Genomic DNA, 112,492 nt, shown 5'->3' on the forward strand with positions numbered 1-112,492 from the left:
TGTATATTTATAAACTCTATGCGTGCACATGACATGTATGTCATCCTGAAAGCAGTTGTATTGTTGTTTTCTTGTGTGTTTATTCCATTGTGGATCACTGTTTTCGCAAACAAACTTGCACCGTTCTAATAGTTTTGCATAAAGAATAAAGAATATAACTTGTTTTGTACCCTTTACACCGAATTGTTGTGGTACTCGCTTTTAACAGACAGGATTCAAAGTGTCTGTAGCCACTGGGATAGCTCGTTGGTCTAGTGGTAAGACATCTGCTCTAGCAATGCAAAGGTTGTGGGTTCGAATCCCAGTGAATTGCCTGTGGATTTTTTTCACAGAACTCAGGAAATACCCTATTAATGTTAGTAATAATTTCAAGTAAATTCAATTCAACAATATTTATTTCCATTTCCCATATTCTCATGGGCCGCTATCATACAAAATGATGCTTTACAGAAAAACAGGATACACTAGTATAATAGTAGGAAAAGAGCAGAGTTACGGAGGCAGGCCATGGTGTCATGACAAAAAGTGGCTGCTGACAAATATTGTCCGCTCATTGGCATAATGCGATCTGATTGGCCAGGCGTCTATGGCGCCATTGTCAAACAAAGTCCGCCAATTGCTGTCCTTTCCCGATCAAGCCCAAACTCCTGTCGACTTATAGCTCCCAAAATACTGGCCGTAATTTCTGCCAAATACCATGCAAATACAGATTAGATTAGATTTTAGATTAGATTTTTTATTTATTGTCCACGTAAAAAAACATAGGAACTTGACATTCACTGGCCAAATGCAAGTATACACAACCAATAACAAAATAAGTTAAGTTAGAAATACAAAGCAACAAAATACAAAAGACCTGCACACTAAAAACAAATGCACCAGCCAAAACAACGCCAACCAGTCACAAATAGCACATCAAGACAACAACAGGCTTTGAAAAAAAACCCAGTCCTCCTACCCCCTTGTAGCCACCCATGACCAGCTAAATACTGACCATAAATCTGCATGCATTTTTTAGATTGCAGCACAGCACTCGGACACTTTTTAGCAGCAGAGGACACTAATTGTACGTGCAAAAAAACGTCCGCCATCCACAGTTGTGCCATATCACGCGATACGCGCGACGCGCACAGCATTCCCTTATAAGGAGTTGTTTACCCGAGGGCGGCGGAGGGCTTTACCATTTCACAGCTGGAGGGGTGTTGTGTTGAAAGAAATCATTGAACAACTATAATTTGTGCATTTATTTAATTTTTTGACCAAAAAGTGTTGATGTTTTTGACCGAAAAGGTATTTATGAATGGGAATCAAAGTGTGTTTGAATGGGTTTTCAACTAGTGGTTTAAACCCGCCGAGGCCTGGTTCTTTATAATTTACCTCGACTTTGTCTCGGTAAAATTATCAAGAACCAGGCCTCGTTGGGATTAAACCACTAGTTGAAAACCTCTTCACCACACATTGATTCCCTTATTTATCTGTTGTTCATTTGGTGTCTTTCTAAACAAGAAGTGTACTCAATCATGATTGTGGCTGTGACATGTACCTTCCCAACTTCATACAAAGTAATTATGGTGAAGTGGCACAAGCATCATGAGTGGGAATCGAACCCACCCTCTACTGCTGACAGCACCAGAGCTTGGTTCCGATTAACTAGACTGCGCAGCCACGCCATGGGATGAGATGAGTCAGAGGACTAGTGGCAAGTCTAGTAACAGCTTCCCCAGCTGAGACAACACTGACACTCCTAAGCTATTTTCATGGAAGCTGGCTATTGTCATACCGTGTAAAAATAGAATGCACTTGTCATACGTGGTTACAATCCATTGGACAATAACATACAGCTTGCCTCAAACCATTTGTTCTAGATCCTCCATAAACTAACAGATGGCAAGCCCATGACTTTTACATCCTCTTCTTTCCGAGCCTGGCTCACAGAGCGACCTTACCCCATGCACATTAAACCTTGCCCTTCTCAATAGCTTGAACACCCTAACCACGACCAAAACCACATATCAACTGAAACTTAACATGATTTCAGTAAGTATCAGGTCTAACACTGTCCAATAGTACAGCATCCCATGACTTGCTTCATTCCTTCCGCCTTTCTCAAAGACCGACCTTGCCCCATGCATATTCAACCTTGCCCTTCTCATAGCGAAAACACTTCCAATCCATGCCCTTCCAAAATTCTTATGATTCTTTGAATCAAACCAGGAAGGAAGGAACACCCTTCCACAACCAAAATCACATATCAACTGAAACTAAACACCCTATCATTATGTATTAGGCCTATCACTGACACATACGGCATCCAACGACTTTCATCATCCTTCCCTAGCCTTGCTCGTAGATCGACCTTGCCCCATGCACATACAACCTTGCCCTTCTCATAGCAAAACCACTGCCAATCCATGCTCTTCCAAAGTTCTTACGATTCTTTGAATCTAATCATGGAGGAAGGAACACCCTAATCACGACCTAAACCACATATCAACTAAAACTTAATAATAAATAATAATAATATCGAAGTCTTATATAGCACACGTATCTACCAAACAAGGTACTTAAGGCGCCGAGTATATACAAACTTTCAGAAAGATAGGTTATTGAAGTTGTGAATTCTGAGACCCAATTATTTAGCACCTTATAAGGGTTTACAAGGTGCTACGGCGCATTGAGCAGCCACAACCAGGAACACCGGGGCGAACCCCTTCTCTTTTCGATAAGTGCACTGGGTTCTTTTACATGCGTTACACAACACATGGGACCAACAGCTTTACGTCCCATCCGAAGGACGAAGCAATGGTTAAGTGTCTTGCTTAAGGACACAGTGTCACGGCCGGGGATTCGAACCCACACTCTGCTGATCAGAAACACCAGAGTTTGAATTCGGTGCTCTTAACCGCTCGGCCACGACACTTCCACAAAAACGCTTTCAATAGGTATCAGGCAGGGCCCAATTCCATAAAGCTGTTTAGCAGGAAATACTGCTTGACAATTCTCTTTGCTTAGCAAAAGTGGAGTGGGGCACCAGTCACAATAGAGTTAACTTAATGTAATTTTGGCTGGTAACCTGTTTTTCTGTGCTTAGCAAGTTTTTGTGCTTACAGGCTTGATGAAATTGGGCCCAGAACTTAGCGCTGTAATACCATGCTGATACTACAGCATCCCATGACTTTCATCCTCCTTCCCAGGCCTTGCTCACAGAAGACCTTGCCCCATGCACATTCAACCTTGGCCTTCTCGACTCATAGCGAAACCACTTCCAATCCATGCCCTTCCAAAATTCTTACGATTTTTTTAATCTAACCATCGAGGGAGGAAAACACCTCATGATCTAACCATGACCAAAAACCACATATCAACTGAAACTTGGTACTACTAGTCCCAGCACTGACACTACAGCATCCCACGACTTCATCACACTTTGAGTGACCTTGCCCAATGCACATTCAACCTTGCCCTTCCCATAGTGAAACAAGTTTCAATCCTACCCTTCTGCAATCTGTTAGATCTGGTCATTCCTCTATGATCAAACCATGACCAAGAACTGGTTATCAAAACCAAATATCAACTGAAACTGAACCCAATATCAAGAAGTATTATGTGACCACAAATACCACGCTTATACGACAGCATCCCACCGACTTATATCATCCTTCTGAGTCTGGCTCACAGGCCGACCTTGTCCTTGCATGCAACCTTGCCCTCGTAATACAGCCGTTCCAAAGTTCTCGTGATTCCTCGAATTCTAGCACAGTCAATTGCATATCGGCTTCAATTTAACCCCTATCGGGCAAATTGTGTAGGGTGGATATTGATGATTATTTAATCTTTCAGTCCAACCCGTTATCATCGGGAAAATTCACCCCTAAAAGGGAATTTCATGAAAAGTTATTAAATTTTCTTGGGTTGACATTCTGATATGGTTTTGTGAATCCTTAATGGAGAGCAGGGCTGATCTATTCCGTTTGTAGGGGTGTGCTTTGCATGAATTTTATGCTTGTTTTACATTTGCTTGGTGAATCCCCGTTGGCGTCAGTCGGTAGTCTGCTATCTGAAGTCTTATTCCATTAATACAAAAGGTTTTCATGTGCCTACAACCTTGTTATGTTTGTTGTGTGTATGTGGTGGGGGGGGGGGGAATTCTTAGTAGTGTGTGTGTGCAGCAGATTTACGTGCAACCAATGTGCGTGCGTATGGAGTAATGAATGCAAGCTTATTAATCAAGGAACGGGACTAAAGTTGTCTAGTTGGATGGCAGGGCTTGAAGTTGGGGTTAAAAACCCACAAGGCTTGTACCTAAAAAAATATTTACAGGACAAGAATTTTAATCACTAGACCTGAATTGATATGAAGATATTCATTCTATTATGGGCAACCGTAGCGTTTTTATTTCATACACAAAATCAACCTCTACCCATGGAGGAATTGCTCCATGCTCTACCCTAGCATTGGTACCCATTTTTAACCATGGGTGAAGAGAAGCAATTATAAAAAGGTCTCTTACTCAAGAACACAAGTGCCGCGACCTTGATTTGAGTGCACAACTTGAGTTCGATCACATGGTGGGTTATGAGAAGCAATAATTGTCAAGTGTCTTGCTCAAGGACATAAGTGTCACGACCATGATTCGAACCCAAACCCCGATCACTCAGCAGTAAAAACTTCAGTCAAACTGCTCGGCCACAACATTGATCAATCCAATGGCATGTTCCTCTGTGCATTTCAGGTGTATCCGACAATGTACTTTGAACAGCAGCTACAAACGCTTATCGCAAGTCCATTTTATCTGATTCAAAGCACTCTGATCACTGTGAACAGAGGGCAAATAAACAAAGTGATAATAATAATGTATTACTACTGTATGATTTACTGATACCATGGTGATAGACTAACAGGCGCCTGGGTGTTTCTTTTTTAATGCACTGTTTTCAATTGAATATGCAGTGGTTTGATTATTGTGGCGTGTTTGGCCAATCCGTTTAGAGCACTAGACTGGTGTGTCTGATCAGCAGAGTGTGGGTTCCAGTCCCGGCCATGGCACTTACTTTGTTATAATTGCGTTGTCCTTTGACGTACTGTTTTCAATTTGAATGGGATCATTGTGGATCAATATGGTGTGTCTTGGCCAATCGGTTTAGAGCACTAGACTGGTGTGTCTGATCAGCAGAGTGTGGGTTCCAGTCCCGGCCATGGCACTTACTTTGTTATAATTGCATTGTCCTTTGATGGACTGTTTTCAATTTGAATGGGATCATTGTGGAACAATATGGTGTGTCTTGGCTGAGTGGTTAAGAGTACTGGACTGGTGTGTCTGATCAGCTGAGTGTGGGTTCCAGTCCAGACAGGCGCCTAGGTGGCATATAATGAACATGAGTTTCTTTTTGACACACTGTTTACATTGATACACCCATTGTAAATTTATGGGATCATTGTCTTGGCGAGCGGCTAAGAGCACTGGACTGGTGTGTCTGATCAGCAGAGTGTGGGTTCGACTCCCGGTCGTGGCACTTGTGTCCCTGAGCAAGATAGTTTGTTCTAATTGTGTTGTTCTTCGGATGGGACATTGAGCTGTAGGTCCCGTGTACTTAAATTGGCGTGTCATGGCTGAGCGGTTAAGAGCACCGGATTCAAGCTCTGGTGCTTGATCAGCAGAGTGTGGGTTCGAATCTCGGTCGTGACACATGCTGTGTAAAGTTGGGGAGGTAGTGTTTTCTCGGATTGATGATACCCAAGCCTACGTCCGTATGGACTGTAAAAGGGGTAACCCTGTTTCAGCCCTAGGAGTAGGTGGCAATGGCCTCTGAACAAAAATATTAATAATAATAATTGTAGCCCGCACCTTGAAGTGGCCTTCAGGCCTTGTGTGTTTGGCGACTTGCATAAAAAAAATTATTTAAAAAAATTGTAGTGCACGCAAAAGAACCCAGAACACTTATTGTGAAAGAGTAGGGGTTAACCCCAGTGTTTCTGGTTCACATACCAAGCACCCTTGTTTACAGGTTTCCACAGGCTTGTGAGCTACAGTGATTAAGTTCACTTATGAAACATCCTCGGTTTCATTACCAGAAATACATAAAAACAATATCTCTGTCATGGGTGGCTAAGGCGTATAGCACTGTGGCCCTGGTTCGATTCTAGGCTAGGGCCATTTGTGCAATCTATCTACCGTTACGGCTGGAACCTGTTCGTTTTTGGTAGAGGGTGTTCCTTCTCTAACAAACTAATGATTGTGCTGTGGTCCAGTGGGTAGACTGCATGACTTACTGTCTGTGGTACATGTAACTGTGCATTTCTGAAGTCCTTTTCCCACTGTGTCACTATTCCTGTGGAATCGTGTGGAGAGCTGTGGAGGTACTGGTATGCCCGAAGGGCGGGGGGAGGGGGGGGGGGGGGTTAATGCTATGTGGTTGTAGACTTCGATTGGTTATCAAATGTGTAAATTTACCATAATATATTTCATAATCAAAAGCTCTCTTGAAGTGCAATGCTCTGTTTTAGTCCACCCATCAAAAGGGCATCATGTAATAAGATCCAAGTTGACTCGGCATACTGTGAGCTTCACACAGTGTGTCTTGTACCATAGAGTCTGGTCCTTGCTCTATGCGTGTTCTACGTAGTGTGGTGGTAAATGTCCTTTTTCTCGGTACTCAGTGCAGATAATTAAATTAATGGTTCCAATCAATAGCTAAATGACAGCCATAAAGAAATGCTGTTATTGTTGGACCATTGTCGTCAACCATTAACAGTGGCGCCACTTTCAGATTAGGCTGATGTTTATACCCAGCGTTACTGCTGCCTGCTGTGTGTACAAATTTGATTGCATTATATGAATGCGTGGATGTCTCCTCCCTCCCTGCTATGTGGTGTATCGGGGTGTGTGGCATGGGGGGGGGTTGGTCTGTCTGTGTGTGGTGGCAACAATCCAAGCGTAGGTGTTAAGGGCTGAATGCAATTTGTGATAATTATCCCTTGTAAACAGATGAGATCTTTGCTCATCAATTAGTGCCAGATGACCTGTGTTAGAGTGCATACCCCCCCCCATACCCTACACTCTCTCAAGGAAGCTCACTCACACTGCGCACTTGAAACAATAGACAACTGTGCACTTTCCACCACTTGTGAAGTGCATTTGCCCCCCATGAAAGTACAGGCGCCAGAGACAACACAAGTGCTTAGCACCATGTCAAAGTACTGCCTCTATGTCAAAGTACTCTGTGGTAGTTATGTTACACGGACAAAATGTCTGAACCTTGTATCATCCCCACGGTAGAGGGGTGAAAGAACTCTTGCTATACAAAGCCCCCCCCCCTTGAGTACCAATAACAAATGAGATAATACTAGATCTCCTCTTCCTAAATCCTAAAATAGCCAAGATGAGTTGAATGGCAACGCCTCCTACCCCATTCATCACCGATTATGGCTCTCTCTTATATCCAGAGCTACTTTGTCTAGCCTGATGTGTGACTGCTAAAAGCTACTTCCATCGATATGGATTTTTATTAAAAGGTGTCACCGTCTGTGTGTCTTGGGTTTCGTCAGAGGGTGTGGAGTCATTGTCAGCATTCAATGAACCGCAGAATTGTAAGGGGGACGAGAGCCACTAAAGACGCAGTCAGTATTGATTTAATTAAAGGAGTAACTTCCTTTGCGCCGGGGTGGTGGATATATTCAGATAATGATTTGATAAACCCTGTCTTGACGACTACCGGTTATCAATTTTCCTCCCTTTTAGAAGAAGTCCTTAAAAGGATTAAATGGAAATTTTCCATAGAGAAACTAATATGGTAAACTGTACTTATGTGGCGCTCAAAAGAAAAGTGCATTTACAGATCTCTTAGATCTTAGAAAATCTCTTAGATTAAATTTCCTCCAGTTCTTGGCTTAGCTGGTTTAAAGATTAATTTTCCTCCCTTTGTGACATTTAATTAAAAAAAAGCAATTCTTTTGAAAAAGTGTGAAGGATTAAGTTGAAATTTGCGAAAGAGAAATGTATCCAGCATTGTCAATTCTACATAGGTGTCGCTCAAAAATAGTGCATTTCCAGATCTGAAAATCTCTTAGATTTGATTTCTTGGCTTTATAGATTGGTTTTTGTCAATGGCGACTTCGGCTAGAGCTATGGTTAAATCATTGCTTCTGCCAGTATTGAAGAATAGGCAGACGCGCAGGGTCTAGCCAAAGCTCTAGCTGAAATCGCTGTTTCGGATACGGCCTTATGCAGACTTATGGGCCAAATTGTCTATAAAGAAGCCTGTTGAAAGTTTCAACTTCAAGAGCGTCCAACCCATCCATGTTTAGCTAGGTGACGCCAAACGGCAACCACAGAATTTGTCTATCGGAAACTTTTGAATGGGCACCACAGCCAAGACCTGGGGTGGATTTCACAAAGAGTTATGACTAGTCTTATCTCGAGTTAGGACCAGTTACTCGTCCTAACTTAGGACTATCCATGCAATTTGTATAATTGTGAAATCGACCCCAGGGGCAATGGAGGCCATGACCCTGGTTGCTTCTGTGTATTTCCAGTCCTGTTTAGTATTAGAAAAAGTTACGTGATTCTAATGTGAGATAATCCAAAATGATTAGTGCACTAGTACATGCGTTGGGAGGATAAGATATTCGTCAGTGAGTTTCTGGACTGTACCATTTCACCCTACTACGCCTTGCGAAATGGAACAGTCCAGACTTCACGCCACAGGATATTGATGTTCCAACCTTTTCCACGGACTCACAGACCCTCCATGTTTGTGTAATGTATTGAATTGCCTGTTTGTTCAAGTTTGTACATGTTAGGTTTTAGAAGTGAAAGAGATGAGGTTGTCTACTCTATGGGGAAAGATCCATATTGGTTTTAGGCTGCTAAACGCTGGGAGTTATTCATTGGTTTTTGGTCCTCGCTGGAAATAGACCAGACATAATGGAACTGCCTATGGGTATAGAAAGTAGAGTGGCGATCGTTTATTTATCTTGGTATGAGTTGACACAGATATCAGCCCATGAAAACTGTTCAAAAGCTGTTTTTGAAATGTTAAAGGTGTAACTATGGTTTGATAATGAGTATCAGATTCAACTGTACTTGATAAGTTCTGAAGGAAAAAAACACTAAGTTTTTACATGAAATATTTTAATTCATTTTGAATTTTCCTTTCACACTTGGATTGCTTTACCCCTGATCTACCCCGGCAAATGGGCATACTTAAAGGCAGTGGACACTATTGGTAAATACTCAAAATCATTATTAGCATAAAACCTTTCTTGATTCGAGTAATGCGAAGAGGTTGATAGTATAAAACATTGTGAGAAACAGCTCCCTTTCTAAAGTGACGTAGTTTTCGAGAAAGAAGTATTTGTCCACGAATTTGATTTTGAGACCTCAGATTAAGAATTTGAGCATCTCGAAATCAAGCATCTGAAAGCACACAACTTCGTGTGACCATGGTGCGACAAGGGTGTTTTTTTCCCCATTATATATCTCGCAACTGAGCTCAAATTTTCACAGGTTTGTTATGTTATGCATATGTTGAGATACACCAAGTGTGAAGACTAGTCTTTGACAATTACCAATAGTGTCCAGTGTCTTTAAGGGAATAGCCACCCCTGCTCTGGAGTAGGAGTAAACCCTGGGGTATTCATGAAACATGCAATCGAAACCCTGTGTAATAGGGACCTAGGCGGGGACAGTGTGAAAGTGCGCCGGGGTTACCGTAGGGTAAAACAAAGCTGGGCCTCCCCAGGGCTGTATTTGAGGAAGACATGAGATACAGTATGAAAAGAGCCATAACAGTTCACTTTTATTGTTGTATGTTGTGTTCAGTAAAAACCAGAGGTTTTAGCAATAAATGTGCTTTTCCCAAACATCAATAACTCATTCTACTTTAAAAAATACATATTCACCATTTTACAACAACTTTTCTGTTTGAACATCCCTGTAGTTTATCCCGAGTTCATTTGAACTCATACCCACCTCAGCTTTTAGCAATCAGTAGTTAAGTATTACTTATTAAAATGCTGTAATAACAACACTAAAACAGAAAGTAAGATCGGAAATAGAATGAGGTTGACTGATTCGTTAAAGGTTACCTCACTTCTAATGATGAGGCGCACCTCCCCCACCCCCCCCCCCTCGAACCCAGCACGCCAAAAGAATCTGACTACATACTCAATCAAGCTATACAGCTGAGTTATACAGATAATTACCCAATCTGTTTGAGTTGACCAGTACTTTTTATACGAGCTGAGCCCCCCTTTTTTTTCCTCTCTTTTTTCAACACACAAATATGGACTAATCTAAGGCCAACAAAAATCAAAACATGGTTAGCGTCCTGCCTTTTAAAAAAAAGGAAATAGGAGGGGTTTTTGGGATTTTTTTTTTTTACAAAATGGCTGCCCGACACAATTTTAAAGACAGTGGACACTATTGGTAAATGTCAAAGACCAGGCTTCTCACTTGGTGTATCTCAACATATACATAAAATAACAAACCTGTGAAAATTTGAGCTCAGTCGGTCATGGAAGTTGCGAGATAATAATGAAAGAAAAAACACCCTTGTCACACTAAGTTGTGTGCTTTCTGATGCTTGATTTTGAGACCTCAAGTTCTAAACTTGAGGTCTCGAAATCAAATTCGTTGAAAATTACTTCTCTCTCGAAAACTACGTCACTTCAGAGGGAGCTGTTTCTCACAATGTTTTATACTATCAACCTCTCCCCATTACTCGTAACCAAGAAAGGTTTTATGATGATAATTATTTTGAGTAATTACCAATAGTGTCCACTGCCTTTAAAGACAACCGGCTGGGTTTTTTTTCTTCAAAATAATTACTTTTTTTTCGTGAGATCATTACAATGTATCCCTTTATTTATTTATTTTTTAACGATAAAAAGAAAAAAAGAAAAAAGGCGGCCTAGTAAAAGGAAGTTGGCGGTGTAGATAAACATTATTTTGTTTTAGGCCTAACTGGGGTGAGTGGTTTTATGCTGTTATCGCATCTTTAACCCAGGGTGTACTTTTCTATGGTGCTGTGCTCAATGAACCATTGTGACTGGGTTTTTTCCCCTTGTTTTTTTTTTTCGGAGAGTGGAGAATGAGAAATGAATGAGCGTACTCTCGTTAAGGAGAAATGAGTGGGAATTGTTTGAGAAACTGTCAGTCTAATTAATCTCTTGGGATTTATCTTTGAGCTAGAAATAGCTTTGGTGTGGAAATTGTGTAAAAGCAGGAGTGATTAGCCAACAAAATAAATTGGCAAATTAGATTCTTTTGATGCTGGATTTTGTGGTCTTGTTCTTTTACATGGAAAGATGACATAAGTAAAAGATGAATAATTCTGAAGTCTGTAGTTGTTGTTTTTTGATCTCTGGTTTGGAGATTGAAACACTCTGTGGATTTTTGTTGTTGAGTTTTTCAAAGATTCTTTTGCCTCGTGCACCTGTAATGATTTTTGCCTTTGTATGTCATGATTTTTTGAAGTTTCCTTGTACATGACCTTTTTTACTTTAAGGCTTTGACCTTAAGTTTGTTTGTTTGTATGTTCGTTTGTTCGTTTGTTTGTTTGTTCGTTTGTTCGTTTGTTCGTTTGTTCGTTTGTTCGTTTGTTCGTTTGTTCGTTTGTTCGTTTGTTCGTTTGTTCGTTTGTTCGTTTGTTCGTTTGTTCGTTTGTTTGAGTTGTAAGGTATTTTATCAGACTCGCAGTCAACACTTGAACACAATTGTTTTTTTGTGTTCATTATCATCCAATTGAAGGCAGTGGACACTATTGGTAATTACTCAAAATAATTATTCTCATAAAACCTTTCTTGGTGACAAGTAATGGGGAGAGGTTGGTGGTATAAAACATTGTGAGAAACAGCTCCCTCTGAAGTGCCATAGTTTTGGAGAAAGAAGTAATTTTCCACGAATTTGATTTCAAGACCTCAAGTTTAGAACTTGAGGTCTCAAAATCAACCATCTAATCGCACACAACTTCGTGTGACAAGGGTGTTTTCTTCTTTCATTATTATCTCGCAACTTTGATGATTGATCGAGCTCAAGTTTTCACAGGTTTGTTATTTTATGCATATGTTGAGATACACCAACTGTGAAGGCTAGTCTTTGACAATTACTAATAGTGTCCACTGCCTTTAAAGAACACAAGACTGCCGAACTTGTTCAGTCTGGAGTTTACTGGTCGGCGAGTAAAATTGCTGGCCTCAGGCTATGGTCCTCTGTATATTTTGAGCCTTCTACAATAATAGTGATGAAATGCACAACAAACATAAATATTATTCTAGAATTTTTATTATTATTAAGTTCCAATGACCACATTTGGGAAATATACATAAACCAGAGGACAACTAATCTCGGTAGGAGTTGGACGGTTCAGCGTACTTTAGGACTGGAGACTTCTTGGTCATACCCCCTTCCCCGTCCACCCCCTTCGTGCCCGCTCATTGTATTTCCACCTTGATGTACCATAGGCCTTTCAGACATGCAGATGTGTCTGAAAGAACCAACTAATGTGGAGAAATAGGTAGCGTAGGTATAGACTAGCCATACCTCCAATCTTATTAGCTCTGGATTGGGTTTTTTTAAGGGAGGGAGTGCTGGGAGCGTTTGCTCAGAATGGCTTGCAATAGCCGGCCACGCTACCGTTTTCTTCTTCTGAGTACATATTATCCCAGGGGAGGGTAAATTGCCGCGAGCACTGCCAATTCACAGGCTCTCCATAGCAGGTGATAGGCGCTAATAATTTGTCGGGAGTTGCTCTAAGTTGCACATTTAGAGGCAATCTTGTTAGACTGACTGGCGACACACTCAATTGGCTCAGACGGTGCTGCCTCACGAAGTGTCTGGGGAGGACGGCATCGCGTGACTGGACGCTGCGCCACAGTGAGATCGGGCTTTTGTTTTCGCGGGGCAGTGCCCACTGCCGTCGTTGAACGCACCCGCTTCCTTTGATGAGGTCAGAATAATAAGTGTAAAATAACACGCTCGGTTGATTTAATACTAAGCCATACCGGAAAAAAGAGCAATCAAATTGGGAATATAGGTAGACAGTTTAAAAAATGGAAACATTTCTTTTTAAAACCCTGAAGTTTTATAAATGATTGTTATTATTATTTTCCTGGAAAGGAAACCAAGGATGCCTTTAAAGGCAGTGGACACTATTGGTTATTACTCAAAATAATTATCATCATAAAACCTTTCTTGGTTACGAGTAATGGGGAGAGGTTGATAGTATAAAACATTGTGAGAAACAGCTCCCTCTGAATTTTTAGCACAAAAGCTTCTCCAAATATGTAAACCCCTATTTGGCATTGGTCATTGTAGTTTCAAACTGAAGCCTATACTGATTTTTTTTCTTCAAATAATTAGGTTCCTCTTCCAAGTACAATGTGTACAACTTTTATTTCACAGTTTGGCTGTACTACTTTTCATAACCAGCAGTCGATTTCACAAAATTCTTCCTAACTTAAGACTAATCTTAGGACTTAGGACGAGTCCCAACCCTGCACTGTAGCATGCAGACCTTAAGATCAATCCCAAGTTAGGACGAGTTACTCGTCCTAACTCGAGATAAGACGAGTCCTAACTCTTTGTGAAATCGACTTCATCACCATTAATATTAGCTGCTTCCCCACATAACAAGTAAACCCCATACAGAGATAAGTCATTATGGCTTCAAACTCACGCCCAATACTGCCATTTTTCTTTGACAAATAAGGTTCCTCTGCCCGCTCGTATGACTTATGTACCTCACAGTTTGGCTGTACTTCTTTTCATTTCTACACTGTAACCAGCACCATAATATTAGCGTTGAAGGCGGGAGTGATGTTGCAATTCTGTGGGGGAAAAAAGTAGTTTCAGGTTTACTGTACTATCCCCCCCCCCCCCCCATACTAATTTTTCCTGAGCTTGCTGTACTGTAGTTATCAGGAAACAGAATCTTCAGTGCTATCGTTTTCAGACAAGATGTATTTCATTGTATAGAGGGAGCATTTGAGAGAAGAAAGTTGATATGAACAAATATTATTCAAGTCGTTCTATATTGTCTCAACTCCATTCTTGCCCTATGAGAAATATCTAAATTTAGTTTGACGTGAAAGCCCAACTGCCCTACATTTTAGTTTCGAGTGTGGTTGTGCACTTTTTGCTTTTGTTGTTGATCCCGTATCGAGATATTTGATCTTTTTATTTAATCCTGTATCTTTCTTTCGTCTTTTTTTTCTTTTCTTGGTCACAGTGTCGCGCCTTGCAGAAACGTCTCGCTCTTGCTGAAAAGGCGAAGGAAAAACACATGGAGGAACTCCAGGCCGCACATAAAAACGTCACACAACTCCAGGTAGGTGTTTTCGCTTTAAAAGGATTTGCATTTCGATTTTGATGTATTCTCAACTAAGTTGGGGTTAAGTGCTTTCTGCTCTACCAGCCAGGATTCTGGTGGCTGATACCCAAGCCTACATCAGTATTGACTGTAAAGGGGGTAACCCTGTTTCAGCCCCAGGAGTAGGCGGCAACGGCACCTGAAAAAATAGTTGGTTTGTACAACTTGCATACCCAAAAATGTTTTAAAAAACACTCTTATTTTTTTATTATTTTTTTTTATGCAAGTTGTCAGACACACAAGGCTGGAAGGCCACTTCAAGGTGTGGGCAACATTATTTTATTCCAGAGGCCTCTGCCACCTACTCCTAGGGCTGAAACAGGGTTACCCCTTTCACAGTCCATACGGATGTAGGCTTGGATAGCATCAGTCGGAAGCCTGGCCGGTAGAGCAGAAAGCACTACCTCCCTAATTTTACGTAGTAAGTGTCACGACCGGGATTCAAACCCACACCCACACTCTGCTGATCAAACACCAGAGCTTGAATCCGGTGCTCTTTACTGCACGGCCGTGACACGTCCAATGTGCAAATTACAAAAAGATTCAATAAAAATTTACAGCATAATAGAGCCAAATGAGAAGAAAGAAGACAATGAACATATTTCAGTTCTAGATGTGGGAAGACAACCCTAGAGGATCATTCCAGGGAAAACCTGCACAGTTAGGTAGGGACTGAAAACAGAATCCACATAGTGCCCCCCGTGGGATTCGAACCAGGGTCCTAGAGGTAGAAGGACTTAGAAAGAAATACACCAACATATAATAATAATAATTTATTGCATTTCCTGTGCACCATCTCCATCCGAGGATGTTCCAATGTGCAAATTACGAAAAGATTCCATACAAATTACAGCATATTACAAACAATAAAAATTACATAAAAAGCATAAAGTTTATACAAAAGCAGCTGACATTTGTTTTTATCATGGCGCCAATTATACTGGTTGATGAATACACTTCACTTTATTGCAGTCATAGAGTCTGAAAGAAAAGCGGGTACCATTTATCATTAAAATGTGTTTACCAATTGTGATGTTTCTACAGTAGAATTACGTGTAGAGAAAGGGGCTCCAAGGTTCAATTCAGTTTTGTGATGCACTCGTTTTTTAATAGAATGAGTTTTGTCTGACAAAAAAGCAGGTACATTTTAACATTACAATGTGTATATTATATATAAATTGTGATCATTCTACAGTAGAATTGGAAAGGGCCTCGAAGGTCGAATTCAGTTTTGTGAGGCACTCATTTTTCAATAGAAAGAGTCTAAAAGATAAACAACAATTTTTGTAGAAGGACAACAAAATGTATATTGTGCAAGAGTGAGGGGTGTTTATATACCTTGAGTACCCCTCTTAAAAACGTTTCTTAAAGCAAAGATTCTTAAAGACACAGGACACTATTGGTAATTGTCAAAGACTAGCCTTCTCACTTGGTGCATCTCAACATATGCAAAAATAACAAACCTGTGAAAATTTGAGCTCAATCAGTCATCAAAGTTGCGAGATAATAATGAAAGAAAAAAACACCCTTGTCACATGAAGTTGTGTGCTTTCAGATGCTTGATTTCGAGACCTCAAATTCTATATCTGAAGTTTCGAAATCAAATTCGTGGAAAATTACTTCTTTCTCGAAAACTATGGCACTTCAGAGGGAGCCGTTTCTCACAATGTTTTATACTACCAATCTCTCCCATTACTCGTTACCAAGAAAGGTTTTATGTCAATAATTATTTTGAGTAATTACCAATAGTGTCCACTGCCTTTAAAGATAAAAAATTACTTTATCGAAAAAAAAAAAAGACTAGTAGCTGTGAAAGTGGAAGGGTGTTTATACCTAAAACTAGTACAGTTATGCCCTCCAGTCCCCTCTTGCAAAGGGTTTTAAGGCAAAGAGTCTGAAAAGATAAAAAATTACTTTATAGAAGAAGAAAAACTAGAAGTTGTGGAAGGTGGAGTGATGTTTATACCTAAAACAAGTACACTTATCCCTCCAGTCCCCTCTTAAAGGGGGTTTTACGGCAAAAGTCTCCACTGGAAGCAAAAAAATAGGGTTGGGAATTTTATACCTAAAATTAGTACAGTTATCCCCTTTAGTCCCCTCTTGTAAAAAGGGGTTTTTAAGGCAAAAGTCCCCCATCCCATCCCTCATCTTCCTCCTAATGCATTGGTAGATAAAAAAATAGAATTTTAATTTTGATATGGTGATGGTCCAAACCAAACTGTTGTCTGCCAAGAGAGTCTTAAAAAAATGTTTTAAGGCAAAAGTCCCCCATCCAAGCCCCCATCCCCCTCCAACCCACTGAAAGAACGAAATAGAATATTGATTTTGATATCACGATGGTTCAAACAAAACTGTAGATTGCCGAGAAAGTCTCTGGATATAAAGCGCACGCTCCCTAGGCGAAACCTCCTCTTACTGCGACTTTCTCATCCGTTGCTCCATTATGGCTAGTCTCAAGAGTGGAACACAACGCCGGTCCAGCCCCGAACCCTTTTCACTTTTCAGCCCCGAACCCCGAACCCTTTTCAGCGCCGCTCCACAACCGGATAAGAAAAACAACCAAACAACAACTCCCCGCTTATAGATAAGATCGTGTAGTTGCGGAGAGTGTTGTTGTTCACTCGCTTGTTGGCTTGATAGAAGTGAGAGCCTGAAGGGATCCTTAACCACTTGGTTAGAAACTCCTCCAAGCTTCCTGCGAAGTTTAAGGTACATATTCATTCCACCACCCTAAGGGTTAAATAATATAATACACATTATGTAGAGGCTTAAACCTCTTAAGAATGTAAAGTACATTGGGCTCTTCCATTTTCTTTTCAGGAGGGGTTCCCTTGCATGGCTAATTGAGTTTACACCAATTTTTATCTGGTTTTTAATTGGAAAGTTAGAGTCTTGACTGTTGTTGTTGAGTCGCGTTTGGTAGGAGTTGGGAGAGTTGATTAAGCCAGGAGGGGTGAGGATACGTAGGGTGAGGGTGAGGGTTAGAGTCCGTCATACTCCTCGGCCATAAAAAAAATTGATGATCTGCACTATTTAGGGGACTATTTTATTGGCCATTTCTCTTGTCAACTCTTGAGTAACAAAGTGCAAGTCGACCCCGTTTATATCAAGAGCCCTAGTGGGACTCGGGAGTGTGTGCCAGCGATGTCACTCAAACTATCTTGTTACTAATGTCAGCCCCCTCCGTTTCAAATAATCTGGAACAATGTATTCAATGGCGTTCCCTTGAGTCCGGAGAGCTACATAAGAGCAGCCCCCTGACAAGTTTTTTTACCGACGAGAAAAGGGCGAAAGACAAAAAGGTGTCCCCCCTTCTTGTGTATCTGCTTTGATAGTGCAGTGAACTTTGGCGTGTTATTGTCGGACATCGGGAGTCATCTGGCCTGGGGAATTCTTTATTTCACCGCAGCGTGATCTCCAGTGTAGGAGTCTGATACTTGATATCTTTATAGAATGTTATGTACTTTTACAGTGATGAGTTGAAATGAAGATGTGGAGGAATTTTTCACTGATGAGACTGCGCAACCCCCCCCCCCCCCCCCCCCCCACACACACACACAACCAACCCACGTACCAAGTACACAAAACAACCATGTTGTTCTTCATAGTGAAAGGGACCTTTTGGGTAGATCTTCCTCCCTTTGTGGTTACATTTTTATTAATCGAATTAAGGTTTTGCATTTGGTGGTTGTTCAATGGGAGCAGTTTGCAGTAACATCTTGTGAATATCTCTTCTTGAGTAGTGCTGGTTTTGAAAAGAACCGTTAGGTTTAGTGAATCAACGTTTCGATCAGTATGCTCTGATCGTCTTCAGGCGATAGTCTCCTTTACTGTGATGTTACATACGCCTCTAGTTCCCTATAATGGGGAGGTGGGTGTAGTCCCCCATTATGTGGTTTGGGTGTTCTATTCCCCATAGTGTGAAGAGTGATGGTATTGGTTGGTGGGGCGCCTCCCCGCTGGGTTGTAACACATCATACATGTACTTGTAAGAGTGTGCTATTCCCTATTGGGGGGGGGGGGGGGCACCTTCTCTGACTGTGCTGTTACACATCATTAGTGTACTATTCCCCATAGTGTGAAGAGGTGATGAGGGGAGGGGGGGGGGGGCTTCAGATAGTGGGAAGAGGTAGGGGACTGTTGGGGGGGGGGGCACCTTCTCTGACTGTGCTGTTACACATCATTAGTGTACTATTCCCCATAGTGTAAAGAGGTGATGAGGGGAGGGGGGGGGCTTCAGATAGTGGGAAGAGGTAGGGGACTGTTGGGGGGGGGGGCGCACCTTCTCTGACTGTGCTGTTACACATCATTAGTGTACTATTCCCCATAGTGTGAAGACGTGATCAGGGGAGGGGGGGGGCTTCAGATAGTGGGAAGAGGTAGGGGACTGTTGGGGGGGGGGGGGGGCACCTTCTCTGACTGTGCTGTTACACATCATTAGTGTACTATTCCCCATAGTGTAAAGAGGTGATGAGGGGAGGGGGGGGGGGCTTCAGATAGTGGGAAGAGGTAGGGGACTGTTGGGGGGGGGGGGGGCGCACCTTCTCTGACTGTGCTGTTACACATCATTAGTGTACTATTCCCCATAGTGTAAAGAGGTGATGAGGGGAGGGGGGGGGGGCTTCAGATAGTGGGAAGAGGTAGGGGACTGTTGGGGGGGGGGCACCTTCTCTGACTGTGCTGTTACACATCATTAGTGTACTATTCCCCATAGTGTAAAGAGGTGATGAGGGGAGGGGGGGGGGCTTCAGATAGTGGGAAGAGGTAGGGGACTGTTGGGGGGGGGGCACCTTCTCTGACTGTGCTGTTACACATCATTAGTGTACTATTCCCCATAGTGTAAAGAGGTGATGAGGGGGCCTTTGGACAATACTGTTTACGTGCAATTGCTTTAAAGATTATTTTTCCATAGTGTCACACTACACAATTTGTGGTAGTAATCGTTTAAGAATGCTACAGCACCATGATTGTGAACTTCACCTTTTAACAACATGGTATGGCCCCAATCAAAACAGTGGAACATCCAGGCAGGAACAAACCATTCTCCCTCCGAGGGTAAATCACCTGTGTTCAAAAACCCAAAAATAAAATCAAGGGGCGTGAAATGACAAAGGGGTACAATCCCACATGCTATAAAGGCTGCATCAGAGATCATTGACCTAGTGTTCAGTTCAAGGTTTGATCAAAGAGTGGAAGGATTTAGGGCAGATTTTGCGGTAAAAAATTTTTAAAGTAGTGAACTTCCTGCCTTAGGTGTGTGGTAACCTCCTCTAACAGCTGTACTTCATATTAAACTTTTAGGACCTTCAATACAGGTCAGCAAGGCCTAATTTCATAAAGCTGCTTAAGCCCTAAAGGTAGCTAAGCACAACAAAATTATGCTTACCAGAATAAGGTTACTTGCCAAACTACCATCCCACATGTACAATTTGTGACTGGCATCTTGCTCAATTCTGCTTAGCAGACAATTGTTAAGCACTATTTTTTGCTTAGTTTGAGCAGCTATATGAAATTGGCCCCCTGGTCAGCAAGGCCTAATTTCATAGAACTTCTCAAACAGCAAATATTGCTTAACATTTCACTGATAATAGGGATGAGAAATGTCAGACTTTTATCTGAATCCAGACTTTTTAAGTCATCCTGGTGAGGAAAATCAGCCCTTTTTTTCTAAAGACGAAAATATCTTGGCCCTTGATCTACTTCTCCAAAAGATGGAAATGCCAGCATATCTCCTGAAAGTTTCATTTTAGTTTCAGGCTTGTTTGTCAGCAATGACCTCTCACCCCTGTGATGAGCAAATATAAGCAGGATACCAGTCAAAGACTTTGATGTTTGATGTGATTTTGGCTGGTTACCTTATTCTGGTATGCAAAGCTTTGTTGTGCTGAGCTCTTTTTTTAGTGCTTAGCTCTTTTTGTGCTTAAGAGCAGTTCTGAGAAATTGGGCCCAGGTCTTTGGAATTGATAGGGCAGAGTTTGCTCCATCCCTCCAGTCACTAAAATCGTTTTTGGGAACTGGGGTGGATTTCACAAAGAGTTAGGACTATTCTCGTCCTAACTTAGGACTAGCCATACGTTTTTAATATCTCTTAGGACTTGTCCTAAGTTACGACTAGTTCTAACTCTTTGTGAATTTGAACCCTGGTTCAGTTTTCATTTATGTTTTTGTGGGTTTTTTTTATATATGTTTTCACAGACAATATTCCTTGATGAGGTCTTATCAAACTTATTAAAATCACTGATTATTGGAGTCATTTTGTACAAGCACAGTTTAAGGGTACAAATTGATTTCTGTTCTTGTAGTCTTGATTATTTTGTTGGCATTTATAAGAGGGGGGGGGCCATTATTTTTCATCGTCCATGCATTTACACAAAGACCAGTAGTTTCCGCTTTGAGTAAACTAGCTGAAAGGTTTGTTGGTTCATTGACATAGGACTAGTGTGTGTATATTTACACATTTTAAGGGTCGTGGCAGAGTTGACCCTGTAGAAGTTCAAGTTCAACCTGCGGCAGCTCCCAAGTTCATCAACACTTTACGGTTGCCAAGGGCAAGGCCACGGAGGTCATTGTGACTTTAGTGCAAGTAGACAGAGTAAAGAAGTGCGAGTAGCTCGGGCTATTCTCAGTCGGGAATTTTATGTCGAATTAAGACGATGGAGGTTGAAGGTTTTTATGGTCAGTTTCTTAAAATGTGACCTGGTGTGACTTGATTGGGTCTGGCTGGGGCACAACACCTGTGCGTGTGAAGCTACACGAGTCTCCATGGGCACAACACTAAAGGACTGCATTGCGTGGGCCCTGGTAGGCACATTAGCCAAGCCCCAGGGGTCCCTCTGCACAAGCACTAACTTACGTGTCTCACACAATGGAGTCATGTGTGGGGTGAATTGTCAAGTCTGTGCCCTCCTCCTGCGCAAGCATTCTCCAGTCCTCATCGCAGTGCTTGGCAACCAGGTTAGTTAAAGCCGGCCCAGCCAGCCCAGTAGACAATCATAGCTCATTTTTTTTTGCTGTTGTCTCAAAGTCTTTCTGCACTGCACCAACTGTGGCAGCCATTTCCAGCCTGGCAGGACTACATGCATCATGGCCAAAGTCAAGAGGAAAAGCCGGCATGGATCATGTAGAGACAACATGGGTGACTAGCGGGTTGTTTGCACTTTTTGTATGGGCCGGGCCTGGGGCAGCCGTACTTTTTCCTGCAGGCACCGTACTTTGCCTGCCGTCACACCGGGACTAGCTGTACTTTCAGACAGTGATGAACTTTATCCCGCACTTTCTTTGTTGCGTGCCAACCTGTCCATATAGGGATTCGTCAGAATGGGAGTTGAAAAGTGGGCCGAGCATTCGGGCTTCTCTTTTGTCCTGGTATGACCTGGTCGTCCCCTTTGTTGGTGACTTCCTGTGTAGCCTTGCTGACAATACCCACACAAGGATCATATCTCCTCCCGATCTGTGTACAACCAGGCATGACTTAATGCTCTTGTGTATTGCCACTACAGTTGTGCAGTTCTTGTTTTCGTTTTTTTTTAAAGTTTTTTTTATTTTTACGTGGGCCAACTTGAGCAAGCGCAGGTCTTTTATTGGAGTATCTGACATGCATGGCTGGCTGTGTTTAACTTGTTTTCCCAACCCAAGTGGGTTGCTGGTCATGCCGCATTAAACTTGGATTCAATAACGGCACTAGCGGAAGGAAAAAAAACGTTCTTTCAGATATTTTTATTTGGCAAGCTCGGCTTAGAATTTTTTTTCGCACAAATGTTGAAGCAATTGTTAAGTTCCACCTGGGAACCATGTTCGACGTCGTTAACCCAAACCAACCAAGAAGTGGTTGGGTGTCGATAAAATATCAAGAAAATAATTGAGGCGCATGATACAGAAGTGAAAGTTCACGATAAACGGTTCTGATCGATGGTAATGTAACCTCAGTTATCTGCTCGATGGCGAGACATCAAGAATGTTTGTTTCCATCACATTGCGCAGCGCGGGAATAAACGCAGAATCAATAGAAATGTGAACAAACCACCTGGGTTTGTCTATATTTGTATTTATCGCAGCGAGCGTCGACTTTAGAGGCGAGGGGGTATTGCACTTGCTGTGATGATATAAATAGCGACTTGGTGTCGGTGAATGAACCCTCTCTTCACTCCCTCTATGGAATATTAACTGTTTCTAGAGATTTGGAATTCATCCAAAAAGAAGCTGATGTTTTAAATGGATGAAAAATAGTAGTTGTTGCAAACTGCTTACTAACCAAAAGGACCTATGGTATAAATGAAGAAAACAAAAGTTGATGACCTGACGTTTCAATCCTAGCAGAGTCTTTCTTGAAGGCTAAATGTACCTTTAATTACTTTTACTTGTTTATTTTTTTGTTTAAATCTATATAAATGTAGATGTATACAATAAAACTAACAAGTGAAGATATTGCAGAGAATCCGGAGTGAAATGTCCAAGCAGGAAGAAAAATCCCTAAGAATACACAATCTGAGAAGCAATACTGCAGTAACGCTCAAGAGATTCAAATGTTGTGGCTTAAAACTTTTTTAAATGATGTTTGGGGTTGAACAAAGAATTGACTAGAGTGGGATTCGAACCAGCGACCTCCGGATTAACGTGCCGGCGCTCTACCAACTGAGCTATCTAGCCCTATGTTGGCGGTGTCCCTATTTTGTCAATATCTTTTGTTTGGGAGTGCCAGTCAGAAGCCATTCAACCGTTAACTGCCGTGTAGCCAGGGATCACACCCAAATTGCGATACAACCTGGGAAGCGGCACATTACTTTGAAGTGAAATTTGTCTCAAAATGCTTTATACTATCGAATGCTGCTGTCAACTTGGAACCAAAGGTTTTTTATTGCCATTAATTTTAGGAGTTGTTATCAAACGTGTACCTTCCATTTAAAGCCAGTGGACACTTTCGGTAAACAGTGTTGTCCAAGGCCCACACTTCGTGTATCACAACTGATATATAAAATAACAAACCTGTGAAAATTTAGGCTCAATCGGTCATCAGAGTCTGGAGAAAATAAAGGGAAAACCCACCCTTGTTTCCGCACATTTCGCCGTGTCATGACATGTGTTTACTATTAATCCGTAATTCTTGTTGTCGAGAATTGATAATTGTTTTAATGTTTTCTCAAAAAGTAAAGCATTTCATGGAATACTATTTCAAGAGAAGTCTTTAACCATTACCTTCTGTAAACCCTGTAAGTTATTTGTAAATCTGTGAACTTTTATTTTGTTTTCTGTTCCGAAAGTGTATAATGGCTTTACGTTTGTTAGCCTTAGTAAATGACAGCATGCTGTATAGCTGAGGGACACTGTGCACACTACTTAAAATAGTGAATATCCTTGGAAAAGTTCTTTCTGTTTCAAAGCATTTTCCCATGTATTGTGATTACACATGTATTGTGATTACACATTCAACCTTGTGAGAGTGCAACATAAGTGACAATCTCAATGGGCCATCATTAAAAGATAAACACATTAACAAAATGCATTAAAAAGTACAGCAAAGTACAGGCATAAACGATTACATAAACGATGTACTGAGACAGTACTGTGACATTCGGACAGGTAAAGTGTGGCAGACAAGAACGGACAGAACCATTAAATCAAAAGCGTGTTTACAAAAATACTTTGGGTTGGAAGTCAATTTGCAGTTAGAATGTCATTATCATCATTGTGCTGCCCAGTTCAATGTAAATATTACCATAAAGGGGTTTGGGTACTTTTTGTACGACACACAACACAAACTTCCACACGGTTTAGAGAAGATCATGATGTAGAAACCTTCTCTTCAAATACTACTTGCTGAGGTGCTGTAGTTTTTGAGGTGCTGTGGTTTTTGAGGTGCATTCAAAAATAATCTCAGTAAGCTGAAAATTATTTTAGCATGCACAAGGGATTTACATTAATCTGTGATTTTTAAAACCTTGATAACTAATGAAGCTGACACTCCTACATGTAAATTTTTGACTCCCATAAATGGCCGACCCTGTTTGTCGACGAGGTAAAACGAAAACCACGCAATTTTGAGGCATATTTGTGTAGATCATTGTATTATACTTTTACAACATCTTTCTAACCATATCGATTTTATAACAAACGGTTACAGAAAGCTTTTCAAAGACCAACTCGACCGATCCAAGGCAGCGTGTTCCTTTAACTACCAGAACTTGAATTTGATTCCCTGAAGCACTCGGCCATGACACCTGACACTATTATATAGACAAAAGATTATCAGCTGAAGGTGTCAAATGTAATTGCGCTACAATCATACATAAATACTGAAGAAAGAGATCTAACTGACCTAATAAGTCTTTGTTAAAGTGTTTCAGTTTTGATAAAATAGGACATTTCAGGGAAGTATGCACTTTTTAGGGTTGACGTTTTCAGTTTCGAAACATATTGAAGACTCAGAACTGTGCATTAGAAGAAGAAAAAACCAAAACTGAAAGTTTGCAGGAATTAGCGAACCACCTGCCAATCACATTGAGTAGCGTTTAGTTTTGAAATGCTGTCAGTTTGAGAAAAAAACATAATTTTAAAGGTTATGCGTAACATTGGTAAGGTTGAAACTAGATGACTTGTTTGAATGCATACACTCTTTCTTCCTGTAGCAAATCACATGCTTTCCCCTAAAACTGTTTGTACTGCTCGTCCAAACACCAATGTTGCACCATCTTTAATAGCAGGAGTCATGTATATTTGAATTCCTCAAAATATGTACAACCCTTTTAGATATGTGTTTTTCTCTATTTCTAAAAACCCCAAATTGGATGGGGAAGCTGTTGCAAAGGGTACATATGTGCCCCAAAATAAGTTCTTTGCCCTAGCCCTTAAGTTTGTTGCCCCATCCCTTTAGTTATTTGCACCATCCCCAAGTTTGGTGCTCCTAAACAAGTTCTTTGCCTTAGCCCTTGAGTTTGTTGCCCCACCCCTTTAGTTCTTTGCACCATCCCTTAAGTTTTTTGCCCCATCCCTTTAGTTTGTTGCCCCATCCCTTTAGTTCGTTGCCCCATCCCTTAAAGTTTGTTGCCCTACTCCTTAAGTTCTTTGTCCCATTCCTTAAGTTTGTTGCCCAGTCCCTTTATATCTTTGCCCCCATGCCTAAGTTTGTTGCCCCATCCCTTTAGTTCTTTGCCCCATCCCTTAAGTTTGTTGCCTTGTCCCTTTAGATCTTTGCCCATTCCCTTTAGTTTGTTGCCCCACCCCTGAAGTTTGTTGCCCCAACCCTTAAGTTTGATGCCCCATCCCTTAAGTTTGTTACCCCATCCCTTTAGTTCTTTGCCCCATCCCTTAAGTTTGTTGCCCCATCCCTTTAGTTTGTTGCCCCATCCCTTTAGTTCGTTGCCCCATCCCTTAAAGTTTGTTGCCCTACTCCTTAAGTTCTTTGTCCCATTCCTTAAGTTTGTTGCCCAGTCCCTTTATATCTTTGCCCCCATGCCTAAGTTCTTTGCACCATCCCTTAAGTTTGTTGTCCCACCCCTTTAGTTCTTTGCCCCATCCCTTAAGTTTGTTGCCCCATCCCTTTAGTTTGTTGCCCCATCCCTTTAGTTCGTTGCCCCATCCCCTGAAGTTTGTTGCCCCAACCCTTAAGTTTGATGCCCCATCCCTTAAGTTTGTTGCCCCATCCCTTTAGTTCTTTGCCCCATCCCTTAAGTTTGTTGCCCCACCCCTTTTCGTTATTTGCCCCATCCCTTAAGTTTGTTGCCCCGTCCCTTTAGTTCTTTGCCCCATCCCTTAAGTTTGTTACCCCGTCCCTTTTAGATATTTGCCCATTCCCTGTAGTTTGTTGCCCCTCCCCTCAAGTTTGTTGCCCCAATCCCATAAGTTCTTTGTCCCACCCCTTAAGTTTGATGCCCCATCCCTTTAGTTCTTTGCCCCATCCCTTAAGTTTGTTGCCCCACCTCTTAAGTTTGTTGCCTCCTCTTAAGTTCTTTTCCCAACCCCAGTTTGTTGCCCCATCCCTTAAATTCTTTGTCCCACACCTTAAATTAGTTGCCCCATCCCAAGTTATTTGCCCCACCCTTAATTTTGTTACCCATTCCTTTAGTTCTTTGTCCCACCCCTTAAGTTTGTTGCCCCATTCCTTTAGTTCTTTGTCCCACCCCTTGTTTTGAGCCCTGGCAGTAGTTAATATAGCTGAGCAAAAACTCTCAGCTAAGCATCTCCATGAAACAAAATGTCAATGGACTTTCCCTTCCTTAGAGAGGAGGGTGAAGCGCTCTTGAGCATGTGATTAGAATAATCCAGAAGACTGTCTGTGAATCTTACTACTTGACCACTGCCCAGACCACTTGAGGGTTATGAGGGGATAGCTCATAAGATGCAAGAAGATTTCGCTGGATGGTCGTTTCCTCGATCATATGAATCTTCAATGAGATGATGCCAAGCTGTTTTTCTCTACATTCAAGTTTTTTGTTTGTTTTGTTTTTTACTTTTAAAAGAATCTTTTATTTAAGAGCTATCCACCTGGTTACCATATCAGTCATCTTCCAAATGCAGACCTTAAAAGCTACATGAGGGCATTTAGGTTCTCTTGGTGCCCCTCAGTGCCCCTTATCGCCTTTGATGCCTCTTGGTACCCTTGGCACCCCTCAGTGCTCATTGGTGCTCCTTTATGCCCAGTGATGCCTATAGATCCCCTTTGGTGCCCCTTATTGTCCTTGATGCCCCTTGTTGCTCCTAGGTGCCCTACATCACCCCTCACCCCTCACCCTCCCTTTTTGCTCCTTGGTACCTCTTGTTGATCATTGTCCCACCCTGCTGCTCGTTGGTGCTTCCTGGTGCCTATTAATATTCCCTTATTGTCCTTGATGCCCCTTGTTGCTCCTAGGTGCCCCACATCACCCCTCACCCCCCCCCACCCTTCCCTTTTTGCTCCTTGGTACCTCACCCTGCTGCTCATTGGTGCTTCCTGGTGCCTATTAATGCCCCTCGTTGCCCTTAGTACTGATTGATACCTCATTGTGCCTCATCGTCATAGGTGCCCCTTGGTATACCTTGGTGAAATTCTGGCACCCCTCTGAGCCCCTTGCAGTTATACTATCCTGGCTGCCCCAGGTTTATTCGCTCTCTGCTATCCATTTCCAACTCCCCATCTCCTTTCTGACACTTAGTCCCATGTAGAAACTATACGAATTGTTCACCATGATATCTAGCCAAGAGTGAGATACTTATATATTTCAGGCATAAGGCTGCCTAGGTGTCTTTAGGACTTACTCAAAAAGATTGCCCGCCCTAGATATACCTCACTTATCGTTCGCATGTTTAAAGCCATTGGACCCTTTCGGTACAGGAACAAAAAAAAAGTTCACAGATTTACAAATAACTTACAGGGTTTACAGAAGGTAGTGGTGAAAGACTTCTGTTGAAATATTATTCCAAGAAATGCTTTACAATATCAATTCTCTATATCGAGAACTACGGTTTTATTTTAAAAACATGTCATGACACGGCGAACAAGCGGATACAAGGGTGGGTTTTCCAATGATTTTCTCCCGACTCCGATGACCGATTGAGCCTAAATTTCCACAGGTCTGTTATTTTATATAGAAGTTGTGATACACGAAGTGTGGACCTTGGACAGTACTGTTTACCGAAAGGGTCCAATGGCTTTAAGCAAGAGAAGAGAACAACATGTTCAGACCTTGATCTTCGATCTTGAAGGGCGCAGCAATTTTCTCTGGTAATGGCACTTCTTTGAGGAAAATGTAAATTTGCATTGGGCACCACAGCAAAAGCATGGGGCACCATTGCAATCGCTTTGGATGCAGTGGGTTATTTCTAGGCATGTGTGTGTTATGCTTCAAGCTTGAGGGGGGGGGGGGTGGGGGCACCCTTCCTCCTTGCTAAGTGCCCTCATATGTCAATATAGATTTGACATAATGAAAATGGTTAAAAAGCTTTTATGCCTAAGCTCACGTTTTTTTAAATGCAGTCTGTTTTGGTCATTACATCAAGATGGCAAAGTAACTAAATTGCTCAATTACACGTTTCGGCTCTTCAAAGTAAAATTTTTTTTTTACAATAGTACAAAAACCTTCAATTATTTCACTTTCTATTCAGTGAAAAAAAAAAAAAAAAAAAAAACTGGGCGGACCTTGTGCTTTGTTTAGTGATGAGACTGCCTGAGTGATCCCTGTGCATCCGTGAAGTGAAGTATGCGTTCATTATTAGCGCGGTTCATTACATGCCGACCTTGACTCTTCAGAGTCCATGGTACTTCGTGATGATCATGATTCTGCATCGATGGTCAAGAAAGAAGGAAAAGTACAAATTGAAAAAGCAGCTCTCCTCTTGGTGACTTTGCACTTTTCCCCTAAATGGATTTACGGAAAACGACTATAAAACGACTTGATGATGTCGCTCGGTGAAGAAACACAAACTGACAACTACTGCTATAAGCGTAAAATCAAGGAACGGAATTGGGTCACCTTTTCACTCACTCGCTTCGAAACCTGAGTAATCTTCTTACAACGCCCGGTGAATAATTTTCAAAAAGGCCTAAACTCGATCTGGATTCCTGTTTTCACTTTCCTGCCAAAAAAATACAACACCTGCTATAGAATGGGATATCCCAACAGCTGCATGACACAATAGCTAAAAGCCAACTCAACTATTAAGAGTTTAGGGATGGCTGATTCATTAGTGCGCTCATGGGGACTGTAATCCCCGTTAGAGAATGGTTGCTCCCATGGTTGTCTTGAAATAGCGGAGAGTCCATTTTAATTTTAAGGGGGGTTTCAAGACTAGCGGGAAAGACGTTTTGACGGCATGACACATTATTAATATTGTATCACAGAGTTTGCGCCAACTGTCAAATTATAAAAAATCTAGCCGCTGAGGAGGTTAGAAGTTGAGTTATAATCTCATATAAGCAGATTACCGGTGATACGTGACTGCTGAATAGAGGTGTATAATTACAGGGAGCCAGCTTAATGCAGTGTTGGTTATAATGGGGCACGTTTTGCGCACATATGGTAAAAACTTTGGACATGTGCCCAGACTTATATAATCCAGTGTGTGTAAGTTCGTCAGACTCTCTTTATGTTTGCCAAGAAGGCTCTTAAACTGGTCCATGGATCTTGGCACGTTTCCAGTGTGGCCAAGATCCATGGCCGACTTTTTGATTTTCCTTTCTATCAGTCGGTGATTATTGTACATTGCTACAAGTGTTTTAAGTAGTCGTCAAAAGATGTCAACAGTGGCCTAAGGAGGTAGCTTTGACATGCTTTCCGCCCCATTCCAGTGAATAGGACCGTTCAAGATTAATTCCTTGTACCTCATCCCCCCCCCCCCTCCCCACATCCTTCACTTCTTGTACAAATCAAAAAGTAAATGTTTCTCCAATCTTGTCTCCGGGGGTTAATATATGGATTAATAAATCATCATGGTACAATATTTTTAGGATAGCAACTTTGAGCCTCATTTTGGCTTGTAAGGACCCAATTTCATAGTGCTTAAGCACAAAAAGTAGCTAAGCACAAAAATTGTAGGCTAACCAGAATAAGGTTACCAGCCAAAGTACCTTGTCACATACAATCTGTGACTAGTATCCTGTTTAATCTTGCTAAGCATAAAATTGTTAAGAATCACTTTCTGCTTAAGCAGCTCTATGAATTTGGACCCTGGTGTTAATTCCTTTCAAGTCACTATTTGACAAAACAAATTTCACAACAAATATAAATTGAACATTAAAAAAAAAAAAAAAAATGATTTCTAGTGTGAGAACATCAGGCAAATTAACTTTGTCCCCTCTTTGCAATAATCATATACCTTACTTGGTAACCAGTAATGGGGAGAGGTTGATAGTATCAAACATTGTGAGAAACGGCTCCCTCTGAAGTGTCGTAGTTTTCGAGAAAGAATTAATTTTCCACGAATTTGATTTTTGAGACCTCGGAAATAGATTTTGAGTCCCAAAATCAAGCATCTGAAAGCACACAACTTCATGTGACAAGGGTGTTTTTTCTTTCATTGTTATCTTGCAACTTCGACGACCAATTGAGCTCAAATTTTCACGGGTTTGTTATTTTAAGCATATGTTGAGATACACCAAGTGAGAAGACTGGTCTTTGACAATTACCCAAAAAAATCTCAGATTCAAATTCTGGGCATAAAAACTGATATCTCTTTTACATAGCCACGTCATTTCTAAGTGAAATGCTTCTCAAAATGCTTATAATATACTATCAGAAGCTGGTAGGCTCATCAATAAGTTTTTATTGCCATTTATATTAAGAGTTATCTATACCAAACATAAACTTTCCCTTTAAGAAAACACCATGATGAGCGGCAACATATAAGCTCACTAGCCTACCTAGATATTTTCATTTAGGGGGTGGGGGCACCCAGAGGCAAACACATAATAGTAGGGGGTGGGGTTTTTGTTTTCTTTTATTTATTTATTTATTTTATTATTAATTTGTGGGGGGGTAGGGGGGGGGGGCTTTTGATGTATTGAACCATTTACATGTTTTCCCTTCAATCTCAAAGGGGTCAAGGGTACTGAGTGGGGGGGGGGGGACTCCTGCCACCCCTCCCTCACCTGCTAGTTATTTCACTGTTCATTGCAGACCTTGAGCTTTCAATGTTTACCTCAATGGACAAACTTAAGTGCTTTGCATGCTTCAATGAAAGAGCCTTGGATAACTTACACATAGTTTACTAATAACTATTACATCAGTTGTTTCTAATCTGCCGTTCATAACATGGACACAAAATACTGGTCCCCATAATAGAAGACCTTTGCGACGCTGGCGGCAGCAGACATAACGGTATTTTTTTGCGGCTCTGAGCATGCGCACGTAGGTCTGAGCACGTGCAATACTGTGAAAAAGGACTACTTAAAGCCATTGGACACTTTCGATACAGTATTGTCCAAAGGCCCACACTTCGTATACCACAACTTATATATAAAATAGCAAACCTGTATAAATTTAGGCTCAATCGGTCATCGGAGTCGGGAGAAAATAACGGGAAAACACACCCTTGTTTCCCCACGTTTCGCCAGGTCATGACATGTGTTTAAAATAAATCCGTAATTCTCGCAATCGAGAATTGATATTGTTTTAATGTTTTCTCAAAAAGTAAAGCATTTCATGGAATAATATTTCAAGATAAGTCTTTCACTATTACCTTCTGTAAACCTTGTAAATTATTTTGTAAATCTGTGAACTTTTTTTTTTTTTTTTTTCTGTACCGAAAGTGTATAATGGCTTTAAAGTCTCTCATTGTGGCTGAGAAAATGAAAGTTAAAAACTCTATATCCAGGTTCGAAAACAAATTAGAATCATGATCGGCATATTGGCACGAAGGGCTGAAAAGCAAAACAATACATGCCGGTTTAAGTATTATCACTAGCTTTGTCCAAGGCTTTTTACGCAAACACCGGCCCGCTCTGAATTCACGAACTGCATAGATACTATACTGCACGGCACATAACAGTACTTGATACCGTGGGGTCGAAGCATGGTTTTTTGAGGAATTTGAACCTCGTACAAAAGAAGTCGCAACAGATTCGGCCTGGTTGAGGTTAAAACCTCGGAAAGCCATGCTTCGACCCCATGGTATCAAGTACTAATATGTACCCCATGCAGTATAGTATCTATGCAGTTCGTGAATTCAGAGCAGGCTGGTGCAAAGAGCCTTTGACAAGGCTATGTAATCACAGGCAGGTCGGCCTTGGTTAATATGACACGGCCTACCGGACACTCAGACTGTGGTAATATAATAAGTACCCTCGGACTGGTGCCATCTTAGCGGAAATCATTTATTATCAGTGAGGGGATGCCGGCTTTACTCGATCGCACAAAGAGGATAGCCAATCCACCCCCGGTTACAAGAATGGATGAGTCCGTTTGGCCATTAGAAACAAAGAAGCATCCATTTTTCACAGGGGTAGTTGTATTGAATTTTGTCTTGTACTGCACACTGATAAACAACAAATCTTAAATTTGATCTTTTAACATTAGTTTGTCTGTTCAGTTTTGTCTAACTGAGTTATTTTCAAGTGAACACATTTGTTAGTGTGTGTGCTTTGGACATGTTCATGTATGTATGTATTGTTAAAAAATATATAAAAATCTTCAAATTTATAGTTTTTTTTTTTTTTTTCTCTATATGTGATGGTACATGTACGTATGGTGGCAAGTTAAGCAGCACGTTTTGTATTATTTACTCAATCAACCTAATAATTGATGATTAAACGTTTGCTTTTTGACAGTTATTTTGTACTCTGCACCCCCAATTGCTAAAATGCAATGTTATTAAGTATGGTTTATCAGCAGTCAACCTCCATTGCGCACTGTTTGACACTCCAATGCATGTCATCAAATTGAACTCGTAAATTGCATGCCACACAGCTCACGAAGAAACTAATATTCACCCCTTGTATACTTCCTGCAATATATATCCCCTAATTTTCCCTCGTAATTTTCCCTGTAAATCATCACACGGCTGATAAGAGACAGCTTGGTTGAGAAACTCGGAACCCCACGTCAACAATAAACATTGCCCCGCAACGTCACCCCTACAACAGTGTGTTTGATACTGTAGTTGAACCTCTGGTTATAGCCTTTGAGCTCCACACACAAATGCCGCATGAATAGGGCCCTCTGGTTGAACTGCTACGGAGTTAACAGGCCGGTCACCCAGGTTGAAACTCGGGTCAGTTGGTGTACGCCTGGCACTGAACTTGCCCTTGCACACACTGCGGGGTTGCTGGTTAATTTACTGTGTATGTGTTTGCTTTTGTTTGAGAGTACTTGTATTGCTATAGTGTGTAGACTGCGGACCACACATTCAGATAGCGGCTGCCACTGCGCTGTCATTTCCAACAACCAATGACTATCTACTATCCTTGCGAAGCTAGAGGGGTACGGGGCGAGTGTAATGCACAGAGTGTCAGTGCACTATCAGTGGACAGTTAGAGAGGGTTCTGACCTATCGCCATAGTGTGATTGATCTTACATGGTGGAAGTACGGCAAACTGGTCATTGCCACTCGGCTGTTTGCGGGGATGAACGGTAAAGCTTAGGGGGAAAAAACACACACAAACCCGATGGAGCATCATAGGATACTCACCATGAATAATGAGAGAAGAACTGAAGTGTTGTTTTTAGGGAGGGCCAATACAGCTGGGAGTACTGTGTGAGGGGCTTGTCTATTTTGAACCGCTGGAGTGTTTGTGCAGTTAGTCAATGGCTCTTTACCCCCTCTAGAATGCTTGTAGGTCTTCCTGTGATATCACCATTTATGTCTCAATGAACAAAGCTGGGGGGTTTTTCCTCCTTTTTTACCAGGGTCCAATTTCATAGAGTTGCTTAAAGCCATTGTACACTTTCGGTAAACAGTATTGTCCAAGGCCCACACTTTGTGTACCACAACTTATATATAAAATAAAAAACCTGTGAAAATTTAGGCTCAATCGGTCATCGGAGTCGGGAGAAAATAATGGGAAAACCCACCCTTGTTTCCGCACGTTTCGCCGTGTCATGACATGTGTTTTAAATAAATCTGTAATTCTCGATATCGAGAATTGATATTGTTTTAATGTTTTCGCAAAAAGTATAGCATTTCATGGAATAATATTTCAAGAGAAGTCTTTCACCATTACCTCCTGTAAACCCTGTAAGTTATTTGTAGATCTGTGAACTTATAATTTTTTTCTGTACCGAAAGTGTCCAATGGCTTTAAGCAGACAGTATTACTTAATATTTGCTCGCTTAGCAGAAATGGGCAGGACACCAATCACAAATTCTACAAGAGCCATGGTATTATGGACGGTAACCTTATTCTAGTGAGCATAATTTTGTTGTGCTTAGCTACTTTTTTGTGCTTAAGCAGCTCTATGAAATTGGGCCCTGTTCTATTGGCTTAAAGACAAAGTGTAAGATGAGTATCAATATTATTCAGAAGAAAAACAAGCCCTGCCCTCCATCCATCTTTTTTTTAAAGCTTACATGTAAAAATTGTTTTGGTACAGTCGCCCTTAAACAAACTTAAAAGGAAAATCTGTTGAACATAGGGAAAGGTTTCCGCATCCTTCCACTACTTTTTTATTCGTCATGAAATTAAACTGTATTGAATTAACCTAACAAATGTTTACTCAGCTAAAATAGATTACAATCCAGAATCCCACTAAGTTACCATTGCTGTGACTAGTTCCACGGTCATTTGTTGCTTAGCCAAGAAATTTGGTAAGCAGTATTTTCTGTTTTAGAGCTTTATGAAGTTGGCCCCTGGCTTGGATTATTTTAAATGTAAATAAGCAGTTGAACACATCCAGTTAAAAAACAAATTATCACATAAATTTGATTTGCCTTGGGGAGTCGGGGATGGGATGAGGAGGTTAAATAAGATAAAGATATCTTTAAAGGCACTGGACACCTTTGGTAATTGTCAAAGACCTCTCACTTGACGTATCCCAACATATGCAATAACAAATCCGTGAAAATTTTGTCTCAATTGGTCATCGAAGTTGCAAGAGAAAAATGACAGAAAAAAACACCCATGTGCAAAAATTTGCTTTCAGATTCCTAATAAAAGGCTTCAGGCCTGAAGTCTTTTATTTTTTGATATCAATATAAACCACAAGGGCTTCAGGCCTGAAGTCTTTTATTTTTTGAGTGAGAAATCTTTCTAAAAACTACGTTAGTTCAGAGGGAGCCTTTTCTCACAATGCTTTATACTATCAACAGCTCTCCATTGCTCGTTACCGCGTAAGGTTTTATGTGAACAATTGTTTTCAGTAATTACCAATAGTGTCCAGTGCCTTTAAGTTCACTAGCAATAATTGTTTCTCAGCAGTCGGGTCAGGTTGGGTCCACCTCCTGAGAGTTCAGACCACGCTGATGTTTTTTTTTTTAATGCGCCCTCAATGATCTATACAAGAGTTGGCTGCTAGAGGCATCTGTACATACTTGTCCCGGTTTCCCAAACCATGGCCGTACCCCCTTTCCATATGGATTTCAGCTTCTCTGTCTTAATTTAATTCAGCACATTAATAGGGATTTGGCCTTACGAGCAATGCACTGGCAAAATGGTCATGCCTCTTTACTGAATCTGCCAGTAGAGCAATGATCTGCCTGACGATCAGGAACCTCTGATTGGTCGTTATTCACCATTTGGCAAGCGGTCACTGGCCAGCGACTGACATGTCCTGGGATAACACTGTCCTGTATTTTTTTAATTATTTTTGAAACTGTGTCGGGGTATAAGATAAAGGTGAACCGGTGTCACTGGCTAAAAAAAAGTACCGTCGCCGCAACCTGATCTAGCCCGGTAAATGAGGCCAGGAAATCTCAAGTGTTCATCCAGTATAGACTTTCTAACCCACCTTCCATGTGATCCCCCTGGGCTGAAGAGAGACAAGTGTCTCTGACCTACTTTGAGTTGCCTTTTTTTTCTTCTCTCCGCTCGTTTTTCCACGGGCAAGCCGGCTTCAACCTCCTCTTGCCACACTTCCATGCATTGTGCTGAGGTCAAGGAGTTAAACCAGCATCACAATGAGTTCAACAACTACCTGGTGCTGCTAGTCATGTACATGTACCATTAACCCCGGTTAACACTCGAGGTGGCGGATGCCCTCCGAGTTGACCAGCTTTTCACCTTTTCAGGGCGGGTCACACAGGGTCATCGTCACCTGGCCTGTGAGTGAACCACGTTCGGGGCGCTTTGGAAGACAGTTACCTCATCTCATATTGTCCTCTTGACAGAGAGAGGTGAACGCACCGACCGATATGGGTGCTCTGTTTCAGGTTACTGAGGGGGGTTGTGATGATGATGATGATTGGGGGGATGATGAACTTAGGGAGGATGTGGAGCAGAGCGGGCCCGGGGCCCTCCCTGTATCAACATGACCCAGCTTTTTTTGAGGAGCAATATTGTTTCCCGTCCGTGTCTGACAATAGTTTCCCATTAATGAGAACGGACTTTGATAATAACACTCGCTCGCCGATGACAGTTTTGTGTACGCGGCTTCGTAAAGTTGTGTGTAGATTGAAAAAAATTCCCTGAAGTATTCCCCGTTGCAGCTTGAGGAATCAATGTTCTGATGAAGTGATGTTGAGTTTTTAGAGTTGAGTGAGGGATTTAATGTGTTTCATGTTTTCGAGTGAACCTATCTGTACTCTGGGACAACAGCAAAGTATTGCTTTGGATGTTATTGTATGCGACACTCTTGTTTGACGGCAGTCGGCTTACATTAATTGAAATGTTCAGCTTGGTGCTGCTGTATGACATACATGTTGAGCATAAACATCGTAAAAGTCTAATGGAGGGTTTTTGTTTGACGGTTGAGGGACCTGTAATTTTTCGGGAAGAGTTCAGCTCGGTTCATACTTCCTGCGAATGAGAATGCGATGCGAATTTGACGTGAATTTTACGTCACAACTCTGTTTTCGCAGCGATATTCGCAAGTGAGTTGAGCACAACTCAAGAGAGTTGAGCACAACTAAACTGCTGCGAATTATTCTTCTCTAGCAAAACAAAGGGTGTGGGTTCAAATCACACCCAAGTGCTTTGACGGTGGATTTCTTTGTACAGAATTACAACACTGTTGTTTTTTTTTGCAGAAAATACTGCACAAATAACATCACTTGCCACCCCTCTCTTAGTTCCTTGTTTTAGTGACCCATGCACAGTAAACTACTACACCTATAAAGGATTGTACCATTTTGCTACAATAATAGGGGTGTTCTGTTTTACCGATGAATAGAGCAGACTCCATCCGATAGTTTAGATGTACTTGATTTGTAATTGTGGGTGAAGCAACTTAAATCAATTCTGACCACTTGTTTACTGATGTAATTATTTGCAGCATATTTTTTTAGACAGATGAACAGGGCCCAATTTTTATAGAGCTGCTTATCAGCAAAAATGAGCAGGATACCAGTCGCAGGTGAAACATGTGCAATGGTAGTGTTATAGCTGGTAACCTTTTTGCATAGGTTTGTTAGCTATTTCTATTTCTTGTTCTGATAGCGGCTCTGTGCAATTGGACCCAGGTGTGTAATTTTATTCGCGAACTAATAGCAATTTGTTTTGAAAAATGATTGATGGTAGATACACTGTGAACAAAACCCACATGCAAATGACCCGGATGGGATTCAAACCCATGACCTTTGCATTGCTGGAGTCCATGTCTTACTGCCACGTTGTTTTCTTTATTGTAATTGTCATATCTCACTGGGGAACAGTATGCACTTACATAGTACGGGAACAGAGTAATAAAACATAATCAATTTCGTTTTTTGTGTATTTGTGAAAGCTTGAGTAATTTTAGTGAAACTTGTAGCTTTCGTATTCTCAACTGGGAAAAACTGAAGTGCCCTGAGAGGTTCACAGTACGCTGGCCTGGATAGAGTCTATTTAAAAAAAGAAAGTATAATCCAAATATCAATGTGTTTCTTTCCTATTTGTGCGGTGTGTGGACTGTTTGGTTGAGGGGGGCAGAGGGCAGGCATGATACTTTTCCTACTTTAGTCTGACTTCAGATTTGTTTACCCTTCGAAAAATCAGATTAAAGACACTGGACACTATTGGTAATTGTCAAAGACCAGTCTTCTCCCTTGCAGTATCTCCACATATGCATAAAGTAGCAAACCTGTGAAAATTTGAGCTCAATCGGTCATCGTAGTTGCGAGATAATAATGAAAGAAAAAACACCCTTGTCACACAAAGTTGTGTGCTTTCAGATGATTGATTTCAGACGTCAAATTCTAAATCTGAGGTCTCAAAATCAAATGTGTGGAAAATTACTTCTTTCTTGAAAACTACATTACTTCAGCGGGAGCCGTTTCTCACAAGGTTTTATACTATCACAACCTCTCCCCATTACTCGTTACATAGTAAGGTTTTATGACAATAATTATTTTGAGTAATTACCAATAGTGTCCACTGCCTTTAAATAGCCTGTGTACATGAAGGTCAGCTCTTGTACATGAAATGTTCCTACTTTTTTCCTTGGACCAAATATCAAGCCTTAGAGGGGTTGGTTTGCCTAAAACTGTACACAGATAGAAACACAAATAACAAGTCCTTTTTTTTCTTTTTTTCTTCTTGCTGTGCCCGAGTTGTCCCCCACTTTTTTGCCTGAAGTTGTCCCTCCTGCTCCCCTGGGCCGTACACCTATGTTCTTTGCTGTGGTATTGGCCACATGCTACCTCTTAAAGTGCTCCTTTCTTAGTCAGCTTGCCCCTTAGTGAAATGAAGTTAAAAACTTACAGAAATCTTTTAATTTAGCTTTTTGACAACCACAGATCCCACTTGGCACATTCCATCTTATGGGGGGGGGGGTATTTAGAGAAACAAGTACAGACCCTCCCCCAGTACTTGCCCTCAAGTGAAATGAAGTCCAAGACTTGCAAAATTCTTTAAATTTAGGCTTTTGAAAACCTCGGCTCATTCCATCTTTGTATGAGGGGGGGTTTTGTTACTTAGAGTAACCAGTACAGACCCCCTCCCCGTAGATTGTTTTACCTGAGCCACTCCTAAATGGAATGGCCCACTTTCACTCGGCAGAGTCAGTGGATGTAGGTCATGGCTGATGTTACCGCAGCTGAGATGTTGCCGTTCTGCCAACCGATACTGTTACACTTGGTGTTCGGTTGCTTAGAATGTTCCCCATTATTAGGTGTATGTGTCTTTGATATCCAGAGACACCGTGTGACAGTTATCTAATTTAAGATTATAGGAATATATACATATCAGTGACCCAGTTTCATCAAGCGAGTAGGCACATGAATTTGTGAAGCACAACAACAGGCATGGTTTTCTTACTACTGATGTTCGGCCTTTATTTTTGCCCTTGGAAAAATTTGGAGAAAACAAAAATGGATAAATAGCCTGAAAAGTCTTCTAAAGCTCACACCATAAACAGGCATGATATTCTTCCTACTTAGTTAAAGCCATTGGACACTATTGGTAATTGTCAAAGACCAGTCTTCTCACTTGATGTTGCTCAATATATGCATAAAATAAACCTGTGAAAATTTGAGCTCAATCGGTCGTCGAAGTTGCGAGATAATAATGAAAGAAAAAACACCCTTGTGACACGAACTTGTGTGCTTTTAGATGGTTGATTTCGAGACCTCAAATTCTAAACTTGAGGTTTCGAAATAAAATTCGTGGAAAAATACTTCTTTCACGAAAACTATGTCACTTCAGAGAGAGCCGTTTCTCACAATGTTTTATACCATCAACCTCTCCCCATTACTCATTACCAAGTAAAGTTTTATGCTAACAATTATTTTGAGTAATTACCAATAGTGTCCACTGCCTTTAAAGCCTGTAACTGGGATTTGCCAAGCAGACATATAAAAGCAAAGTAATAGACGTTGAATTTGCATCGGGGATAAAGAATATCCATTTTGATTTTACCCATACACCGATGTGTGTTAGCACTGTATACTCAGTACTTACCCAAGTACTGTGAAAAAATATCACAGGCATGTTACTCGGGTGGGATTCGAACCCACGACCTATGCAATTCTAAAGCAGTATCTTACCAACTAGACCACCGAGATTGCCCGGTAGCTAGAGACAGTTGTGAAGTGTTAATAACAGGACTCAATATAAACCTCAATCTTAGCCTCAATTCAAGCTGTTGTGAGTTTCTCTGATCTTTGAGTCTTATTGTTTTTGCAGGATGAGTTGCAGACCACGACAAGGAACTACGAGAATCAACTGAGTATGATGAGTGAGCATCTGTGCAGTATGAATGAGAAACTCACCTCACAGAAGGATCAAATCGATGCGCTGAAACTCACTGCTAAAGTAAGAACAAAACGAGTTTTGTAATAAAAAGTTCTACTCATCAAAGAACACAGATAAGTTTCAATCTGAATACTAGCTAGAGTATAACATTCATACCAGGGTCCGAAAATACTGCTTGACAAATTTCTTTGCTAAGCAAAAATTGAGTGAGGCACCAGTCATAATATTGTGAATTTAATGTAAGTTTGGCTGTTAACCTGTTTCTATTAAGCATTACTTTTCTGTGCTTAGCAAATTGTTGTGCTTAACAGGCTTAATGAAATTGGGCCCAATACAACCCTCAATAGGAGACTTTCCAACGCTAGGTGTCAGCAGACATACCGGGTATATTTCCATTGTTTACGTAGTTCTGAACATGCGCATAATTCTGAGAACAATGGATTTACCCGGTAAGTCTGCTGCCCTCTATCGTCCCAGAAAGTCTCCCATAGATATTTCCAGGTGATATACTGACAGGTCATAAGTTGTGTTGATAGACTAATGGGCATGTGGGGACTGTTTGCCCGAAATGGTACACCAGATAAAAACATGAGTACCAATTTATACTAGTGTAAAATTCATTTTGGGTTTATACCCATATACACCGATGTCTGTTAGCACTGTATACTGTAGTACTTACCCGAGTTCTGTGAAGAAGAAAAAAAATCACAGGCATATTACTCGGGTTGGATTCGAACCCACGACCTTTGCAATTCTAGAGCAGTGCCTTACCAACTAGACCACCGAGATTGCCTGGTAGCTAGAGGCAGTTTGAATCCTAGTGTAAAATATGTTTGTTGCCTTCTCTGTCCATGCTTTGCCCAATTATTCGCCACTTTTCTGCCAGAATGTTGGGAGGGCAGTTGTCCCATTGGGAGGGCAGTGTCGTCTCCTCCCCCCCCCCCCCCACCCTCCGCTCTTACATACATGGTATTAATTTGGCCGGTAACCTGAAACTGCCATGCAGGTTATTCTGCTTAGCATAAGTTTCTGCTCACAAGAAATGTGGCTCGTTATCAGAGCTATTTGATGGATTTCTGTTTCTGAAGCAATAAACTGATGTGCCGAGAGGCTAAAATGAAATTGGGTTGTGCCAAAAAAGAACTAATATATCGTGTTCATGTTTTATTGCCCCAGATTATAGGATTTACTGCTCTATTTGGTAGCTGAGTAATGACCCACTCGAACTTGCTCTTTTATTGGATTGAACGGTATCATAAAATTGTCATTCCCGATAAGTTAATACAATGATTGACTGATCATACAGGCTGATGAAGGATCAGTGACCTAGTTCTTGAGCATTGCCGCCTTGGCATCATTTCATCAACACAAGAGGGCGCTATTTGATCAGAGGGGTTGTAAATAAAATATGAGAAACGGGTTTGTGAAATAATGATGCAGGTTGAGAATTGGATTTGCCATTCATGTTCACAAGAGGGCAGCAGAGGAAGAACTTAGTGTGCAGTTGTGCCCTAAAGTGTGAAGAATATGGAAAAGCATTGAGAAAAAGACTGTATTTCTAGTGTTCATGTAAATTAATGCAGTGAATTGCCATTACATTATTGTGTAACTATTTCTCTGACTTGGTGTATGGTTATACCATTTCTGACTGTTTTGTTTCTGGCGTGTTGTGGCTGCACGGTTAAAGGATTTGGGTACTTTTTGTAACACATAACACAATGTCCACAGATTTACATTAAACTTACAACGCTTGAAGATATTGATGGTAGAAAGCGCACATGTGCCTTAAAGAATTGGCTGCTGAGGTGCTGTAGTTTTTGAGAAATGAATAAAACAATGTCTTGAAAATACGTTTCTACATGCTAAAACAATTTGCGTTTGATGATCACTGAGACGATAATTATTTCCATGACATTGTTTTTCTCATTTCTCAAAAGCACCTCAGCAACCATTTTTTGTTTAAAGGTACATGTACGCTCTCTACTATCATTACCTTCAATCGTTGTAAGTTTAATGTAAATCTGTGGACATTGTGTTTTTTGTTGTACAAAAAGTACGTATAGATCCTTTAAGAGCACCGGACTTAATCTCTTGCGTTTGTAATCAGCAGGGGTTCGAGTCCTTGTCTTGATAGTTGTGTCCACTTTACCAAAATTACTTTGTCCTTCGTATGTCCCATCGACTAAAATTGGTAGTGCTCATAAAAGAACCCTTAACACTTGTCGCGGAAGAGGAGGGGTTAACCCCAGTGTTCCTGGTTCACATAACAAGCACCCTTGTTTGCTGGTTTCCTCAGGCTTGGGAGCTGCAGTGATTAATGGTTTTAAATAGAAATATATAATGATAATAATGAAGACAAAGTGGACATTTTTGAAAGCTTTCTTTATTTTTTACAGCCGAGCAAGAAAGGCAAGAATAAGTAACGCAGAGGCTCAGCATTTACACAATCTACAGTCTCTGATCGATGGCATGACATCATCCTATAGTGGTGCGCTACATCGACCTCAGACAGTGTCCAAAATCAAGACTCGGCAGGCAACCTCAGTGGATAGTGACCACAATAAAGTAGTTACCTCATCCATAGGTTACTTCAATTAACCACTCTAAACGGTTTACCACATCAAGTTACAACCGTGTAAAGGTTACCTCAAGGAACAGGTAAACCCAACAGGTTAACTCAACAAACAGACAACCAGTGTGAACGGTTTACCTCATTGGCCAAGTTAAAGTAGTTTTACGTGTTACCTTAATGAACACTTTGATCAGGTTACCTTACCGGCCAGGATATGACAGTACCAATGCATTGTGGACCAGGTTACAATGGTGGACAGGATGCCTCAACAGATTGTAGACCACTGTAACCACTGTTAAGGGTTTACCTCATGGGCAAACGGTCACAGGGGTTTAAAGTTTACCTCAACAGATTGTAGACCACTGTAACCACTGTTAAGGGTTTACCTCATTGGCAAACGGTCACAGGGGTTTAAAGTTTACCTCAACAGACAAATAACCACTGTAAACAGGTAAACTCAAAGGCATATGTTTGCAGTGGTGTACAGGTCATCTCAACAGGCAGATAACCACTGTAAGATGCTTACCTCATTGGAATATGGTTACAATGGTTTAAAGTTTACATCAACAGACAGATAACCCCTGTAAATGGGTTATCTCATGGGCTAGGCTACAGTATTATACAGGAAGCCTCACCAGTTACTCACCCACTGTGAACAAGTTGTAAAGGGAACTATTGACAATATAGCACTTTTCAGCCCTTTTCACATGAGCAATTTAGCAGGGGTCCTTTGCTTTGTTTTCGCATGGTTGTGAAATTTTACAAATTGCACTTTGCAAGGAAAACCATGATTAAGCTCTTCAAGGTCTCTATTCAATTCTTCTGGAACATTTCAAGGGTCCGGACCTCAGACAGAATTTTCTGCTAGCGGAAGTTTTGACGAAGGACTTGCGCAAAATCATCACTTGAAGGGAACCTTTAATGCTTGTAATATTTTTTACTTTATCTATGTGAAAGCTTGCTAAATCGATCATGCATGAGGACAACAAAAAAACAAGCGGTGGTCATAAATTGTTTAGCAAGGGACAATAGTTAATTGTTCAACATGTGCAAAGGGTTTTGGAGTGTATGAGGTACATCAAGTAAATTTCATAACATTTATGAGATTATGGTGGTGTTTTTTTTACAATTCTGAGTAACCAATCAAAAGTTGTGTATACATGTAATACAAAATAGGGAAGTTATTTCTCTCTATCAAATTGTACCTTTTGGATTTCCCCCTTTTCGTTTTCAAAATTGGAATTAGACCTACATGATGTGTTGCAAAGATAATATTTATTATGAGCAAACTGGGGGCAGTAATTATGTTCATTCTACTCTTGAATAATCTCTGAAGTGTTGTAAAAGAGCTGATTTGAAAAGCTCCAAACAAAGTTTTCCTGCAGGCATGATATTCTTTCTAGTTTTTTTTTTGGTGTCAGATTGTTTTCACCCTTGGGGAAAAAATCTTTATTTGATTAAGGCCTGCATCATGTTTATTATCCTTGTACTTGATAAAATGTTCCTTGTACTCAATCAACTGTTCAAACTTTTTTTCTAAGGTCCAACTATCATGCCAGTTTTTGAAATTGGTTTTTTTATTTTTTTTATTTTTTTATGCAAGTTGCCTGACACACAAGGCCTGAAGGCCACTTCAAGGTGTGGGCTACAATTATTTTTTTCCGGAGGCCTCTGCCACCTACTCCTAGGGCTGAAACAGGGTTACCCCTTTCACAGTCCGTACGAATGTAGGCTTGGGTATCTTCAATTCGAAGCCTAGCCGGTAGAGCAGAATGCACTACCTCCCCAATTTTATGTAGCAAGTTTCAAGACCGGGATCCGAACCCACACCCTGCCAATCCGACCCAATCCATCACCATATTTAGATAAAAAACTTAGATAAAAAACTTTCCTTTTTAGAGTTTGATTTGATGTGAAGTCCATGATTTTGTATTATTATTTTTTTAGGCTTTTCACTGCATCAAATTAACATTTTTTCTTGTTACTTCAAGTAATAAGTCAAAAGCTAAAAAAAATGGCAAGCTGAATTTTCTGAACTTTAACTCTTAAATCTCATAGGATATGATGAGCACTAAAGCATTATTTGACATTTAATTCGTTTGTGCTTCGTGTAAGTCTTGCTGAGAATTTTTTTTTTTTAATTGACAGTAGAGTTTAAATTTATGTTCTGAATATTACATAATATGAGATGAATAATGTTAGATAAAATTGATATAGTATATTGAAAATTGTAAATAAATTGTGTATGATTTACAGTGCACTCTAGCTAAAATCAGAAATGCTGTTTTTATATAAATTGTTTGTGACTTTTGTTGTAGTTTTTGTGTTTTACCATGGACCAGATTTTAAATCGTGAGTATTAAAAAACCGTGAGCAATTTTGTTCGTCCAAAAAAAATAGCTAGTGGCCTGAGTCTTTGAAGGCTGAGAAAGTTTCTGCTAGTAACTAGTAAAAATGTCAGACCACTAACTCTTTTTTGCATTTATACCATATGTTCTTTTGGTTGGTAAGTAGTTTGTAACAGTTCGTTCTATTTTCCCAATGCCAGGCCTGATACTTTTACCGAGGCAATGAAAGGGCATTGCCTCCATGCCCCCTGGGCCCAATTTCAGAGCGCTGCTAAGCAAATGTTCTTGCTAAGCAGCTCTATGAAATTGGGCCCTGATCATTGCCCCTTGAAATGCTTCAGTAGAAATTTACAATTTCCTCATAGGGTACTAAGGATATTGCCTTGGTGCCCTTGCCCTTTCAAAAACAAAAGCACACAAGCCTACAATTGTATTCCCAACTCCTTATTGCATTGTCAAAGGAAAGTCCATCATTTTGGACAAGAAAATTCCTTTCCATCTCCAAGTTTTCCAAAAGTATACTACATCTTGAATCCAACATTCTTTGACCGAATAATTGCCTTAATTGATGACTCTTGTTTGCATTACAGAGTAACAGCAACTGGGTTGAAAATTGCTGGATTGTAAAAGAATGGACTGAAGCCGAGATTCATTTGCAAGTTACAGGAGCCAAGGTACACATTTTGTTTATTAAAAGTCAATTAAACGGGGAAGCACACTTGTGCACAATCATACCAGGCTTCTTTTATTTAGATTGCTGCAATCAAAATAAGCAACTGTGATTCAAATGCTATTTATATTTGTTTTGTTTGTTCTGTGTTTTTTTTACAGAAATATTTGTGTTTATTGTTTACCACTTGCTTTTTCTGTATGCTTTCTGCCTCTCTAAAAAATAATAAGAAGATGAATAATATTGAAGTCTTATATAGCGCACGTATCTACATAACAAGGTACTCAAGGCGCTGAGTATATACAAACTTTCAGAAAGATAGGTTATTGAAGTTGTGAATTCTGAGACCCAATTATGTAGCACATAAAGGTCAACAAGGTGCTCGGGGGCATTTAGCAGCCACAGCTAGGAGTACCAGAGCGAACCCCATCTCTTTAATTGCACTGGGTTATTTTTTACACCATACATGGAACCAACGGCTTTACGTCCCATCCAAAGGACGAAGCACTGGTTAAGTGTCTTGCTTATGGACACGAGTGTCACGGCTGGGGATTCGCACCCACACTCTGCTGATCAGAAACACCAGAAATGTATATCTCTTTCTCTTTCTGTATATCTCTGTCTCTCTTTCATGTATTTGCACTGGACTGCTTCTTTTACACTTACTTTTATATACCTGTTCATGTGTATTTGGTTTTCTTTAAGCCTTCAAGAAAGATTCTGCATGAGTAGCCGAACAGTAACAAGAACAGCAGTAGCCATTGTTGGTGAAAAAAGAAATAAATAATTGTAAATATGTGATATTATTAATTTTCGGTTTGACCCTTACACCGATGATTGTAAGCATTGAAAACTAAGTACTTTCCCGAGCTCGGTGAAAAAAATCACGAGCATATAACTTGGATTGGATTCGATCTCCTTACCATTGCAATTCTATAGCAGTGTCTATTAACTAGACCACCAAGATTTCCCTGCAAATAACTTGAGGTCTCGAAATCATATTTGTGAAAAATTACTTCTTTCTAGAAAACTACGTCACTTCAGAGGGAGCCGTTTGTGTGAACAAACACATGACTAGCCTTAAACTTCCATTATCAAGATAAATTCACTGGCTCCGTTGATTAATAGACATCCGTGGGAGTTGCATTGGGCTAGTTTTTGTTCAGGTTCATGCAAGGAAAGTTTAGCAATTGAACCTGGCTTTAAAGGCACTGGACACTATTGGTAATTGTCAAAGACTAGCCTTCACAGTTGGTGTATCTCAACATATGTATAAGTAACAAACCTGTGAAAATTTGAGCTCAATCGGTCGTCAAAGTTGCCAGATAATAATGAAAGAAAAAAATACTCTTGTCACATGAAGTTGTGTGGTTTAAGATGCTTGATTTCGAGACCTCAAATAACTTGAGGTCTCAAAATCATATTTGTGAAAAATTACTTCTTTCTTGAAAACTACGTCACTTCAGAGGGAGCCGTTTCTCACAATGTTTTATACTATCAACCTTTCCCCATTACTCATTACCAAGTAAGGTTTTATGCTTGTAATTATTTTGAGTAGTTACCAATAGTGTCCACTGCCTTTAACATATCTCCATCAAAGACTCATGTTCTTTTCAGAAATAAAAGTTTCTGTCATGAGAAACATTTTGGATGATGAGATGGGTGGTTTGGTTTGCTTTATAGTGGTATCTTTCCTCGCCTTCCACTTCAACAAACATTAATGTTTGTTGATGTTGTACATGTACATGTAATAATGTAGTGATGTACTAGTTAAACCCCACAAAGTGAACAAACATTCTCCTGAAGATGAGCAGAGTATACTGTACAAAGCATCAAGACCTTACCGGCTCTTTTAAGAGCCAACACTCCCTTAACGGGATTTTACACGTGGTTGTACGCCCTAATTTACTATTCGTATTTATATTTATAGTTACTCTTGAACAGACATTTTTCTTATGCTAATTTGAATACAAGTTACCAACATTACTCTTGTCTTTGTAAGTCTATGTAAATCGGATGTTTCAAAGTTCACAAATATGAAAAACCTATTTATACACTTGATTATGCCAATGACCGATAACGGCCAAATGTCCATGTACCGAAGATCGGTCAAACGGATGTAATTTAGCCATCTGTGGACCAGTTTTGCCATATGAACTTGTTTGAACTCCCCTATCTCAGACAAAAAAAAATATACATTTCAGTTATTGGTTTCATCACTGATGTTTGAAGACCAATATTTTAATACCAATAACCTTATTTACTCACAATCATAAAAGGCGCCTGTTTTGTCTCGCACACAGAGATCTGCAGATAATTAAAAGTGTATAAATATGAGTGTCTCATCTTGGGATGGTCATTCGGGAGTGGAGTTTTGCGGCTGACCATTCATCGTACCTCTCTCACCATGATGCTACGTTCACTGTTTGTGTTAATGGCAACCTTCATCGCCTGCAATGCCAACTTGGATGGTAAGTATTACCAGTTTATATCATGACTCTACTGTCGCTTAGAAAATAGCATGGGAAATGAGCCTCAGAAATTCAGTATAGCTCAAAGACTATAAAGTGTGTAAGGTGCAAGACTTCCAGCAATGCCAATTTTTGGGGGTAAGTGTATCACTCCTGCAGTTCATATCACAACTTAAGTTTTGTAAAGCTTCATACAACACTAAACCACTGATTTATGTTTCCCTTAATAATCAGTAATCTAATTTGATTTCATTTGAAGATTGTGGGCAACCAGCCAATCCTCCCGATGAATCATCGCGCGTTGTGGGAGGACACGAAGCCCAGGCCAACTCCTGGCCATGGCAGGTTAGTCTTCAACTCAAGCAGTACGATGGTACTAAAATACATTGGTGCGGTGGATCGCTCGTACACTACAATTGGGTTGTAACAGCAGCTCACTGTGTAGAGGGGTAAGTTCGAAGAAATAACTCAACAATTCACTAGGCTTTTAATCTGAGCACTATAGACCTTTATTACGGTGTGGCCATCTTGATTTTACTCCATTCCAACTCATTGTAACCAAACTGAGGCAGGACGAAATAATAGTGTGGTACCATATTTGCGTAATGAATGTTAGCATGCATTACTATTGTTAGAAACAGGGAACATGACCAAGATGGTGACAGGGTGATAAAGGTCTATTGGGCTTGCAAATCAAGTCTACAAGTCTACTGCACTGTGAAATTAGACTTGCTACTTTGCAAGGTTGCCAATCATGGAATGATTTGATAACCTCAAAACACTATATATATCGTTCCCTCGATCGTTATTTTGATCTGGGCGCTTTACAGAGTGTGGTGATTTCATGATTTCATGATTGCTGTATTTAGCTCTATTGAAGCCATCGAGATACCCACCCAAACAGAAATTCTCTCAACAGAGATGCAGGCTACAACCTCCCATCCCCCTCCTTCCCCCATCTGCAACGGTCTGACGTGACTACTCCCCTGAACAAGAGGTCATGTGGGTTTCTTTAAATTGTGTACAAGCTTCTAGACGCCTTTCTACCAATCGACCCCTTGCTAACGCGAAACACTACTGGGACGCCGAGGTTGCATGCTTGTTTTTACGCACAAATCATTTGCCTCCTTTGACCCCAGTGAGGGCGCTTTTTGACCCCAGTGAGGGCGCTTTTTGACCCCAGTGAGGGCGCTTTTTGACCCCAGTGAGGGCACTTTTTGACCCCAGTGAGGGAGCTTTTTGACCCCAGTGAGGGGGCTTTTGATGTGACAAGCAAGGGCTCTATTCTTATTTTATCTTTTTTATTCTTTTTTTAGGAAGGAAGCTCCTTATTTATGGGAAGTCTGGCTTGGTGCTCATGACAACAAAGTTCCTTCAGACAGTGTGGTAGTTTCGAAAGTTGCAGGAATTTTCAAAAATCCATATTGGAATCCAAGCGGTCTTGTGAATGATATTGCGCTGATTAAATTAGCAACTTACTTCACCTTAAGTGACGAGATCAGCACTGTTTGCCTGCCTGCAAAAACTCACACAGCAGGGAATGGGTTCGTCACAGGCTGGGGAGAAATGCAGTACTATGGACAAGCAGGTAGGGTTCTTGTGCCTTTTTATAAACCGTATTGAATATGACATCGCCATTCAAATATCTGCCCTACAACATGGCGTCTGTGATGGTGTGCGTGATGGTGTGCGTGATGGTGTGCGTGATGGTGTGCGTGATGGTGTGCGTGATGGCGTCTGTGATGGTGTGCGTGATGGTGTGCGTGATGGTGTGCGTGATGGTGTGCGTGATGGTGTGCGTGATGGTGTGCGTGATGGTGTGCGTGATGGTGTGCGTGATGGTGTGCGTGATGGTGTGCGTGCATGTGCAATAGCAATCAAACAAGTAATGCTGCGTGCTGCGTGCTTCATTGTTCTAATCATTGTTCACTTCCACGATGGTAACGTTCTGATGTAGAAATGAATGATGTGCAATTTGTCAAATTTCCTTGTGTTTTTTGCTGTTGATCAAGAAAGCAAGATATTATTAAAACTCTCCGGTAAATGTTGCCACCTTCAGGCCACCATGGGAATATATGTGTTTGTTTTTTTGTAATTCACAAAAAAAGAAAACAAAATTAATGTTTCTTTCGTATTCCTTTTGCTGTTTACTGGCAAAGTATTTGCTGTGGGTTTTTTTGTTTGTATTTTTACAAATTTCACTCCCAATATACATTTTGCCTTTTACTTTTCAATTTTATATGTTCCAAATGCAAGTTTTCCCTTTTTACACCTGAACTCCCTGTTTATCGTTTTCCATAAACTGACAATGTTTCCACTGTTCAACAGAGTAGATATATACTATTAGTATTAGGGGTGTCCCTTCTATTTCTTCTAATTACTTCTTTCTCAAAAAGTTATTTCAGAGGGAGCTGTTTCTCACAATGTTTTATACTTTTTAACCTCTCCCCAGTACTTGTAATCGAGAAAGGTTTTATGTTAAAAATTATTTTGAGTAATTACCAATAGTGTCCACTGCCTTTAAACAAGGTTTAATTTACACATATGATTTAAATACTAGGTTGGTATCCAGATAAGCTCCAACAGGTTATGACACCAATAATTGACCATGACACTTGCGTAAAGGTTATGCAGCCATACTTTGTGGATGACGCCATGGTTTGTGCTGGATTCCCCAACGCGCAGAAGGGAGCATGCTCAGTAAGTACACACAGAATATTATTCACTCTTAACCAGTCGGGCGTTATTAAGCCCATCAAATTAAAGTTCTACTGGTTTAGTCATCACAGTGTGTGGCCGAATCTCAGCCATGACACTTGTGTCTTAGCTTTTAGCAATACACTTCCCTGTAATTGTTTCTCTTCACCCAGGAGTATAAATGGGCACCTGCAAGGGTAGAGGTTGATATTGTGTTTGAAAAAGCCCTTGGAGCGCCACGGCAGCTCGGGGCTGTATACTGCCCAGATTACAGGAATGTTTATGGCCCAATTACCAATCCACTTAGTATAAAGCGAGATGATAGGCTTTTGTTAAATGCGCTACATAAGAACCTGTTATTATTGTTTATTAACAAAATTTCAAAGAGCTGCTCGCACAATAAAAATAAACCAACACCAGTCTTGATTAACATAAAAAATAAAACCAGTCATATCTTGTGTGCTGTTTGTGACGAAACATTTTTGATGTTAAACTGTGTCTGAAAAACTCTAACCTGTTTCTTGCCTTTCTATTTACAGGGAGACAGCGGCGGTCCATTCGTCGTTAAAACAGGAGGAAGATGGGAGCTTGCTGGGATTGTCAGCTGGGGTCTCATTCCTTGTGCACAGAACGGTATTCCTTCAATATACACTGATCCCAAAAAATTTGAAAATTGGATCTATAACACCATAAACTACAACTAAAATAAACTTAAAAGATTTCCAGTTGATTGCCCGGTAGCTAGAGGTTTACGTATTTCAAAGCATTCACACATTACCAAGAACATTGGATTTACCTGGTAAGTCTGCTTCCACCTAGAATTATAAAAATCCCTTATTTGAGTGTGTAGGAGTGGGTTCACCTCCCCCAGTATTTTTTCTTAATTGAAATGTTGAGGATCATTTTGTCAGGATGCCATTTTGTGAGTTTGATTTTTTAGTAATGTCTGCTACAATGACTTGATTGGTCAGTTTTATATAGCAACATCCAGATGGGCAAACCCTGGTGCTATTGGGCTATTGGGCCATATGAAACTCATTCAGAATCGTGTATAGGTTTGCAACCTGTTACAAAACTACTTGAAAGCTTGCCTAATACCATATGACATTGCAAGACATTATTCAAATCACTGCTCACAATTGGCTTTGAAGCACTAATTCAAGTACAACAATAAACTAACTTTGAGTCGTTTTTCGGATGTAAATTCATCATTAATTTCAGCCAAACTAATTTGCCAAAAGTCACTATTTTATTCGATTCTATAATCAGTTGAGACAAATGAAACAATAACAAACACATAATGTTAGTATTGAAGATATTGTTCATGATGAACACCTTTAATAAAATGTTCACAGTTGATTTAATTATCTGGTCTTAAAGTTTGTTTCTAATGTTCAGAGTCAGTGGCGTGCAGAGAGAGAGAGAGAGAGAGAGAGGGGGGGGGGGGGAGGCAGCCAGGAGACCCCCACCCCAGAGTCCACTGGGACCCTGCTAGTAGAGCAGAATCATTACCTTATCAACTTTTTACAAAGTAATTATTGTAAATAATAATATTAATAACCATTTCTTATATAGCGCATTTCACAATAACCGTATCAATGCGCTTTACATTAGTGCCTTGGTCATAGGGCCAATAACATCCCTTTTTAATGTTTCTCAGCTCCCTTGGGAGTTTGTACAACCTGGGCAACAGTTTATATCGCTCCAAAGGCTTTTTCATTCACAATATCAACCTCTTCCCTCGCAGGTACCCATTTATACCCCTGGGTGAAGAGAAGCAATTATAGTAAAGTATCTTGCTCAAGGACACAAGTGTCACGACCGGGATTCGAACCCACACTCCGTTGAATCAGCACTAGAACTTGAATTCGATGCTTTTAACCACTCGGCCATGACACTCTACTCTCAAGTGTCTTGCTCAAGGACACAAGTGTCACGACTGGGATTCGAACCCACACTCCGTTGAATCAGCACTAGAACTTGAATTCGATGCTTTTAACCACTCGGCCATGACACTCTACTCTCAAGTGTCTTGCTCAAGGACACAAGTGTCATGACCGGGATTCGAACCCACACTCCGTTGAATAAGCACTAGAACTTGAATTCGATGCTTTTAACCACTCGGCCATGACACTCTACTCTCAAGTGTCTTGCTCAAGGACACAAGTGTCATGACCGGGATTGTAACACTCTGCTGCTGGGACAACAAGAGCTTGGCTACATCATGTCAAAATCACAAAACGTGGTGATTGTCAAAAGCATTTGAAAACCTTGTCTGGAAAATTAAATGGTACTGACCGAATTCAAGTTGTCACACCATAAATCTTGCCTGCCCCATATTGGTAGCCGGATGCCCTTGTGTAACTGTGAAGGGCATATGTTTTTTTGGTTTTTTTTCTTTCAATGTTATGACCCCTTCATTGGCCACCATTGCTGAGGTTCCATCAATAGAAATGTGCATGTACCGCATATATCTCTCAGCCAATGATAGGTCTCTGTTTACCTCAATGGGGGCGCTGTTTTTGCTTGTGACATCACATGCAAGGTGTGTGTTGCTTAGACTTAGCAGTATCTCAGATGTCAATGATTCTCTGCAAGATTGTTACCGATATATAGCATCAGATTGCCACTTTAAGATAATCATATTTTGTTTTCCCAATCGTGTACTTTGGCTTTCAATTGTTTGGTTTGATAAGTTAATTATTCTTTTATTTCTGCTTTCATTGTGTCATGGGTGGGAAAAACCTCAAATGGTGCTCAATGAAATCCAAAGTTAAACCTATTTTATTTTTGAAGGATCCATACCTTGGTTACCATAAATAAAATGTTTCTGGTAACTTATACTTCATAACGGACTGCAAATTTGTTGCCTTCTCTGTCCATGCTTTGACCAATTATTCGCCACTTTTCTGCCAGAATGTTGGGAGGGCAGTTGCCCCATTGGGAGGGCAGTGTCTCCCCCCCACCCTCCGCTCTTACATACATGGTATTAATTTGGCCGTTAACCTGAATCTGCCATGCAGGTTATTCTGCTAAGCATAAGTTTCTGCTCACAAGAAATGTGGCTCGTTATCAGAGCTATTTGATGGATTTCTGTTTCTGAAGCAATAAACTGATGTGCCGAGAGGCTAAAATGAAATTGGGTTGTGCCAAAAAAGAACTAATATATCGTGTTCATGTTTTATTGTCCCAGATTATAGGATTTACTGCTCTATTTGGTAGCTGAGTAATGACCCACTCGAACTTGCTCTTTTATTGGATTGAACGGTATCATAAAATTGTCATTCCTGATAAGTTAATACAATGATTGACTGATCATACAGGCTGATGAAGGATCAGTGACCTAGTTCTTGAGCATTGCCGCCTTGGCATCAATTCATTGTAAAATTGTAAATAAATTGTGTATGATTTACAGTGCACTCTAGCTAAAATCAGAAATGCTGTTTTTATATAAATTGTTTGTGACTTTTTTTGTAGTTTTGTGTTTTACCATGGACCAGATTTTAAATCGTGAGTATTAAAAAAACGTGAGCAGATTTGTTAGTTCAAAAAAATAGCTAGTGGCCTGACGTTGCGACCCTTAGCTGAGTTTTTGAAGGCTGAGAAAGTTTCTGCTAGAGTAAAAATGTCAGACCACTAACTCTTTTTTGCATTTATACCATATGTTCTTTTGGTTGGTAAGTAGTTTGCAACAGTTCGTTCTATTTTCCCAATGCCAGGCCTGATACTTTTATCGAGGCAATGAAAGGGCATTGCCTCCATGCCCCCTGGGCCCAATTTCAGAGCACTGCTAAGCAAATGTTCTTGCTAAGCAGCTCCATGAAATTGGGCCCTGATCATTGCCCCTTGAAATGCTTCAGTAGAAATTTACAATTTCCTCATAGGGTACTAAGGATAATGCCTTGGTGCCCTTGCCCTTTCAAAAACAAAAGCACACAAGCCTACAATTGTATTTCCAACTTCTTATTGCATTGTCAAAGGAAAGTCCATCATTTTGGACAAGAAAATTCCTTTCCATCTCCAAGTTTTCCAAAAGTATACTACATCTTGAATCCAACATTCTTCGACCGAATAATTGCCTTTAATTGATGACTCTCGTTTGCATTACAGAGTAACAGCAACTGGGTTGAAAATTGCTGGATTGTAAAAGAATGGACTGAAGCCGAGACTCACTTGCAAGTTACAGAAGCCAAGGTACACATTTTGTTTATTAAAAATCAATTAAAGGGTAAATGTACTTTTTCCTAAAAAAAAAAACAATGTCCACAGATATGCATTAAACTCACACAGTTTGAAGATTATGATAGTAGAAAGCTTCCCTTGAAATTTTACTTACTGAGGTGCTGTAGTTTTTGAGAAATGAGTAAAAGTAATAATTTTCGTCTCGGTTTTGAGCATGTAAAAACGAATTAACCTGTTATTCTATGGTTTTGGTATAATATCATAACTGGTTAAGGGGATTTTACATACTAAAATAGTTTTGGTCTCATGAGACCAAAACTATTTTGTGACTTGTTTTACTCGTTTCTCAAAAACTACACAACCTTAGTTAGTAATATTTGAAGGGAAGCTTTCCACTATCATTATCTTCAAACCCTGTAAGTTTAATGTAAATCTGTGGACATTTTGAAAAAGTACCCAAATCCTTTAAACGGGGAAGCACACTTGTGCACAATCATACCAGGCTTATTTTATTTTGATTTCTGCAATCAAAATAAGCAACAGTGATTCAAATGCTATTGATATTTGTTGTGTATTTCAACAGTTTCTTTTGTTACAGAAATATTTGTGTTTATTGTTTACCACTTGCTTTTTCTGTATGCTTTCTGCCTCTCTAAAAAATAATAAGAAGATAAATAATATTGAATAATATAGCGCACGTATCTACCTAACAAGGTACTCAAGGCGCTGAGTATATACAAACTTTCAGAAAGATAGGTTATTGAAGTTGTGAATTCTGAGACCCAATGCTATATAGACCCAATGCTATATAGCACATTACAAAAGTCAACAAGGTGCCCGGGGGCATTTAGCAGCCACAGCTAGGAGTACCAGAGCGAACCCCATCTCTTTAATTGCACTGGGTTCTTTTTTACAAAATACATGGGACCAACGGCTTAAAGAATATTTATTTTGGTTTTACTCATATACACTGTTGTCTTATAACACTGTATACTCGGTACTTTTTTGAGTTTTGTGAAAAAAATCACAGGCATATTACTCGGGTGGGATTCGAACCCACAACCTTTGCAATTCCCGAGCAGTATCTTACCAACTAGACTATCCAGATTGCCCGATAGCTATTATTGTGGATATTATTGTGTCAGCAAACATTTTTTTTGAAGTTCGTTGGCATAAGATAAAGATGTCCTCATCATTGTGTGAACAAACACATGACTAGCCTTAAACTTCCATTATCAAGATAAATTCACTGGCTCCGTTGATTAATAGACGTCCGTGGGAGTTGCATTGGGCTAGTTTTTGTTCAGGTTCATGCAAGGAAAGTTTAGCAATTGAACCTGGCTTTAAAGGCACTGGACACTATTGGTAATTGTCAAAGACTAGCCTTCACAGTTGGTGTATCTCAACATATGTATAAAATAACAAACCTGTGAAAATTTGAGCTCAATCGGTCGTCAAAGTTGCGAGATAATAATGAAAGAAAAAAAGTACTCTTGTCACATGAAGTTGTGTGGTTTCAGATGCTTGATTTCGAGACCTCAAATAACTTGAGGTCTCAAAATCATATTTGTGGAAACTTACTTCTTTCTCGTAAACTACGTCACTTCAGAGGGAGCCGTTTCTCACAATGTTTTATACTATCAACCTTTCCCCACTACTCATTACCAAGTAAGGTTTTATGCTTGTAATTATTTTGAGTAATTACCAATAGTGTCCACTGCCTTTAACATATCTCCATCAAAGACTCATGTTCTTTCAGAAATGTAAGTTTCTGTCATTAGAAACATTTTGGATGATGAGATGGGTGGTTTGGTTTGCTTTATAGTGGTATCTTTCCTTGCCTTCCACTTCAACAAACATTAATGTTTGTTGATGTTGTACATGTACATGTAATAATGTAGTGATGTACTTGTTAAACCCCACAAAGTGAACAAACATTCTCCTGAAGATGAGCAGAGTATACTGTACAAAGCGTCAAGACCTAACCGGCTCTTTTCAGGGCCAACATTCCCTTAAAGGGATTTTACACCAGGTTGTACGCCCTAATTTACTATTCATATTATAAGTTATCATACAAGCGCGTACTATATTTCCCATATTTCCACGAGCGCGCGTGTGATAACAAATTTATCTTCAAGCAAACTTTGCACGTGACATAGAACACACAATACGCATGGTAGTGATATTAGCCGTGCAGTATAGGTTTTATCACCACTCCATTCTGCGAATCTGATTGGAGGTGGAGCAGATACTTGAAGATAATTATATTTATAGTTACTCTTGAACAAACATTTTTCTTATGCTAATTTGAATACAAGTTACCAACATTACTCTTGTCTTTGTAAGTCTATGTAAATCGGATGTTTCAAAGTTCACAAATATGAAAAACCTATTTATACACTTAATTATGCCAATGACCGATAACGGCCAAATGTCCATGTACCGAAGATCGGTCAAACGGATGTAATTTAGCCATCCGTGGACCAGTTTTGCCACATGAACTTGTTTGAACTCCCCTATCTCAGAAAAAAAAATATACATTTCAGTTATTGGTTTCATCACTGATGTTTGAAGACCAATATTTTAATACCAATAAATTGAATTTTTAAAAGATTACCCAAATTGCTGTAAATTTTGGGGTTTTCTTCTTTTTGCAAACCACCTTTGCAATTCTAGGGCAGTGTCATACCAACTTGTTGGTAATGGGTTTGAATCCCACCCGATTAAAATGCCCTTGATTTGTTTCACAACCCTTGAAGTCTGTAGAAGTTGCATTAGTGTCGTGTCATGGCCTAGCGGTTAAGAAACTGGATTCAAATTCTGGTGTTTTCTGATCAGAGTGTGGGTTCGATACCCAGTTGTGTTACACGGTTTCCTTAAGCTAGACACCCAACCATGATGCTACGTCCTTCGGAAGGGACGTAAAGCCGTTTGTCCCGTGTGTTGTGTAATGCATGTTTAACAAAAATAGTGCACTTATTGAAATAAGAAGGGGTTCACCAGGGTGTTCCTGGTTTGGCAGCATATTGCGCTACTGCACCTTATAACCATCACATGGTGTTATGTAAAAGGATTAGGTCTCATAATTCAAAACGTAGTCCCACATACATAATTCATTGAACTATAAATAATCAACTAATCAAACAAACTTTTTTTTGAGAATTAGGTTGAGAACACAATCCTATCTAGGGCGGCAAACTTTCGTCACTTTCTTGCCAATAAGAACAACCTTATTTACTCACAATCATAAAAGCACCTGTTTTGTCTCGCACACAGAGATCTGCAGATAATTAAAAGTGTATAAATATGAGTGTCTCATCTTGGGATGGTCATTCGGGAGTGGAGTTTTGCAGCTGACCATTCATCGTACCTCTCTCACCATGGCGCTGCGTTCACTGTTTGTGTTACTGGGAACCTTCATTGCCTGCAATGCCAATTTGATTGGTAAGTATTACCAGTTTATATCATGACTCTACTGTCGCTAAGAAAAATTACTAGCATGGGAAATGAGCCTCAGAAATTCAGTATAGCTCAAAGATTATAAAGTGTGTAAGGTGCAAGATTTCCAGCAATGCCAATTTTTTGGGTAAGTGTATCACTCCTGCAGTTTATATCACAACTTAAGTTTTGTAAAGCTTCATACACCACTAAACCACTGATCTATGTTTCCCTTAATAATCAGTAGTCTAATTTGATTTCATTTGAAGATTGTGGGCAACCAGCCCATCCTCCCGATGAATCGCGCGTTGTGGGAGGACACGAAGCCCAGGCCAACTCCTGGCCATGGCAGGTTAGTCTTCAACTCAAGCAGTACGATGGTACTAAAATGCATTGGTGCGGTGGATCGCTCATACACTACAATTGGGTTGTAACAGCAGCTCACTGTGTAGAGGGGTAAGTTCGAAGAAATAACTCAACATTTCACTAGGATTTTGATCTGAGCACTATAGACCTTTATTACGGTGTGGCCATCTTGATTTTACTCCATTCCAACTCATTGTAACCAAACTGAGGCAGGACGAAATAATAGTGTGGTACCATATTTGCGTAATGAATGTTAGCATGCATTACTATTGTTAGAAACAGGGAACATGACCAAGATGGTGACAGGGTGATAAAGGTCTATTGGGCTTGCAAATCAAGTCTACAAGTCTACTGCACTGTGAAATTAGACTTGCTACTTTGCAAGGTTGCCAATCATGGAATGATTTGATAACCTCAAAACACTATATATATCGTTCCCTCGATCGTTATTTTGATCTGGGCGCTTTACAGAGTGTGGTGATTTCATGATTTCATGATTGCTGTATTTAGCTCTATTGAAGCCATCGAGATACCCACCCAAACAGAAATTCTCTCAACAGAGATGCAGGCTACAACCTCCCATCCCCCTCCTTCCCCCATCTGCAACGGTCTGACGTGACTACTCCCCTGAACAAGAGGTCATGTGGGTTTCTTTAAATTGTGTACAAGCTTCTAGACGCCTTTCTACCAATAGACCCCTTGCTAACGCGAAACACTACTGGGACGCCGAGGTTGCATGCTTGTTTTTACGCACAAATCATTTGCCTCCTTTGATCCCAGTGAGGGCGCTTTTTGACCCCAGTGAGGGCGCTTTTTGACCCCAGTGAGGGCGCTTTTTGACCCCAGTGAGGGCGCTTTTTGACCCCAGTGAGGGCGCTTTTTGACCCCAGTAAGCTTTTGATGTGACAAGCAAGGGCTCTATTCTTATTTGATTTTTTTTAGGAAGGAAGCTCCTTATTTATGGGAAGTCTGGCTTGGTGCTCATGACAACAAAGTTCCTTCAGGCAGTGTGGTTGTGTCGAAAGTTGCAGGAATTTTCAAAAATCCATATTGGAATCCAAGCGGTCTTGTGAATGATATTGCGCTGATTAAATTAGCAACTTACTTCACCTTAAGTGACGAGATCAGCACTGTTTGCCTGCCTGCAAAAACTCACACAGCAGGGAATGGGTTCGTCACAGGCTGGGGAGAAATGCAGTACTATGGACAAGCAGGTAGGGTTCTTGTGCTTTTTATAAACCGTATTGAATATGACATTGCCATTCAAATATCTGCCCTACAACATGGCGTCTGTGATGGTGTGCGTGATGGTGTGCGTGATGGTGTGCGTGATGGCGTCTGTGATGGTGTGCGTGATGGTGTGCGTGATGGTGTGCGTGATGGTGTGCGTGATGGTGTGCGTGATGGTGTGCGTGATGGCGTCTGTGATGGTGTGCGTGATGGTGTGCGTGATGGTGTGCGTGATGGTGTGCGTGATGGTGTGCGTGATGGTGTGCGTGATGGTGTGCGTGATGGTGTGCGTGATGGTGTGCGTGATGGTGTGCGTGATGGTGTGCGTGATGGCGTCTGTGATGGTGTGCGTGATGGCGTTTGTGATGGTGTGCGTGATGGTGTGCGTGATGGTGTGCGTGATGGTGTGCGTGATGGTGTGCGTGATTGTGTGAGTGATGGTGTGCGTGATGGTGTGCGTGATGGTGTGCGTGATGGCGTCTGTGATGGTGTGCGTGATGGTGTGCGTGATGGTGTGCGTGATGGTGTGCGTGATGGTGTGCGTGATGGTGTGCGTGATGGTGTGCGTGATGGTGTGCGTGATGGTGTGCGTGATGGTGTGCGTGATGGTGTGCGTGATGGTGTGCGTGATGGTGTGCGTGATGGTGTGCGTGATGGTGTGCGTGCATGTGCATTAGCAATCAAACAAGTAATGCTGCGTGCTGCGTGCTTCATTGTTCTAATCATTGTTCACTTCCACGATGGTAACGTTCTGATGTAGAAATGAATGATGTGCAATTTGTCAAATTTCCTTGTGTTTTTTGCTGTTGATCAAGAAAGCAAGATATAGGATTTGAGGCATTGCATGGTGAGGTATCAATGTATATTTGGTTTGCGGTAACACCATGTGTGTATCTACTTGCCAGGTAGAGTTGTTCTTAGGGAACTGTCTTGCTTTATTCTACTGCCGTGGAGTAGATAATCGGAGGTTCGGGAGACTTCTCAGTTCTGAAAAGAACTGTCCTGCTTTTTAACTATTACCCGGGCGGATGGTAGAGAAATTAGACTGGACTACTACTTTAGCTTATAGGATCGTAATTAACTCCTGACGATGACGAGAGCAAGCTAGTCGAAACGTTGAGACCAATTTCAAGAAAGCAAGATATTATTAAAACTCTCCGGTAAAGGTTGCCACCTTCAGGCCACCATGGGAATACATGTGTTTGTTTTTTTGTAATTCACAAGAAAATAAACAAAATTAATGTTTCTTTCGTATTCCTTTTGCTGTTTACTGGCAAAGTATTTGCTGTTGGTTTTTTTGTTTGTATTTTTACAAATTTCACTCCCAATATACATTTTGCCTTTTACTTTTCAATTTTATATGTTCCAAATGCAAGTTTTCCCTTTTTACACCTGCACTTCTGAACTCCCTGTTTATCGTTTTCAATAAACTGACAATGTTTCCACTGTTCAACAGAGTAGATATATACTATTAGTATTAGGGGTGTCCCTTCTATTTCTTCTAATTACTTCTTTCTCAAAAAGTTATTTCAGAGGGAGCTGTTTCTCACAATGTTTTATACTATCAACCTCTCCCCATTACTCGTAATCAAGAAAGGTTTTATGGTAATAACTATTTTGAGTAATTACCAATAGTGTCCACTGCCTTTAAACAAGGTTTAATTTACACATATGATTTAAATACTAGGTTGGTATCCAGATAAGCTCCAACAGGTTATGACACCAATAATTGACCATGACACTTGCGTAAAGGTTATGCAGCCATACTTGGTGGATGACGCCATGGTTTGTGCTGGATTCCCCAACGCGCAGAAGGGAGCATGCTCAGTAAGTACACACAGAATATTATTCACTCTTAACCAGTCGGGCGTTATTAAGCCCATCAAATTAAAGTTCTACTGGTTTAGTCATCACAGTGTGTGGCCGAATCTCAGCCATGACACTTGTGTCTTAGCTTTGAGCAATACACTTCCCTGTAATTGTTTCTCTTCACCCAGGAGTATAAATGGGCACCTGCAAGGGTAGAGGTTGATATTGTGTTTGAAAAAGCCCTTGGAGCGCCACGGCAGCTCGGGGCTGTATACTGCCCAGATTACAGGAATGTTTATGGCCCAATTACCAATCCACTTAGTATAAAGCGAGATGATACGCTTTTGTAAAATGCGCTACATAAGAACCTGTTATTATTGTTTATTAACAAAATTTCAAAGAGCTGCTCGCACAATAAAAATAAACCAACACCAGTCTTGATTAACATAAAAAATAAAACCAGTCATATCTTGTGTGCTGTTTGTGACGAAATATTTTTGATGTTAAACTGTGTCTGAAAAACTCTAACCTGTTTCTTGCCTTTCTATTTACAGGGAGACAGCGGCGGTCCATTTGTTGTTAAAACAGGAGGAAGATGGGAGCTTGCTGGGATTGTCAGCTGGGGTCTCATTCCTTGTGCACAGAACGGTATTCCTTCAATATACACTGATCCCAAAACATTTGAAAGTTGGATCTATAACACCATAAGCTCGAATTAAAATAAACTTAAAAGATTTCCAGTTTCAGGGTACAGATCTACTGGGTGAGTCAAAAAGAAGTTGACTGAGACTTAAGATTAAAATCAAAACAGCAACTGGCACTCCAAACCCCAGTGAAGCACATTATAAACAAGCATTCTTTCCTGCTTACCCCAAAAAAAGAATGAAACAAATTGATCATTTCTGAGAGAAGTTATGCCTGTTTAACTGAAAGCACTTACGTCTGTAGCTGACCTTGGAATGCTAATGCATGACTGAATCTACACAGCTGAAATGCTTTTCTTTGCATATTATTTAGTATTCTGTGGACAGCTTGCAAAGTGAGTACCTTTATTAAAGTAAACATAACTTCTTTTAGGATTGATCAATTTCTTTCATTCTTTTTTCCTAATAAGCAGGAGAGAGTGCTTGTTAAATATATGCTTTACTGAAATTTTGAGTGTCATTTGTTTGTTGTGAAGAAAAAAGTCACAAATTCCGGTCAACTTTTTTTATTTAACCCTGTAATGCACATGATGCCTGACTGCCCCAATTCACCTAAAGTCGTCATAACTTCTGTGTTCATTTTTTGTTTGATTCCCAGCTTGTATCCATTTGAAGCCTTTAATTTTAGTATGTTGCTTTTACTTGATAATTTGGGAGACTTTGGAACAATAATTGGCAGCAGACTTGCCAGGTGTGTTTCCAATGTTAATATTAATATTGGTTTCTACCCATACACCGATGTGTGTTAGCACTGTATACTCACTCTTTCCCGAGTCCTGTGAAAAAATATCACAGGCATGTTACTCGGGTGGGATTTGAAACCCACGATCCTTGCAATTCTAGAGCAGTGTCTTACCAACTAGACTACTGAGATTGCCCGGTAGCTAGAGGTTTACGTATTTCAAAGCATTCACACATTACCAAGAACATTGGATTTACCTGGTAAGTCTGCTTCCACCTAGAATTATAAAAATCCCTTATTTGAGTGTGTAGGAGTGGGTTCACCTCCCCCAGTATTTTTTCTTAATTGAAATGTTGAGGATCATTTTGTCAGGATGCCATTTTGTGAGTTTGATTTTTTAGTAATGTCTGCTACAATGACTTGATTGGTCAGTTTTAAGTAGCAACATCCAGATGGGCAAACCCTGGTGCTATTGGGCTATTGGGCCATATGAAACTCATTCAGAATCGTGTATAAGTCTGCAACCTGTTACAAAACTACTTGAAAGCTTGCCTAATACCATATGACATTGCAAGACATTATTCAAATCACTGCTCACAATTGGCTTTGAAGCACTAATTCAAGTACAACAATAAACTAACTTTGAGTCGTTTTTCGGACGTAAATTCATCATTAATTTCAGCCAAACTAATTTGCCAAAAATCAGTATTTTATTTGATTCTATAATCAATTGAGACAAATGAAACAATAACAAACACATAATGTTAGTATTGAAGATATTGTTCATGATGAACACCTTTAATAAAATGTTCACAGTTGATTTAATTATCTGGTCTTAAAGTTTGTTTCTAATGTTCAGAGTCAGTGGCGTGCAGAGAGAGAGAGAGAGAGAGAGAGAGAGGGGGGGGGGAGGCAGCCAGGAGACCCCCACCCCAGAGTCCACTGGGACCCTGCTAGTAGAGCAGAATCATTACATTTGAGCTTGATTGGTCGTCGAACTTGCAAGATAACTATAAAAGAAGGAAAAAACACCCCTGTCACACGTAGTTGTGTGCTTTCAGATGCTTGATTTCGAGACCTCAAATTCTAAACTTGAGGTCTCGAAATCAAATTTGTGGGAAATTACTTCTTTCTCGAAAACTACGTCACTTCAAAGGGAGCCGTTCCTCACAATATTTTATACTATCAACCTCTCCCCATTACTCTTTTAAGCAAGTGAGGTTTCATGCTGATAATTATTTTGAGTAATTACCAATAGTGTCCACTGCCTTTAAATGGTACTGACCGAATTCAAGTTATCACACCATAAATCTTGAATGCCCCATATTGGTAGCCGGATGCCCTTGTGTAACTGTGAAGGGCATATGTTTTGTTGGTTGTTTAATGTTATGACCCCTTTCTAAGGCCACCATTGCTGAGGTTCCATCAGCCAATGATAGGTCTCTGTTTACCTCAATGGGGGCGCTGTTTTTGCTTGTGAAATCACATGCAAGGTGTGTGTTGCTTAGACTTAGCAGTATCTCCGATGTCAATGATTCTCTGCAAGATTGTTACCGATATATAGCATCAGATTGCCACTTAAAGATAATCATATTTTGTTTTCCCAATCGTGTACTTTGGCTTTCAATTGTTTGGTTTGATAAGTTAATTATTCTTTTATTTCTGCTTTCATTGTGTCATGGGTGGGAAAAACTCACATGGTGGGATTCTATTGCATTCTATTGGTTGAATTGCTCCACGCAGAATACGCACACGCTCATTCAACCAACGCTTTGAGCTTGACCTTGCTTGGGCTCCCAAGCTTGCTGGCTGGAAGCTCAGGGTGGCGATAGCAGTGCCCTGCAAACCTCACTCTTCTTGTGTAGATTTTGGCACTAAGCTTGGGGGAACCCAAGTTAGAGGTCTGTGGAGTTGGAATGAAATCATGGAGTCGAGTTGAGGATGTTGCCCAGACATTCCTCCCATCGCTTGAAGGTCCATGATGGGGAAAGAGGGTGAGCGGTGACGATGTGGACTGCTTCTAAGGCAAAGTGCTTATGATTCAACCTGCTGCCAATTTGATGACCACAGATGGAGGGCAACAAGTCTCTAACTTCACTTTAAAATGTGAGATATAATACTTTCATAAGCCCTATCTATCTCTTTTAACTTTATTTTCTGTAAGGTTTTAAAACTGTATGGATTTCTTTGGGGGGTTAATTGTTAAGTGCACAGGAGCATGTTTCATATATAAATTGTCTGTATCTTCCATAAATAACGAGAACTAATCAACCGAACAAATAACCTTTTTTTCAAGAACAATCCTATCTTTGACAAAAACAAACTTGTTTATGTTGTTTGCCCACAATCATAAAAGCACCTGTTTTGTCTCACACACAAAGATCTGCAGATAATTAACCGAGTATAAAAATGAGCGTCTCATCTTGGGATGGTCATTCGGGAGTGGAGTTTGTGCTTGACCAGGCCATTCATCGTACCTATCTCACCATGGCGCTGCGTTCACTCCTTGTGTTACTGGCAACCTTCATTGCCTGCAATGCCAACTTGAAAGGCAAGTTTTAAGGGAATAAAAGGTTAGCGACGAGCTCGTGAACGGCAGTTTAAAACCGGCAGGGTCGTGACCATGCAAGGTTTGAAACTGCCGTTTAAGAACTAGTCACTACTCTTTGATTCACATTCATGAATGCCCTTTTGTCTAAAGGGCGCAACAGTTTAATATTTCTAGACAATCTACCTCTTGTTTCCATTGCAAATTTTTGAAGTTTGGAATTTTTTTTGCAAATCTTCTGTGAAAATGTTTCGTGCGCGTCGGGTGGTGTGTATATGCCCTTTAATAATCAGTTTATTTGATTTGATTTGGTTTCATGTGAAGACTGTGGGAAAACAGCGATTCCACCCAACGAATCACGTGTTGTGGGAGGACACGAAGCCACACCCAACTCCTGGCCATGGCAAGTTAGTCTTCGTCTCAAGCAGTACGATGGTAGTTACATGCATTGGTGCGGTGGATCGCTCATTGACAACCAGTGGGTTGTAACAGCAGCTCACTGTGTAGAGGGGTAAGTGTGAAGAAATAACTCAACATTTCCACTATTAACCCAGTTAACCTGATGTCATCCTCAGAGTAATCTTGGATGCGCCATCCTGGTGGGCAATGTCACTGTGCGTTATGTGGTGAGCGTGGCACAGTCGCCGTGTGTGATGTGCATGCAAGGGGTCATTAGGCCTTTGGTTGTACATGTACATGTAGCTACAGTTTTTTTTGCAATCACCATGACTCCAAAAAGGTACCTAGTTAGCGTAGAAAAAGTTTTGTTCAAATCAAGCCGAGCCCATGTTGCCCAATAGCAAATTTGTCGGGTGTCTTGAACTATAGCTGATGCAGCTTCTTTACAACTTTCTACCAATTCTTAATTTGTTGTCTCTTTGTATGTTTCTGTGTACGTTTCCCTCCCCCATGGAGTGAAAACTAAGGGTTTTATATCTAGCCTTGGTTACTATGGCATACTCTACCTGAAGCTTTTATACCTGTGTGAAGTGAAATGTTTCATCTGACATTCCATGGCAAGCAATTTGTGTGGGCTGAAGTAAAGTGTATTTGAGTGATTCAATGGGGTGTCGTGGCCGAGCAGATAAGAGCACCGAACTCAAGCTCTGCTGATTCTGTTCAGCAGAGTGTGGGTTCGGATCCCGGTCGCGACAGCTGAGCAAGACACTTAACTATAATTCCTTCTCTCCAACCAGGGGTAAATGGGTACCTGTGAGGGCGGATGGTTGTTGTGATTGATTTAGCCGAGTAGCGCATTTGTTGCACAAGGCTGTATACTCCCCAGGGAGCTGAGATGGTTTAATAAGGAATGATTTAAGGCCCAATGACCAGGGGTAATAAATTAAAGCGCTTTTGGACACCCTTTGGGAGTAAAAAGGCGCATTATAAAGACTTAATATTATTTTATTACTATTATTTCTTGTTTTTCAGGAAGGAATCTCCTTATTTATGGGGAGTCTGGCTCGGTGCTCATGACAACAAAGTTCCTACAGGTGATGTGGTAAAGTCTGGTGTTTCAAAAATTATTAAAAATACATACTGGAATCCAGATGCTCTTGTCTACGATGTTGCGCTGATGAAATGATCAACTCCTGTGACCTTATCGGACAAGATAAACACTGTATGCCTGCCATCGAGTACTCACACAGCAGGAAATGGGTTCGTCACAGGTTGGGGAGAAATGCAGTCTGATGGACAAGCAGGTAGGGTTCTTGTCCTTTTCTTTTCATAGTTCACCTCTATGATGGTACTTTATACGTTCTAAATACAAGTTCTTTGAGAAATTGTACATTTTTCTCTTCTACAGCTGCATTTCTGAACTCCCTGTAGCTTGTTTTTTCTGTAAACTTACAATCTGTCACCATTCAACAAAACGTTAAATCCCTCCCGTTACTTGTTTTCCTTCTACACCTTTTAAAATCATCAATACCTTGGGCTTTTTCCAGACCTCATCTAAAGGCTCCTGCTAAAGGCACTGTGTGATGTTGAAGCAAAATGTCGTACAAAACGCACACTGCTCCATACTGTATAACAGAGCCAAGGCCTGGATTTGAAAGAGAGCCCCCCCCCCCACGGCCTTCTGGACTTGTATTGTGATGAAAAATAAGTTGCACAAATTGTGTACTGCTATGAATGGGTGAAATGCATTGAAGAATTATTATTTTATTTATACAATTTGAATACTAGGTTGGTATCCAGATAAACTCCAACAGGTTATGACACCAATTATGGACCATGACACTTGCAAAAAGGTCATGTATTGGCACAACATCGACCATACCATGATTTGTGCTGGATTCCCCAACGGGATGAAGGGAGCATGCTCAGTAAGTATACACACAAAAACATAATACACTTTACCAACTGGGCGTCAAATGGCTGCATTAAATTTAAATTCTGGTGGATTAATCATCGGAGTGTGGTCAATCTCGGCCATGACACTTGTGTCCTTGAACAATACACTTCCCTATAATTGCTTCAGCTAGAGGTATAAATGTGTACATGCGGGGTAGAGTCTGATATTGTGTTTAGAAAAAGGCTTTGAGCCCCATGGCAGCCCAGCGCTGTATACTCCTCATATAACAGAAACGTTTTTGGTTCATTGACTCGTTTCTTGCCTTTCTATTTACAGGGAGACAGCGGCGGTCCATTTGTTGTTAAAACAGGAGGAAGATGGGAGCTTGCTGGGATTGTTAGCTGGGGTCTCATTCCTTGTGCACAGTACGGCATTCCTTCAATATATGTTGATCCCAAAATATTTGAAAGTTGGATCTACTACATCATGAGCAATAATTAAAATAAACTTCAAAGGTTTCCAGTTTCAGTGAACAGATCCAATGCACACAATACCAAATGGACCCTTTTCATGAAATATGTAAATTGCACATAGCCCGTGCGCACTTACACTTTGGTTGGCAAAAATGAGGGAATTAACATCAGGCAGTTTTGTACACAGCTAATGGCTGCGTGACGCAGACGCGATTGTGCGTCTGCATAGTGCACAACTCTATGGTGTTTGCCAACCAACAGGGTCTGTACGCATGCGTGAATGTAATTAGCATATTTTATGAAAAGGGTCCAATGTCATCATAACTTCCTTGTTCCATTTTGGGAGTTTGACTCCCAGCTTGTTACCATTTGAAGCCTTTAATCTTAGTAATTATGTCACTTTATTTTTGAAAGTATGTGAGACTTTGTGTAGCAGACTTACCAGATAAATGTCCATTGTTTACGTAGTTCTGAGCATGCGCACATTACCGAGAACAATAGAATTTATCTGGTAAGTCTGCTGCCACCTAGAGTCCTCCAAAATCCCTCCTTGGGAAGACTGGGCCCCTGTCTTTATCCGCAAGGTTGAAGACAGGTACCTGCTACTCAGATCCAGTGATTCCATTGGATACAATGATATCATTGGATAAACATGCACAGTGACATGAGCTCTCCATAGATGCCCAAACAGTCGACCTACACTCCTATCACGTCCACCATAGAATTTGACTGCATATCTCTACGTGAAATGGATGTACATGTATCAAAGGTGCATGTACACGCTGGCTGGAGGCCGGTCTCTGGCGTTATTCACAAGCCTCGAAGTGTGACGTCAGATGTTCAGGAGTGGGTGAACCTCCCCCCATAATTTTTCCTTTTCTAAATTTTGAGGAATATTGGCAGCATGTCTTTGTGAGTTTAATGTCTGCTACAATGACTTGATTGGTCAGTTTTGTGTGGCAATATCCAGATTGGCAAACCCTGTTGCTATTGGGCTATGTCACATTCATTCAGAATTTTGCAAAGGTGTGCTGCATTTTACAAAACTGCCATGTGACATTGTAACTGTAGTTATTCAAACTACTGCTCATAATTGGCACTTATTCAAGTAGAACAACAGACTAAATTTATGTCATTTTTCTGACATAATTTCATCATTAATTCTGTTTTACGCCAAACTAGATTGCAAAAAAAACATTTTATTTTATAATCAGGTAAGGCAAATGATACATTAACAAAAACAGAATGTAAGTATTGAAGACATTGTTCATGAAGGGAAATTTTAATAAAATAACCACAGTTATTTTATCTGGTCTTAGCGTTTGCTTCCATTGTATAGAGTCAGCGGCAAGCAGAATGAGAGGCAGCCTTGAGTCTCCAGTCCCCCCTGTCCAACAAATGGCAGTGAAGAAAACAAATTCACTACAGCTTCTCAAAACAATTTAGACTGTTTACAGAACACTTAAATGTATTATTCAGTCCATTAAATGACAGACCGATGGGTAGTGCACCAAGATGCATGTGAAATCAGTATGAGGTGTCTTTCCAATGATGTTTTGACCACTCATCAAGCCTTTTACCTCGGACCTGTATTTTTGTTGGTATTTTTTTACAAGATATCACTTTACGTCAGAAGGACAGATGCCCACTTCAAGGTGAGGGCTATATACACTTTAGGGTCATTGACCCAAATAGACTGCCACCAGGGGCACCTTGCCACCTACTTCTGGGGCTAAAGGATGTCCATGTAGGCATATTAAGTATCATCCACAAGGAGCCTGGCTGGTAGAACAGCATACACTACCTTCCAAACTTTTTACAAAGTAACTATGGTTAAGTGTCATGACCGGATTCAAGACCAGGATTCAAACCCACATCGCACCAACGTTTGTAAGACATGGGAGGGAAAACCCATGCATTCCAGTGCGGACTGAAAAACCCAATCCACATAAGTGGCTCTGGTCCAGGTATCGAACCGGGCTCGACAGAGGTGAAAGGTGGGGACAGAAACCACTAAGCAAACCTGACTGCCCTTAATGTGGCACGGCACATATCTCTCAACCAATGATAGATCTCCTTTGACCTCAATGGGGGCGCTGTTTCAGCTTGTAACATCACATTCAAGGTAAATGTAACTCTCTAAATGTAAAAGAGTGAAAACATCACTCTTTACAAGTGACTTTTTTAAATAGAGTGGTGGTTATTTCACTCTTAGGGTTTCACTCCAGGACAGAGTGAAAAATCACTCAAACAAATGCAAACTTCAATCTAAAAGAGTGGAAGACCACTCGAAAAAGAGTTGTCCTTCATATGGCTCTTCAAAGAGTGCTTTTTCACTCTTTTGCATAAAGGGAGTACCTAGACTTAAGCAATATCTCAGATGTAAATGATTCTCTACAAGATTGTTACTGGTATCAAGAACCAACTATCCAATTAGAATTAATTATTATTTTTCCCAATTGTGTACTTTGGCTTTCAATTGTTCCGTTTGATAAGTTAATTAATCTTTTATTTCTCCCTTTATTGTGTCATGCGTGAGAAACTCACATGATGCTTTCAACTAAATCCAAAGTTGAAATAATTTTAGTTATTAAGAATGATAATCACAAAGATAAATGTTGTTTTTTGCTGCAATTTAACATGTACTGGTGTTTCAATTTCAAGGTTAGACAACTGCTAAATAATGGTGTCCCCAATGTGGAGGGGTTCCTAATGAGGGAGCCCTTATGAAAGTGTCATTGTTTTAAAGCTCTTACCTCGCGTTTGTTTAAACATTGTTGCTGTTTTTTATACTCTGTCAGAGTCAAATTTTAAATGTAACATCATACAGCAAATGGGTTTTTACATACCAAAAAGGAATTTGTTATCAGTCAAATGGTCTAATTCAATTCCTTATCATCCAAATTCAGGAATGCACTATTAACATTTAGTGTACATAAATGAAAAGACCCATATATTTGACATAAGGCGCCGTTAGATGTTTTGGAATGGTTATAAAATTCCTTTAGGAAGGGGTTTCAGATACAATGTCATTGTAAAAAAATCACAAGTCTCTAACTTCTTGTATTGTTTCCCCTAGGACTCTATCTCTAACTGAGTGGATTGTTTTTGTTTCCTTATAATTGTTAAGCGCCCAAGAGCATGTTTATGGATAATAGGGCCTACTATATAAATGTTCCCTAATATGTTATTGGAAAAAGAGTGCATCATAAAATTCTGTTTCCATAATTAACAAGAATGTATCAACCAAACAAATAACATTTTAGGTTTAAGAACAATCCTATCTATGACATTGTAGGATGACAAAGGTTTCACAATTCATTGATATTGGATAAAACTTGTTCATGTTGTTTGCTCATAATCATCCACCTGTTTTGTCTCGCACACACAGATCTGTAGATAATAAAACAAGTATAAATATGAAGTTCTCATCTTGGGATGAACATTCAGGAGTGGAGTTTCTTGGTGAACTATTCATCGTACTTCTAGCACCATGGCGCTGCGTTCACTCTTTGTGTTAATGGCAACCTTCATCGCCTGCAATGCCAACTTGAAAGGTAAGTATTACCAGTTTATATTGTGACTCTTCTTTGCAAAGAAAAAAATTACTAGCCTGGGAACTCCAGGTTAGAGTGCCAACACTCTAACTGATCTATCTAGCCCAGAGATTATAGAGTGCCAAAGGCGCAAGACGGCCAGGTTGAAGCTTTTTCTATTGTTGGAATATGGAAACACACATGGGCGCCTTTTCAGCAAGCGAATGTTTTGTTACAACATCAATAGCAATGGTTATTATCGAGCACTGATCTGTTCTTGTATCAAAAGAGTTGCTTGCTGAAATGGTGCATTTTGCATTAGCCTGCTTTGCGTTTGGCACTTTTTAGTATTGGATCTAACCCTAATACATGTATTGCCAATCCCCCTATTGAGTCAATGTCTTTTTTGGGGGGTTGAATGGTTTCCGACGAGCACACAATAAGACTACCAACATTTTAAGGCTAGCTCAGTTATAGTGGAGAGACAGTACGAGTATCCGGAGTTAACGGGTTCAAATCTCATTCTAGTGAAGACAAACAAATTAAAAATTTCCACAGCCAGCTTCTTTTGTCATTCATTTGAATATGTATTTTCCCAAAATAGCTTTTTGAGGGCTTGACCGTGTGAGTATGGAGTTTGAGCTACCACCACTGACTTACTTTTCCTTTAATAATCTTATTTGATTTCTTGTTCAGATTGTGGGAAAACACCGATTCCACCCAACGAATCACGTGTTGTGGGAGGATACGAAGCCACACCCAACTCCTGGCCATGGCAAGTTAGTCTGCGAGCCTTGAAACCAGATGGAACTTATATGCATATTTGTGGTGGATCACTACTTCATTTTCAGTGGGTTATAACAGCAGCTCACTGTGTAGAGGGGTAAGTGTGAAGAAATAACTCAACATTCCACTAGGCTTTTTGTGTAAGACCCTCTTGTGTTTCCAACAAGTGGTTAGACTGCAGGACTTGCAATCCCAAGGTTGTGAGTTTGAATCCCCCCAGCTATCTGCTGATTTCACAACGACTAGATTAAATATTGTCGTTTAGTTACTGAATCACAATTTCTTGATTTGTGCAATTCATAATCGTAGACGTTAAACCAATGTTTGTGAGAGAGAGATCGTCTGTTGCCAGCTTGGTGTTTATATCCCTTTATGGGAGTTTGCCGAGTTCCCTTGATGGGAAGATCATTCAAACAAACAAACAAACAAACAGACTGGTCCTCTGTTTACTAGTTACTACAGGGTTTGGGGAAATGTTCATATTCATTTTGGGTTCTTTGGGTTTTGTAAAGATCTCTGAAGTTGAAGCCTCTTTAGCATTTGGGTGGATTTCTATCATTTTTTTTAGAAAATAAGCTAGAAATGCAAATTTCTTCCAACTTTGGTTTGGGTGAAAGAAACTTCCTTAGAAAGAAAAGGTTTAGAACTTGCAAAGTAAAATATAATTATTTTTGGTTTTACTCTTACATCAATGTGGGTAAGCACTGTATACTTTGTACTTTTCCAATTTCTGTGAAAACAAATTACAGGCATAATACTCCTGTAGGATTCGAACCCATGACCTTTGCAATTCTAGAGCAATTAAGACAGTATACCTGGTCAATGGCTACTCTGTTGGCTACTCTGTTAAAAGACAATGTTTTATTCTGGTCAGATTGAAGCTTTGCAGTTTTCCAATCATCAGTTTTTTCATTTAATGGGTGTTTTGTTTTCAGGAAGGAGTCTGCTGATAATTGGGAAGTTTGGATCGGTGCTCATGACAACAGAGTTTTAGGAGATGATGTGGTAGTGTCCAAAGTTTCAAAAATTTTCAAAAATCCATTGTGGGATTCAAGCAGCCTTAAGAATGATCTTGCACTGGTGAAGTTATCAGATTACATTGGCTTAACGGACAAGATTAGCACTGTATGCCTGCCATCGAAAACTCACACAGCAGGGAACGGGTTCGTCACAGGCTGGGGAGAAATGCAGACTGATGGAACACCAGGTGAGGTTTTTGTGATTTTCATTCATAGCATCATCCTCCATGCCATGGTAACAGGCTGACGCAATCCGGTACCAAACTAGTCGTAAGTTTTTACTTTCTCCTAGGAGTGACTAGTCCTCAGGACCATCTTTGTGAAATCGACCCCAGGTTTTAGAAAAGCCCCTCCCCTCATCATAGCCTTCTTGACTTGTGTTGTATTGACATGAGCAATGATAGGCATGCAACTTATCATTGGATCTGCTGATTTCCTTTTTTTTTAATCTCAGTTTTACCATTCAAAATTGAAATACACTTCAAAATCCTTTTAATGATTTTTAAAAAACTTTGTAATTTCCTCTTTTTTCCGGTGAAGTTACAGTTGCATGCCCGAATAAGCTGCACATGTTAGGACTGGTTGGCATGCATCCAAACTGATTTATTTGTATATATATGATTTCACTACTAGGAAACTACCCTGATAAGCTCCATCAAGTTATGACACCAATTATGGACCATGCAACTTGCGTAAATGTTATGAAGCCGTACAACGTGGATGACTCCATGATTTGTGCTGGATTCCCAGATGGAGAAAAGGGAGCATGCTCAGTAAGTAAACATGCAAAACATAACACTCTGCTCAAGCACAAAGATAAGCAAAACACAAACCAGTTTTGATCTAAATTGGTTTTATCCGCCATTACACTGATTGGTATCAAGCCATAGAATTATATATAAGAACTAGAGGGCGCACTGGTGATGCTTCGTGCACAAACGCGACGGGACCGCAAGGAGACACGGGCGCGCCATTCTGTACGCGCGTTGAATATGAAACACACGTTGGAGTTTGTGTTTATTGAACGCTACGCGATGCTGTTTTTTCAACTTACAAAATGGCCGCACAAACACATGCTAAGCAATGCCTGTTTTTTCAACTTAGAAAATGGCCGCCTGTGCGCATGCCAAGTTGGGTATATAGGCCAGTGTGCCCTTTAGTTCTTATATATTTATACTCTATGGTATCAAGCACTTTATATCTCAGTACTTTCCCGTGTTCTGTGGAAAAAAATCCACAGGAAAATCTTGTGGGACTTGAGCTCACGACCATTGCACTGCTAGAACAGATGCCTTGCTGGACCACCGAGCTCGCTCAATAATTAGATGCGGTTGGAATCCTATGTGTGTTTGAATCCAATGTTTTCGCAGTTGGTACCGCAATGACTTGCAGGCATATTGGCCTTGCTACAGCAGATGTCTTACCACAAGATCAAGGAGCCAGCCCGAGGGCTAGAGGTAGGTCAGAATCCTTAGTAGTGGCCATGGCCCGAGTGGTTAAGAGCATCGAATTCAAGTTCTGGTGCTGATTCACCGGAGCGTGGGTTCAAATCCCGGTCATGACACTTGTGTCCTTGAGCAAGATACTTTACTATAATTGCTTCTCTTCACCCAGGGGTATAAATGGGTACCTGCGAGGGTAGAGGTTGATATTGGTTATGAAAAATCCACAAGCGCCTTACAGGCAGCTCAGGGCTGTATACTCCCAAGGGAGCTGAGAAACATTACAGGGATGTTATTGGCCCCATGACCAGGGCACTAATGTAAAGAGCATTGATACGGTTATTGTGAAATGCGCTATATAAGTTATTATTATTATTATTAGTAGCGGTACCGCAACAATTTGCTTCTGTCAGTGATAAATAACATAATTTGATTTTACCAACACCGATGTGTACCAAGCACTTTATACACTTTCCCGAGTTCTGTGAAAACAAAATCCATACACATTGGTGCAAGAGTAAAACCAAATGATTTATTCCCCGATCATCCGTTAAAAAAGTTTTGATATATAAATAGTCATGTCATGTGTAGGCCTACTGTTTGAAAAGAAGATTGTTTTTGTTCAACTGTGTCTGACAAACTTAACCCGTTTCTTGCCTTTCTGTTAACAGGGAGACAGCGGCGGTCCATTCGTCGTTAAAACAGGAGGAAGATGGGAGCTTGCTGGGATTGTCAGCTGGGGTAAGATTCCTTGTGCACAGTTGGGCACTCCTTCAGTATATGCTGATCCCAAGAAGTTTGAAACTTGGATCTATACGACCATCAGCAAGAATTAAAATAAACAACGTGAGAATATGCATCAATTGACCCAAATTATCTAACACCCGTTTCAAACAGGCGCTCCAGAGTCGCGCCGAACCAAATAGATTAGGAGCGACTCTAGGTCGACCTAAATAAATGTTGGTTTCAAATAACATTTACATTGGCTGTCAACATTTCGTCTTCAAGCGCGTCCACTGAGTAGCTCCTAATTGTTTCAGATGGGAATTTGTCATGTACTTATTTCAGAACTTGGTTCGGCGTGATTCTGAAGCGTCTGTCTGAAATGGGTGTAATGTCCTCAAGTCGCTTATTTAATGCACCCTGACATGGTTTTGTTGTTGATGTTTTGAAACAGTTTTTCTTCTTGTAAAAGTGTCTGGAAAAAAATACTATGAAACAGAGAAATTTAGCTTCCATATTTAAAATTTGAATTCATACCATGATCTATACTTTGACCTTTTGAGTTTTGAGTTGAAGTACGTCTGATTTTGTAGCCGTTTACAGCCGCCATGGGCATTTTTTTCTTTCATGGGCAGTTTCCAGTTGATATGGTCTTTGAAGGGTTATGCTGAGCGATTATGCTCCTCTATTATCTGATTATATCTAAACTCATTTCGAAAATGTGTGTTGTATTCGATTTTATAATCAATTGAGTCTCGTTTACTGTTCATGAATACCTTTAATAAAACACTAACAGTTCATTTATCTTGTCTCAAAGTTTGTTTCCTTCAAATGTGCAGAGTCAGTTGCATAACCAGTTGCATTTAGAGCCCCAACAAGCCCCCCCCCCCCACCACCACCCCACCTCACCTCAACAAATGCGAATTAAGACAAAATACACCCATTTAAAAATAAAGGGGTTTTGTTCTGTTTTAGAGACTGGTAATTGCACTTCTAGTTTAATCACCAGAACAAAGTTGACTGCTTCAATTATTTGGCACTGTAGATGTATGTTTTTCTATTCCTAGCCATAACTGGTAATGGACCCTTCCCATGAAATTTGCTAATCACATTCACGCATCCGTACAGACCCTGTTGGTTGGCAAACGCCATAGAGTTGTGCACTAAGCAGGCGCGCAATCGCGTCTGCGTCACGCATCCATTAGCCGTGTACAAAACAGCGCGATGTTCCCTCATATTGCCAACCAAAACGTTAGTGCGCATGCGCTATGTGCAATTTACATATTTCATGGGAAGGGTCTATTGTCAAAGACCAGTACGTTCACTTGGTTTATTCCATGTACATAACATAACAAGCCTGTGAAAATTTGGACTCAATTGCATGGTCATTGATGTTGCAAGAATATGATGAAAGAAAAAAACCCTTGTTGTACAAAATAGTGTACTTTCAGATAGGAATAAAAGGCTTCTGGCCAGAAGTCTTGTATTATTTTAATGAGAAACAAATTACCTCTTTCTCAAAAACTATGTTACTTCAGAGATGACAAGCTCTCGTGGCTCGTTACCAAGTAAGGTTTTATGCTAATATATATTTTGGGTAATTACCACGTGTACAGTGCCTTTAAGAACAGCAATATTTTCTGCTTAAGCAGCTCTATGAAATTGGCATGTGTGGTTGGCACAACTAAACTATTTAGTTTTGGTCATGTGTATAAAATTCCTGCACTTTTCTAAGTGCTACTTACTTGAGTCTTGCCCAACTACAATTATATGAAATATTATTAGAGCTGCTTTAGCTGAAAATATTGCTGAGCAGTTTTCTGTTGAGCATAAATGAGCAGGATACCATGCCAGTTACAAATTGTTCACATAGCATGGTAGTTAGACTAGTAACCATATTTTGGTAAGCATAATTATGTTGTGCTTAGATACTTTTTGTGCTTAAGCAGCTCTATGAAATTGGGCACGTTTTAAAATCCAAATAATAGAAATCACAGTAAAAGCTTTTGCAACAAATTGTTTGCTAGTAACACTTTTTACTATTAAATGTTTTCTGGCCCAATTGATTAGGTGCACCAGTTCTGTCATCAAGTTAAGTATTCCCTTCTAGAAACTACATGTGGTATTAGGTTTTGGTTTTAAATCATGGTTTTTTTATTTCGTCAATAAAAGTAAGATCTGCTATGTAGCACATCTTGAAACTTTTCTGGATTTATCAAGAAAATACCAAAATACTTATTGACTGAGAGATTAGGGTTTTGTCAGCCAGTCGCAAATAAGACAAAACTTGTGAACTTGTTTTTTTTATTTTTATGTCTGTCTTTTCTTTAATATGAAATAATAATTTGTTTTTAAGATCTTTGTCCACTATGCAAATAATACCTCTTAAAGGCACCGACACCGTGCGTAGTATTTGAGCGAGAAATTACCTCTTTCTCAAAAAATATGTTACTTCAGAGGGAGCCGGTTTCTAACAGCATTGTATACTATCAACAGCTCTCCAATGCTCGTAACAGTTATGTTGAGTAATTACCATGAGTGCCAGTGCCTTTAAGTCCAAAAGATTAAATGCAAATAATAATGGCTACTTTTAACCTATAATTTATAGTGAGTTACATGTTTACTGTAAAGTTTTGTGAAGCTTTAAGGTTGTGGAGTAAAATAAGTGCACCTTGCAAGAAATCTAATTTTAAGATAAGTTCTTTTCTCCTGGTAACAAAAGTCTATACCAGACCAACTATCTTTCTGAAATCTTAAGGCAACTCTTTTGAGAAGTATGCCACCCCGAGAAACAGTTTATTTTCTCCAAGTTTGTGAGTTAAAAACTACACACATTGTGTGCTTGCTTGCAAATGGTACACTTACTTTTTACAAGAAAATTTAACTTAAATGTAAGATTACATCTGACGAGTTGTCTGACATTATTTAACATGTTTACAATTTTACAAATGAAATCAACAAGCTTGTTGCTCATTTATCATTCCTTCTTATATGGAATGCCTTGAAGACCTTGATGTTTCAATACGATTAGTTTTTCTATCAAACTCTAAAGCTTTCAATATTGTAATGAAAGATATTTGCTACACACGTAGTTTTAGGATATCAGCTTTTTCATGCTGTGAAATGGAAACATTGAGTTGTCCTAAGATGTATAGCAGGACACAAAAAAGGAAGAAAAAACTTCTATTTATGCTTAACTATGTAACTCATTGCAATCTTGCTTCTGCATCTGTCCTGCGCCAGGAGTGTCTTTTAGACAGACATGGCACATTATAAATTGCCACTATTATTATATTTGTTGTTATTATTTATAATTATTAAATGAACTAGGGGCGTTTAATTTGCCCTTATCATCAAAATATGGTGATCCATCAATGATGACTCAATTAATACAACAATTAATTTTCAAATCACCTTTGCCAAAGCTAAACCCTCACAAAATTGGATCTGCTTTACCTGAACTTAATTTTAAAACTTTATTTTAGGTCAGGAGAGGTGTTCGGCACATTCCAGCTCTTTTACTTATCATCATACGATGGGAAATAATTACGTTCCTAGATTATGGTTTAAATTGAGAAGGAATGTCAATGGTTTGTACTAAAAAGCCTTTTAATTATTTGAAATTGTATTTTTGTACAGGTAAAGGGGTTTTGTTAATCAAAAACATGTTTCCTATCTTTTAAATCTGTTATTAATCTGTAGGGACGAACCTCTCATTTCGGGTTAGGCTGGTGCCGGCATTTCATCCCCAAAAATGTTGTGGCATGTGACGAGATATTCTGTTGGTATGAGTGCTGCAAAAACAGACCACCCTTTGATGTTAGTGTAAAACAACCACAGGTATTTTACCTTTCTCTTGCGTAACCCTCACACATCTAAACTAGTGATATGTAGACAGTGGGCTGACTATACATGGTGCAGGACTTGGAAATCTTCTGTGTGACAGGTAGACACCATCTACATATTAAGACAAACAAATGTTTATTTTTAAGGTATAATAAGAATTTGACTTTAATGTATTTTTAGTTCTTCATGTACTCAATGAAAAGATAAAGATGATGGAGATCGAACAATGAGATGTAAACATTTGAAACAAAAACCCTTATGTTGAGGTATGTGTAATTTTCTTTGTTTAAATGTATCCCAAAATTTTCTCAGAAAGTAAATTGAAATTATTCACTTCCCCCCCCCCCCCACAAAAAAAAAAAAGTTGTTAAGCTTAGCCCCATTGCGTATTGACCTATCGCGACCCAATGCGCAACCGAAAGTCCCAAAATACAAAGTACGACATATATGTAAGCATCTGCTTGGCGCGCACGGCAGAGTTGTGCAGAATGGCATTGGAGAGGCTCTCGTGTTCTTGCTCACATGTGCACCTTGGGCGGAGCCTAATGGATTTAGTCGTTTGATTGAACTACCAAGACAAAGTAATGGGATAGATTTCTGATTGATCCATCAGCTTTGGTAATGTTCAGAATAATTTCCGCAAAGGGGAGAGAAGTTCATTTACCTGATTCAATGTAAATGGTTAGGAAGCTCATCCACTGCAGGTCTCTGACATCTACTTGGTTGATGAGTAGATCTCTGTGGAGATGACAACCCTCGCTGTATCATGCAAACAAATAACAACAGTTATTCCCTTTAATCAAAATATTTTGATACCTCACCATGCAATGCCTCAAATCCCAAATCCCGTTTAGCTTTTAAAACACAATAGTTTGAGGTGTATAACCTGACTTGGTAGGCCTGAGTTTACCACCTTACACCGACAATCCAGATTTAAAACTGTACACAGCAATTTCTTTAAATTCAAGTTACAAGTCGTCGTTTTAAAAAAGGTATTGCTGGTGACCAGTTTTTCTGTGCTTAGCTAGTTTTTGTATATTCAGGCTGAATAAAAGTGGAACCAGATAACAAAAAGAGTAACAATTTAAAGGTGTTAAAGCCATTATACACTTTCAGTACAGAAAAATATTAAAAAATTAACAGATTTACAAATAATTTACAGGGTTTACAGAAGGTAATGATGAAAGACTTCTGTTGAAATATTATTCCATGAAATGCTTTGCTTTTTGAGAAAACATTAAAACAATATCAATTCTCGTTAGCGAGAATTACGGATTTATTTTAAACACATGTCATGACACGGCGAAACGCGCGAAAACAAGAGTGGGTTTTCCCGTTATTTTCTCCCGACTTCGATGACCGATTGAGCCTAAATTTTCACAGGTTTGTTATTTTATGTATAAGTTGTGATACACGAAGTGTGGGACTTGGACAATACTGTTTACCGAAAGTGTATAATGGCATTAAATTTGCATCAGGGATAAAAAAGATTAACTTTGGTTTTTGTACCCAGTCGTAGCACTGTATAGTCAGGTAGACTTCACCTGGGAAATTACTGAGTATACAGTGCTAACACACACACCAGTGTATGGGTAAAAAAAATACAATACAAGAGTATAATTGTTTACAGTGTACATGATTGTCTTGCAGCCTTGTATCATCACACTGTCAAACATCTCTGGGTTCAAATCCCACCCAAGTAACATGCCAGGTAACCGCTGCCAAAACATAGGATTCAAACTGCCTCTACAATGTATAGCTACCGGGCAACCTTGGTAGTCTAGTTGGTAAGACACTGCTCTAGAATTGCAAGGGTCGTGGGTTCGAATCCCACCCGAGTAACATGCCTGTGATATTTTTTCACAGTACTCGGGTAAGTACTGAGTATACAGTGCTAACACACATCGATGTATGGTTAAAATCAAAATGGATATTCTTTATACCCGATGCAAATTTAACATCTATTATCTCTGGATTTGTTCATAAATTACCTGCTGCAGGAGAAGACACCTTTGAATCTTGATGCTGGGCAGTATGCACATCAGACATATATTTTTGGAGAGGTAGACTTCATCTGACAATGGGATGTCTGTAGCTAGCCTAAATTTAAACACAATAAAAAAATAGTTTTGTAAAAGGGTGTGTTTATTGTTCTTTACCTTAATTGCAGCAACATCTTCACAGCTCATTTTTACACTTGACCACAGGCCCAAGCACGTAGTTTTTGTTGCTGGCCAGTAAACTTTATGACCAGACAAGTCCAGCAGTCCTGTTTATTTTTAAGAACATGAAGAATCAAACCTCACTACGTAACATATTGAACTAAAAATAATTTGTTAGAATGTTCTTTAACCCTGACCAATACCTTTCAATCTAATCAAGCCTGGTTCATACTTCCTGCAAACGTGAAGCGAATGTGACGCTACAGGGCTGTTTACACAGCAAATGTTTTGCAGGAGTTGAGCACATTTTAAAATTCGTATCCCATTTGCATTCAAAGGAAGTATGAACTTGGCTTAAGTAATGACACAAGGAATTATTCTTATTACCTATAAGACTAGTGAACTAAATTTTCTCGTACATGACTAAATAGCGCTCAATAAAATAAAAACAGTTAATTTTAATGCAAGTTAAACTGAGTCAGGAAGTTTTTTATTTTGATTCTTGTCTTGTAAAAATAATTCTGGTCCAATAAACATTTTGAGCCACAAATTCAAGCCAATTCAAGCCATTATCTTGATGTTTTGACCATACAGGTTATCTCAATCATGATCATTATCAGTGTTGCAGCTGACCAATTTTAGTAGTGGGCTCTAAATCCAATCTAGGCCACCAAGGGAGAGGGGATCAGCAACATTATTCTTCATCTATCAACATATAACACTATTCATGTTAAGATACGAGGCCAGCACTGCTGAAGTGCAATCTGGGGGAAATCTGTGCTGTGGGCAGCATGGTGTATTTTTGCTCAGAGTGCTTGGCAAACTGTTAGTTCTGGGCAGAGGCCCCCCACCCACCCACCACCGCCCTTCCTTGCTACACTGATCGTTATATTGTGAGTGCTTTTGTTGTTTTCTCGCCTGTCCACTTGGGGTGTTTCGTTGGGAGAGAATCTCTATTTCTAAGTTCACTTTTTAATTGTTTTCACAAAGTGATGTATGTGCAGCTGCAGCTCGGCCAAAAGTTATGCGTTGAGAAAAATGGCTGTTTAAGTACACTTTCTAGCTCAGTGCGCTAGTAGTTTAAAGACATTGTTCTGGAGTTGCAAGGTCTTGGGTCCTACTCACACCCAATGTAATATATGCCTGAGAATTTTTTTCTTCACAGGGCTCAGGAAAGTACTGATCTACACATGTGTGTTTAATAAGTTTACCTTTTTCTTTCGTAGAAATGCATTCTGCATGAGGCTGATCTGCTTTGTTCATTATTGCTCCACTTACTTCCGCTTTAGCAGTTCTGTAAAAGCAACATAAACAAATGAGTATGTTAAATCACACAAAAATTGAATATTAACATTCCTTTTAAACAATTTAAGTATAGAAGTAAATCAGTTACAGTCAGACATTGAGGTTTTGATTTACCGGGAGTTTCCACTGTGTAGCGTGCTAAGGCAGGCACCTACTGTAATATATGCCTTGTTTCACCAATTCAAAGAATTTGGGGTGTAATAAAAAGGAATTTTGACCACATGGATGAGGAGACTTTCAAGGCATAATACAAAACCATGGTTCACCCACATCTGGAAAGCCAACAGCGCTTGGTGCCCCTACTTGAAGAGAGACATAAACAAACTAGAAAAAGTGCAACAGAGAGCGACCAAAATTGTTACATCGTTAAAGACACTGGACACTCATGCACAAAATAACAAACCTGTGAAAAATTGAACTCAATTGGTCGTTGAAGTTGCGAGATAAATGCAAGAAAAAACACCCTTGTCACACGAAGTTGTGTGCTTTCAGATGCTTGATTTCGGGACCTCAAAATCTAATTCTGACTACCTCACCAAAAACATTGACAGTATAGCTTTGCAGGATGCTCACCACAGGATACATGGAATTATATGTAAGTACCTCATTTCTGCTCTACACATTGACTTCAGTACTTTTGCAGTAACTTTTTGTGTGAAAATGGATGGGTGTTAGTCTGTTTTATAAGACTCGGTGGGGTGGGGGGTTGTGGAACAAAATGTGGAATACAAGAATGGACAGGCTGCCACCATTGTTTGTCATTTTCGGCGCAAATCTTAGTTCAGAAGTTCAGAAGTTCCAGCATTCCATGGTAGATTTTCAGTTGTGGCGTACAGCTGAGGTTTTGCGAATCATGGTGTGTGCCTACTCAATGTTCTCACAACGTCAAATTCCAGAACCTATTATGAGAACCTTCTTGTCTTTCATTTGTTTTAGCCAGGAAACTGATTGTCTCAAAAAGTTCTGAAATTAATATACGGGTGGGCATGGTAACTGCGGTTAAAGCCCAGTATCTTTGAACTTTCCAAAATCTCTTGATGCATCTCAAGTTAACGGTTGTTCATATAAAACTTAATAGCTCAATTTACCTGTTGATGAAGGCATCCTTGAATCTGTAGTGGGCAGCATTCGTATCTACTTTTGGAGTAGTAGACTTCATGGCACGTCTGTAGCTTGATGTAGCCTAAATGCAAACAAAATTATTACATTATTTTGTGCAACAATTCTATGACGCTCATACAAGTAACCTAAAGCATGATTTACATCCTGAGGTTTTTTAAACAATGCATAATAAAAAGATGACACATGTTTCTCTATTTCTTGCCCACTGTTCAATGAAACTGTTGAGCGGTTACTGTTCTACTCGTTTTGTTGGGGCTGGGAGGATGTTGGTCTATAAAGTTTTGTTGCAAACTCTGCTTACCCAAGAATGTTGTGCTAACAATCACCACTTTTTGCTGAAATGCTGAATTCGTTAGCTACCTGTCTAAGTGTAGAATGCCTAAAAGCAAGGACTATGTATGCTTGACGTAAGCTTGGAATTCCACTAATGGCAAAGGTTGTTGGTTCATATCTCTTCTCTTCTGAGTGAATTGCCTGAGCATTTTTATTTTCTTCACATGACTAGTGGAAGCAGAGAATATGCCTAACACTTATGTCCTAGAGCTGAAACATTTCTTTGTTTTAAAATCAAAAATTTAGTAGGACACCAGTCACAATGATGTAAATTTAATGTAATTTTGGCTGGTAACGCAGAATTTCTTAAAAACCAATCTTAAACAATCTTTTTTAGCAGAACAAAAATTACTGTGAGTACAATTTTATGCCTGGTGTTGCATCTTAAACATAATGGAGAGGCCAGTTGTAGGCAGTTTTGAAGGTAATGCGTTGGGTATTTTTGTCATTTTGGGGCAATTTTTGTGTGACAGTCAGAGAAAGTGTTGCTGTTTTGAAACATTGTCTGGCTTTCACTGCGGCGCTATGACTATAATGAGTTAATGACCGATAATGACGAATTTCGAAAAAGGAATACAGCCCCCCAGTTACTGGGCATGCTGGGTCTAGTGTTTGTTGGGATTAAGTTCAGTGCCACTTCCACTCTGTTTTGTTAGGAAATGGTTTATTTAAATTAAAGCAATCCAACCATGGCCAATTGAGAACTAAAAAATATAAATAAAATATAGTTGTTTGTGTAGGAAATTTAATCAGTGGCAGTCTGGTATGAACATTTTTCCAAAAAATAATTTGGTGTTTTCAAATTGTTAAATTTGCATACACTGATACAGATTACCGTATACTGCCAAATCATCAAATAAAATGCCACCAATTTTTGAGTAAATTACAAAATAAGATATTAATTATGTACTAACAAATGAAAAAGAGGTGGCAGGATAGCCAACAGAAAAAGTCTCATTCTGTTCTGGAAACTATAAAATCTGAAGACAAAACGCGAATTCTCTCGCAGATGCTGTCGTCTCGATGCGAACTCGCCGCCGTACATTTGAGCATGTAGACCCACCACCACTGCACCGTCCCGTGCCTGGCCACACACGGGACGAAGTTGTCGGCCGGGGGGCCAGTGACGATAATGTCCCAAAGTTTCGTTTAATTATTTGTGCGAGAATACAATATAAACCCCCCAAAAATCTTGACAAACAAGTCAGTAACTTACCGTCGCACTTTAGTGGTAGTTGTATCCATGTAACTCAGTAAAATCTTGGATTTGTTGGACAAAATACACAGAGACATGTAGACTGTCATCTATTTCTCTTTAAAAATGGCGGTGGAACTTAACACGCTGATTGCGTCGTCCCTGGATGTACGCAAGCGCAGAGCTTTCAGCAACTAATTTGCATTTACCACTCTATGGCCATACCCTGAAAAAAAGAATAATTGAATCGTCATTACAGTTTTGATTTGTGTCCAAAATTACAATACTCCTATTAAAAAAACCGAATAAACTGAAAATTACAAAAGTAATTAGGTAGGCCTTCCTCGCATGAATTTTGCGGCTTGTAGTAACACACATGACACGAACATGACGTGAACTCAGAAAATAATTTGCATACTTAACTCCTCCCCCTTGAATTATTTGGACGGTTTTGTGCTTTATCTAAGGTTACACCACTCTACCTCCATGGTTTACACACGGAATTTAAAGAAATAATAAGGCAACAAAGAAGAAAAACAACATACTTTTAGCGTCTAGCTTCCGGCGCGATGTGGAAACATCGTTCAGGAATTTCCTTTAGAAAAAACTCTTGGCCAATCAGCAACAAGAAAGCAAAGCTCTCTAGAGAGTAGAGGGCGCACTTCCCTTTATGACAGCCTGATTATGTTTTTCCCTCATTTCACACATGTTTAATATTTTATATAACTACTTTTGTAAAGACAGTTGCACCTACAGTTGAAAATGTTAGTTGTAGCAAAAATGAATAAAAAATAAATGTTTTTTTTAATAAACAATAACTGTGGACACAAAATACAGAAAAGTACAAAAAGATAGTTAAAAGGTTTTAGTTTAGTTTATTCCTTAATTTATAAATACATATATACACTTTCATAAAAATGTTTAACTGAGGATCAACAAAATTTGGCCACATATGTGCACAGCTATACATTTGTTTTTAACATACTTCTTGCAACCTTTTGTATATAACTATCTTTGTCTAACAACGCAGCAGAAATAATCTTAAAATCGCCCAATTTAAACATTAAATGATAACTTCCATTTACTTATACAGTTTGAAAAAGGGGATGCAAACCGTTAGGACAAACCGTCCACTACTGCATGTCTTCTGTTTATAGACAAACCTTGTTTGTCCATTCAAAACCAATCTCTCAAAACATATAAAACCTCCTGGGCCCGATTTTATAGAGCTGCCAAAACACAAAATTTGCTTAAGCACGAAAACAGCTTGCTTATTTTACACATGTTCCTGTTTACTTAGCATAACAATTGGCTGGTAATCTACTTTTACTACGCAAGGATTTTTTTAGCTTAAGCAAATTTTGTGCTTATCATTGGGCCCTGTTAAAGACACTGAACACTATTGGTAATTGTCAAAGACCAGTCTCCTCACTTGGTGTAGCTCAACATATGCATAAAATAACAAACCTGTGAAAATTGGAGCTCAATTGGTCGTCGAAGTTGCGAGATAACAATTAAAGAAAAAAACACCCAAAATTTGTGGAAAGTAACTTCTTTCTCGAAAACTACTCCACTTCAGAGGGATCCGTTTCTCACAATGTTTTATACTATCAACCTCTCCCCATTATTTGTTACCAAGTAAGCTTTTATGCAAACAATTACTTTGAGTATTCTACCAATAGTGTCCACTGCCTTTAAGTTTCTGAAGGTTTATGCTTACAAGTAATACACATTGTGGGGTTATATATAGGTAGGAACACTGTACATGTGGAGTGTTTTAACGGTAAATATTAGCAAAAAAGAGACAACACGCTTACACCTAATCAAAAAGCACGAAAATCTGCTTACCGCGAGGCAGCGCTATGAAATTGGGCCCTGCACATAAAACTTAACTAGCACAACACAATTTATAAATAAAATTATGCAATATGTAATTTGTTCTTAATTTCCATAAAATTCTTAACATCTCAACAAATCTCTACATAAGACTGAAGATGCTGCTTGGTTTCCTTAGGCTTTGACTTCTTTCCAATCGAGGTTTCTTGGCTTTGGGGGCTTGGGATGATGGACTCTCACTGGTTGAACGTCGCAACTGTCATAAAAACAAAACAAACTCATCATACAATAACTGTGGCGTGTCATGGCCTACACATTAAGAGCACTGGATTCAAGCTGGATTCAAAGTGCTTTCTGCTCTACCAGCCAAGCATCTGATTGATGATACCCAAGCCTACATCTGTATGGACTGTAATGGAGGTAACCCTATTTCAGCCCTAGGAGTAGGTGGCAACGGTCCCTGAAAAAAATAATTGAAGCCCGCACCTGAAGTGGAGACTTGAATAACAAAAATATACAACAAAACTTGTTCTAACAGGGAGTGATTTTCATTGTGCAAATTTTTTGTTGGCACACTGAACTCTACTGGCCAGGGAATATCGTCAGATGTGGCAGGTGAAAAGTAAAAGTAAGACCCATGGTGGTTGGAGCACTTGGAACCATTGGGGAAACATCTGCTCTAGAAAAACAACTTGATGGTTGCTACACCAGAATGCTACGCCAGGAACTTGGTGTCGGGAGGGAAGAACAAATATCCAACTCGTCAGATCTCTATCTAGGGATCCCAAGCTTAAGGCCAAAATCTTTGCAAAAAGAGTGAAGTTTGCAGGGCACTGCTATCACCACCCTGAGCTTCCAGCCAGAAAGTTTGTCCTCTGGGAGCCTAAGCAAGGTCAAGCACAAAGAGGTTGAGGTCATCTATGTCGATCTGCTCAGAAGGGACACTGGGTTTGTGACAGCTGGGGAAATATCTACATGCAGGAGGGACAGGAGGATCTGGGGTCAACTCAGCCGTAATATCATTGACCGAGGACACCACTCGAAATAGAAGAAGACGAAATCGGGCAAATGTGCAAATAGATCTGTTGCAGCCGGCGGCGCTTTTGGGAACAGCAAGCATCCTTAGAAAATCCTTGAGACGTAAGGCTACGGGACATAGCCCGACTCAAGAAGATACTGGTACAAAGGAAAATGTTATCTTTGTTTTGCATGCTGTGATAAGATGAAATAATAATAATACCTGTGGTTTTTGGTCCTCGTCTTCCTCTGCTGGGGTCACGATGGATTGGAAGAGGACACTTCTGGATCCTCTGGAGGTGGGATTACTGGTCAGTGGTTTCATCATTGATGCAATCTTAGCCAAATCCCCTTTGCTCCTCTTTAAGAAAGAGCCATGGCGGAACTAAACAGACAGGGAGAATAAAAACAATAATAACAAGTTCTTGTAAAGGCCAAGTCAAACAGGCCCCGAAACGAGAACGAAAACGATACAAATGCACGCCCTCGATTGGTTGAATGAGCGTGGGCGTGTTCTGCTTGGAGCATTTCAACCAATCGAGGGCATGCATTTTTATCGTCGTTTTGTGATCTTGTTATCGGGGCCTGTGTGACTTGGCCTTAAAGCATAGCGCATTTCAACAGGCCTATATGCTTCATTTTTTAAATGGCAAGGGCACCAAGGCATTTTCTCCTTGGTAAAGGGCACCCTATGAGGAAGTTTACAAAGGTGCTGTGGCGTAATATAATGTCAATCAAACCAGAAACACCAGGGAAAACCCCTTCTCTTTTCAACAACAAAAAGTGCACTGGGTTCTTTTACATACGCAACGCAGAAGACAAATGGCGTTACGTCCCATCCAAAGGACACGTCCGGGGCTCAAACCCACACTCTGCTGATCAGAAACACCAGAGCTTGAGTCTGATGTTGTTCTTAATCTGTGAGTTTTCAATCTGGTTTGTTATAATAAGTATATCATTTGATAATACAAACTATTCATTTGATGTTTGGGGAGGGTACCTATCAACTGGTTACACCAATCTACTTTGCACTAATAACAATATGTTTATGATAGCTCACATTCACCTGTAATAGCTATTTTTTTTTTTTGGGGGGGGGATATTAACTGATTTTGTTCTTTTATTTACCTTGACTGGTTTGGGTGATTTTATTCTGGTGTCCGTATCCTTCTTTGTTGGTGGTTCCTCTCCGATTGCATCTTCATGCTTGGTTTCTGTATCATTAAATAATACAAGGCAAATCAATTTGTTAACTGTTTTGTCTTCATGCAAATCCTGCATTGTTTATAAGGCTGTATCCGAATTGGTGGCTACAGCTACAACTACGGCTGTTGCTGAGGGTGTTGCTACTACACTTCAGTTCAACGCATGATGACGCGGAAATCTAGCCATAGCTGCCAATTCCGATACGGCCTAAGTCTGCCGTCTTATATACGCCTTGTTCCTTGAATACATTGCGAATGTACAATGCTTAATATAACCACCAGACTATTTTTGTATGTTTGCAGGGACAACCATACTTTCAAATGTCAATTGATTTTCTGTTGAATTAAATGAAAGAGCAGCATCTAGTTATTTATTTTTGTTGAACAGTGCTGTTTTACAACATTATTAATTTATTTCGAAGATATAATAGTAAGAGTGTTATTGTGATTAGCATCATTCTTATGAGATAAAGATGATTTAAAATTGAAAACAAAAACCCCCAAAAAAACCCTTGCCTAAATCCTATCGTGCTGTGGTCCAGTGTTATTTTTTTGAGCCCTGGTCATTAGGCCTAGTCGCACCTCACACAGTTGGAACTTCGACACTAGTAGCGGCTGTTTGCTGCATGCGCAATATAGTAAAATTCACCCTGAATAGAATGAAGGATTGTGTCACTGATGTCTGATTGTGTTTCAAAAGTAAATTATGCTGTCGTGAATAGTCGTGAGTGACTCATTTGGTTTATTTTGGTATATTTTTGTAGTAGCGTGGCGTCACGATTAACTGAGTACTTGAGAAAAGGTAGTCACGACTCGACTAAGCAATCAATAGTCGCGACTTCGGCACAAGGGGCCTAAGTTTACTGGTAATAAACAAATACCTTTCTTCTTCTTGTTAACGGCCGTCTTCATGAAGATATCAAACTGACTACTCTCTTCCTCATCACTGTTAATATCATTAGCAGCCTCGCCTTTGGGTTTCTCCTGAAATGAGAAATAATAAGAAATAATAATAATACTTGGTTCTCATACAGCGCTTTATCACACCCCTAAGGGTGTATCAAAGCGCTCAGTATTATTTTTTGCAAGGTATGAGGAGCTCCGTACTGAAGTATGAGACCTATTTCTTTATAGCACCATGTAACGGTTTACATGGTGCCCCTTCTCTTTACAATAATTGCAATGGCTTCTTTTACATGACTTACACAGAACACGGAACCATCGGCTTTATGTCCCATCCGAAGGACGAAGTATCATGGCCGAGTGTCTTGCTAAAGGACACAAAAATCACAACTGTTACTCGAACCCACACTCTGTTGATCAGAAATATCTGAGCTTGAGTGCTCTTATCTGCTTGGCCATGACACGCCACAAATCGACATTCATAGTGATAGTACACAAAGTCGGGGCTTTTGGAGAGAGGTTTCTTGGACAGGAAACTTTTGTTTAAAACTAATTTTTGTTTGTTTCTCATCTTTGTGATTTGCTTCACTTTTAAGAAGTTTGGACTCGAAAAATCTAGCTAATTGTACTTGTGACATGGGCCGAATTTCATAAAGCCTGCAGGCACAAAAGCTTGCTAAGCAGAGAATAGGGTTACTTAGCAGAAACAGGTTACCCAAAATTACATGTATTATTGTGGATGCCTGGTACCTCAAGCAATTTTTGCTTAGCAAAGAAATTTGTCACACAGTATTTTCTGCTTAACAGCTTTATGAAATTGGGCCATGGTAGTTTGGCTGGTAACCTTATTCTGGTGAGAGTACTTTTGTGAGACTTAGCTAAGTAGGATTTGAAACTTTGCATGGTGGAAATACGATATGGAAAGGTTTGCGGTAAGACCATGTAATGACTATCTCTAAAAGAGTTAGGGGTGATTCTGAAAAGAACCGTTGGTAGACTTAGCTACTTGGGACCAAGGATAATGCTGTATGCATATACTTGACTACCCACCATCTTTTGTTCACTGAGCCACTGTTCTCTCTTGTGGCGTTCCATCCTCCATTGAGTGTCCTCATCCTTCTCACCCTCTCCATCCTCATCATCGGAATTGACTGGGAAGGAATTCATCTCAGAATCACCATCTGTTATGGGAAAGAAGCACCCAAGATTAGCTCTTAGAGTTTATGATCGAGTTCAGGCAGTGTGTTCTTGTATACTCTATTTTGATCCTTTTCTTTGTATAAACTTCTTTGTTTCGGGTTTCTTTTTACATCCTACAGACCGTCATAACCTTGTTTCAGCCTCAAGAGTGGGTGGCAACGTGCCTCTGGAGGCAGTCGATTGGGGGCATACATGTAGCCTAAATCAGTTGAGTGTAGCCCTCACCTTGGAGTGGCCATCTGTGGCCATGTAATGTCAAGCGTTCTCTCATTAACAAATTATAAAACAAAGTGCAGTTGGTTGCCTAGATATCGCCCTGTCTGGGATGGAATTCACAAAGAGTTAAGACTAGTCTTATCTCGAGTTCGGAAGAGATACTAGTCCTAACTTAGGACTAGCGTAAGGTGTTGTAGCCACGGTGGGCAGTGCTGGGCCAGGGCTCAATTTTTGTCCAGCACTCTGAGAAAAATACATTGTGCCGCACAGCACAGATTTCAAAACACTGTCCACTGCGCATTGAACACAGTCAAAAGGCCATTCAACTTATTGCATAGCCCCCATAACAGGAACAGTTTGAAAACCTGTCCCCATTAGTTTTGTTGATCCGCTCGCCCTTGGCGGACTTTGAAATTGTTGTGTTTATTGCCCACCACTAAAATTTGTCTAGCAACAACCCTGGTAAGGGCTATCTTTGTGAAATTGACCCCTGATTTACCTAGGTTTCTCCATCTGAACTGTCTAGTACGCCCTTTGTTGTCAGAGTACAAGTCCCCATCAGGGAGGTACATCTCCTTGTAGAGACGGAGTTGTCTTGCATCGTCGTCCTCCATTGTCTTCCTGTTGATCATTCAGGATAAGAAGTGTTAGTTCTGGGCAAAATTTCATAGCTTATAGGAACAGTACAGAATTGGTAAGAAACAAACATCGTGAAGATCACAGATTTACATAAAACTTACACGGTGTATTGATGATGATAGTTGAAAACATCCCTTGAAATATTTCTGTCTGAAATGTCATATTTGATGAGAAATAAATAATCTAACCTCGTGTTTGGAGTTTATTGCTCAGTGAGCGTTTTATTCATTTTTATTTTGGCATCGATGCAATGCAAAATTTGTAATCGGTTTTTCACTATTCTCTCGTGACCCAGATGGCCGATCGATCTCAAACTTCTACAGGTTTGTCAGTTTATGTATATGGTGAATTACATAAAGTGTTTACACTGCCAGCAACTGTTATGTTAGCAAAAACCAATTCTGTAATGTTCCTTTAACGGTAAGCAAATTTTCATGCTTACTGCAGCGTGTGAGTATTTCACAGATAAGCATGAAAATTAGGCCGCCATCTAGCACATTCACCATGGATTTGCATTCATTGCAACGTCATCAATTTTTTGTGCAGTAAGCACCGGTAGGTTAGCATGGCTTTTGAAATGGGAACTCAAGCTCTGGTGTTTCTGTTCAGCAAAGTGTGGGTTGGAGTCCCGGTTGCGTGTCCCTGAGCAAGACACTCAACTATAATTGCTTCTCTCCACCCAGGGGTAAATGGGTACCTGTTAGGGCAGAGATGGTTCTTGTGATTGGTTAGCTTAGTAGCACATATTTGTTGCACAGGCTGTGTACTCCCCAGGGAGTTGAGATGGTTTAAGGAATGATTTTAGGCCTAGTGACCAGGGGTAATAATGTTGAAGCCCCATGAGTGTCACTGCGTGACGGACTGTTATTATTATTGCTCGACTAGGAACACTTATAAAAAAAGTCTGAATTCAGATAAAAGTCTGATAATATTTCTCACCCCTATAATGACAAACTTACATGTGTACTTTGCTGACCCCTTCTCTGAGTTGATCTTCAGTGCCAACGTTGTCTTTATCTGCTTCTCCTAGCTCTAGCTCATCCGGCATATCGTCTGCATCATAATCCTCATCAGATCCATACTCGCTCCCTGACAGCTCAGCCTCATTCTCAAAAAACGCCCTGGATACTCTATAAAGAAGAAAGAAGATGATTATTATTACTATTAAAGGCAGTGGACACTATATGTAATTACTCAAAATAATTTTTAGCATAAAAACTTACTTGGTAACAAGTAATGGAGAGCTGCTGATAGTATAAAACACTGCGAGAAATGGCTCCCTCTGAAGTAATGTAGTTTTTGAGAAAGAGGTAATTTTCCACGAATTTGATTTTGAGACCTCAGAATGAAATTTTGAGGACCCGAAATCAAGCATCTGAAAGCACACAACTTCGTGTGACAAGGGTGTTTTTTCTTCCATTGATATTTCGGAACTTCGACGACCAATTGAGTTCAAATTTTCACAGGTTTGTTATTTTGTGCATATGTTGAGATACACCAAGTGAGAAGACTGGTCTTTGCGATAACCAATAGTGTCCAGTGTCTTTAAGTATTATACCTTGAACAGTTTACACACTCTGATTGGTCAAAATGCGATTAAAAATGGGGGTGTATTAACAAGTGATGTAAAGACCGCTCTGAAAATGGCCCCTAAACCAGGATACATTGTGTACAACTAGCTGTGTTTGCGCTTTGCGCTGTATCCAATGTTTATTCATCTTAGTTTCATTGGCACATCGCGCACAAGCGTGTACGCGCTGAAAATGTATCAATTTTGATGTACCAGGTAAATTATATTACATACATCTTCATGCACAGTGAGTAGGGATTTTTGTCATGGCCAAAAACATGCTTTACAAAAGGAACCAAACCCATTTAAGAAGACTTGTACTTAAAATGTATACCTTGAAAAAGAAGGGGGGATGAAATAAAAATGAATTAAATAAGTTGTCTTACTTTCTCTTGTTCTTGTCCTGGTGTAGTTTTCCCGTAAACATTTTCTTCTTTTGCTTTTCCTCCTGCTTGACCATGAAACTCAACTCATCTTCCGAGTCAAATCCACCCTCTTCCTCCTCTGCCTCTTCTCCCGCATCCTCAAACTCCTCTTCACTATCTCTCGTCTCCATCATTCGTATCCTCTTCCTCTTCTTGGGCTTCATCTCCTCCTCCTCGTCGCTAAGGACGACTGGGATGTCATCATCATCATGACCATGGTTACCCTCAGTGTCTGACAAGATGTGAAAGGATGACTCGCTATGGTTCTCCGTTTCATTGTCGTGGACTTCTTGGGTTCCTTTCTGGGTGGCTTTTCTGAGTTTGTCAAAATACAAAGACAACTTTGAGTATCATGATAGCAAATTTAACATTGTTTTTTTTCAATGTGCAATGATGTATTTTTAAAAGTTTCAGAAGCTTGTCTATGGTTTTCTGTTTCATTGTCATGGACTTCTTGTGTTCTTTTCTGGGTGGCATCATTTTGACTGGAAAGATAAGTCCAGAATTTTCAAAATACAAAGACAATTTTGAGTGTCAAGTTTGCAAATTTAACATTGGTTTTTCTATCAGGTTTCAATGATGTATTATAAAAGTATCAGCAACTTGTGGAAAAAATGGTTCTATGTTTCAATGTTGTGGACTTTTTGTGTTATTTCTGGATAACATCTTTTTGACTGGAAAGTGTTTTAAACATTTCTTTATTTGCTAGCTTTTTACTGTAATGGCCAGACGCTGAGGACGGGTGTGCTATTAACCTCTCCCCTCACCCATTGGTTTACTTACTTTTACTGTCGCCTTTAATAGCTAAATACCTCTTGAATGAGTCTTTGAAGACTTTTAAGGCTTTGAGCAGTTTTCACTTTTTAAAAAATGTTTTGCTTCTCTTTTTCCTGTGAAGCGCCTTGACGCCCTCACATAAGGCGCTCTATAAATATTTGTTTATAACTACTAAGTAGAAACAACACTACAGTGCACTGACTGTCACTGAAGTACAAAGAAAATAAATACATGAGATTTTTCTAACCCCAGGCCTGATACTTTACAGAGGCAATGAGGGCGATATGCCCTCTGTGATTGCCTTGGTGCCCTTGAAATACTCCAGTAGCAATTTACAGTTTCCCCATAGGGTGCACTTTACCAAGAAGAAAATGCCTTCGTGCCCTTGCCCTTAAAAAAAAAGAAGCATACAGGCCTGTATACCAGTTCCCAGATTATACAAAAGTTAAATAAAAAACACACACAATCTAACTTACCCAGCGAATACCCCAGAGCAAAGTCCTAGTAACTCGTCCATGTTGCCCTGTGTGTCTGCTACAGGCTGGCTGCCTAGCTCAGAAAACAGACCCTTCCTAATTTTGCTGGAACTCTCTCCCTCTGCAAAAAAAAATAAAAAATCCAGGGAATTTATAAAAGGGAGTGTGAAAGGTGACGTGTCGTGGCCAAGCGGAAAAGAGCACTGGACTCAAACTCTGGTGTTTCTGTTCAGCAGAGTGTGGGTTGTGTCCTTTAGCAAGACAGTTTAGCAACTGATAAGTCGCTGAAGAAAATTAAATACGCTCAAAAATACAAAGAAGACTACCACAAAGAATGGCCTTGTATAAAGAAATCATCAAAGGATGAAAACCATGCCTTTTGCACTACGTGCAATTCAGAGGTATCTGTGAAATACGGCGGACGAAACGACATATTGAGACACATAGATTCCGACAAACATATTGCTGCGGCCTTTAGATGGGACTCAAGCCGTTGGTCCTGTGTGTTGTGTAAGGCATGTAAAAGAACCCAGTGCACTAAACATAAATTAAAGGAACATATTGCCTTAGATAGGTCGAGTCATAAAATGCATTTCATTAGAAAGATGTTTAAAAAGTAGAATACAATGATCCACACAAATATTCCCTGAACAAACAAGGCATGCCATTTTGTGGAGTCAAATTTTTATATAACCAACTGGTTTGAACTCTGTATAAACCAACTGGTTTTGTCCAAATTCCATATTATACCACCTGGTTTTACTGTTTTAAAACTTTTATCAACAGGTTTCCAGTTGGTTCCAGTTAATCCATGTTTAACTAGGTTCAAATGGGATTTTGACCAGGGCATACAACCATCTATCCAGCAAGTAGGGTGCATACACAAAGTGTTACCGCAAACCACATATACATTGATACCTCACCATGCAATGCCTCAATCCCCAAAACATTTGTTTAATTTCAAAGTGTTTTTTTGTCCTCTTGTCTGTCTGTCCGTATGTCTGTAAAAGTTTTTGTCTTTTCTGTCTGTCTTGTCCTGTATGGCATTCCCAAATTGAGCAAACGCTTACCGAGGAATGTCTCTATTTCACTATAAACTCTGCCCTATTCCAACTATTGTTTAGTATCATATATTCTGTGCTAAAGACACTGGACACTATTGGTAATTCCTAAAAATGATTTTTTGCATAAAACCAATACTTGGTAACGAGTAATGTGGAACTGTTGATAGTTTAAAACATTGTGAGAAACGGCTCCCTCTGAAGTTATGTAGTTTTTGAGAAAGAAGTAATTTTCCACTAATTTGATTTCGAGACCTCAGATTAAGAATTTGAGGTCTCGAAATCAAGCATCTGAAAGCACACAACTTGGTGTGACAAGGGTGTTTTTTATTTCATTATTATCTCGTAACTTTGACAACCAATTGAGCTGAAATGTTCACAGGTTGGTTATTTCATGCATATGTTGAGATACACTAAGTGAGAAGACTGGTCTTTGACAATTACCAATAGTGTCTAGTGTATTTAATGTAAATTAAGCTTGGGCGATATCACGATATTATCGAATATCGCGATATTAATTTGGAAACGATTTCGATATCGGATGGATTTGGTTTTAATCGAAATATCGATATATCGCGATATATCGCGAAAATCGCGATAATCACGATATATCGCAATATCGATTAAATATCGCGATGTATTTGCTAGCTGAGACATCTTGCACCCCATAGGTTTGGAGTGAAACCAGAAGAATAGGTCATTAGAACACCTCTCTTAAGCTATGACTGTCTCTTCTACAACTTTCACTTGGAGTTTGAAGACTGATCATGATGATGTCAAATTTCATTAATCGCGATTATATCGAATATCGATATATTGTCGGCGATATATCGTGAATAAAATAAATCGATATCGCCCAAGCTTAATGTAAATCATCATTTGGTATAATACCAGAACACACATTATGTGAAATGGAAATAAATGTTGTTGAAAATAAAAAATTATCCTTACCATCTGTAAATTTTCCAGTACAGAGTCCTAGTAGTTCATCAAGCTGGTCTTGGCTCGTATGTTCTTCACCAAACAGTTTCTTCAAACCTGGTTTGGGTTTGCTCGTCGAGCGAAGCTTCAAAAACCTAGCAAAGCAATTCGTTGTTGGTCAGTTTTCACACCAAAAAGACAATGCAAGAATAACAGTAGCAAATTTATATGTCTTGAATTACATAATTAAGGTCCTCTGACCTTAAAGGCAAATAGATTGTACATGTACGACCATGGCACTGAAAAAGTTAATGTTTATAGTTACCCAGCTTCTTCCTGGTATAATCTATGTATTTTGGTATCGGCAAAGAAATAACTGGGTGCCAGAATTTATAAATTATTTGCTCACCCATTCTCATCCAGAAACTGAGTCTGCGTCTCATCATCATCGTAAGAGAAACGAAAGCTTTGCGTATCGGCTTGCTGGGTATCCATGGCAACAGAGAGGGAGGGTGAATCCATTCGGAACAGATCCTGTGAGTCTTCAACGGGCAGAGTTAACTCTGACAGCTTAGAGGAACTCTGAAACAGGAACACAAGAAAAGATTTGTAATTAACAGATCGTATTCAGGATAGCACTAAACATGTATAAAACTGTAGTGACTGCTCCTTTAAAGCAATCAACCAATCAACACAGACCAGAGAAAAGGGACTGGTACCCTGCAAGCTACAGGGAGTGTATGATAGTTTTTCGCTGGTTTGTAAACATGTGTGTTATGACGGCAGCCATTGTTTTTCCTGTAGCAGTTTTACATGTCAAAAAACCAAACCAAAAGTTTAGCTTCATCGTTGCGTTTTACTAGCAGTTATCTTCAACAGTTACAAGTTCATAATTTTGTCGTTAATTGTCATCGTTACGTCAGATCAGTGTACGTCTGTTTTGTTTGTCTGAACACACGGAGAAACCGAAACTTTCCCGAAATATAAACGTGCTTCAGTCCTGTTCCAGCGCCGAGGGGAAAAGTCCGTTCATCAGATGCGGGTGAGTCATAAAGTAATCAATCTCTAACAACCATAACTACTACAAAACCATTGATATATGCGCAGTTTTTACAATGGGTTTTGTGTTGAGTTTACTCTGACAACTTAGAGGATCTCTGAAAACAGAGAACGCAAGAAGCGATTCGTAATCTTAACGGATCATCTTCAGGATTATAGCACTGAACATGTACAAAACCGTTGTGACATACAGTGCAGTCTTTACAATGGGTTTTGTGGGGCGGGAACAACAACGTTACATCCCTCCTAAGGACCAAGCATATTGGTTAAGTGTCTTGCTTAAGGACACAGGTGTCACGACTGGGACTCAACCCATATACTTCGTGTATCACAACTTATATATAAAATAACAAACCTGTGAAAATTTAGGCTCAATCGGTCATCGGAGTCGGGAGAAAATAATGGGAAAACCCACCTTAGTTTCTGCACGTTTCGCCGTGTCATCACATGTGCTTAAAATAAATCCATAATTCTGGCTATCGAGAATTGATAATTGTTTTAATGTTTTCTCAAAAAGTAAAGCATTTCATGGAATAATATTTCAAGAGAAGCCTTTCACCATTACCTTCTGTAAACCCTGTAAGTTATTTGTAAATCTGTGAACTTTTTTTTTTCTGTTCCGAAAGTGTATAATGGCTTTAAGGACACAGGTGTCACGACTGGGACTCAACCCATACTCTGCTGAGCTGATCAGAAACACCAGAGTTTGAATCCGATGCTCTTAACCGCTAGGCCATGACATGCAAAAGTATTGCAGTGGTTGTCTTTCCTTGCCTTCCAACTCTAGGACCCCGGCATGAATCACACTGAGAGCACTTTGTGGATTGGGTTTTCAGTCCCTACCCGACCGGGCCATGGGTTTCCCTGGAATAATGTAGCACTGTAAACTCAGTACTTGCCTGAGCTCTGTGAAAAAAATTCACAGGCATACTACTTGGGTGGGATTCGAACCCTGAACAAGGCATACTACTTGGGTGGGATTCGAACCCTGAACATCTGCAATTGTACAGTGTCTTACCAACTAGACTACCAAGATTGCCCAGTAACTAGAGACAGAGCTCAGTATACAATGCTAAACAGTTTATTGGTAAAAACCAAAGTTAGTAGTAGAGAAAGAGCTGAAAGAGACTTAAACACAAACCTTTGCTATCCCATTCAGCAGAGACTGGTGTCTTGAGAATGGAGTGAAAGCCTCCTTTCTGTCTTCGACAGACACTCTCCGATCGAGCTTCCTGACCACACCTCCCGGTTGAGGACCAGGCATCATAGAGCCGAGCATCTCATAGCTGGTATCCATGCTGTTTGAGCTGGTGTCCAGAGGCTTGAGGAAGTCGTGCCCCGAATCCTCTGACGGGGTTGCTGGAGATTTTAATCAGGGCAAAGAAAGGATAAGAATTCAGGCCTGGAGTTTCATCTTTGAAAAGGGCACGGCAACTTTCATTTTGCAAAAGGCACTTCCAAGAAGCACCAAGGCCAAGACTAGGGGCAACAAAGGGCATGGCCGTTGTGGGTTGCGTGTAATTTCAGGCCTGAGATTTATGGGAAATTTTAGGGTGATTGGGTTGGTTTAACGGTACATTGTTCCTTGCCTTCCACCTCTAGGACCCAGGCAGGCCTGTATGCTTTGTTTTTGAAAGGGCAAGGGCATCAAGGCATTTTCTCCTTGGTAAAGGGCACCCTATGAGGAAATTACAAATTTCTACTGATGCATTTCAAGGGCACTAAGGCAATAACCAAGGGGCACGAAGAGTATCTGGCTTGAGGTTTTGTGAGAATCCATGTATCCTTACCGGAGCAAACTTGCTGTGCTCCTGCAAAAGTGGAATCCAAGGCCTGTGGTACAATAATTATGAAAAACACAATTTCTCTCACATTAAACGTATTCTTAGAAAGTTTCAATTCGCCTGGGTTAGAAACTTTGTTTTACCTTGTTTTGTTTTCTTGACGGCACTCCAGTTGAAGCTTGTCCTACCCAGCGTTGAGTCAGCGGTCCTGTCTAACTCACTACTCCCCGTGGTCCCTCCATCGGTGTTACTCGTTGACTCAAACAGATCTCTCGTCTTCTCCTCGTGTATCAGGTCTTTCTTGTTAGAATGTGACCGTCTCAAAGACTCAGAGAGTTTAAAAACGTCGCTACTGTTGGATGTGTTACCATGACCGCTCTCCAAGTCTAGAATGAGTGTGTCGATGGACGATCTGTGCGGTGGTTTCTTGCTGTTTCTTATGTCGGATGCATTCGTGGGTGTTTTGCTCAGTGGGTGGATGTCCTGAGAGGATTCGTCTGTGATTACAAATACACACAATGTGTGCTGTTAGGACCTTGTCAAACGAGACAAATTTTACAGGCAGAACTTTTTACTTGGAGGAAACCAACTGCAAATATTTGAACATTCAAAACAGAATGGCTTTTCTTCTTGGAGAATGCCTGGAACTGGTTGCCTGTAAATTGCCCTTTTTGTGACATGGCCCTTAGAATAATTCTTTGTGACTATTGAGTCATTCTATGTCAAATCCACTTTAAAAAAATGGAATTGTGAACCCTATTCTCAAATTTGCTCAAATTTGGTTTATTTGGTAATTTTGGTTCAACAAGCTCAAGTTTTTAGCTCCATCTCATTTTCGCGCTACAGCATGCTCTTTCTCTGTGATTTATCTTAAAAGCTACCGATATTCAAAAGCCATAAATCGGTAACCACTCGGTCAAATTGGGTAAAATTTGTGTTTTTGGAAAGGAAATTGCATAAGTATTTCAAATCTGCCATTTATTTTTATGTAGGAATATCTGTATGTTGAGGTTTGATAACCTTTTGACCTTAACTTTGACCTTGAATTTGCCTTTGTGGATAACATGATTTGAATATGAACTTCGATGAAAATTTACCATCATATGTTTTCTTCACAACATCAAAAAATGTGAGAAATAACATTGTTTGCTTGTTTTGAAAGTGGCAAGGAGAACCTATTACTTTAAAAATAGCCTCTCCTCTTACCTAGATTAGGGTTCTCGTTTCCATCTTCTTCATCGTCTGCATCCAGGTGGAGTTCCAACGTCTTCATCGACTCCTCTTCTTGAACCTTATCCTTTTTCATCTGTGCAAGTTCCTCTTCCTCCTCATCATCATCTTCAAGAACTAGCTTATTTCTCCTCTTTGCATTCTTGGGAGCCAATATCTTACTGTTTTCCTCTTCCTCGTCATCGGTAAGGTCGGTAAAAAGATCCACCTTGAATGGTTTCCCATCCTTATTATCAACATCTTCTTCTTCTTCTTCACTTTCTTCCGCCCCTTCCTCCTCCTCATCATCTACAGAGTCACGTTCACTATCATCATCTTCATTGTCTCCACCTGGCTCATAATCATCGTCATCTTCATCTTCGTCGACAGCAGCCTCCCGATTCACAAACGGGGATTTCTTGAGCTGATTTATGATGTATAAAAAAAAAAAGGTTTGCGATTAAGCCTAGGCGACTAGTGAAGTTTACTAATCGACTAGTCGTGCCTCAAACAGTCGTAAGTTCGACACTAGTCGCGACTAATGTTTAATTCCCAAGATGCATTGCAGCATGATGTTTGTCGTAGGTGCAATAGAGTAAAATTCACGCTGAAAGCAATAAAAGATTGTGTCACTGATGTCCGATTGAGTTTTGAAAGTAATTTTATGTTGTCGTGAATTGTCGTGAGCAACACAATTGGTTATTTTGTAGTAGTCACGACTATTTTTGTAGTAATCTTGGTGGCACGATTAAGCAATCAATAGTCGCATCTACAACACTAGTCTCCCAGGCCTCGTGACACTTGTGTCCCTCAACAAGACACTTCTCTCCGCCCACAGGTACCTGTAAGGGCAGAGATGGTTCTCTTGATTGATTTTGCTTGTAGTAGTGCACATTTAGTGCACAGGGAGCTGAGATGATTAAAGGAATAAATTAAGTGGCCCAGAGACCAGGGGTAATAATGTTAAAAGTGCTGTGCGACGCCCTACAGGTGTGAAAAGCGCAGTATAAAAACTTGTAGATATTATTTGAATACCTTTGGCTTCTTGTCACCGCCTCCAATATCCTCCTCATCATCCGTGTCGCTCTGGTCTGTCATCTCTCCCTCATCTTCGGCATAATCCTCGTTGTCAAGACGATAAGCTTCATTTCGTCTCTGGCGCTCAACTTCTCGTCGTGCTCGCATCTTCACCTGCAGAGTTTCTTTCAGCTTCAGCAGTTTAGCTCCTGATATTGTCAAACAGATGCTATGTTTTAATAGATGGAAATTTGCATCGGGGATAATAAATAAAGAATATTAATTTTGGTTTTACCCATATACACCGATGACTGTTAGCACTGTATACTCAGTATTTTCCTGAGCTCTGTGAAACAAAAATATCACAGGCATATTACTTGGGTGGGATTCGAACCCACGACCTCTGCATCAAATTGAAGGAGCTCGTCAGACCATGCATATTAGGTAAGCTTGCGCAACTAGTCAAAATAACTACTCGACCAGTTGCGCCTCAAACAGTCGCAACTTCGACACCGGCCACGATTAAATTTAAATTTCCATATTTGCCGCTGGTGCAAAATAGTGAAGTTCACACTGAAAGGATTGAAGGATTGCGTCACTGATGTCTGATTGCATTTCATAAGTAAATTGTATGCTGTCGTGAGCAACACAATTGGTTCATCAAATAGGTAGTTGCGACTATTTGTGTAGTAGTAGTCGTGGCGGCACGATTAAAACCGAGTAGTTGAAAAACGCTAGTCATGACTCTACTTAGCAATCAATAGTTGCGCCTACGACACTAGTCGCACTAGTTGCCCAGGCTTAATATTGTGACAGCTTACCTGGAATCTTTAAGGCTGGGTCTTCATCTTCTTGACCCTCGATTGTCACAGCAACAGTATCCAGCTTAAGGTCCTCCTTACCATCGGCCCCAATCTCCTTGCTTACCACACTGAAACAAAACAAATTACTAAAATGTATTATGATTCCAACACAACCCACCTGGAGTAAAGCCCGGTTCATACTCCCCGAGTATGAATGCGAAGCGAATTGTGACGTCACAAATTCGCAACAAATAATTTGCAGCAGTTCAACTCTGGGCAACTCACTTGCGAATATCGCTGCGAAAGGAGAGTTGTGACGTCAAATTCACGTCAAACTCGCTTCGCATTCGCATTCGCAGGAAGTATGAACCGGGCTTGACTGGCTATAATAAATATGGGATTTGAGGCATTGCATTGTGAGGTATCAATAAAAACTGAAAAAATATTCACAAAACAAACTTATTGACTATTGTGAATTAGAGTTTTATGTAAACAAGACATTTTGATGTTTACTTCACAAGTACAAAAAAATCACATAGTAAATACTCAATATTTTTACTTTTTGCTGTCACTATGTCTGCTTTTGGAAAATATGAACACCAACCTGAGCTTCACCTCCTTGCGTTGTCTCGGTGTACTCTTGGCTGTGTGTTTAACAAACCGCTTCATTAACGAACTGATTCCGGGATTGCAAGGCGTCGCAAATTCTGCCTGGTCATCATCGTCGTCATCATCTAGGTCGATGAAAGAGTTAGCGCCAGTGCCACTCAGCCCTGGCGAGAGCTTCTTGAGCTGAGGAAGGCTTCCTTCAAGGAGCTTCAACCGATGAGGCTGACTCTGTGCAGACACGGGAGTCTCAGACTGAGACGAGATGGTTTCATGGGTCGGCGAGGATACATCTCTTTCAAGGTGGTCGTCAAGTTCTTGAGGAATGCTTCTTTCCTCAGCTTCCTGGCAGGACTCTTCGGTCTCTTCTACTTTGATTTCCACGGTCTTATCGCTGGTGATATTTTCAAGTTCATCATCGCTGTCTTCAAGTTTCTCAGGCGCCGATGCCGTTCTGCCCGCATCGTGTGTCTCATCTCTGATGTCATCATCCACTTTGTCTTGAAATTTATCATCCACCAGAGCGTCAGTTTCATCTTCTTTATCGTCTGAGGAATCGTCCAGTCTCAACTGAAGCTCACTTTCCATTTCTGATGGACCATCTTCATCCTGGGGTTTACTGAGCTCTGCAACCGGTGACCGTACATCCTGTGACGATGTGACGTCCATATCCATACAATCCAATGTTGGTGAACCTTGCTCGGCTTCGGCAGGTGTTTTGGTGGAAGGTGATGTGGATTGGGACACGGGAGACTGTTCAGGAACAATGGTAGTGCTCGCTACCTGGTTTGGTGATTGGTTAGTTACTTGCTGCTGGGTGAGGCAGGATATTTGCTGACGTCTAACGAAAACAAAAAATGCAACTTTTTAAAAACAAGATTAATAATGCTGCTTAAAATTTACCCAGGCAATGGGAGACTTTGGAACGCTAGGTGGCAGTAGACTTACCAGGTAAATTCACATAGGTTTACAGAGTTCTCAGCATGCGCACATTACCGAGAACAATGGATTTTACCTGGTAACTCTGCTGGTTAGTGTCTTGATGCCCCTTAAATTGTTTCAGTAGAGATGTACATTGCCCTGCAAGTTCGAGTGTGCACCATGGTTAACTGAAGGTTGACTGTTTTGACTCAAACCCAGGCTGGTTGACCATTGGTTGACTAGTGGTCAACCATTGGAACTAGCCTCATGACCATTGTTTCTTCACTGGTCCCAATAGCATGCTCCATCCTAACATATTTAAAGCGAAGACTGGAACTAGTGACACTAAGCCATGGTGCACTCTCAAACTTGCTCTATGACGACAGCAGGGAGGGCACACAGGGGTGAGGGTCATTACTAACGAACAAGTCTGAAACTTTTATACAAATTCAAAAGAATATTGAAATGATGCCATTTCTACTGTTTGGTAACCCCTGGGGTTATAGATTCCAAGGAGCTTTTGGAAACAGTATTCAAAGCACTAGAGAAGTAGACAAATGAGCAGGATTTCTTTATTCGTGGAAAATAATATTGTCTGATTTTCTTCACCAGGCCGACATAAAAAGTCTGAATTCAGCCAAAAGTCTAAACAATCTCATCCCTGGGCACATAAACCTTCCATCCTGTTATACGGCTCGGTAGAGTCCCAAAGTGAAGCTCGTTTTAATTTTAGGATTAAACTGCACTTACTTGGATGATCCTTTGAGGGATTTGACCGAGGACATTATCCCAGCGAGAGACGGCTTCTTGCTAAAGAAATCGTTTAACGACAGTGGCTTGGGTTTGTGATACGGTAGACTGATATCAGAATCTGTGTACAGAAGCAGAGGAAAGATAACTGCATTAAACACATGAACAAATAAGTTCAAGAGAATAATAGTATATTAATTTTAGTTTCGCCGATATACAATTTGTGTGTCGGCACTGTAGCTCTGTGAACACAAAATCACAGGTATATTACTCGGGCGAGATTGGAACCCGACGACCTTTGCAATTCTAGAGCAGTGTCTTACCAACTAGACCACCGAGATTTCCCAGAGTCGGTTCAAACGCTTCAATTAATAAACCAGAGAGATTGTTCATCTGAGTAAAGGAAGAACCTGTGGGAAAAGGCGCCTCCAGACCATTCGACACCATGGTCTGAACATTCAAGAAGGAAATGACTAACGCTTTGTCAATTGCCTTTTTCTACGGATATCCCCCTTGTTAGTCTCATGCACTAGTAAACAGGCACTAGCTTGGCCCAATTTCATAAAGCCTATAAGCACAAAAACTTCCTAAGCACAGGAAATATTGCTTAGCAAAAACAGTTAACCAGCCAACATTACTTTAAATTTACATTTATGTGACTGCTGACCCACTCATTTTTTTCTTAGCAAACAAATTGCTGCAGTATTTTCTTCTAAACAACTGAGTGACAGATATGAGTGCTATAAAAGAAACCATTAAAATTATTATTATTATTATTATCCTGTTGTTTAGAACCTACCTCTTATAATGCGTTGACTCTCACTATGGATCTTCTTAACGTCGTCCTTCATGACCCGCCTTCCTCGTGATTGAGCGATTGAAGACTGTAATAACAGAGAGCCATAAAATATGCATGGATGAAAATGTATACACGCAGGCGAAAGTTAGTCAACAATTTGAAGTCGTCCCAAATTTTCTTGCAAGTTAGTACACCAATAACATGGTTGGCAGTTAGCTGCATTGAGAAAAGATAATTGTCAATAAATTCCTAGAAGAAAAAAATTGGCAGCTTGAACATAAAATTATACCCACGGCACCCAAAGCAATTGCCATGGTGCCCAATGCTTTTGTTGTGGTGCCCTTTGCAAAGTTGCAATAGGCATATAAACAAATGAGTGCTATTAGCCTGAGAAAACGGCAGCGGAAAGTGTAAGAATCCTGAAGGTGTCAGGGCCGACTGGTTAAGAGCATTGCATTCAAGTTCTGGTGGTTAAGTCATGGAATTGTGGGTTCGAATCCCAGTCATGACACCTGTGTACTTGAGCAAGATGTGTGTACTTTACTATAATTGCTTCTCTTCACCCAAGGTTATAAACATCTACCTGCGAGGGTAGATGTTGATATTGTGTATGAAAAAGCCTTTGGAGCGCTATGGTTGCCCAGGTTGTATACTCCCAACGGAGCTGATATAGATTAAAGGATTGAGTTTGGGCCAATGACCAGGGGACTAATGTTAAAGCGCATTAAGACGGCCGTTGTGAAATGCGCTATACAAGAACTTATTATTATAACTATTATTATTAAGGTTTGGTATCTTTACTTTCTGGCTCTTGGCTGACTTTGGCAACGGCTCCGTAGCAACGGCTTCCTCCTGCTTGTCTTCAACCTCATCTTCATCAGACGTATCTTCATCATCATCATCGGAGTCAATCACTGCCCTTTTCTTCTTTCGATTACTTGTCTTCTGTCCATCTAAACATAACATGCATCATAAATGAACAAACAAAATTGAAACCCAGTCTGTATTTGAATCCTACAGAGCATGCTTTGCTCTTTACTTTTTCTTAAGTAGCCAACTGGGTTATTTAATAAACTCTGGGTTTAACTTGACGGAGGAATTTCTAGTAGCCGTGTATTTAAAACATGTTTTGTCATGCATATAAATGTACCTTCCTGATGCACTATGCTAACAGCTTAATGGTAGCAATCGCAACCAGTCCAGGCAAATCAAGTTAAACCACAGTGTAAAACACTCCAAGCAGGGGATCTCTGAATTTGCAGAATACATGGAGGTAGGGATTGTAGCTCTTACCTCCATGGTGGGTGGGTGTGTGTTCCAGGAAAATGATATTAAACAAAAATCCCAATTGTTATGAATCAATGAATTAACGTTTTTTTATTTTTATTTTTTAGAGTGAATAAGTTCAGAGCTATCCTGTACTGTACAGCCTGTATTTTAGAATTCTATGGGCGAACCAACTACATGTACAATTAGAACATCGCCTCAACTGTAACACTCAAGTTGGGTCCGGTCCAAACTATAGTTGGGAAAATTGTCAAGTTGGGGCGGCTGAACATGTTCATTTAGGACCCTGACCTCGTAGGCATGAAAAAGACCCATTGCACAACACACAGCGCACTTGCATACGCTTCCATTTTGGAGGTCAAAACATGCACAAAAGGATGGTACACGTGTTTACACGTGCATCGGTGCGTAAACACGTGTACCATCCTTGTGTGCATGTTTTAACCCCCACAATGGAAGCATGTGAAGTGCGCTACGCATTGTGCAATGAGTATACCTTGAAGTGTCGGTGAGGCATTCCCATCAGGAAGATCCGTTTTAGGTGACTGGGGTGAGTACTCATCAGAATCACTGTCTTCGTCAAACAAATCCATGCTGAGTATGGTTTGAGCATCCAAGTGCTGAACCTGGACGAAGAAAAGTAAGCAATTACACACAAATTCAGTGTTATATTAGACTTAACACTGGCATAAAAATATACAAATCCATAAATAAAGAAACAGAAAAGCAAAATAGATTAAAATACCAAGCCAGTAAGTGGCAAGAAGTAAAAGCCGCCCAGCTTCTATACAAAGCCGTCCTGCCACACAGAATGTCCCCTAATACCCATCCACAGTTTAAAAACGAGCCATCCCTCTGTAAGAAGTTATACGAAAAACTAAAAAAACAAAAACACCCATCCCCCACAAGGGGGGTGGGGGGGGGGGGGGGCTTGAAGGCGGGCCTTCATCAAGTATGTCAAATGGTTTTGTCAGCTTTCATGCCCTCAAAAAAGTGTGTAGCCATGGTGAGCGGTGCTGGGCGGGCTTGCCCAGGACTCACAATTTCCCCTAGAATGAATCTTAAAATTGTCCACTGTGCATTGATCTGAGACGGAGTATCAAACCTCACAGAGAATAATTTGGCCCATAAAAAAACATGGATATTACATATAAGTTGATCTGCTCACCAGGGCCTTGGTGGCTTAGAAAAAAATTGATTTATTGCCCACTACTAGCACTAGTGACTAAATGGTCTAGCCTATAGAACGAAATTCCTTACTATTAATTAATACTATATAGATATAGGCCTACAACAACCAGATGACTATAGAGTTTCTAGAAGTACAGTCAAGTGTAAGCTTCTGTAAACATCATGATTATGTTGCAAACTACTGTACCGAAAGTGTATAATGATTTTAAAATGGCTTTAATTTAATGGGATTCAATGGGATTGCCAAATTATTGGTGTGGAATTTGGGACATATTCAATTTTTCAATATAGACACTGGATTCAATGGGGTCCCATTATTAACAATTAAAATAAACCCGATTGAATCCTGTTGAATCCAAAACATGTCATATTGTAAAACAACGGGAGCTCATTGAACCTCATTCAAAATATATAAATGGGGACTCATTACATGTAGGTAGGATTAAAAGGAACGACACACACACACACTGACACACAGTGACAGTCATCGCCAATCATCACACGTCCTGCTCATTTCAACATAACACATTTTGATGTTAAACACGACTCATTCACACCTACCTTCATTTTTTCAACACCCAGCATCTTCACCCGAGTTAATCCTTCAATTATGTGCAATTTTTCCAAACAAATATTGCCTTGTCTTGAAGAAAACCCCGAAATTACAGTGCCGTAAACGATTCCTTTCGAGTTTGTGTACGGTCGGACTTGGCGCGCTCAACTGGATGAACTTTGACCCAAATCAATTGAGACCGTGTGACTAGTCTCTTTTACAAGCCGTAAATTGTTCAGTTTACATCGGTAGTCTTTTTCCAGGTGCTCATACTAGTCTAAATTGGCCTTTTGGGGTTATCCTTGGAACCTTTTGTGCAGTCTTTTTTCTTGTGTTCCATTTTGGTTAATCTAATTTCAATGTATTTTCTTACTGTGTATGTATTTTGACATGTTTTTATCCAAATAAACTCAATTGATTTGTTTTACTTTCAATTCTGATAATAAAACCTTAGTTTTTTCCTTCATCGAAATATTCCTTGCATTTCTTAAAAGTAAAAAGCTGTCTTAGTAAGCTTTAGAGGGGTTGGTCTAGAGTCATAAGACTATCAGATGTTCCTTAGTATATACCCACAAAATCTTGTGGGTTTTTTGTGGAAAAACTAAGAAACAAACACACAACTCAAACTTTTCCTACAAAAATCATTGAAACTCAACTACATTTCTCAAAAACACAATCTCTTGCTGATGCAGTAAGAAAACAGGAGAGAACAGTTTTAACAATAAAGACAAAATTTGAAATACCAGTAACTCCTTTTATTAAAAAATAACCCACCACCACTATTAAGATGATGTGAGATACAAATATTGCTTTATATAAAACACACACACAAATTATCTACCTTTACCTGAAATAAGATAAATAAAAATATATATAAATTCAGCTAGTGTGGCACAATTTATAAATTGGCAAAGGAATTCCTCTTAAAATTTAAAAACTTACTAAGCTCCTTCTAATTTAATACTCAGTGTAGAAAACAAAACCTTTAACAGACATTGCAAATAAGGTAACTTAAAGAATATATCATGTGTTTTTGTGACACATTCTCTTTTCTATTTTTTGGTTAAAACTCAATTTGTACTTAAATACAACCACTTGGAAAAATAGGATGACCATACTAACTGTTAACACTTAGTGTTAACAAATCTTGACCCGGTAGTTCAATGCAAAAACAATAAATCTATAAAAAAAAGCCATTTTATAACAAGACATTTTATAACAAAAAAATAATTAACTTCAGCACTGTATTTAACTGTGAGTTTAGTTTCCAATTAGTAAATACAACTTCTAATAAAAAATTTTAAAATTTTAAAAACATTAACCAGGGAGCAATTCTAAGGAAAGAGTACAAATCTGTACCACTGAGTGTGTGGCGCTTCTGTGCAAACATTAACCCATGAGCTTCCTTATAAATAAATAAAAATTTGTTGTCGATATCCAACAATCCTTCTGATTCAGCTCATAATAATAATAACATTAAAGTAGTAGTCCAAACTTATTTTCTATACCATCTGCCCGGGTAATGTTTTTGAAAAAAAAAGCAGGACAGTTCTTTTCAGAACTGAGAAGTCCCCCGAACCCCAAACATCTACTCTGCAGTTAGTAGAATAAAGCAAGACAGTTCTCTAAGAACAAACTCAATCTGGCAAGTAGACACACACATTGTGTTACCGCAAACCCAATATATAATAGTTAAAATATTATTTGGCTCTTATAAAGAGCTTTGTCACACCCCTAGGGGCATATCAAAGCGCACAGTATTATTTCCTGTAAGGTATCTGGGGTGTTGTGGCCGAGTGGACAAGAGCACCGAACTCAAGCTCCGATGCTTCTGTTCAGCAGAGTGTGGGTTCGAATCCTGTTTGTGACACTTGTGTCCCTGAGCAAGACACTAAACTATAATTGCTTCTCTCCACCCAGGGGTAAATGGGTACCTGTGAGGGCAGAGATGGTTCTTGTGATTGGTTTAGCCGAGTAGTGCATATATTGCACACAGGCTGTATACTCCCCAGGGAGCTGAGATGGTTTAAGGAATGATTTAAGGCCTAGTGACCAGGGGTAATAATGTCGGAGGCGCTTTAAGACACCCCTCGGGCGTGAAAGTGCTATATAAAAACGGTCAATTATTATTATTACTTATTGAAGAACAAGAAAGACCTTCCTTTATAGCACCATGTACTGGTTTACAAGGCGCTATGGTGCAATATGCTGCCAATCA

The 112,492-nt window shown here is 40.0% G+C and overlaps 4 protein-coding genes, 2 long non-coding RNA genes and 1 pseudogene across 7 annotated transcripts; 5 read left to right on the forward strand and 2 right to left on the reverse strand.

The window, feature by feature from the left end:
- Nucleotides 1-14,232: 14,232 nt before the first annotated feature.
- Nucleotides 14,233-42,578, forward strand: LOC117298969. The gene is made up of 3 exons (XR_004520020.1): nucleotides 14,233-14,327; nucleotides 40,026-40,154; nucleotides 42,491-42,578. It is a non-coding gene; the product is annotated as an uncharacterized LOC117298969 (long non-coding RNA).
- Nucleotides 42,579-48,091: 5,513 nt separating this feature from the next.
- LOC117292635 (chymotrypsinogen A-like) lies at nucleotides 48,092-52,216 on the forward strand. The gene is made up of 5 exons (XM_033774798.1): nucleotides 48,092-48,155; nucleotides 48,415-48,604; nucleotides 49,472-49,743; nucleotides 50,716-50,855; nucleotides 51,392-52,216. Exons 1-5 carry the CDS (start codon nucleotides 48,092-48,094, stop codon nucleotides 51,554-51,556), a joined length of 831 nt encoding a protein of 276 aa, XP_033630689.1. The 3' UTR covers nucleotides 51,557-52,216.
- A 91-nt stretch (nucleotides 52,217-52,307) lies between these two features.
- Nucleotides 52,308-63,305, forward strand: LOC117293926 (chymotrypsinogen A-like). Of its 2 annotated transcripts, XM_033776424.1 has the most exons (7): nucleotides 52,308-52,383; nucleotides 54,963-55,046; nucleotides 58,311-58,478; nucleotides 58,742-58,928; nucleotides 59,781-60,052; nucleotides 61,756-61,895; nucleotides 62,432-63,305. In XM_033776424.1, the coding sequence occupies exons 3-7, from the start codon at nucleotides 58,415-58,417 to the stop codon at nucleotides 62,594-62,596; spliced, it is 828 nt and encodes a 275-aa protein (XP_033632315.1). In that variant the 5' UTR covers nucleotides 52,308-52,383; nucleotides 54,963-55,046; nucleotides 58,311-58,414; the 3' UTR covers nucleotides 62,597-63,305. The 2 variants fall into 2 exon arrangements, with proteins under 2 accessions (XP_033632315.1, XP_033632306.1); XM_033776415.1 differs by lacking the exon at nucleotides 52,308-52,383 and having other exon boundaries at nucleotides 54,847-55,046.
- Nucleotides 63,306-65,672: 2,367 nt separating this feature from the next.
- LOC117292728 lies at nucleotides 65,673-68,660 on the forward strand (annotated as a pseudogene).
- Nucleotides 68,661-72,043: 3,383 nt separating this feature from the next.
- On the forward strand, nucleotides 72,044-76,777 carry LOC117296697 (chymotrypsinogen A-like). The gene is made up of 5 exons (XM_033779740.1): nucleotides 72,044-72,137; nucleotides 72,813-72,999; nucleotides 73,838-74,109; nucleotides 74,555-74,694; nucleotides 76,035-76,777. The coding sequence occupies exons 1-5, from the start codon at nucleotides 72,074-72,076 to the stop codon at nucleotides 76,197-76,199; spliced, it is 828 nt and encodes a 275-aa protein (XP_033635631.1). The 5' UTR covers nucleotides 72,044-72,073; the 3' UTR covers nucleotides 76,200-76,777.
- A 1,821-nt stretch (nucleotides 76,778-78,598) lies between these two features.
- On the reverse strand, nucleotides 78,599-86,158 carry LOC117298869. Its single transcript, XR_004520006.1, has 6 exons — nucleotides 86,071-86,158; nucleotides 84,488-84,582; nucleotides 83,306-83,388; nucleotides 81,924-82,032; nucleotides 80,597-80,691; nucleotides 78,599-80,043 (listed from the first exon to the last, which is right to left on the reverse strand). It is a non-coding gene; the product is annotated as an uncharacterized LOC117298869 (long non-coding RNA).
- Nucleotides 86,159-87,879: 1,721 nt separating this feature from the next.
- LOC117307336 (claspin-like) lies at nucleotides 87,880-110,430 on the reverse strand. Its single transcript, XM_033792094.1, has 22 exons — nucleotides 110,283-110,430; nucleotides 109,027-109,156; nucleotides 108,045-108,196; nucleotides 107,244-107,328; nucleotides 106,445-106,565; nucleotides 104,772-105,614; nucleotides 104,186-104,295; nucleotides 103,383-103,573; nucleotides 102,345-102,771; nucleotides 101,282-101,635; nucleotides 100,496-100,713; nucleotides 98,705-98,877; nucleotides 98,326-98,450; nucleotides 96,314-96,434; nucleotides 95,022-95,375; nucleotides 94,025-94,195; nucleotides 92,926-93,047; nucleotides 92,061-92,191; nucleotides 90,989-91,091; nucleotides 90,031-90,116; nucleotides 89,126-89,287; nucleotides 87,880-88,141 (listed from the first exon to the last, which is right to left on the reverse strand). The coding sequence occupies exons 1-22, from the start codon at nucleotides 110,304-110,306 to the stop codon at nucleotides 88,028-88,030; spliced, it is 4,317 nt and encodes a 1,438-aa protein (XP_033647985.1). The 5' UTR covers nucleotides 110,307-110,430; the 3' UTR covers nucleotides 87,880-88,027.
- Nucleotides 110,431-112,492: the final 2,062 nt, after the last annotated feature.

Source organism: Asterias rubens, chromosome 1 (genome assembly GCF_902459465.1).
Source record: "Asterias rubens chromosome 1, eAstRub1.3, whole genome shotgun sequence".
NCBI classification, from domain to species: Eukaryota; Metazoa; Echinodermata; class Asteroidea; order Forcipulatida; family Asteriidae; genus Asterias; species Asterias rubens.

Excerpts from the sequence above, each read along its gene's own strand:
- LOC117292635 (XM_033774798.1), top strand. The coding sequence starts at position 48,092 with ATGATGCTACGTTCACTGTTTGTGTTAATGGCAACCTTCATCGCCTGC. Across the intron at positions 49,744-50,715 it reads GCAGTACTATGGACAAGCAG|GTTGGTATCCAGATAAGCTC; the intron begins GTAGGGTTCTTG and ends TTTAAATACTAG. Across the intron at positions 50,856-51,391 it reads CGCAGAAGGGAGCATGCTCA|GGAGACAGCGGCGGTCCATT; the intron begins GTAAGTACACAC and ends TTCTATTTACAG.
- LOC117293926 (XM_033776424.1), top strand. The coding sequence starts at position 58,415 with ATGGCGCTGCGTTCACTGTTTGTGTTACTGGGAACCTTCATTGCCTGC. Across the intron at positions 58,479-58,741 it reads CTGCAATGCCAATTTGATTG|ATTGTGGGCAACCAGCCCAT; the intron begins GTAAGTATTACC and ends TTTCATTTGAAG. Across the intron at positions 60,053-61,755 it reads GCAGTACTATGGACAAGCAG|GTTGGTATCCAGATAAGCTC; the intron begins GTAGGGTTCTTG and ends TTTAAATACTAG.
- LOC117296697 (XM_033779740.1), top strand. The coding sequence starts at position 72,074 with ATGGCGCTGCGTTCACTCTTTGTGTTAATGGCAACCTTCATCGCCTGC. Across the intron at positions 73,000-73,837 it reads GCAGCTCACTGTGTAGAGGG|GAAGGAGTCTGCTGATAATT; the intron begins GTAAGTGTGAAG and ends TTTTGTTTTCAG. Across the intron at positions 74,695-76,034 it reads GAGAAAAGGGAGCATGCTCA|GGAGACAGCGGCGGTCCATT; the intron begins GTAAGTAAACAT and ends TTCTGTTAACAG.
- LOC117307336 (XM_033792094.1), bottom strand. The coding sequence starts at position 110,306 with ATGCTGGGTGTTGAAAAAATGAAG. Across the intron at positions 108,197-109,026 it reads TGCCTCACCGACACTTCAAG|ATGGACAGAAGACAAGTAAT; the intron begins GTATACTCATTG and ends TGTTATGTTTAG. Across the intron at positions 92,192-92,925 it reads GTTCAGATGGAGAAACCTAG|ATGGTGATTCTGAGATGAAT; the intron begins GTAAATCAGGGG and ends TTCCCATAACAG.